General features: G+C 54.1%; 4 protein-coding genes and 1 pseudogene across 6 annotated transcripts in view; 2 read left to right on the top strand and 3 right to left on the bottom strand.

The window, feature by feature from the left end:
• Positions 1-3,222, top strand: part of LOC311187899 (gametogenetin-binding protein 1-like) — a gene marked incomplete at both ends in the record, with an annotated part of 3,252 nt that extends 30 nt beyond the window's left edge. Inside the window, 6 exons of the mRNA XM_084259294.1 lie at positions 1-428; positions 830-844; positions 1,100-1,218; positions 1,594-1,688; positions 1,916-2,066; positions 3,044-3,222. The exon at positions 1-428 is cut by the window's left edge and continues 30 nt beyond it. Of these exons, the coding sequence (XP_084115420.1) occupies positions 1-428; positions 830-844; positions 1,100-1,218; positions 1,594-1,688; positions 1,916-2,066; positions 3,044-3,222 (987 nt within the window). The remainder of the gene's footprint in view (positions 429-829; positions 845-1,099; positions 1,219-1,593; positions 1,689-1,915; positions 2,067-3,043) is intronic.
• Positions 3,223-23,191: 19,969 nt separating this feature from the next.
• On the top strand, positions 23,192-88,174 carry ITPR3 (inositol 1,4,5-trisphosphate receptor type 3; the record flags this gene model as incomplete). The annotated part of the gene is made up of 58 exons (XM_084228004.1): positions 23,192-23,280; positions 38,638-38,708; positions 51,517-51,638; positions 53,180-53,266; positions 53,824-53,982; positions 54,195-54,293; positions 54,584-54,667; positions 55,985-56,131; positions 56,397-56,492; positions 57,068-57,118; positions 57,299-57,441; positions 58,305-58,404; positions 58,486-58,646; positions 59,187-59,328; positions 60,402-60,563; positions 61,087-61,259; positions 61,789-61,908; positions 62,285-62,467; positions 63,382-63,633; positions 63,717-63,861; positions 64,338-64,479; positions 65,128-65,327; positions 66,190-66,319; positions 66,756-66,813; positions 67,887-68,052; positions 69,058-69,222; positions 69,296-69,370; positions 69,773-69,898; positions 70,945-71,067; positions 71,151-71,351; positions 72,612-72,863; positions 73,135-73,260; positions 73,405-73,530; positions 75,006-75,126; positions 75,616-75,806; positions 76,313-76,461; positions 76,638-76,746; positions 76,861-76,951; positions 77,070-77,239; positions 78,292-78,466; positions 78,649-78,833; positions 79,061-79,261; positions 79,406-79,516; positions 79,745-79,840; positions 79,955-80,056; positions 80,139-80,225; positions 80,792-80,902; positions 81,010-81,202; positions 81,400-81,525; positions 81,912-82,084; positions 82,636-82,800; positions 83,456-83,648; positions 84,055-84,159; positions 84,247-84,374; positions 85,212-85,377; positions 86,007-86,167; positions 87,338-87,499; positions 88,106-88,174. The coding sequence occupies 58 exons, from the start codon at positions 23,192-23,194 to the stop codon at positions 88,172-88,174; spliced, it is 8,016 nt and encodes a 2,671-aa protein (XP_084084130.1).
• Positions 33,283-33,867, bottom strand: LOC311167606 (cytochrome c oxidase subunit NDUFA4-like; annotated as a pseudogene). The gene is made up of 2 exons: positions 33,627-33,867; positions 33,283-33,353 (listed from the first exon to the last, which is right to left on the bottom strand). The product of its transcript is annotated as a cytochrome c oxidase subunit NDUFA4-like (transcript).
• A 1,774-nt stretch (positions 88,175-89,948) lies between the features above and the next one.
• UQCC2 (ubiquinol-cytochrome c reductase complex assembly factor 2) lies at positions 89,949-103,361 on the bottom strand (the record flags this gene model as incomplete). Of its 2 annotated transcripts, none has more annotated exons than XM_084229114.1 (4): positions 89,949-90,118; positions 92,801-92,870; positions 93,705-93,779; positions 103,224-103,361. In XM_084229114.1, 4 exons carry the CDS (start codon positions 103,359-103,361, stop codon positions 89,994-89,996), a joined length of 408 nt encoding a protein of 135 aa, XP_084085240.1. In that variant the 3' UTR covers positions 89,949-89,993. The 2 variants fall into 2 exon arrangements, with proteins under 2 accessions (XP_084085240.1, XP_084085241.1); XM_084229115.1 differs by having other exon boundaries at positions 93,705-93,752.
• Positions 103,362-112,208: 8,847 nt separating this feature from the next.
• Positions 112,209-123,958, bottom strand: IP6K3 (inositol hexakisphosphate kinase 3; the record flags this gene model as incomplete). The annotated part of the gene is made up of 5 exons (XM_084229113.1): positions 112,209-112,676; positions 114,885-115,060; positions 116,100-116,275; positions 117,274-117,484; positions 123,760-123,958. The coding sequence occupies 5 exons, from the start codon at positions 123,956-123,958 to the stop codon at positions 112,209-112,211; spliced, it is 1,230 nt and encodes a 409-aa protein (XP_084085239.1).
• Between the last annotated feature and the right edge of the window lie 15,043 nt (positions 123,959-139,001).

Below are 139,001 nucleotides of genomic sequence, written 5' to 3'. Positions count from 1 at the left end.
CGAAGTTTGGCCCACTCCTCCATGTTCCGCTTTTTCCGTAGCCTGTTGGGGAGCAAGGGCAGCCCAAAGAGCTCTGACAAGCTCTTGGGGGGTCAGGAGTGCCCTTCACAAGAGCAGGACGCCGTCTCCCTGATAGCAGATCCCCAGGGACAAGGCCAGAGGAAGGAGCCCTGGCTGTCCAGCCTCTCTGTGGCCCTGCCGCGGCGCCGGCCCCCCACGCCCATGAAGGTCCTGAGGGTCCCGGCCCAGGGCGTAGAGGTGAAGTCAGTCTTGCCGGGAGAGAGCCAACAGGTGTTGGGCAACCTGTCTGAGGAGGAGCGGGAAGAGGCGGAGAAAGAGGGAAGAAAAGAAGAGGAGCAGGATGGAGAGAGAGAAGAGGATGAGGAGACAGCAGGGGAGGTCTCTGGGGATGTGGGGGCTCCAGACAGGTGAGGAGCTGGGCTCTGGGTGCTGGTGGGTACCCAGCTGGGGAGGACACCTGGGATGGAGGCGTGAGTGGGGTGGAAAATGGTGGAAGGACATGGGCCTGGGATGGGAGGGCCCCGGTTCAGAGGAATGTGAGCTCTGGGTGGGTGGAGGATGAAGGGGTACCTGGCTGGGGAAGGATGGGTGTGGGAGGGTGGGGAGGAGCCTGGAGATAGGGCTGTGGTGGACGAGGCAGGGAGGGGGTCTTCCTGTAGGGGGAGTAGTTGTGGATGGAGGCAACAAAATGAAGTGGGGATAGGTGGGGCCTTGAAGGGGGTGTGCCAGGATGAGTGGGGGCTTCCATTGCTCCCAGGTCCTTTTTGGCTCCACTCTTCCCTGCTCCCCTCCTGCTCTCTCCCCCTAGGTTCCCCACCCTCAGGTGGGCCTGTGAGAAGAATGTCCCCACCTCCCTCAGCTCCCACCGCCTCCTCTCCCTGCCTTCAGGGAGGGATTGGCCTCCTCTGTGAAGACTCTAGATAGCAGAGCAGGGAGCTCTTGGGGGCAGGAGGATGGGGGTGCCGAGCAGGGACTGTGGCAGAGCCTTGGGGGAGGAGGGGGTTGGGGAAAGTAGGAGGCCTTTACCAGATCTCTGGGTCCCCCCTGACTCCCCCACCTGACTATGGTTTGGGATCAGGGTCCACTTGGCCCAAGCCCAGGAAGTAAAGCGAGGATGCCTGGAGGGAGCCATGGGACCGTGGGAGCACAGCCCTGAGGCCTTCACTGCTGAAGAAGAGGAGGAGCATCTGCTTGAAGGTGTGTGTGGCAGCCACAGGAGTGGGGGTGCCAGAATAGACCCCCTTCTTCCAGTACTCCAGGGGTGTGGGGCCTACAAGGGCAAGGATGGTCTGAGGGAATGCTGGAGGTTAGCTGCCTGGGTTCAAATCCCAGCTCCACTGGGATAAAATGGAAATGTAATAGGACCTACCTCAGAGGAAGGCTGGAGGATTTCAATGAGATGTTCTTTGTAAAATGCCTAGAATGGTGGCTGGCACATAGTAGGTGTTTGCTAAAGAAAACGAGGCGGCTTCATCCTCAGCTCAGCTCTCTTGATATCTCTGTCCCGCTGGGCCTGGGCCGCACCCCCGCCCCCTTGCTGTCAGACCTTCAGTGACCACTGTTCCTTCATAGGAGACTTCAGGCTGGCCTCGTTGGACATGGAGACCACTCCCTGGAGATGCCTGCTCACCTTGTACAAGCAGCTTCAGAAATCGACCATGGCCAAGGTCTGTGAGACCAGACTGGGGGAGCTGGGGGCTTAATCTCGGTGCCCACCCCCTCCTCCCACCTGACTAGGTCTTAGGACATGTGTCTCAGACTCAGGGGAGCAGCAACCTTTCTTAACCTTTTAGGAGCTGTTCCCCCCTGCTTTCTGGTTGTATCTGGGGGTGGAGGTGGGGCTGCAGGCTTGGGACTCTGGCCTTCACCTGCTCAGAGACCTGCTGGCCTTCAGTTTCCCTTCGAGGAAAGCCTGCCCCAAGAGGAGGAAGGGGAAGAAGAGGAAATGGAGGAAGATGACAGCTCACTCAAGCTCTGCGCCCCCGACACTGACTCTGTGCCCCAGTCACCACTGTGCACAACTTCTAGGTTGACAGATCCACTAGGTGAGTATGGTGCCCCCACCTTCCCTTCTACCTGCCCCCAGGCCCAGGGACCCCTCCTTGGCTGCTGGCTCGTGGGTGCAATACCAGTTCCTACCACCAGATGGTACCAGAAGATCTAAGATGTTCACCTCAGGGTAGGGGTTGGGGGTATCAGTGATCAGTGTGGGCTGGGTCTGGAGGCCTTGCATGCCCTCTCTCCTGAGGAGAGTGAGGGAGGCAGTGAGGTGGGGGTTGTGACCCGAGCTGTAGCTCCTTGAGCACCACCCTTTCTCAGTTCAGAATTCTAACTCCTGCAGTGGCCTCTATCTCTGGTTTTCCTGGTGTGCACCGTTGTGACTACCCCTAGGGTCCCCCCTCCCAATGCCACTCTCTACCCCGTGCTACCCAGACACAGTGAACATGTGGTTCAGTGGTAATAACATAAAATAAGAAAATCATTGTTGGCATTTACATAGCCACTACTATGGACCAGACCCTCGTCTAAGCAATGTTCATGAAATACCACATGACAACTCTGAAGTAAGTTCAATCTTAACTTCACAGTGAGGCAGTTGAGGCACAGAGAGGTTAAGTAACTTCTCCAAGGTCACCCAGCCAGTAAGTGGCAGAGCCAGGAGTTGAACCCAAGCACTTTGGGTGGTTCCAGGTCTGTGCTCTTGAGGGGTGTGTGTATGGGGGTGGGGGGGACAGGAGGGGGAAATATCTGCTCCAGTAGACTCTACCCAGGAGGTAGAGATACCCACACTCGTGCTTGCGGGAGAGAGCCCGTGGAAACTGTTTCCTGGGGAAGGTAGGTGGTGGGTCATGGTATCTGACTGGCTCCAGGTAATAGGTGAAGAAAAGTTTACGGCAGGGGGTGACTGGGACTGCAAAGGGCTGGGATTCCGAGCTGGAGCTGCCTCCTCTTCCTTTGGCCCTCAGCAGGTCACTCCTTCCTACTCCTTGCTTGCCCCACGCTCATCTCTCTGGTTCTGCAGGTTTCATGGAGTCGGAGTTAAAGAAGTTTCTGGTTGTACAGCGGGCGCCCCACCTTTGGAAGATGGGTGACCACAAAGACCAGGAGATGCTGACCCTGTCAGAGATGACCCAGGAGGAGGTGAGCATTGTGGAAGGTCAGGTGTGGCTGGCTGCAGGTGACCACCAGCCCCCTGCCTGAGGGCAGTGGAGGAAGCAGGGCTGGAGGCTCCCACCCCCATGGACCCCTGGCCCTGACTCCCACCCCTCCATGCCTGGGTAGGGAAGGCATAAGCCTTTCTTGGTGGTGATATTTCTGAGAGTAGGGCCCTGGCCCCCTACACACACACACACACACACACACACACACACACACACACTTCTCCATCATCTCTCTGCTCTCACTTGACCCAGAGTCCACATGTCCATTTCTTTTTTTTTTAAGATTTATTTATTTATGCATACAAGAACTGGGGTGTAGGCCAGAGGTACGGGGGTTGAGAGGATTCAACAGAGACAGAGTGGGGAGCAGAACAGGCAGACAGACTGAAATACACTGCTGAGGGGAGCAATGGGCAAGTCAGGAGAGGTCTGCTGTGCCATGTGGGTAGCTCCCTGGCCAGGAATGGAACTCGTGCTGCAGTGGCTGCAGATAGCTTCATAGTGCTGAGACATGACCCCTTGCACCACCAGGGAGGCCCCACATGTCCATTTCTAAATCTTAATGTTGCCTTTCTCTTGCCTTGGGCAATTCCTTTCCCTCTCTAGGCCTCCACTATCCATCTGTACAGTGAGGGGATTTGTCTGGGTGACCGTAAGGCTTTCCTGTGTAACTGTAATTCACATAATGTTGTTCTTTTTAAATATTCCTTTCCATTTGCATGGGCACCTGCTCTCACAAACACAGATAGGCAGGGGGAGTTACCCCACTGCTCCTAACAAGGACCCCCCAATGCCCACCCTACTTGATGTTGGCCTTAAAGGTCAGGCCTGTCCTAGGCTCTCTGAGCGCACGTCAGTGGATCTGTTGTTGAAGAACGCATCAGTGCTCTCTTTGAGCCCATTTCCATGCGTTCATCACCGCCTTAGTCCTTCACTCACGGGACACTTGCCCCAACAGTCTGTAGTTTACAAAAGGAAAGCGTGTGGGATTCGGAGGCCAAAATCTTTAGTCAAAGCCCCTCTCTGGCATCAGCTTGCTCTGTGACCTTGACAGTAGGCCTCAGGCCTCCCTACTTTACCTGTAAAAGGGGGCTCTGGGGATCGCATGAGAAGGGTGTATGACCGTAAACTGTGGAGGGCGCCCCAGTACTCGGGATGGCAGCCCACCTCTGGGGGTACTAAATATCTGAATGCCATGCTGCCCGGTGCGGAGGGGCGGCCTTTGTTGTCCTAGGCTCATGCCTATATCACAGGGAGCCTGCTGTGCCGGGGGAGCAGGCAGCCACCTCTCACGTTGTCAGGCCTGGTGGGCTCCCTTTTGGCTTTTCACCTATAGGGGCTTGTCCTCACATTCTCCCTTCCTATCCCCTGTCCTAGGGGACATAGATCTTGGGTAGCCTGAGCAACATTGGGGAGCCCTGCAGAGTTTCAGGAGATGGCAAATGACGGCTCAGACCTCACTTTGGGGACAGAGCTGCCTCAGGTGTATCTTCCTCCTGTGGGTGTTTTAAGGGTCCCCTCCTCCTCGCCATCCTCCACACTCTTCTTCTTTGCCCTCAGGGACACCGAGCTGAGAGGGACGGAAGCTGCCTCCCAGTCTTTGGGGAATGCTGGGGGCCTGAGGGAGAGGTGCTGATGCAGCCAGTGCCCCACCCTCTGCTGGAAGGAAGATTGCAGAACCCTCTTAGTGTGGTGTCTGGGACAGAGGTGAGGAAATGGGGGTACCTGACTCCTGGGGCTTCCCAGGCACCTCCCCAAGTTGGGGGGAGAAGGCCCCCTCCATTTTATGAGGTGATTCAGGGTGGGTGGACCTGGGCCAGCTGTGGGGGTATGAGGAAGGTTTGGAAAAGGTGACCTCAGGGTTCCTGTCTTTTGGGGGGTAGGTGGGAGGGTTCTGGGGTATAGAGCAGGGAGGGAAGGGAGCCCAAAGCTGCTGTCTTCCTTACCACTTCTGCCCCCAGCACCTGCTCCTGGAGGAGATGGAAGAGCTGGGGAGCTGGGCTGCAGAGTGAAGCTGATACTGGTGGGAGTCTGCCAGCCACACGGGGAGCTCCTCCCCGCCTCGGGCACATCAGGGAGCGCTTGTGGCCAAGGGGTTTGGGGACAGTGTCCACATGTCTGCAGGGTGGGCCTGTCCAGTAGACTGTCCTCTCCCATCAGACTCGGATCTATCATATTATGAATAAAATCCTGTTTGACTTTGGTGTCTGTCTGTTTGTGGCCCCCTCCCCACTTACCCTGAAACAAGTTCAGTTTATCTGATCTGGGGTTTCAGTCTATTCCCCACTCTGTGCCCAGGGCCTCCAGGCCCTGGGTTTCCTTGGAGGGGTCAGGGTGGGCATCAGAGCAGGGAGCACAGGAGGTTGGTGCCCCTGACCTGGGGACGGACATGGCCCGGAGTGCCAGGGGCACCCGTGTCGTCACAAATCCTGCCCTTGCTAGTGGCACGTCCCTGACTGCCCTCCCTAAGTTCCCAGGCCAGGCCTTTGGCCTCACAGGGAGGATCCGGGAATTCTCCAGCAGGAAGTTCCTGCCCAGCCAGCCCAGGAACAAAGCCAGGAAAGTGGCCCAGGGACCATGGGGACCTGCTGGGGGGGGGGGCTGGGCTGGGGGCAAGTGAGGGGTCCATGGAGTTGACGCAGAAGGAATTGCTACAGAGATGGGGCCAGGACCCCATTCTGCTGCCCCTGGTCATGGCTTTCTGTGCTCAGCGCAGGGCACCTCTGGGATCCTGGGCAGAGGGAGGGGCAGGTTTCTAGAAGGCCCGTCTCTGCCTAATCCCAGATGGGCTTGAGTTGGGGGGCACACAACCCAGAGCACTTACTGGCCTGGGAAGGGCGCACCCTCATACCTGACTTTGCAGGGATCTAATCTGATGGGCGAGAGGGCAAGAAGTCCAGGCCTGCTTTGGACACTAGGAGGTGCTGTTCTCCAGGAGGTGCTCCTGGCTCCTGCTAGGATTCCTGGTTCCTTCTTTTTTGTGTGGGTTCAAGCTCTAAGTGCCGTGTGTGTGTGTGTGTGTGTGTGTGTGTGTGTGTGTGTGTGTGCGCGCGCGCACTTGTGTATGTCCGTGTGCAAGTTTGAAGGAGAGAGAGAGAGAGAGAAAGAATGGAGCTCACAGTTCCACCAACTCTTTTCAACACAGCTGCTATTTACAGAAGCTTGTCTGGCCTCCATGGGGCCCCCACTGTCTACAGCCCAAGGCCAGTGGCAGAGCTGAAGTTCAAGATCAGCACACAGCGGCCACTCTTAATTATCACTGTGATTGATGACAACAGCTGTTGCTGGATGGATGGCACATGCTTTGGGTGGGGATAGGGAAACCACAGCAAACCAGTTCCCTGGCCCGGCCCAGCCCGGTGATGCTGTGAGTCTCCGCCTCCCACCCCCAGCCTGGGGTGGGGGAGAGCTCACCAGTAGACTCGAGGCTTTCTCCTGGGCTTCGTGGCCTGGGTCCCTGGAATCCTTGACTCAGGCTCTGAGCTGGGGGCTGGTGGAAGGCCTATCTGGACGGTCCCCCTGAGTCAGCCAGGAAGCAGCCTTGTGACCATATGACTCACCTGTGCTCTAATTATTTCCTCCCAGAGTCCAGAGTGTTGGCTGTTGGGAAGGGTGGGGGCCTCGGAGGGTGGCCTGTGGGCTCCCTGGTTGCCTCTGAATCCCTGACCTCCCCTCCCCCACACAGACATATGGACCCCCTGGAGAGGAGACCCCCTTCCCTCCCCCTTTCTGATGGGTCCCCAGACCTTGTGTGGGCAATACCCAGACTGGAAGGGGGAGTCCCTGGGCCCAGAGTACTCCAGGACAGAGCTTCTGCTCCTCTGCTCCCCACCCCCCATTGCCCTCTGGGTAGGGCCAGCCTCGGTTCCTGGGGACAAGAGTTTCTCACCCTCAGACTTCTCTACCCTCAGATGAGGGTAGCAGTGAGGGGGCAGAAGCCTGGGTTCTGCGGGTGGGACTGTAAGCTTGTCCATTCCCTCTCTGCTCCTCTTTTCCTTTCTGCCAAGTGAGCATGACGGCACCTCCCCACTAGGGGCTCTAAGAACCACAGAGAGGAAGGTTGGGGGGCTGGGAGGTGTGGCAGCTGGTGCTGGGTCAGCGGAGGAGGGGTCTGTTCTCTGGCACCTGCACAAGGCCTCTTCCTTGTCCCCACCCCTCTGCCCTGGCTGGTTTCTGTGGATGGACCTGGCTTGGACCCTCGTGGGTGATAAGGTGGGGGGGTGACATGGCCCAGGGACTGGCTATGGGGGGCACGAGGTCAGAGAGCTGAACCCAGGCTTTTCTGAAAGGCTTCAGGGAACACAGCAGATGCATCTATGGGTCCCCGAGGCTGCCACTTAGATGTACAAACAGACGGGGAGGGCAGCCAGGCCCTGCTGTGCACCCGGGCACCTGGCTCTAAGGCCAGTGGCCTTAGTGAGGGCGCCTCTCTCTAATTTGCTCAAAAGGGCCAAATGGACTGACAGGGGCCTAGTGAGGCCTGCAGGTTTAAGTTAAGCAGTTATGTCACATCTGTCAAGTCTCCCAGGTCTCTGCCACTTTCTGGGTTTCTTCCTCCACCCCCTGTACCTCCATCAGTCTCTCCCTGTTAGTATCTTCATGTTTGTCTCTGTTGCTCTCAGCCCCCCCATAAAAAGGAAGGGAACAGGTGGAGGTGCTGCCCCTGGTCATAGGCAGGCATGAGGGGCCTGCCCCCACCTCTGTAGCACCTGGTTGGTGGTCCCAGGGAAACATGGGTGACCCTGCTCAGTCTGCTTGCCTGGGGAGTTAGTGGCATCTCCCTCCCATGGGCTGCTGGTCAGGGCCTTCAGGAAAATGCCACCGTGGGCTTTGTCTTGAGTCACTGCTGTCAGGATTGCCTTTCCTGGCGTGAAGGAATGATATGGAGAGCAGAAGGGGGAGATTGGCAGGGTTGGGACCTTAACTCTGGGTTGGGACCTTATGTGACTGCAGAGAGATCCCAAACCTCCCTGAACCTCAGTTTCTACATTTGTGAAATGGGCGAGTCACTGGCTTCTGTTGCAGGTTGAGTGCAGGCCGTTTGGCCTGAAACAAATATTAACTAAACAGCTGCGATACCCTATTCCTGTTCTGGGTGCTAGAGAATGCAGCAGAGTGTGATCTATAAAACTTGGACTTTTTTAAAGCATTTAATATTCCTAGTAGGATAGAAATAAACATAATAATAATAAGGAGTGAGTATACTATGAAGGAAGATGGAGCTGGGTAAAGGGTTGCTGCTGTAGATGGGATGAAAAAGGCCTCTCTCATCCTGGTGGGGACCACCAGGCGTGAGGGAGCTGGAGGTTGTGGGGGGAGGGCATTATAGCAGCCAGTACAGCAGCAGCAGGAGCAACAAGTGCAAATGCCCCGGAGCAGAGGCAGCCTGGAAGTTCTGACTAGCTAAAAGGGGGTGAGTGGGAGGGGTAGTGAAATAGGAAGTAAAATCAGGAAAGAGATTATGTGCTTTATTAATCTTTTTTTTTTGGGGGGGGAGGAATTTATTTAATCAAGGTGAGGATGATATAGTTCAGATTTTGAAAGTCTCCCTTGACTGCTGAGTGGGGAAGAGAGGGTGTGTCGGGGGAGGGCAGAAGCAGGGAGGTCACTTTGGGGGCTGCTGGAACTGTGGGGAAGGTCTCACGGGCTGCTGTTATATAAAGGGTACTCCTGGGGGGTGCCGCTTGGCCTATCTTTCTGTTCCTGGTCCACCTCCCACTCCAGCCACAGAAAGTGGAGGGGGCAGCCTCGTGCCTGGAGTTCCCAAAGGGCCTGCTAAGGCAAGTGGAGGACCCATCACACATTGGTGACTGGGGGCTGGGGGAGCAGGGGGAAGGTGGTTGGCACTCGCAGAGTGTGTGGGCTCTGAGGTTCAGTAAAAGCATCTTTGCCACGGCAACCCCACCCACCAGGAACTCCACCTGGGTGGCAGAGCACACATCTGGGCACCTGGCACCTGGTCCAGGCTTGGGAGGCACCGAGGGCTCTGCAGCCAGGGAGGGCTCCAGATGGAGTTCCGGGCTTCCTCTGCTGGGCGGCGTGATTTCATCTGTCAGGAGACTGAGGATAAATGATACCTCCCTGCACTATGAAATTCAGTCAGGGCTGTGGAGTAGCAATAGCAGACCCCTGCAGGAATATCAGGTGATGCTGGTCCCTTCACTCTATGGTTTGGAGAGTCCAGAGGAGGGAGAAAGTCATTCCAATGGAGAGGAATCCAGAAGGCTTTGAAATCCAGAAGGCTTCGGAATCCAGAAGGTTTTGGAGGAGGCACCCTTTGTGATTTGGGCTGGCAGTACGAACAGGAATGTGACAGGTGAAGGAGGGGAAAAGGTATGGCTGTCAGGGGGAGCCCTGTGATGATGGGGAGGTGTCCAGGGTGCACATGAGCCCTGCTTCCCACCTCCCTGGCCAAGCTAGACCCCTCTCCGACACCTTCATGTTCAGCCTGCCGTTCATGTTCATCCTCCGCTCCCCGCCAGCCACCCCACTTCACATTTGCACTCTCTGCCTTTGCTGGGGCCCCCAGTCACAGGCACATCTTCTGCCCACCACTGCCAGGTCTCCCTGCCTCCCCACCCCGTACAGCTCAGCTCTGGCCCCTCCTCTTCTTTATGTCCTCACAGCTCTCTGCCTGTAGGACTAAGAGATCCACGGGTTTACTTGCTCTCCCCTGCTTGGCAGTGCCCAGCAGGTGGTGGCTGGCACAGAGCAGGCTCAACACACGGTGCTAGACTGAAAGAACAGGGGGACATGCAAGAGAAGGGGCCTCAAGGATGGAGCAGGAGACAGAGGCAGGGGACAGACAGCACAGGCCTTTGTATGCCAACCCAGTGGCTTGGCCTTTATCCTCAGGGCAGTGGAAGCCAGAGAGAGCTGTAAAGCTAGGAGAGTGGTGTGGTAAGATGTGGAATAGAGGGCCGGGGGCCAATTAGGAGACTGTCTCAGTCGTCGTAGTGAGAGCTGGTGGGCCTGAGCTGGGACAGCGGCAGATGGCATGGACAGTAGGACACCCGGGCAGTGTTCTTAACCAGGGGCAATTCTGCCTGCCAGGGGCTATTTGGCAATGTATGGTGATGTTTTTGCTTTTCACAACTTGCAGGAGGATGCTACTAGCATGGAGTTGGTAGAGATTTCTCTAGAGTCAGAGTAAATGGATTCATACAGGTTCAGTATTGAGAAAAGTGAGTGAAAAATATTAATCACTATGTAACATGAGCTATTTTAGAAAAACAGTCTTTTGTTCAGAGGCCAGCCCTGTCTTCTCTAAGGCCCCAGTGAGGGCCAAAGTCTTCTAAGGACTGACAAGGCCCCTCACCGTCCAGTTCCCTCTCCATTCCAGCCTCCTGTTCTGCTGCTCTGCTTCTTTCTCTATGTGCTCTGGCCACTTTGGCCTCTGTGCTGTTCCTTGCATACACCTAGCCCACTCTGACCTCAGGGCCTTTGCACTTGCTAGTCCCTCTGCCTTGGAGGCTCTGCCCCTGGGAATTTATGTGACTTACTTCCTCACCACATTGAACTCTATGCCTGCTTGTTATCTTCTGTGAGGGGAGTGTGTGTGCGTGTGTATGTGTGTAATTTCTTAATTGCCCTATGTAAAAAATAAAGGAAAAAAGAAAAAGCATCTATTATCCCTCTACCCCAATCTGGTTCTCTTCCAGTGTCCCTGCCCCACTTTATTTTTCTTCAGAGCACTGCCATCAGCCCATATATCATATTTTATTTGTGTGCTTTTCTGTCTCTCATCTGGAATGTAAGCTTCATGAGGACAGGCATCATTGCCTGTTTTGCTTGCTGCTGTGTTCCCAGGGCCTAGAACCCAATTAGCACTTATCGAGTGTTCTTTAAATATTGCTTAAATGAAGGAGTGAGTGTATAGAGTGAAAAAACCCACCAAGAGTCAGAGAAGTGGGAGGGGGATGGTGAGAAGGTAGCATTGTGGAGGGGAGGGGCTCCTGAGGAGTCCTTGGCCTTTGCTGGCATGGATAGGCAGGTGGCCCTGGGCACAGAGCCATGTTCCTCCCTCCCCATGTCTTCCTTCTCAGTGTACTCCCTAGGATTCTCCTGCAGGCAGTGCCCTTCTCTGCCTGCCAGGCCCTGGGCATGGTCCCCCCAGTCCCGGCAGATGGCCAGGCCTGAACAAATTCTCCTTTTCCTTGTGATAAGTGGCCTCCTTCCAGGGACACACTGGGCAGGCCTATCCCGCTGCTCAGGAATGCTCGGGGGCCTTCACCATCACAATAGGCCGGAGTGGGCAGAGCAGGTGCCAAGAGCCACTGGTCTTCACCTGGTCTTGGGGCGCTGGTCTTCACCTCTGTTGAGCAGATGCTGGCTCATGGTTTCTGGGCATCTCCAAGGTCTATAACCTCTGAGGGCCTGGTTAGCACAAGAGCAGAGAGCTGAGATGTCCCTGTGACAGTTTAAAGGCAGTCCAACATCTTTGGCATTTCTAGGGATTGGGGGGGGCATTTATGTCCTTCTCCCCTCAAATCTGTGAGGGCCATGACTGTTCCATCAATCAAGTCTAGTGGGAGGGTTGCCCGGCGGCCATGTTGGTGAAGTTCTAAAAGGTCACACAGGTTCCACCTGCTTCTCTTAGTGCGCCGGCTCTGGGATCAGCCAGCCCTCACGTGAGGAGCCCACCCTCTGCGGTAGCCAGGCTGGACAGGCCACGTGGGGTTGCTCTTATCCACAGTCCCAAGCGAGCTCCTGGGACAGCCAGCACCACCTGCCCTCTGGAGCCTTTCCTGAGACTCTTGCCTGGCTGGTATCTAACAGCAGCCATGTGAGGCCCCAAGCCAGGCTCTTCCTGAACTCCTGACTCACAAAACTGAGCAAAATAAAACGCTTATAGTTTCACTCTACTAAGTATTGTGTGATTTGATATGCAGCCATCGTCATTGGAATGTTGTCCCCAAGCCTTCCTGATTCTTCTCTTAGTCCCCTTGCCATCTTTTTTTCCCAGACCGAACCCCTCCCTGATGGAACCCAGAACCTAGAAGAGGTTCCCTGGGCTTGAAGAATGCCAACGGGTGCTGGACTAGGCTGGGGTAAGTAGGAAGTCACTGACTGTTCAAGTGCCTGGCTGATGAGCTGCTGGGTCACAGCTTATCTTGGTCTTCCTGTTTGGCCAGGACCAGGGTATATCTGCCCTCGGCTCCCCAGAGGGCCCAGGTTCCCTGGGACTGCCTGGTAGGACCTGGGCAGACGATCTGTCACTGGCGCCTGTCCCTTCCCTTCCTCACTGGCTTCTACTACAGTCTCCTCCATTAACATAAGTGTCCTCGAACCTGTCTCAAGATATAAGGAAATGAAACCAAGACAGAAATACCAAGTGAGTTCTCAGTGAAGCTATAAGCAGGCCTGGAAGGTGACATCCAGTCAGGTTGAAGAAGTAGCAATAGGAAAATGTAGGATAAATTTATTGGTGACAACCCGCCTTGCTGAGCACCACCCTCCTATGCCAGGCTGCCAGTGTAATGTGGCATCTCGTTGGAGACTCAGCACAATCCTCAACCGTTGCACTTCATGGTCCCCATTTGACAGATTAGGAAATTGAGGTTCAGTTGAGTCATTTGTTCAAGGTGAAGAGGTAGGAGGTGAGATGTGGGCCCGGAGAGCCTGCGGGGGTTCCTGTGTTGAGCCCTCAGACACTCAGGCCCTCTTGGGAAGGGGCCTTTCACAATGACATTGTGGAGGAGGTGGCGAGGCTGCGGCTGCCATCACAGCAGTGCCCTCTAGATGGGAGGCAGAGGGGACTGAAACGTCAGTGAGCGCAGCTCTTCCGGATGGCAACAGTGTGTGTGCGGGTGTGGTCCTGCCTGGAGGTCTGAGCTGGATGGGAGGCAGCCTTCCAGCTCCAGCTCTCAGCACTCAAACCCTGAGGGAAGGGAGCTGGAGAAGCCAAAGGAAGTTAATTAGTCTGGAACCCCTGACTTTGGATTTTCCACTCAGGCAGCCCAGCATATTCCTCTTTTAAAGAACTCCACCAACTCTGTCACCCAGTCCCCGAATCTCCCATCCATGACACCCCAGAAGTTCTCCCTGCCATCTGACTTCTTCCTGCTGTGCATTTTGTCGTGGGAATAAAGGAGACCTAGTGAGTCATGGTGGTTGGTGTTGGAATGTGCTGGAATCAGGGCAGGTGTAACCTGTGTGTGGTCCTCAGGCTGTGGTTCCCGCAGAGCACCCACCCTGGTGTGGAGGCCCACCGGCTCAGGAAGGAGGGAGCAGGCCAGCTCCACTGGAAGATGGAGCCAGAGGGGAGACCTGGAGGGCAGCGGCAGGTGGAGGCACAGCCTTGGCAGGTCCCTGTCCCATGGCCAGGCTCCTCCCAGTCACCAGGAAGGAGTGGGAGGCAGGGCTGAGGGCAATGGCAGAGCCCTCCACTGGGCAAAGCTCCTGACTACATAAAGGATGACCCCATATTTCCTGTCTGTGACCCTTCTGCAGAGCAAGATTAAGCTGGCGGTCTCTGCGGCCAGGCAGACTGGAGCTTGAGCCCAGCTCTATCACTTATTAGCTGTGTGACTTCAAGCGAGTCCCTTTGCCTCCCTGAGATTTCCTGGTGTGCAAAATGGGGACCTGTTACTAGCTGTAGCACCTTCACCAACCCGTTAGGTAGCTGCGCTTCCATGCCCATCTGTACAGCGGGAACCACTCACTAGCCCTTTGAGTGGGTCCAATTCCCTCAGCTCGATGAGCTTCAGTTTCTGTGTCTATAAAACAGAGTCAGGGACGAGGCCAGACTGCTAACGCAGCTATCACACCACCTAGGGGTGGGCAACAGGTGCTGGCAGTGGTTGTTACTAGTGTCCCATCAGGGCTGTTGTCCCAGTGGGGGAGCTTCCTCTGCTCTGCCCCCCCACCCCCTGATCCCCTCCCCCCCACCAACTCTCCACAAATACTGAGGGTTGGCTGAGGTGTGGGGGCTGTGGGCAGCCCTGGGAGTTGTTAGGTTAGAAAGAAGGTGTAGAATGCCAGCAATGCCAGCTAGAGGTTCAGCTTGGCCAGATCCATATTTGTCAAATTATTGGGCATCAGGAGCTGGGCAAGGACTGGGGGGGGGCGGTGCTTAGATCCTCGGGGACCCTCATTCTCCTGCCCTTCATACATCACAGCACACAGCACAGACAGAATATTTGTCAAGTGACTGAGCACAGCCCTCTTAACCAGACTGTGTGCCCCAAAGGGCTAGGTTTGTTCACTCTAGAACCAGGAGGGCCCCTTCCGGAGAAAAGCCCAAACAGCTTCGAAGGCCCAGATCCAGAGGTTTCTGCAGCCTCTGGTCTTAGAAAGCTTCTGAGAACTCCTGGGCTGCCTCACAAGGTTCTGGTGTCTGGATGGGAGGGGGCTGTGTTCCCCAGGCCTCACTCAGTAAGGCTCCACTCTTCCTCTCTGGCTGGATGGGAGCTGGGTGGGGTGTGGGAGGAAGAGGCTGCTTGCTGGGCCCAGGAATCCCTCCTCTCCCCCGCTGCTCTCCATCTGGCCAGCAGCCTCCCCCTCTACCCCAGGACAAGGGCTCTAGTGTCTGCTTGGCTCCTGGGCAAACAGCAGGCCTTTCTCTCCCTCTCCCCTCCAAGCTCCTTGGCCTTGACCCCTCCCTGCCCCCTTGGAAAGGCATGACAACCCCCTCACTGTAAGACCTCTTCTTTCTGAGTGATCCAGGAGAGGCTGGCAAGTCTGGAGCAGGAACAGGTCTCATTTGATGGGTGAACCCCTGTATTTCAACCATTCCCAGCTTTGGCCAGGCAAGGCAGGAAGGACTGGCTCTCAGGGCCTTCATCCTACCAAGGTGGGTGTGGGGTGCTGCTGAAGGCCGGCTCAGCCCAGGTGGACTTGTCATCCTATTTTCCCACCAGACAAAGGCTGCCCCTGCCTGTCCCTGGCCCCAGGGAGTTTTCATACTGGACCCATTTCTCAATAGGACCCCATGGGGTCAACATCCCCTCTTCTTCTACCTGATCTCCCTCATTGGCAGGTGTGGTAGAGAGGCCCGGGCACACTCACAGAAGATTGTCTAGCCTCCCCTCATGGTGTAACACCCCTTCACCCCAAGTCTAGAAAGAGACAGAATTACTGGAGGCCTCCCTTATTTTTTTGGGGGGGAGCTCCTGCCAAGGTTCCAACCTGGGCTTCAGGATGGGGTGACCTCACAGAGAGACTAGGGATTGTAACCTCACCCCTCCCAACTCCAACTTGGAACTCAGGGGGATTTGCAGCCCAGCCCAGTTCCCTGTATTTCTTCTTCTTAGCCAGAGGTGTAACAGATAATAACTGATTTTCACTTGGGGAGGGCACTCAGATGATTTAGGAGATGTCTATAAAAATCCAATGTTTTGGGCCTCCCCAGTGGCGCAGTGGGTTGAGCCCCAGCTGTGAAGCTGTCCACAGCCTCTGCAGTGCAGGTTCGATTCCCAGGAGGCCGGGGAGCTACCCACATGGCGCGGCAGACCTCTCCTGTCTTGCCTGCTGCTCCCCTCAGCAGAGTCTTCCATCTGTCTGCCTGTTCTGTTCCCCGCTCTGTCTCTGGTGAATTCTCTCACCTTTCTGCACCTATGACTGTACCCCAGTTCTTGTATAAATAAATAAATCTTTAAAAAAAATCTTCTGCTTCATAAATGGCCCTGTATGGTCATCAAAATTCCACCATTAAGTTGTCATTTCTTTCTTTTTTTAAAAAAGATTTATTTATTTATGCATACAAGAGCTGGGGTACAGGCCAGAGATGCGGGGGGTGAGAGGATTCACCAGAGACAGAGTGGGGAACAGAACAGGCAGACTGACTGAAATACACTGCTGAGGGCAGCAGCGGGCGAGACAGGAGTGGTATGCTGCACCATGTGGTTGCTCCCTGGCAGGCCAGAGATCAAACTCGTGCTGCAGAGCCTGCGGATTGATTCGTAGTGCGGTGCTTAACCCCTTGTGCCACCAGGGAGGCCCAGGTTGTCATTTCTTTAGATCTACAAGCACTTCTCTTTAGTGAGAGCCCTCAGGATTATACAAATAAGACAATCACAGAGGTATTTGCTGACTGACCCTAAGTGCTTTACATAGTTACTTATGCTGACATCCTCCATTCAGGGCCCTCCAGTCCTCTGTCCACTCTGCTGTGCTTGCTCTGTGCCCTGCGGGACTAACCTCTGTGGTCTGACTCACCCAGACACCCTTGCCCTTCGAGCCTGGGAGGCACTGTAAGGCCCTGGAGGCAGGAGGAGAGAGCGGTCTGGGTGCTGCCTGGAGTGCGGACAGCCCTTGCAGCTGCCAGCTCCAGGATGCTGGGGTTGGGGCCCATAATGCTGTCCCTTCCTCTGCAAGTGCCTCATTCACGACCCTCCCTGTAACCACCCTTTGGGGAATGTGTTGCCAGTTTCCTTCCAGGATCTGACACCACAGCTCTGTGTTTTTATTTATTTTTTACATTTTTCTGTGTTCTTATTTTACCCACAAGAACATGGAGGCTTGGAGAAGCTGGGCAGCTTCTCTTTACAACAGGTAAGTCACAGGCTTCGGGGGGTCTTGCTTTTCACTGTTTGTGAAGGTGCCCAGGCAGTAGGCAGACCTTGCTGCCACAGCACCTTGGGGGAGAGGAAAGAACTGCAGTGGGGCCCCGGCTGTTGGGACTCCAGAGCCAGGAGCATCCCCTCAAAAACTCCACTTTAGAAGGTAGAGGAGCCACACTTCTTGTCACCAGTGGGAACCCCAGTGGCAGATTTTTTATCCTTTTTTCACCAGATGAGGGCCGCGTGCTAAGGTTCACTGGTGGCACCCCTATGACCCTATGACCCTATGACCCTTTCTCCTCTGGCCCCTTGCATGGAGTTGATAGTCAGCAAATGTCTGAAATAAATGATAAGGCAGTGATGACTGGGCATGGGAGTGGGGTGAGGTCAAGAGAACAATGCTTTCCTTTTAGGGTCCCCAAAAGGGGAAGTGTGTGAGTGAGAGTGAGTGTGAGTACACAGGCTCCTGAGACAGGCAGCCCTGCCTGTAGCTAAGTGGTTGCCATGGGCTGGGGTGCCCGCCCAGGGCAGCTTATGGCATGGGGAAGGAATTCTCTGGGAACCCCAGCGGGCCTGGGCTGGCACCCCACCCACGGCGGGTGACCTGGCTGGGTGGCTGCTGTTCTGAGTCAGCCCTTCTGGCCCGACTCCGCCCCTCGCCTCCTGGCCCTGTTGCCATATCAGTAGTGAGGGGCAGAAGAAGCCCTTGAGAACTCTTTATTATCTCCCCCAGATCACAAGAAGGCACAGCTAGCATGGGGGTGGGCCCCCCCAATCCAGTCCTGGAGGGCCAGAAGAGCTTAAAGGGCAGACCAAGGGTAAAATCTGAAAAGATTTGTAAGAGGGAACCTAAGACCAGTGAGGTCTGTACCCTGCGGGAAGTCACACAGCCAAGCTGGGAGTAAGTCCTCACAAAGCAGTTGTGGTGGTGGTGGTGGTGGAGAGCGCTAGTGGAGGAAACCCAGAGTTCAGGGCAGGTAGGCCCTCCCTATGCTCCAGTCTAGTCTGCACCTCAGCTGTCTCCACATCCCCCCATTTCTAGGGCACCCCCTGAGTCCAGAGAGAGGGCCTGAGCACTACCCCCTTCCTTTGCTTGCTATCTCAGTCGGGTTGGATGGAGAGGATTGGAGGGGAGTTTCCTGCTGGTGCTTGGAGCTTGGCCGTGATGCTTTAAACTCTTATTTTAATTTTTTGGTTACAGGCTATAAATCTATATAGTGTAAAATTCCAAAGTTTAAGAAAGATATATGAGTAGCAATTTCACAAAGGTGAAAAGTAATTGCCCCCAATCCAGCCCCTGGCCTTCTTAGAGGCCCCTGCAATCTCTGGTTTCCTGTGAAACCTGAGTTTGGAGTTTCTGATAGGGGCTTCCCAAGGACTCTTGCATTTCCTCTAGCAGGGGCTTCCTTAGAGTGTGTTCTGGGGGACACCCAGGCCCTGAGGTTGGGGCCTGGACCAAGACCAGTGCCATAGGATGGTGGTGGCCCCCTTCCTGGGCCTGATCTTGGCTCCAGAGTAACAGTGACCCACTCACGTCACTAGCTTCCGTGGAAGCTCCCTTCCTCCCACCTGAGGGCCCAGGTAACTGACACCCTGAGCTGGGGCTCCCATACTCCCCTTTAGCTCCTTGTATCATTTATATACTTTCTGCAACCTTTTTCTCTTTGACTATTCAATTCCACACAGACCTATGAAGAATTCGCTAAATGCGCAGCCTGGCCTGGAGACACAAGGCGAAGGACACAGCCTTCTCCACCCAGGAGCTCACGATCTACAGGAAGAGGCCAAAAAGCAGAATGGCCCCCGGTGCATTCTCTGATAGTGAGGCAACAGAGACACCCACTTAGAATGCCTGACTATACCAAGTGCTGGTGAGGGTGTGGTTCAGCAGGCGCACTCCTGCTGGCTGGCAAATAGGGGAGTTAGAATCTCCTCTTGGGGTCATTTGACATTTCCTAGCAAGTTGACAGTGCACGTTCCCTACATTTAGCAATTCCATTTTTTAAATTCTTTTTTTAAAAAGATTTATTTATTTATGTATACAAGAACTGGGGTACAGGCCAGAGGTGTGGGGGGGCGAGAGGATTCACCAGAGACAGAGTGGGGAACAGAACAGGCAGACTGACTGAAATACACTGCTGAGGGGAGCAGCGGGCGAGTCAGGAGAGGTCTGCTGTGCCATGTGGGTAGCTCCCCAGCCAGGGATCGAACTCATGCTACAGTGGCTGCAGACAGCTTCGTAGGTTTTGCCTTAACCCCTTGCGCCACCAGGGAGGCCCCATTTTTAAAATTCTTACTCTAGAGGTTTTCAAACTTTTTTGACAGGTATCTTCAACATAGGCAATCCAGGATACTGTGTGATCCAGACACAACTTTCACCCTCATGTTGCCCAGATGACATGTGATGCATGTTGATATTTTTCTAATTAATTTAGAGTTTTAAAAATAGTGACCTTCGACCACTAAATCGATTTTACAATCCACTAATAGGCCTCAATCCACAGTTGGAACAACGCTGCCCTAGAGATCTTCAGGTGTGTCTTCAAGGAGACAAGAATGTTTACTGCAACATTGTTGTAATAGCAACAACCTGATAGGGTCTTCATGGTCACCAGCAAGATGGATAAACAGATTGTGACATGGTCAGGAAATGGCCTGTCTCACTGCTGGGGATATGCACTGGGTGACACCATTTATATAAGATGCAAAACTCTGCAAGGCAATAGCAGGCATCGTTCATGGGTATTTCTGTGTATGGAACAAGCAGACAAACTGCAGGGAATGCTAAATACACTCCAACCAGGGGAAGGGAGCCAGGTAGCAGTGCATAGGGAAATTTGACTGAATTTTCAAGGTCTAGTTCTTAAAAAACATACATTGGAACCAAAGTTTGCAAAATATTAAGCCTTAACAAAACTGAAGGAAAGGTACAGGGTATTTGCTGTGTTTTTAATACAATAGTTTATTATTTTTTTAATATTCCACAATAGAACCAATATATCAGGAAGACTTTGTTCGGACTGTGAGAAATAGAAAGGAGGAAGTGGTGGAGGAACTCCAGAAGGCCAGGTAAGGGGAGGACTGGGCTCCTGGGGACAGAAAAATGAACACACCCAGTCTTTTTTTTTTTTTTGAAAGATGTATTTATTTATGCATACAAGAACTGGGATGTAGACCAGAGGTGCCGGGGGTGTGTGTGTGTGTGTGAGAGGATTCACCAGAGACAGAGTGGGGAATAGAACAGGCAGAAGGACCGAAATTCACTGCTGAGGGGAGCAGCGGGCGAGTCAGGAGAGTCTGCTGCGCCATGTGGGTAGCCCCCTGACTGGCCGGGGATCGAACTCGTGCTGCAGGGGCTGAGGACAACTTCACAGTGCTGTGCTTAACCTCTTGTGCCACCAGGAAGGCCCCCCAGTCCTTTTTAATTGGGGGGAGCTGTGCTGAAAACTTTGCCTACTTCCCTCATGTGTTGGTAGAAGTTCTCCCTATTTAATAGGTGAGGAAACAGAGGCTTCCCCATTGAACGGGTGGAAACAGACTGAGAGCCTGCCCCTGGGTATTTGCAGGGCTGGGGCTTGAACCCAGTCCTGTGAAAGGCAGAGGCTGTGCGCTTGGGAGCTGCACAGTGTGGTTTCTCCTCTGCTAGGGGTGCAGGGTGCTAAGGGTGTGCTGGGCTCTATCCTGCGAGCTACAGGAGGTTTCATATGGGGGCATCTGAGAGAACTCAGTGGAACTGTTTTCTCTTTCCTTCATCCTCCTTCCCCTTTCCCTCCCTCCTTTCTTCTTCCCTCCCTCCCTCCCTCGCTTGCTCTCTCTTTCTTTCTCCAGCTGAATCTTTTTTTAAACAAACTCTAACTCAGGACCCAGATATATGTGTTTACAGTGGAGCTGATTTGGCAGAAGCAGGTGCCTAGGACCTAGATCCCAGGCACGCCATGGATGGCATGTTCAGAAAAATACCTCAAAGCAGTGTGTGTGGCAGGAGGCTGCCCTTGACATCCCTAGCAGGACCTCTCAGGGATGGAGCTGTGCTTCCCGCTCTGGGTCTTCCTGGTTGGTGGAGGGACTGAGGCTCAGAGCACTCCCAGGTGGGGGAAGAGGGAGAACTGGCATGGGCTTTGGCAAGACAGGTCTGGCCTCCACTTCCTGGATGGCAGAGAGACCTTGGCTGTGTGCGGAACCACCTATGTGAATGTTGGATCGCGTCTCAGGACATGGACCCCTGGATGCAGCTGGGGCTAGAAAGGCACGTGTCTTGAGTGCAGCCACTGGAGAGGGTGTTTCTAGCACAGCCCTCTTCACCCTCTGGTCAGGGAAAATAAAAATGACAACTGGGTTGAGGCTGGTGATTTGATAGGAGTCTAGTGCCAGCAGAGTCCTGGCACATAGTAAGCCCTCAATAAATGCTATGGGGTGGGTGCATGTTTCTCTTCTATCCTCAGGGAAGTCAGTGGACTGATTTCTGAGAGCAAATGGAACTGTTCTAGGGGCTGGCCAACTGCAGGTCCAGCGGGGTGCGGGGCAGTGGAAAGAGGACAGTGCTGGGAGTCTGGGACTGCACTTCAGGGTCCTTTTCCCATGAACCTGCTGTGTGACCCTGAGGCTTCTCTGGGCTACTCCTTCTCTGGGCTTGGTCATCTCTTTTGGCAGAATGGTCTGGGTGAGGTTTTGCCAACTGCAGTTTGCAACTGATTTGGTCCATTTCAAAAGTGATTTAGTGGGTCACAATCGGTATTAAAAACAACGGAACAAAGCACTGAAATAGAACAGAAAATATCAGTGCATCGCAGGTCATAAGGGTAAGGATTGTTTTGGGAAACTATTGTTTCACTTATATATAGATGAAGGTGTGGCCTGGGCTGATGTAAAACTTATTTGTTAAGTGAAAGAATTGTACAACACTGAACTCAGCCATCTTGGGGGTGTCCTCAACCCCCCTCCCCCGCCCTAGGGGGAGGGACTGAGGCTCAGAGCATCCTAGGGGTCTTTGCGGATAAGCCATACACCCAGGGGCTTTCTCACTCTCTCTGGTCAGCAGCTGTCTCTTTGCTCTTAGTTGCCTCTCTCCTCCCAGGGTCTCTCCCCTTCCTGCTGGAGTTGGGAGCCTCCTCCTTCCTGTCTTCTAGGGATAAACCCCCTCTTCCCAGGAAATCAGGGTAGGGGGCTCGGGAGGGAGTGAATATGATCGCATGGGACTGGCAGTTGGCACTCTCCCGGGAGATCAAGTAAGAGGACTAGCAAGCAAACACCCAAGCCCCCGGGAACAGAACAGAAAGGAGGTGAGCCGGGTACTGAGTGTGAGGGCAAGACTTGGTGAGCAAGAGCCGGAGGGCAAGACCCAAGACCGCAGCGGGTCCCTCCCAGGGGGCCTGGTCGTTGTTGGCGCTATTAACTAGCAAAGGTAGCTTTCTCCCCTGACCTCTTTTCCCCCTTTTAAAAAGAAAGACTCAAAGAGCCAAGAGTTTTGGAGCCAACTCCTGGAGAGGGAGCGGCTGAACTGATTCGGAAGTTGGATCTCTTTGTACACAGGAATGCGTAGAGAAAAAAACAAAACCCACCCCATTGCTTCATTTCCCCTCCAAGCCTGAGCATTTTCTATTGTGCAATGAAAAGGCTTTTCACGTTGAGAAAAATAAATCCCGATTTGCGCTGCGAAGGAATGAGCGCGCCTCTCGGCGCAAGACGGCTCTCAGCTGGGCGCCGGGACCGCGAGGTGGCCGGAGGGCGGCCGCGGTCAGGGCGCTCCCGCGTGCGTCCTCCGCGGGCGGCTCCGGGTAATGCCTGCGGGGGCGCTGGACTCACCCCCCGGCCCCCATCCCTCCCGCCCGGGTGCCAGCACCGGCTCTTAGCGACTTAGGGTCGAGGAGTAAGTAGTCCGGGGAGCCCCGAGGGCGAAGAGCCCTCACTGAGCCTGGGCCTCCCAGGGCTGGCGGTTTCTCGAGTCTGGAGACTTGCTGGAGCTGAAACGCAGTCCCGGGGAGCTCTTGGCGCCCCAGAACTCCTCGGAGCGGCGCGGGGCAGGCGGCGGGTTGCGCGTCCGGGAGCCCGGCCTGGGACGCGCCAGGGGCGCAGCGCGCAGGAGGCGGGCGGGCGCACATGGGTGCCGGCGGGCGGGCGGGCTGCGGCGGGGCGCCGCGCGGCGTGGGGCGGGGGAGACCGGGGTGTGGTTTCTCCGCCTCTCGGGCGGGATTTGCATGTGTGTGTGTCGGCCCCAGACTTCCTGCTCCCTTGCGCTGCAGGTACGCGCGGGCCGGGCCGGGCGGGCGGGCGGCGGGCGCGCGGAGACGCGAGCACCTCCTCACCCGGACGCCACCGCCGGCTCCCGGGCCACGCCGCGTCGCCTTCCGCTCCGTTGGCCGCTAGCCCGCCCCGGCCGCGCAGGGAGCCCCGCTCCGAGGTGGGGGCGCGCCCCGTCCCGCCCCGAGAGTCATCTCTTTCCTCCGCACCGACCCTGGCCTTGCGCCCCCGGGCGCCACCACCATCCCGGGTCCCCTGAGGGCCGCAGCCATGAACGAGATGTCCAGCTTTCTCCACATCGGAGACATCGTCTCTCTGTACGCCGAGGGCTCCGTCAATGGCTTCATCAGCACTTTAGGGTGAGTGAGTCGAGTTCGTGGGGTCTGCGAGCGAAAGAGGGGCAGGTGGGCTTGGTGCCAGTTGCTTGCCTCCTCCCGCGGCCCCCGACAGCGGACCTGGGTGCCCCTAGTTTCAGGGAGCGAGGGGACGGTTTGCCTCCTTTCAGAGAAAGGAAGTGAAATGTTTGCCCAGGTAGGAGTCAGGCATCCTGTCGGAGTTGGCAGGAGGCGCTCCCCTCCGCCAAGCCCCCACTCTCGCGCCTTCGCCCATCTTCAGAGGAGAGAGAGGCCGAGACTTCCTCTGCAGGTGGTCCAGGGCGGGGGCAGGTGGGTACCCGTGGCCAGAGGGGGAAAGGCATCCGGGCCTGGACGGGACGGGTTCAGGAGGTGGGGCGGGGCTGTGGGCGGGGGTGGGCAGGCTCAGTCTGGAGCCAGGAATCCTCTGGCTGCCAACCTGTGCTACCTTCGCGGGTCGCAGCAGAGCTTTCTCCGGCCCTAACCCACTCCCCCCACCCCCATCCAGTAGGAGTGTCTTTTCAGCTCTTCCTTTCCTAGTGGCCCTGGTCCTAGCCTGGCTGTCCCCTCTCTCCCCGCCTCTCCCTTTCAATTTCCTGCGCAGCTTGTCTGGCGCCCCTGGGTCCCTGGTCCCAGGATCTGTGGAACACTTTACAAACATTAATTAATTTTAGCCGCCACCCCCCAGGGTCTGGGCTGCATAAGTAGGAAATCAATTCAAGTCCTGGGAGAGGAGCAGGCCTGAAGCTGGCATAGGCAGGAAAGGAACTAAGGAAAGAGCATGGGGTTATCTCCTGAGGAGCAGTTGGGTAAGTGGCTGGGGGTGGGGACTGAGTGGCTTCCCGCCTCTCCAGCCAGGGCAGGGCCTGCTATCTCTGTCCCATTTTCGGTCTGGGGAACCTGTGTTGTCTCACCCTTCCTATTATCACACCCAGCTGCCCTATGGGGATAAACCCTCCCTCCTTTGCTGACCCTCCTCACCTGCAACCATTAGCTACAAGGTGCCTCCTCTTGGGGGACTTTGGAGGACAGCCCTGGCACCGTCAACCCAGGGCTGACTCTGGACCTGGCCTGGCTCACCTGAGCCTGGCAGGTGGGAGTCACCTGCTTCCTTGGTTTCTCCCAGTGTTGCTGGGGTTTAGCTTTGGTCATTTTGGAAAGTGAATCCAACAGGGTTGTGGGGGTTGGATGGCTGGCTGGGCCAGCAGGGGATTCTGGCTGGGAATTTCAGCAAAATCTTCCCTCCTTATCTCAGCACTCCCAGGCCTCTCATTCACCCACCCCTTCCAGAAGTGGAATCCCTAGCTTCTGTCTTCCCCCCATTACATCTGACTTTTCTTGCTCAGTTCTCCAGAGGATATGAGTGTAGCCACATCTGGGCCAGCATCTGGCAGCCCTCTCCCAAAGAGTAATGCCCAGGGCCCTAGCTGTTTCCTGATCGTGGCTGCTGCTTGGGGCTAGGGCCTGCACGGGGCAAGCACACAGTGAACACTAAAGACAAAGCTGAGGGAAGGGGGAGAGAGCGTGAGGCCCCTGGTTGACCTGGGAGCAAACAGATGGTGGAAGCCCCCCTCATAGTGTCCAAGCAGCACTGGCATCTTTTGGAAAATGACCCTTTTCTCTATGACTTAGTGCCTGGCTGAGAACTGAACACAGTGGTTTTTTAAGCCTGTGAGCTCTGTCAGCATGGGGGAGGCGTCTAATTCTACTCTCCACCCAGGCCTCACCCCAGACAAGGGATTCCCTCTGTTGCTTCCTGACATCCCTCCCTCTGTCTTGGCACTTCCTGTCCCAGGAAGCGGCTTCCTTCAGTCCACTTTGATGCTGGGGCAGGACCTGTTGACTTCTGAGAACCTTCTACTCCAGGGTGCCTATTCCCTTGCAAACACCTCCAGCAGTTCCCGACTTCCTCCAGCAGTTCCCAACTTACCTCTGATAGACATCCACACACTCAGCCTGCCAGTCTCACGGGGCCCCTTTATGCGTACATGTGTATTAACCGCCCCTCCTCCACGGCCTTCAACACTCCAGGTTCCTGAAACCTCCCCCTCACTCTACTTTTGCTCTTGTGTTGCCCCCACCCTCCAGCCAGTCTCCACCTGGGTAAATCTGACTCACCCTCTAGGACCTGGTATAAAGTGCACTGTTTTGAGAGATCTAACTTATCACCCCCACCCCCAAAACCTGGCAAAATTAACCCCTTTTTCCCCAGGCTTCAAATTGCTTTGTACAAACTCTTCTCTGGTGTTAATTGTGTTGTTTTACAATTAGTTGGAGGTTTCTCTGTAGGACCGTCTAATGCTGGGCTGCTGCCAGGATTAATTAATTAATTACACCATTCAGCCACTCAGCATGTCCACAGGCACTGTCTTGGGCACTAGGGATTCAGTGGCAAATAAGGCAGCTGTGCTAGAATCAATGACAATGATCACTAAGCACCTTAAGTCTTTGCTACCCAGAAGATAGTCCTCAGCAGCACCTATTGAAAGAAGCGTGTTAGAAATACAGAACCTCAGGGCCTCCCCGGTGGCATAGCCGGTTGAGTGCAGTGCTGTGAAGTTGTCCGCAGCCTTTGCAGTGCAGGTTCGATTCCCGGCCAGCCAGGGAGCTACCCACATGGTGTGGTAGACCTCTCCTGTCTCGCCTGCTGCTCCCCTCAGCAGTGTTTTCGGTCTGTCTGCCTGTTCTGCTCCCGGCTCGATCTCTGGTGAATTCTCTCACCCCCCACACCTCTGGCCTGTACCCCAGTTCTTGTATAAATAAATAAATCTTAAAAAGAAATATAGAACCCAGGCCCCACCCCTCCTCTTGGATCAGTATTGGGTTTGGTCTCCTACAGTGCTTTGCCCTGAGATGCTTCGAGATGAGAGATGCTTTGCTCTGAGTGGTTCTCTCTGCTCCATCCTCTCTAGAATCTCTCTGTCTCCATCCTCAACCTTGGTCTCCTGTCTTCACCCGGGCTGTTGGTGCCCGTGTTTGTGAACCCGGGAGGCTGATTTGGTGTCCTACAGGTGCCCACTAAGGGCTGAATGGAATGAATTTGTTGAAGACAGGGGCAGTGGGAGGTGGGAAGGAGGGCATTGGTGGGGGAGTCAGATTCTGGCCTAGCTCTGCAGGGCAAAGTGGAGGAGACCAATTAGAGCCGCCTGGATAATTAGAGCTCCTGGTGAAGATTGTACATTAACTCTGGGTTGGGAGGACGGGAGAGGTCTGGGGAGTGGATGCTGGAGCAGGTCAAGACCTCAGCTAGAAGGAAAGCAGGCCCACGCCTGTTCTTGGCAGGAGAACTAGCCAGGGCCACTGCCTTGCCCCTTACCCCAGGTGGGAGGCAGGAGAGGCCAGGGCTGGAGTGACTGAGCAGGGCCAGCAAAGGGCAGAGGATTTAATGTGGCTTCAGTCGGGTGCTAAGTGTGCAGGGTGCGCCCCTCCTGTGTAGTCCCTGGAAGATCTCCTTTGAGTGACCAGATGGGTGTCCCCCCCCCAACCCAGGAAGTGAGCTGGGGAGTGCAGGTGAACTGGGTCTTGAGGTTGAGCTTTGAACATTTGTCAGAGTGCCTCTGCCCACTTACAGCTTGGGCACTTACAGCTTGTGCTTAGAGCACAATTTTGTGGGCTTTCAGGTCCTCTGGACCATATCACCCAGAGCTGGGTCATCACATGGAATAAGGTCAGAAGACCTCACCCCTAACTTGGGGTTCCCTGTCCACCTTTCAGTCTGACCCATCACTCAGGAGGGTAGGCATAGGAGGTCAGGACCCGGAAGATGTAGAGGTAAATGTGGAGGAAGGCCCAGATCCCGAGGACAAGGACCCTTGGCCTTTTTTGCTTTGTCACTAAATCACAGGGTGATTTGGCACAGCCCTGCCTTCTCAGAGTATGTTTCTGTCACACTCCGTTACACTCCTAAGGTGCTCTGTTTGCACCTGAGAATCCCCTGGGGTGATTAAAAAAATTCCAGCTCCTGTGTCCCATGTCAGAGAAACCGGATTAAAACTTATAGGGCTGGGGTCTGAGGGTTGGATTATTTAAAATCTCCCCAAGTGACATTTTAAATTTTTTTAAAGATTTATTTATTTAAGCATATAAGAACTGGGGTAGAGGCTGAAGGTGTGGGGTGTGAGAGGATTCACCAGAGACAGAGTGGGGAGCAGAACAGGTGGATCTACTGAAAGACACTGCTGAGGGGAGCAGCGGGTAAGTCAGGAGAGGTCTGCTGTGCCATGTGGGTAGCTCCCTGGCCAGGGATCGAACTCGTGCTGCAGTGTCTGCGGACAGCTTCATAGGTGGCATCTTAATCCCTTGTGCCACCAGCGAGGCCCTCCCCAAGTGATTTTAACATGAACCTGGTGCTGGGATCCCCAACCTGAGGACTCCCCAGGCCACCAGGCTGTAATGATGCCTACCTGTTGGGTCTGATTGTCTCCGTGGCCCAGAGATCCCATCTCAGCCTGCATCGGACTTCATTAAGTCATTCAGCAATCGTTTGTTAAGCATCTACTCTGTGCCAGACACTGTTCTAGTCATGAGGGGATCAGTAGTAGCCAAGACAGAGTTCTAGCCTGTTCTAGTCTATCCCATGGGGAGCTGGGATTGAATGTCTTTAAGAACCCTTTGAGCCTTAAGCCCCTGAGATGCATGTAAGTAATTCCAGGAGGGGGCACTGCCCCTCCCATGCAGACCGCATTCCCTGGGCTGATTTCAGACCTGCCCTTGGCTTTCATTTAATTATGATTTCATTGGAATGAGATGTCGGACTTACCCGTCTCCTATACCCCAAGGCAGGGTCTTGGCCTCAGCATGGCCAATCCATGTAACTCAGTTTTTAAAAATACATACTTCTTCTGATTAAAAGATACTATATGCTCGGGGGAAGAAAACCTGAAAATCTCAAAAAATTATCTGAAATACCACTGCAACTATGTTAACATTTTGTATATGGACCTTCTAGTCTTTGAATACACAAATATTTACCAAATGACATCACACAGCACGTATGGCCTGGCATCCTGTCTTTGTGGGGATACATTCGGCTGTGTTTCCCCATGTCAACACACCATTGTTATGGCTGCCTAGTAGCCCACGGTAGGATGTACTTTATTTAAGTGACGCTAATATTAGGCATGCAGGTGGTTTCTAAGTTTCTGCCATTATAAGCCATCTGCACTGAGCCTCCCGGGCTGTGCGTGCCTGAACACTTGTCCATTTATCCTCGCGGGAGAAATTCCCTTCAGTGGAATTCCCAGATCAAAGGGAAAGTGCATCTTTTACCTCCCGAGTGCTCTCTGGCCCTGCTGTTTTCTCTGGTGGTGGAGGCGCTGGGACAGGGGCCCACTTTGTGTCACTGTGTGAAGTGCTGTCCCAGGGGGTGTGGGGAATAAGATCAGTGCCCACTGTTGAGGTAGAGAGGGGACTTCGGGAGGGTTCCTACAAGACAGAACAGCCCCCAGGCTTCTGTGCTGCATCCAACTTCTCTGCCTTAAAGAATCCTGCTGTAGCCACTTGCTCACACTCTGCCCTGCCCTACATTCCTGACCCCACATCCCCTCCCGACTTGGCCTAGTGGGACTGTGGGGTGGGTGGGGCGGTGGCTTGGGTTGGGGGTGGGGTGATGTGCTAGATTTTAGGGTGGGGCCACAGCAGCTTTCTGCTTTCAGCTTAGGGGGAGGTTCCTGGATTTCCATTAACCCTGAGAATGTGTCTGGAGGCCCTGCAGTCCATCCCCCACCCCACCTGCTCTCCATGCTTCACCGGTGGGGAACTGGGGTGCTCCTCCCTGGAAGGGGGCAGTGAAAGAGGAAGGAGACCTGGGCAAGGGGAGGAGAGCAGAGTCCAGATCTGGAGTTTGCTCTGAGGCTCCTGAGCTTGTTGCGCTGGCTTTTCAGGCAACGTACTGGCATTTGTACCTGCAGTCACAATTCCTGCAGGGATGACCCCTGGCTTTGTGAGGCTGAAGGACTCGTCTGGGGTCACAGAATAGGGATCCCAGGAGAGGAGGCTTAGGGCCTTTCCCGCCAGGGGCGGTGGGGGCAGGAACGGGCTGGGCATTGGCCACACAGTGGTGTGGGCTGGGGATGGCTCTGGGCCCAAACACAGTACTAAGGGGTTTCCATCAGGGACGCACTCGGGGCGCTGGGAGTGGGGAGTGAAATGATCACAGCGGTGTGTAAAGGTAGGTGTATTTTTGGTGGCAGGTGGGCAGAGACAACAAACAGAATCTGAGCCCAGGGGCCGCTGCAGGTGCTCCAGGCAGACACCTGTGAGCATTTGGCTCGCAAATCCATCTCCATCCCTCACTCAGTGCTGCCCAGCCTCAAGCCTGCAGAGAACTGTCCTCTCCAGGGTCTGAGTCTAGAAAGGGGTGACGGGGTGCTCCAGGAGAATTAAGTCTGTCATCAGAGATGCTGGTGGTGGTGGCAGTAGGTGGTTCTGGCCTTTCCCTAAGTTGTCTCTCTGACTCCTCACCAGCAGCCTGAGGATAAATACAACTCAGGAAAAGGGGGAGCAACCATTTAGAGCATCTACCACCTAGACTTAATAATTGCCCACATTCTGCCCTATTTGCTGTATTTTTTGCTGAAGTATTTTATAAAGTACGTGCATTGCATGTATGTGATTAACATACTTTCAAATACTTTGCTTTTCATCTCTAAGAAGTAGGACATGTCCCTGTGCAAGCACAGCACTGTTATCACACCAACTAACACTCTCCTAATAGCATCCAGTGCCAGTCCAGTCAGCGCGCCCCGGTGCCCTCAGTCTGCCCGTGACTGTCGATTTCTTTAGATAAGGATCTAAACTGGCATCCGCCACTTAAATCTCCTTTAATCTAAAACAGTGTCCCTGCCCTTACCCTTTTCCCCCTACCCTGATCCTGACAAGACAGGGTTGGTTCTGATGTAGACTGTCTCACTTTCTGGAGTCATCAGGGCCACTTTTGCTGCTGTTTCCCAGAGAGCTCTGCGGGGGTCTGGAATCAGGCAGCCTGGCCTCAGGGCCCGCCCTTCTGAGCCTCCTCCAGCCTCAGTTACATCCAGTAGGACAGGCCAAGAGCCCAGCTCTCAGTTCTGGAGAGCAGGAGAGTCTGGGCTTGTACAGTCAGTGTGTGAGGTGAGGCCAGTGGCCACTGGTGCCCACCCCCTGGTCCTGACACCCCCCCCCCTTCTCAGCACGCTTTCTGTTTCTCCTGTACCTTGTCCCTCCTTGGGCCCAACAGAGACATGTTTCCTGTCTTCAGAAGCACTGTTGAGACCCCAGGACATGCAAGAACCCATCTAATCCTGACAGCCAGAATCTCAGGCCTGTGGGCAGGGCCAGCTCTCTAAAGCTTGCACACTAGCCAGGGATCTTCATTTCTACTGGGGCACGTTTGGTCATTTTTGCTGCCTCCATTTCTTGCGGAAGAGGCTCTGGGGGTTTTTGGGTGTGTGGCTTTCTGCCCTTTCTAGACTTGAAGCTGTCTGACAGGATGAACCATGCTGGTTTAAATTGTCTATACCCTCTGGTCCCTTGGGTGACACAGGGTAAATCCTTGTAAAAAAAGATAGGTAGAGGCTCAGTAAGTAGCTGCCTTTGCAGGGATGAAGAAGTGAATTTCTTTTCTCTGATGAGACAGTGAATCTTTCCTAACATTCCTCCCCACCCCACCTAGTGGGAATGACTTGGGTATCTGGAGGAGACTTCAGACCCCCATCCAATCATGAGGGTGACATTGTTGGGTGTGGCCTTCCTTGGGTCCGGCCTAGATCTGTGGGGTGGTGACCAGTGCCCTGGGCTGGGAGTCAGAAGACCCGAGGTCTGCAACTGACTGTTCCTTAACTAGTTGTATGACCTGAGTGGGTCAGTTTCCTCCTCCTTGCCTCAGTTTCCAAGCTAGATGGGAAGGGGCTGTCCAGGGTCCCTCAGGCATTTTCCTAGTCTTTGGTTCTTCCTCCTGTGGTTTCTGTGATGGAGGCCAAGTTGGTAGGTCCAGTTTTGATTCCAGCTCACCTGTCCCACTTCTAGCTCCTTTTTCCTTCTCCTTATCTAATCTTTCTAGACAGAACTGACCCACCCCACTCCCTTTTCCACGGCTCCCACCTGGATCTCAAAGTCCAACCTGGGCAGAATGGGGCCACCCAGGTTCCCGGACAGTTCTGCTTTCCCCTCTTCCCTCAAACCAAGGTGTTGGGGTACAGTCCCCATGGGCACCACAGGGACAGCTCCCCAATCCTTTTAGAACATAGTTGTCAACCAGCACTGCCTCCTCCTAGACTTGACCCCCCCTTCACCCAGCCCCCCATCCACATGCCACTCTGTTGATGCCCTGTTGTCCCTGCGTGGTATGGACTCAATCTGGACTTGTGGCTCCCCTGGATGGAAGACGCATGATAGAGACTGTTCTCAGTGTCACTCCTCAGAGTCACTGGACTGGCCCTGGAGAGGTGGGGTATGCTCAGTATAGAACTATTGTCTTCAGGGCCCTCAGAATGCGAGGCATGAGTTTCCTGAGGGTGGGGTCACACCCAGACATAAGCTTTTGTGTAGTGGATGCCTGGGTTGGATGTGTTGTAGATGTGCCATCAGCTGACCAGCTATGCGTCCCCTTACCCTGTGGACCTCACGCCGCACTGTGGTAGGATTGGAGTGAGGTACTGGACGTGAAAATGTTTTATAAACTAAAACGTGTTCAGCACATTGGAGGCTTAGTTTTTCTAATGGGATTCTGGCCCTGGGTGCCAGGGTCTTGGATGATGGGCGATGCTGTGGTGGGAATGGGCAAGGCACTCTGCAGCAACCTAAGTCGCTGGCCTTGAAGATGGCAGGACTCAGATGGAAGCGGGATCAGGGGGTTGGCGAAGGGTAGGGACAAGGCTCTTTCCCGACCTTGGGCAGGGATTGGGGCCCAACGGAGGGCTGGGGGCTGTGTGGGGTGGGGTGTGTGTGTGTGTGTGTGGGGGGAAGGAATGAAGCCATGTGGCCCCTTCTCCCTGGAGAGCTGACTCTGGCTTCGGGCACCTGTGACCAGACTAGTTTAATAAACACAGATGCCCCCCGCCATGAGGGGCTGTGAGGGTTGCTACGGCCTGGGACGTGGGTGCCACAGAGGGGGACGGGTCCACGGGGTCCACTCTCAAGTGGCACGGGGCGGAGGAGGGAGTGAGGCGCTGGCCGCTCTGCATCCGCCCCGCCCCCTCTCGCCTTCCCCCGCCCCCCCTCTCCCCCCCCCCCCGCGCCGCCCCCGGGGCGCGCCTGGCGGAGGCCCAGCCTCTGGGCAACTTGCAGTCGGAGGCTGGCCGGGGCGAGGCCGCGCTCGTCCTCCGTGGGCGGTGCAGCCGGGGCGACGGCGGCACCGGGGGGTGGCGAGTTTCGCTCTGCGGCGGGGGCGGGGGTGGGCCTGGGCGGCCGAGAGCGCGCTGCGGCCTCCGCGCGTGGGCTGGGCTCGCGGGGCTGGGGGCGTGGCGGGGGCGTGGCGGAGGCGGAGCCGGGGCGGCCCAGGGCGCACTGCGGCCAATGCGCGTGGGCTGGTTCGCGGGGCTGGGGGCGTGGCGGGGGCGTGGCGGAGGCGGAGCCGGGGCGGCCCAGGGCGCACTGCGGCCAATGCGCGTGGGCTGGTTCGCGGGGCTGGGGGCGTGGCGGGGGCGTGGCGGAGGCGGAGCCGGGGCGGCCCAGGGCGCGCTGCGGCCAATGCGCGTGGGCTGGTTCGCGGGGCTGGGGGCGTGGCGGGGGCGGGGCGAGGTGGTCGGCGACCGCTACTGCAATCCACCTAGCCAGGTGCGCCCAGTAAGGAAGACCGGGCCTCGCCCTCTGAGGCGCCCCCTCCATCAAAACTTACCTGTCTGTTGTCCCGGCCGCTCGCGGTCCTCCCCCTGTCCTCAGGTCTCCCTGCAGCCCATCTGATAAGGGCTTTCTGCTTATCTGTGAAGGGCTTGCTAGGACACCCCACCCACCTCCTGCCCCCTCCCACCTGATAGCGCCTTTTTGGGATGCCTCTGTCCTAATGAGCGCGTACGTGGAGATGCAAAGGAGGCGCTAGGGGACTTTCCGGGTCACTCGAAAAATCCTGCCTATCGCCCCTTCTTTGTCTACAGGCGAAGACTCCCCTAAAAGCACCAGATGGGACGTGGATGAGACCCTAAAGGTGCCACGTCTTAGGGTTTTGGGGGCGGGGCGCTGAGTGTAGTCCAGAGTTCCCTGGAGATTGTTTTTTTTTACGTTTCAGATACCTATTAATGAGTGCAAACCACAACACAATACACCAACATGATTTCGTACATTAGGGGGAAGTTATTTCCTGGTTAAGAGGAAGATTGTGTGTGTGGCTTCTGGAACACCTTCATTTTTAGCAGCGTTAGTGTCACTTTTCATTTACAAACCTGGCCCTTCTTTCTTCAGCTTGTTGTAATCTACATTCATTGGGTAGAACTTATATTGCTCATTGGGGGTCAGTTTGTTCCAGGGTTCTGGGTTATTCCTTCTGTCCTAACTGACATCTGGATTGAAAAATGCCAGGCACATGACATACAGCTCTGCTCCAGTACTTCTGGCTCCAGTAAAAACAAAGAGGGGGATTAAGCTCGGCTGCTTCTTGGCCTGAAGCAGGATCTGGTAGAGCATGGAGAGCAGAGGAGACCAAATCTGCAAGGCCTGGGACTAAGATGTCTCTGTCCGGATCATGCTGATTCTGTTAGTTCAAGACCCCGCTTGGCGGATGGAGGGTGTGGAATGTTGGAGCCAGGAGGAACCTCTGGGAGCCCATCTGCTGACCTGGTTTTCCCGATACCTTCAGGGAATCCCTACTTTTTCTGCCTCCCATAGGGCTAGCTTTTCTGTTCTGGCTCCTCCTATGGCCGATTCCTATCATCTCTGGGCTACAGGTCTAGAGGTTTTCTTCCCTAACCTTGTTTGGCATTCTCCATGTTCCCTCGTTTTCTCTAAGTGCTTTCTGCTTCAGCTCCCAATGTGTGCCCTGCTTCGTAGACCATTGGGCACTGGGAGGGCCTGACTTGGAGACATCAGGGCTTCAGAAGCTGTGCCAGAGTGGGCAGGACGGAGGGACGTCTCCATAATAACCTGGGCCAGGGGGATTAGGAAAAGCACGCCAGGCATTTTAATTTACATGTCTTTTTCCTGCATGTGTGACCCACGAAAGGAGTTCCCGGGGATGTGTGGAAGGGTCCCCTGTGAGAGGATGGGTTTTTCCGTAGGCAACGCGTCTCTGAGGAGGGGTTTTCCAGTAAGCTGGTGCACTGACTAAGATGGGGGTGGAAAGGGGCACCCCAGCCTTTCCTCAGCCACCCTGACTTCTGTGTTGCTGTATGGCTGTCCAGCACCCCTATCAGTGCCGGGTCCCAGGCCCTGGCCTCTCCTGTGTCCCCCACCCAAATTTATCCGTCCTGTATCTCTTCCCCTCAGGACTTTGCTAAGAGACAACCAGCTAATCTGATTCGCTTTCTTACAGGAAGTCTATGAATTATTCAAGGCTCTGCATGGCTCCTGCCTCTTCTTTCACACCTTCTCTGATTGCCCAAGCTCTCACCTCTCCCTTTGTTGAATTGGGACAAAACCCACAGCTGGTGCCACCAATTGGCACCAATGCATATTCTGCATATCATTAACTCTTCTGAGTGTGTAACTTATCTTCCTGACCTCCCTGAGGCAGGGGCCTTATCTTTCTCACTTCTCATGTACTTCCCTCAGCAGCTAGTAAAATGAATTAATTCACCCAATATGTATTTCGTATGTGTCTGCTCTGCACCAATTAGTGGTCTGGAAGCCAAGGAGATAGCAGGGAGGCAAACAGACCTGTCCTTGTCCTCATGGATCTTCCATCTCCAGGTGGGGGATGGTATATGAATAAGTGAAATAAATGGCAGGTCAGGTGGTAGGGAGTGCTGTGGAAAACATTGAGGCAGGGGAATATGGGAAAAAGTAGTTCACAATTTTAAAAAGAATGAGGAGATGGTATCCAAGGGAATGGGTCATTTTAACTTAGATCTGAAGGAGGCAAGGGGGATAGCCAGGAGGGTGTCTGGGGCAGAAGTTTTCATGCATTGGGCAGGGCCAGTGCCAAATTGCCTGGAAGGTTCGAAAAGCCCGGAGGGGGACTGTGGGCTGCAGCAGAATGGGTAGGTGACAGGGGAGGAGATGAGGTCAGAATGGTGAGGGGGCAGATCATGTGGGGTCTTTCAAGAACTTGACTTTTACTTTGAGGTGGCGGTTCTGGGGGACTCTGAGCTAAGGATTACCCTGATTGGCTTACCTTTTATTGAAATCTCTCTGCTGTGCGGGGAATAGTCTGGAGGGGGAGGTCAGGGGGCCAATGGAGCCACAGTAACTCATGCAGGTGAGAGCTGAGGGGTGGGTGGTAAGTGATGAGAAGAGGGCAGATTCTGCGCTTGTCTGGGAAACAGGCCACCGCGTTTCCTGACAGGTCAGCTCTGAGGGGTGAACGGAAGAGAAGAGTCAGAGATCAGTACAGGCTTTTTTTTAAAGTTTATTTATTTATTTATTCATTCATTCATTCATTCATTCATTCATTCATTCAAGCACTGGGTACAGTCAGAAGCGTGGGAGGGTGAGAGAATTCACCAGAGCCAGAGCGGGGAGCAGAGCAGGCAGAAGGACCGAAGTACACTGCTGAGGGGAGCAGCGGGCGGCAGGAGAGGTCTGCGCACCCTGTGGGACCCTCCTCTGGTGGCCGGGGAGCAGCCGGGGATGGAACCAGCGCCGCAGAGGCTGCGGGCAGCTTCGCAACCCAGCGCTCAACCTCTGTGCCACCGGGGAGGCCCAGTACAGGCTTTTGATCTAAGTTGGAAGGATGGAGCCACCATCAGCGGAGGTCAGGAGGATCCAAGAAAGCATTTAGGAGGAATAACAGGAGCTCAGGTTTAAACTGCTGAGTTTGAGAAGGTGGACGTCCAAGTGGAAATTAGGTAGGTGGTTAGGCTGGAGTTTGGGGGACAAGGAAGGGCAGGGATGAGTGTTCGGTCACTGGTGAGGTGCAAGTGGTACTTTGAAGCCATTATGAGTGTGGTCAAGATGACAAGGGGCCTGAGCAGATGGAGAGCGAGAGGGCCAAGCACTGAGCCTGTCCAGAGGCCAGGGAGAGGGAGGAGACAGAGGGGTCCTCACGCTGCCCTCTCCTTTCCTGTCACTGGCCGCTGTGAGGCCCCTGCAGCCCCTGCCCCGATGCTGAACAGTCTGACTTCAAAACCCACCTCTGCTGTTTGCTAGCAGTGTGTCCCTGGACAGAATGTTTAACCTCTTTGTACTCTGGTTCTCCTGCTAGATAATGGAAATAAAAACAAAGTAGATTTAGAAAGATAAGTAACAATATATAATAACATTAGAAATAGAGCCCTGCTTGCTATTATAATTACCATTACTGTTACAGGGCAGGGAGAGGGGCACTCCAGACCCCGCAAACCTGCCTGCTGTAGATGGGTACTGCCATCCACTGCATCGCATCAACACAAAACATAGGAGACTTTAATGGGAAGGAACTTTAATACAATTAGGAAACAATGCAGAAAAGAATCTAGTTTCTAAATGAAGCACCCAAAGTTACCCGTCCCCTCGTGGGTAAAAGTCCATCCAAATGGGTTTGGCCCAGAGCAAGGCCCCAAAGCCTGCCACAAGTCTAAAGCATCTTCCAGTGGGGACCCACAGAAAAGGACCAGAAACAACCAGACAAGTCTGGAGGGAAAAGAGCAAAATCAAAATCAAGACAAAAACTGTCATTGTCACCTCCCCACGGGTCTCTCACCCACATCTGTGTCACCCAGGCCATGACCAAAAGGCAAGTGTAATTTCTTCACGTGTCTCTGCTCCATGTGCCTCCTCCAGGTCTCCTTCTGGCTCCATCCTGCTTCCTTCCTTCCTCAGTGTCCTCTGCAGCTTCTTCTCCCTGCTCAGCAACACCTTCCTTTTGGGTGGGGCAGGAAACCTGGAAACTCCCCCTTTCCTGGGGACCACCCTGTTACATTACCACTTTGCAGAGGTAGTGCCAAAGGGAAAACACAGGGTTCTTCCTTAAGGATCTCATGGTGTAGACACAGCCAATAGTGGTAGTAGTAAGAGATGTGGTGACAGGAGAGGCCAGAACCAGGTTAGTAGGGAGGGAGGGAGAATGGGAGGGAGGGTATTGGCCAAGAAAGGCTTCACTGAGAATGAATGGAGTTCTGGTAGGCCTGGGGCTGGGAGGAGAGCCAGGGTGGGTAGGGCATGAAGGGCATTGCTGGCTGCCAAGACCACCTCTGTTGACATGAGAGCTCCAGGGGCCCTGGGAACAATGGGTGGTTTTAGCATTGCTGGGGCCAGAAAGTGTAAGGCTAGCTAAGGAGTGGGTGGAGGTCGGATCACAAAAGGCCTTGTTAACTAAGCGAAGGAGGGGAGGAGCAGAAGGAGGTTTTGGAATCAGAGCTGTGACTTTAAGCAAATTATTTAACCTTCAAACCCAGTTTCCTTCTCTGTAAAGTGGCACTAATGACTAGTCACTTGTGAGGAAATTGCTGAGAATTCAGAGACAGCAGTTGTGAACTGCTAAGATAGAGCTGGCCTTTGAAATGGTGGGCCATCTTTAACCTTTTTCCTAGAGGGGTGGCACTAAGGAAATTTAAACTCAGAAATGAATGAAGGGATGTATGGGTGGGGAGGTGGATGGATGGATGGCTGCAGGGTGGATGTTGTCCAGGGATTTGGGGTTAGCTCCAGCCATGGTTATAAGGGTTATTTCAATGCCCTAGGGTGTACCAAAGAAGAGAGTATGGAATGGGGCCTGGCTGAGGTTAGGAAGGTATGAGGTTTGTTGTCCTGTTTTTGAGACCCCCAAATCTGTCCCCTCATTTGGAGTTTCTCATAGGCATCTCTCATCTGTCTGTCTCTCTCTGCCTCTTTTTCTTAGCCTGTTTCTCTTTCTGACTTTGTCTACCTGCCACTTTCTGTCTCCCACCCTCCCTGGCTCTGATGGTCTTTCCCTCCCTATGCCTCTAACTTGATCTCTCCTGGTCCCTTTCTCTCTCCCTCCACTGCCCACTGTCCCTTTCAGGTCTGGGTAGCAGGGACTTGAGACTTTGGCAGGAGTTCCTGGCAGTGTGTGACAGCCTAGCCAGCAGCCGACTGCCCAGTTCCAGCTGGGGATGGGGGGTGAGCTGGGTGTGGTTTTGTGCTCTTCCTGGGGCTCTCCCACCCCTAGCCTGAGAGACCTTGCCTTTTAACAGTGGTGCCTGGAAAAGGAACAACTTGATGGTTGCGGTTTGTGAGTGATGGAGAGGTTTATTTGGAGGCCTCCCTGGGGCCCTGGAATTCCCTGGCCTGAGGCGGGGGAGGCCTCTGTAGAGAGATGGGCCGCTTCTTTCCCGCTGACTGAGCTGCCTTGTCCCCCAGGCTGGTGGATGACCGCTGTGTGGTGGAGCCTGCGGCCGGGGACCTGGACAACCCCCCTAAGAAGTTCCGAGGTAAGATGTCTCCTACCACCAACCCTCCTCCCAGGCTCCTGAGTCCTGGACCTGGGACCCACTCATCCAGTCTCTTTCAGCCCTGTGGGCCATGAGACCAGGCTGTCTACAGCCATGCACTGCTGCCTGGGAATCCCCCATGGGCTTGCACCGCAATCCTGGCGTGGACACACCTCTCCCTTCTTTTTCTGGGGGCCACGCCCCACTTCCCAGGGGCACACCCACTTCTGGCCCAGGTCCCACTCTCCTTTGAACTCCTCACCAGCCACAAGGCTTTCTTTGTCTGCGTAACTGGGCGTTTTCTTAAGGAACAGAGGTGGCAAAGAGGATTTCCTCAGGTGTGAGCAGGGCCAGGTATGAGCCCTTTTCTGCACTACAGTCTCCTCATCTGTATGGTGAGAGAATTGGACCCAGTGTCTTCAGGGGCTTCAGGGCCCATCTCCTGACCCTTCTTGTGCTGTCAGCTTCAGGGGTGTAGATGAAGCCTGGCTTCCCTCCTGGCTTCCCTCCGGGACCTCTGTGTCCTCCATGGTCAGTGTGCTCCAGCCCGCCCCGGACCCAAGGCCACTGTGAGAGAGACATGCTGTCCAGCTGTCACTCTGCCCGGGCGGGGTAAGGTGCTCTTGTGGTAATTGCCTGTGAGGCTGAGATGACAGTCAGTCAGATGGCTCCTGGGCGTGGTGGGCAGGGTGGGAGCAGGCAGGAACATGCCAGCCGCTGGCTGCCACTGCGTCTGCCCACGTGCTGCTCCTTTCAGGAGAGATTAGCTGGGATTGTCCTCGAGGGGCATGCTGGGAGGGCATCAGGATTTATGACCGCCCTCCAGCATCCTTGGCTGTCTGCCGGGGCCTTGCCCATCTTCAGCGTGTGGGGGAGATGAAGGGGCTCCTCCCAACCTGCAGAGGGGCCCAGCTGCTGTTCCACTGATTCCATCACAGCCTCTGACTGTTGGGCTTTGCCTACAGGTCTTGCCCCTGGGTGTGTGGGAATGGTTTCTGACTTGGGACTTTCCTCATCATCATATACTCTTCTGCTCCACACCATCGGCCCTCTGCCCCTTACCTCACCCCCTACTCCTCACTCCTCTCTCATTCCCTGCAGCCACACGGGCCTCCCATTTTTCAGCCTTTCTCTCACCTCTGCACTTTGCAGTTGCACTTCCTTCTGCCTGGAAGGTTCTTTCACCAAATATGCATGTGGCTGCACTATCAGGGCTGTGGGGCTCATATCCTCAGAAGGGGATTTCCTGAATGCCCAATATAAACTCCCCCCCCTCCCTCCCTGTTATCTCTTTCTCAGTAGTAGTAGGAATCTGATGCTATTCCATGCATTTTAAGGATTTGTTTCTCCTCTGTCACCTATAGAATGTCAGGCAGGGATTTCTGGCGGTTTTGCTCACTTTGAACTGCAGTGTCTGCCACAGAGTGGGTGCCTGGCGTAGCTGAGGAATAAGTGCCCGCCTGGGCCCCTCCTCGGCTTCCTCCCGTCACCTCTTCGGGCCTGGCTACTCCAGGTCCTGGAGACGTGACTCACTCAGAGTCCCCAGTTAAGCCACGAAAGCACTGGGCCCAGGCTCTGGGGTTTTCAGGGTGCTCACGTGGGGCCCCTGCTGGAGGCCTAGCTCTGCTCTGGCCACGCCTGCGCCTGTGCCCTGAAGGTTGGGAATGGATCATGACAGGGCTGGGGTCTCCTAGAGCCAGGAATAGGAAAGACTTGAAGTTGCTGATGGAGGGGGTGGGCTCTGTTCTAGCCAAGGAATGTAGGGGAATTTTGGGGGAAGAACTTGTCAAGGGAAAGAGAAGAGGGTCTTGAAAGTGGGCTCTGCCTGGACAGATAGGGGACTGGGACCAAGAGGAGCAGGTGTGTGCGTGAGCTGAGGTGTGCAGCCAGCTTGTGGTGTGACAGGTGGTGGCGGGGAGGTGGGTGTGGCCAAGGAAGATTTGCCCTAGGCTTTCAGTAGACTGAGCTGGGGCCAATTTTTGACAACAAAAAAGCCACTTAGTAGAACAAATGCTCCTTTGACTCCTAGCCCTCCTCCTACACACTCCTTCCCACTCCCTCCTTTCTCTTCCTCTCCATTTCCCCAAAGCTTAAGGGTGGGCCTACCCAGGGTCTGAGCTGCCCCATTGTTCTCGGGCCTCCCTGGGCCGGCCAGCTCAGGGAGGTGGAAGAGGGCTTCAGGCTCCTCGCTCTCTCTTCCTTAGCTGGTCTTTGGTGTCTTGGAGAGAGAGGCAGAGGCCCCCCTATACTCCTGATAGCCTTACTTGGACCTGAGGAGAGCCCAGTTCTGGGATAGAATCAGGTCTTCTTGACAAGCCCTTGGCAGGTGCTTATGGGAACATTCGAGCTGGGGATGAACAGACTCCAACCTTTCCAGCTGTTTTTTTTTAAAGATTTATTTATTTTTGCATACAAGAACTGGGGTGTAGGCCAGACGGGTGGGGGTGAGAAGATTCTCCAGAGACAGAGTGGGAAGTAGAACACAGGCAGATCTCCTGAAATACACTGCTGAGGGGAGTCAGGAGAGGTCTGCTGTGCCATGTGTGGGTTAGCTCCCTGGCTGGGGATTGAACTTAGGCAGTTGCGGTGATAGAGCTGAGACTTAACCCCTAGGCCACCAGAGAGGCCCTCCAACCTCTTGAGTTAAAGCCCAGAGGAGAGGAAAGTGGAGCTTGGCCTCAAACCTGGTGTCCTATCTGTCACTGTTCATCTCTCTCCCACAAAACCCCTCACCCTGGAGGGAGCTCCCAGCAGGGCACAAGGTGGGTCATAGCAGGCATTTTAGGAGTTGGGTAGAGGATGTCAGAGATGACTGTGTCCTGAGGCCCCCACAAGTGCTATCTTGGGGGTGCTCAGCCATTGCTGGGAACTGTGCTCTCTTCCCCCTCTCTCCCCACAGTCCACCACCTGGCAAAGCCCCACGAAGCACCCACCTGCCTTCATCAGACTCTCCTTGGCTTATTTGTGGTTTCAGCTCCAGCTACTTCCTTGAGCCTAGCCCAAGTCCCAGCATGTTCTGGGAATTCTTTCCAGAGTCTGCAGAGCCCTTGGAGGCCCAGGCTGCTAGTGCCGCAGTGTGTAGGGCACCCCATACCAGCTCAGTCTCCCTGACCCTTGCTTTGCTGTAGGGTTTTGTGGTCATGGCTGCTCTGTGTTCTGTGCTGCTTCCTTCCTCCCCACGCCCCAGCCAGCCTTATGCTGATGTCCATCCTCCAAACCTAGTTTGTTGCTATTTTCATTAAGATGTATTTCAACTCTGTGCAAAAGAGAAAAATAACACATATCCTTGTACCCACTCCTGAACTCTGTCAAATCCTTTTTGCTATGTTTATTTCTTATATTTTTATTTTTTAAAGAGATACCATCTTATGCCTGAAGGTGAAGCCCCCTGTCTTCTCCTGGCTCCTTCCCCCATCCCCAGAAGTAAACTCATCAGAAATTGGTGGGCATCATTCACTGCCTGTCTTTATGCCTTTGCCATTAAGATAGAGGGATATAGCCATATAGGGTATTAGTTTCCATTTTAAAACCCCATATATTAAAGGTAGCCTTTGTATTTTCCTTTTTCTGCACTGTTTTTTTTTTTTAAGATTTATTTATTTATGCAAACAAGAGCTGGGGTACAGGCCAGAGATGTGGGGGGGTGGGTGAGAGGATCCACCACAGACAGAGTGGGGAACAGAACAGGCAGACTAACTGAAATACACTGTTGAGGGGAGCAGCAGGCGAGACAGGAGAGGTCTGCTGTGCCATGTGGGTTGCTCCCTGGCTGGCCCGAGATTGAATTTGTGCTGCAAAGGTGGCAGGGATTGAACATGTGCTGCAGAGATGGCAGATTGCTTCATAGAGTGGTGCTTAATCCCTTGCGCCACTAGGGATGCCCTTTCTGCACAGTTTTGAGATCAGTCCACATTCATCTGTTTAACTGCTATGGAATATTCCCTTGGGTGAGCAAGCCCACAGTCCCTTTATCGATTCTCTTATGGCTGGACATTTAGCTCATTTCCGGTTTTGGCAATTGCCAACACTGCCCTGGGAGCACTCTCGGACGTGTCTCCCAGGCTCGTGTGCAGGGGTCTCTTGGGGAGAATCCTGGGTGGGAGGAAGCTCTTCTGCACCTTCTTGGGGTTGTGCACCCTCATCCCCCCATCCTGTGGGTGCGCCCCCACCCCAACCTTGCTCCGCGCCCATCCTTGACACACTCAGCTTTGTCCCACTTAAATTTCTTCCAGCCTGCTGGGTGTGAAATGGCATCTCACTGTGGTTTTAATTTGCATTCCTCTGACGACTAGTGAGATGGAGCATCTTTTTGTGTTTATTTGCCACTTAAAATTTTCCTTTTTTTTCCTGTTCGTAAAAGTAATACAAATACTTGCTCCGACATCAAGAAGAAAGCAACAGCGCCCCCATTGCATCCTCTCTCACCTCCTGTCTCCTTTCCAGGGGCAATTGCATTAGAAAATCTGACGAGGTAATTTATTCATACAGTTAAAACATCAAAACACTGTGTAAATACACAAAGTCTGCTCCCCCCTGTCCTCCTTATTGTCCCCCCAGGGCGCCACTGTCTTTAGTTTCTTCCACATCCTCCAGTCGTTCTTTATGCAAATACAAGCATATATTCATATTTCCTCCCTTTTCTTACAGAGGGGTAGCATCCTGTCTTCTGTTCTTTGCTGTTTATAAATCTTTCTGTGGGTAAATCTTACTGAAGATAGTTCCATGTTACTAGATAGAAATCCTGAACTCGGGCCTCCCTGGTGGCCTAGAGGTTAAATCTCAGCTGTCACTGCGACTACCTGAGTTCGATCCTCGGCCAGGGAGGTGACCCACATGGAGCAGCAGACCTCTCCTGTCTTGCCCTCTGTCCCCTCAGCAGTGTATTTCTGGCCTATACTCCAGTTCGTCTACTCAGTTCTTCTGTGATTTATAAATAAATAAATCTTAAGATTTTATTTATTTATTTATTTATTTGTTTGTTTATTTATTTATTTATTTATTTATTTATACAAGAACTGGGGTATAGGCCAGAGGTGTGCGGGGAGGATGAGAGGATTCACCAGAGATAAAGTGGGGAGCAGGACAGGCAGATTGACTGAAATACACTGCTGATGGGAGCAGCGGGTGAGACAGGAGAGGTCTGCTGCACCATGTGGGTAGCTCCCTGGCTGGGGAAGGAACTTGTGCTACAGTGGCTGTGGATAACTTCGTAGTGCTGAGACTTAACCCCTTACGCCACCAGGGAGGCCCCATGGTAATCATTTTAAGTGCACAATTCAGTGGCACATTCTAATTGTCATGCAGCCAACATTTTTTAATTCACTTTGCTTCTTTCTTTATTCTTCCTGTAAAGCTGAAACTCTACACCCATTAAACGATAATTCTCCATTCCCCCAGTCCAACCCCAGGCGGTCATCCTTCTACTTTCTGTCTCTATGAATTTGATTATTCCTAGCCCCAAGAAAGAGTGGAATCTTCCAGTATTTATTCTTTGGTGCCTGGCTTTTTCACTTACAAAATGGCTTCAAGGTTTACCCATGTGGTAGCATGTCTTTGGATTTCTGACCCTTCTGCTTGCAGCTACAGAGCATTCTATTATGTGGCTCTGTTATAATTTCTTTAACTGGCTCCCTCTGATGGTCATGTGGGCTGTTTCCAACCTTTTATTACTCCTGATCCAGCTGCGGCAAAGACTGTTGTCCTTCGTCATTCCGTCCCAGTGCAGGTGTGCTCTTGGAATCAATGACCAGCAGTGACATTGCTGAGTCAAAGGGTGGGAGGACCTGTGATTCCCATCAAGACTGCCCATCACTCCCCACTGGGCTGCAATGCAGTAAGAGAAGGAACCAGATGCCGCAAGAGAGAACAAACCCACAGACACTGGAATCAGACGTGATTCCAGCACCGTAATAAGAGGAAGAAATCCCTTTGAACTTTTCCCATTGTTTCTTCTGCTAGCACCATCTCTGCAAAGGGTTTTGCTTAGCTGACTTAGCAGACTTGGCTCACTCCTCCCCCATGCTCCTAACAGCATCCTGTTGCTGTTACAGATTTGCCATGGTCACCTTTATAAACCTAAGTGTCACAGTTACACCTTTTTTTTTTTTTTAATTCTCCTGAACAGGATTTTTTTTAGATTTATTTATTTATGCATACAAGAAGTGGGGTGTAAACCAGAGATGTGGGGGGTGAGAGGATTCATCAGAGAGAGTGGGGAGCAGAACAGGCAGGTGGACTGAAACACACTGCCGAGGGGAGAAGCGGGCGAGGCAGGAGAAGTCTGCTGTGCCATGTGGGTAGCTCCCTGGCCGACCCGGGAATGGAATTGTGCTGCAGTGGCTGGTGACAGCTTGACAGCACTGTCCCTAAACCCTGCACCACCAGAGAGGCCCACAGTTACACCTTTATTCTCATTCTGTCAGCTCTTCCAGCACTCTGCCACATGTCTGCTCCACCACGACCATGCACGCTTTTATTTTTCATCATCAAGACTGAATAAGGGCCTCCCCGGTGGCGCAGCGGGTTGAGTGTTGTGCTATGAAGCTGTCCTCAGCCTCTGCAGTACGGGTTCGATCCCCACTGGCTGGCGAGAATCCCACATGGTGTGGCAGACCTTTCCTGTCTCGCCCGCTGCTCTCCTCAGCAGTGTATTTCGTCAGTCTGCCTGTTCTGTTCCCCGCTCTGTCTCTGGTGAATCCTCTCACCCTACTGCGCCTCTGGCCTGTACCCCAGCTCTTGTATAAAAATAAAAAGATCTTTAAAAAAAAAAAAGATAGCATAAGCTAGCACTATGCCAAGCCTGAGCCATAGTGTTAAGGCTTTAAAAAAACAAAACAAAACAAAACAAAACAAAACAAAAAAACCACTGAATAAGCTCTATATCCTCTTCTGTAACCACAATGGAATGTTCGATATTTTGTTCAATAGGTCGAGTGTCAATGTTGATAGCAATTAAAAGTAAATGTTTACATTATTTATACAGAGCTTATATATTATTGTGATTGTAGAGCTGTATTTCCTGTGCTCTGTTCTTATATCCAGTCCTCTGCACTGCTGCTTTTCTTTTTCTTTTTTTAAGATTTATTTTTATTTATGCATACAAGAACTAGAATGTAGGCCAGAGGTGCTGGGGCAGGGGGGCGGTGAGAGGATTCACCAGAGACAGAGGGGGAGCAGAACAGGCAGATTTACTGAACTACACTGCTGAGGAGAGCAGCAGGAGAGACAGGAGAGGTCTGCTGTGCCTTGTGAGGTCTGCTGTGCCAGTTCTGCTCCCTGGCCAGGACGGAACTCACGCAGCAGTGGCTGGTGACAGCTTGATAGCGCTGAGGCTTTAACCCCCGAGCCACCAGGGAGGCCCCTGCACTGCTGCTTTACAACCTTGGTTGATCACAAAACTATTGGGTGTTCATGGTGCCTTTAAAATGATTTTTTCCAGGCCTTACCCTAGACCTGCTGAGATTTATGGGGGACCTGAGAGTTTGTACTTTTTAAAGCTCCCCCGACTCTTGGTGATTCTGTATAGTGGCAGTGGTTTTTGGAGTGTTACACATCTTCACTGGTTTCAGGATTTTATTGCATAAATGAATATCCTCTTATCTGCAGCCTCACAGGCTCTGTGCTCCCCTAGCCCTCAGGTGTATGTCCTCAGCACACACAGTTCTTACTGTATGAACCCACCCTGCAGACTTTTCTCTTGGCCGTCGCTGCTTCTGATTGGACCGGTCTCCTGGATACCTGTCCATCCTTCCTCTTCCCTGCCCTTTTACCCTGTGGTTTGGTGAGAAGGAAGGTTCTGGCCCCTCTGGGGCTCTGCCAGGGCTGGCTGCCTTTGGACAAAGAGCACAGCTCAGTAAAAGCATGGAGCTGTGCATAGGGATTGGCCACAAACATTTCAGAGGGCTCAAGTCATTTATTTATTCAACAAGTGTTTTCTGATGTCTATTGTGGGCAAGTCTGTGAGGGAGGATTTATGTGAGAGAAAAAGATTTAACAAGTTCCAGGTAGTAACTTTCCCAGAAAGACTTAGAGGGATTGGGAGCGGGGAGGGAGCACTTCTGTCTTCATCCCTCTCCTGGGATGCTCCAGGGCAACGTGTGTTATTCGAACACAATTTCTGACCCATTAGTGAGTTATAAAGTCACTTTAATGTAGCTCCACCACCCTTTAAAGCATTGGATAGGATAGAATTAGAATGCATCAGCCATAGTGAGAGCTGTTATGGTTTCATTAATTTTTTCTTCAGCTCTGTCTAGTCTCCTGTTAAATATGTTCAATGAGTTTTAAATTTGGTTATGGAGATTATTTTTTTTTTTATTTCTAGAAATTCCATTTGGTTCTTTTTCACTCTGCTGTGTCACTTTTTTTTTTTTTTTATAGTTTCCTGTTCTCCGTAGGGCTCTGCAAGCTTTTCTCATATTGATTTAAGCACACAGAGTAGGCATATCTGTGTTGCTGATGATGTCTGTGTCTGCAGTCTGTCTGAAGTCTCTTCACGTCCGATGCCAGTGTCTGTCTGTGGGTTTGTTCTCTTTCACGGCATCTTGTTCCCAAGAGTTCCTGGTTATCTTTGTATACTGGTTATTGCATTTGAAAATTTTGGTATGCGTGACTGCGGATGAGGATAAAGGTAGCTTCCTGCAGAGAGATTTTGAGGGCACCTCCTATCCAAAAGTGCCTGAAGCCAAACTTCAGTTTGGGGGTTTCTTGCACTGGCTGGGGGGTTCCAGTGGGCTTGAGTTCCTGGAAGGACTCTTCTACTCTGGGTGTAGCCCTTGCCTGGGGGTGGGATAGCCCTTTGGGGCTCCAGGTAATGAGGGGAGGGTCTCCTGCTGCACTCCCCACCTTCCATGACCTGGGCTTGGATTTGTGCCCATGTTACCTGGTGAAGCTGTCCAAATAAAGGCTCGTGTTTTCTGGAATCAGCAATACCCTCGGGGAGAAAGTAACTTGGGTGTTTCTCTATCTCCCTGGTTCCCTTTTGATCTCCTGTTCTGGCCGGATGATTCCGCGCGCCGTCTTGTCAGTTCTTGAAGAAGTCTTAGAGTAACATGCGTTTGAAATATCCGATTGTTTTAGTTCTTTTCTGGTTGGCTTGGTCCAGAGTGGATTACAACCACATTCTCAGTCCTGTGGGACCCAGCGCCTGCCCATCATTACCAGGGACTGACGTTTCTGTTTCATGAGGGGTGACCCAAAAGTGCGTTTCCTAGGTGAGTCAGGTTAGAGAAGCCTCAGTCTCTGCTCTTGGGGTAACATGCTCAGTCTCTGCTCTTGGGGTGACATGGGGCGGCACCACCTCTTTCCTCCTTTTCTCTTGTCTGGATTGGGAGTCGGGGGTGGTGGAGGGCCGTGGGGAGGCCTATGGGATGGTGGCCTCCCTGCCCTCCCTTGGCTTCCAAGCTCAGGCTCAGGCCCCAGCTGACTTCACTCCTGGGGCAGCTCCCCTGGGCTGACTGGACCCTCACTGCCTCCCTCCTGTCTCCTGTCCTGCCCGCCTCCCCTCCACTGCAGTACCTCACCCCTTTCTTCCCTTCAAGGCTATAGTCAGACCTACCCTCCCTTAACCCCCACCAACATTCTACCAGGGAGGGTTTCTAGATGCCTGTATTCTTTCGGCTGACAGCTGCTGAGCGAGTTAGAGGAGAATGCCACAGGGATGAGCTCCAGTCAGCCCTGCCTGCCTGCCCCTCACAGTCTGTGAGTGTGGAAAAAAGGAAGCAGATCACCTTGGACCCAGGGACCACCTCACCCAAACTTTTTTATTTTCTTATATCATTGTTTTCCCCTCAGGTATAGCTCCTGTAGTTATTTTTTTTAATTCTTTTTTTTTTAAAGATTTATTTATTTATTTTTTTAAAGTTTTTTTTTTTTTTTAAAGAGGCATGTATTATTTATTTATTTATTTGTTTGTTTATACAAGCACTGGGTACAGTCAGAAGCGCGGGAGGGTGAGAGAATTCACCAGAGCCAGAGCGGGGAGCAGAGCTGGCAGAAGGACCAAAGTACACTGCTGAGGGGAGCAGCGGGCGGCAGGAGAGGTCTGCGCGCCATGTGGGACCCTCCTCCGGTGGCCGGGGAGCAGCCGGGGTATGAACCGGCGCTGCAGAAGCCACGGGCAGCTTCGCAACCCAGCGCTCAACCGCTGCGCCACTGGGGAGGCCCAAAGATTTATTTATTTATGCACTCAAGAACTGGGGTACAGGCCAGAGATGCAGGGCGTGAGAGGATTCACCAGAGACAGAGTGGGGAACAGAAGAGGTGGATTGACTGAAATACACTGCTGAGGGGAGCAGCGGGTGAGGCATCTGAGAGGTCTGCTGCGCCATGTGGGTTGCTCCCTGGCCGGCCGGGGATCGAAATCGTGCTGTAGTGGTTGCAAACAGCCTTTGTAGTGCTGATGCTTAACTCCTTGTGCCACTAGGGAGGCCCCTAGCCCCTGTAGTTCTCCCATCATGTAGCACCCATGATCCATCACCACATTCCCTTGTGCTTTTCCCCCTCCTGTTTTGACCCCTCTCCCTCCCCCACCCCTGCTGTATGCCTCAGATCTACGGTCAGCTTGCTAGTTTTATCTTTTTCCTGACCCTTTGTTCAGTTTTCCAGTGTTTCACCTATATGTGAACCCATTCTATATTTTTCTTTTCCCTTCTGGCTAAGTTAGCTTAGCATAATCCCTTCCAGCGCTATCTGTGTTGCTGCAAATGGCATGAGTTTGTCTTTTATGATCCCAGAGCCCCTTTTAATATTATGAAGTGGCATCATAAGTCAGACCGTCTATCCACATCTAGATTATTTAATATGAAATGGGGGCGGTCCAGGGCCAGCGCAACAGTGGAGAAACAAAGGGAAAGCAATTTATACTAAAGGCATATGTGTTTTAGAAGTAAATGTGGGCACAACTAGAAGCTGTCAGTTTGCCTCTGAATCATGAAAGCAGCAGCCCCCAAATGCAGGCGTTTGTGAGCAATGTATTTTCTGAAACAGTAAAAAACACCTCGTAAAGTTTAAACACAAGGACAATCTTCCCTCAGTTTATAGTGAAGTTGCATTCCTGGAAAATTCAGAGTTTGCTAGAACATAAAAAATAGTTTGTGTTTCTTTGTGCTGCTCGGACCCCAGCACTGCCTGAAGCCTTCTGCCTGACAGTGAGCAGGCGTCCCCAGGACAGTCTTTATGGTGCAGGAGTCCAGCGTCCCTGCCCAGCCCACTAAATGCCAGCTGTGACCTCAATCTTTGGGATGACCAAAATTGCCCACCCCCCCATTTCCAAAGTGTCCAGCTCCAGCGGGAAACCACGCCTCTTACAAGGCAGTGAGATTGATGTGGTGACCAGGGATGGGGTGGGGAAGCATTGGGGTGTCCAGTCCAGCCTGAAGGAGCAGGAAGACTTTCTGGAGGGGTGTTACCCCGGCTTCTTCTTGAGAACTGAGCAGAACCCCTTAAAGACATACTCTCTTCAATGAACTGAGTGTTTATTTCCAGAAGGGACGCCCCCTCACGCTGGGGAGCCAGGGTGGGCTAGGTGGGCTGCCCGGGGCGGCTCCATGTACTTTTGGAATTGCCATTTCCCCTCCCTTCAAGGAACTTCTGTCTTCCCTGAATTCTGACTCACTCAGCTTCTCCTCTTGATGGGAGGGGCCTCTGTCTCCTCAGAGGCCAGAAGGAAAATCCAGGTTTGCGCTTGGTTCTCCAGGGCTGGGTGGCTAGCTTTGGCTGGAGCAGGAAGATAGCTCTCCTTTTAGAGGGAAGAGGAAGGGCCTGAAAGAGGGGAGACCCCTTCTCAGTGCTCTGCTCCCCTAGGTCCCCCATATAACCATCGCTCTCCTGTGTCCCATGCTGCTGGAGCGCGGTGCAGACCTGGCGTGGCACTGCTGCATCACAGGGTCCCAGTGGCTGCAAGTCCACCCATTGATTCCCTCTGTAAACAGGGAACTCACTCCTCACAGCACAGCCCCGGCTGTTGTTAAACAGACCCAGTAGCCGTGGTGGCATTTCACCATGAATGGGATCTTCCAGCTCGTGCCTCCTTTTGATAAGAAGTAAAATCTGACACTCCTTTGGCTTTACGGAAATCATTGGTGTCTTGTTTATTTTCCAAAATGAAAATTGTAATCATCAGCCTATTTTTGGAATTTTGATTGGCCTTGTCTTAGGTCGAGTTTCTTGGAAGCAGAGCATGTAATGGGGAGAATTATTGAAGAGAAGTCTTAGGGCAGAGTGGGGGAGACTCGCTCAACCAGGGCAGGTGAAGAGCTGAGCAAGGAGGCAGTTTCAGGGAAGAGAAGCTTCAGCCTGATGCCCCAGGGGCTGGGGAGTGACCAGCCTGCAGTGTCCTCCAGAGGCCGGGCTGGGACAAGCATGCGTCAGCCCCTGGATGGTGGCCACTCAGGGGGGAGTAAGGGTTGTAGCTTCCCAGGCACTGTGATGGCAGGTGGCCAGAGAAGGATGTGGGTGTGAATTGCCAGCCAGGGATATCCACAAAAACTGGGCACAGACAGAGGGTGGGGGTCGCCAGCCTTTGATAAAGCTCCTGTGGGGAAGAGGGAAGAGGGCGTGTGTCTACCTCCTAGGAGAGAGCCTGCTCTCAGACCTGCTTCTGGACTCTCCGTTTTGCTGAGCATAATCCAGGATGCTGCTAGGCTTTTCCAACCACTTCCCATCTAGCCTGACTAGGAAGAAGAAGGGAGGGGAGGAGGAGAGAGAAAGGCGGGGGGCTTGGGGGCAGGGCTGCAGGCTGGGGTTTTCTCCAGGCTCTCCTGAGCTCCAGATGAACTGATCCCCCTCCTTTTTGCCTGCTCTACCATAGACTGCCTCTTCAAGGTGTGCCCCATGAACCGTTACTCAGCTCAGAAGCAGTACTGGAAGGCCAAGCAGACCAAACAGGACAAGGAGAAGATCGCCGATGTGGTTCTGCTGCAGAAGCTGCAGGTGTGTGTGTGTGTGTGTGTTGGGGGAGTAGAGCACCCTCCCAAGCACCCAGGCTGGCACAAGCGATGCCAGGGCAGATAGCTCAGTGAGTGGAATGTGGACTGGATTTCAGCTCCCACCAGCCCTTCAGCTGGACACCATGGTGCAGTGAACAACCTGGACAGCTGTACATGGAGTTACCAGTGACTCCAGGGAATCTAGTTTGAGAACTAGCCTTAACCTTTCCTCTAGTTTTATAGAGTTGGAGCTCGGGGTCCTTAGATGGGATGGGGCTGTCTGTGGTCATCCTGTGGGTTTACAATAGGGTCTAAATGGCCCCCAGGTCTCTGACCCACCTTGGGTTCCTTGGATACATGGACAGTACAGTACGGGGGCCTGGCGGTGACTCGTGGGCTCTCTGGGGCTGTGGCTCAGCTCACATCTTGGCAGTCCTCTCTGGACAGAGCTCAGGGCCCCGAGCCCAGCCCTCCTGGAGAAGAGTGGGAGGCTCTGGCTGTGGTCAGCAATTTTGCAGCCTGCTTCTGCGACCTCCCCCATCACGCAGACTTTGCTTTCCTTTTTCCTGGCCCTGAGGAGTGGGTGTGAGGTGAGAAGCGTGGGCTCCCCCATAGCTGTGGACAGGGCTGAAAAGAGGAGGCGGGGCTGGGCTGCTGAGCTCATTACCCCTGCTCTCTTCCTGGACTGGGGACTGTCACAGGCCCCCTTCCTGCTGCCGACACAGGCAGAGGCTGAGCTGGGATCTGGCCTGGTCTGCGCAGTCACACAGGCAGATGTACTCAGACTGCACTTGGTCACAGCAGCACGCTGTATGTTTGTGGAAAGTCACATGGTAAACGGCAAGACTTGCCAGCAGCCATCCTCAGCCTGGCCTTGGTCATGAGATCTGGGGCAGGGGACTGAGGAGAAGAAAGGAGCAAAGGGGCCATTGCTCAGAGGGTGCCAATCTGATGCAGGAGACAGAGCCTCTCCTCAGGCAGCTTCCTGTCTAATGAAACAGAAGTGCTTAAAAAGGTGCTCTTGGTGAGGTGCAGACCAGATCCTTGAGGCTACTTGAGTGACATCAGGGTTGCATGTGGCCAGTCAGAGAAAGCCCCCTGGAGGCAGTGGACTAGGGGCCCACAGTTTTGGGAGGGGGTCACAAGGAGTGGGTGGAAGAGGAGGAGGAAATTGCACCAAGCATGCTTGGGCCTGGCACCAGAGGGGCCATCAGGAGCCCGTGAGGCGGGGGTCGGGAGGCACAGCTTAGGTTGTCTGCTGAGGGTGTGGAGGGCATGGGTGCTCAAGGGCTTGCTGGTATGCCCCCTCCACGGGGAGGTGTGGGGGGCAGGGAGGAGGAATTTGGTTCCCCGGCTGCCTCTACACTCTGAGCCTCGGTCCCTCCTCCAGAGTAGGAAGGAACGGGCCAGCTGGCCCATGAGGTCACTGTGGGTGCAGTGCCAGGAGCTGTGTGTCTGTGTGTGTGTGCGCGCACGCGCGCAGGTGTGTGTGCAGGTGAGGTGTGTCCCTCCAGGGCCAGGCCTCTCACCTCTGTGCGTGTGCAGCATGCGGCCCAGATGGAGCAGAAGCAGAACGACACGGAGAACAAGAAGGTGCACGGGGACGTGGTGAAGTATGGCAGTGTGATCCAGGTGAGACCTGCTGCGGGTCCCGGAAGGACTGGGTTGGGGTGCGGCGTCCAGCTGGCGTGCCCTGGGGGGGCGGTTTGTGTCCTCAGTGGGTGACTCTAGGACGTCTCTGTGATTGCACACCTGTGTGTGTCCTCGGCCAGGTGGCCTGAGCAGCTGTGTCCACTGGTGTGTTTTTGGCACAGTGGTCACCAGCTGTTTTGGGGTTCAAACCTTGGCTCTGTGACTTTGGGTAAGTTACTTAAATTCCTGACGCCTCCGTTTCCCATCTGCCGAGTCAGGCAGTGATGGTGCTTCCCAATTGGTTGTTGTAAGTGCTGTGAGGTACAGCGTGTATTTAGAACAGTGCTGGTTCTGTTTTGGGGTCACCTGGGCACCCCGCTGGTGTGTATGTTTGTGTGATCATGTGTGTGGCTGCATGAGTCTCAGTTTGTGTTTGTGTCTGTCTGACACTGTATGTGCATCAAGCTGTGACCAAGCAGCCCCCGCGGTCTCCCCCGCCTCAATGGGCAGGCCTCCCGGGGCCCGGAGACCTCACCCGCGCCCTGCCTGTCCCCCAGCTCCTGCACATGAAAAGCAACAAGTACCTGACAGTGAACAAGCGGCTGCCGGCCCTGCTGGAGAAGAACGCCATGCGGGTGACCCTGGATGCCACGGGCAACGAGGGCTCCTGGCTCTTCATCCAGCCCTTCTGGAAGCTGCGGAGCAATGGGGACAATGTGAGGGCAGGGCTGGCAGGGCCGGACAGGTGGGGATGGGGGCTGATGGAGGGTGCAGGCCATAGTTCTGAGGGACTGCTGAAGAGGTGGATGTGGGTGAGGGGATGGCCTGGGTGAGGTCAAGCCCATTTCTTAGGCAGGACACCTGAGATCAGAGGAGACCTAGAGACCTGGCCTTTCCCACCCTCACCCCATTGCACCTGTCTCCACAGGTGGTTGTGGGGGACAAGGTGATCCTGAACCCCGTCAACGCCGGGCAGCCTCTGCATGCCAGCAATTACGAGCTCAGTGACAACGTGGGCTGCAAGGAGGTAAGGGGCTTGCAGTGGAGAGGTGTCCACATGTCCCTGAGGACACCATTTTCTCCCCACCAGTTTCATCTGGATGAATAGGGCTTCACTGCTCCCCCACCTCTCCCATCTGCACCCATTGTCCATCCCATAAGCTGGTGGCCCCTGGGCAGGTCTAGGGACACTGACTGGGAGGAGACACCCCCTTGTTGTGCTCTAGGGGCCTGGTTCTCCCCTCCCCGGGCCCCAGCATTGTGTGCTCCCCATTGTTGGGGGTCTACCTGGCATCATGTGTCTCTGCCCTTCCTCAGGTCAACTCTGTGAACTGCAACACCAGCTGGAAGATCAACCTGTTCATGCAGTTCCGAGACCACCTGGAGGAGGTGTTGAAAGGGGTAAGAGGGCCTCCCCGGTGGCACAGTGGTTGAGTGCTGGGTTGCGAGGCTGCCCGCGGCCTTTGCGGCGCTGGTTCGATCCCCGGCTGCTCCCCGGCCACCGGAGGAGGGTCCCGCATGGCAGCGCAGACCTCTCCTGCCGCCCGCTGCTTCCCTCAGCAGTGTACTTCGGTCCTTCTGCCTGCTCTGCTCCCCGCTCTGGCTCTGGTGAATTCTCTCACCCTCCCGCGCTTCTGACTGTACCCAGTGCTTGTATAAACAAAACAAACAAACAAACCAGCAAACAAATAAATAAAGCATGCCTCTATAAAAAAAAAAAAAAAAGAAAGGGGTAAGAACTGGAGCCCCCCACCCGGCCACCTGCCTACTGGTGCAGCCCTCCTCCCACCAACTCCTCGTCCTGCCTTCCCCCTCCGACCACGCACCCAGCTCTGCTCCCAGTCTGGCCTGCCCCTCCCCGCGCCCCTTCTCGCTGCTCCCAGCCTGTGTTGCAGTTGGGAGTGTTTTTGGTGGATCTGTCATGGCTCCGATGTTAGATTCCAGGCAACTTGGAAGTAAGACTTGAGTGTGCAAAGCCCACCCTGTTTTTGCTCCAGCCGGGCACTGCCTGGTGCAGAAGTCCCTAGGCTCTGTCATAGTAATGAACTCAATCTGCATATATCCACGCACACGCGTTGGTTCTGCTGATGTTGGCTGAGTCCTTGGTGTTCAGCGCAGTGTAGAGAGGACAGCTGGTGTGGCGGGTGATGGGCCCAGGAGCAGCAGCCGTGCATGAGAGCCCACTGGGGACAGATCCCGCCAGGGCAAGCATGATGGAGAGCGAGGTTAGGTATGGTGTAGGCGTGGCAGACATGGACTCACGTCCCATTGACAACGACCACGTGACCCTTGGCAGGACACATACCTTGTCTGTGCCCGAGTTGGTCCACCTGTAAAATGGGGATATTGATGCCTGTGCCCTGAGGGTTAGTTTGAAGATAAGTGGGGAGGGCTGGCTCGGAGGGCTGGCTCAGCGGCTGGCATGCAGTAAGCGTGCAGAGTTACTTCCTGACTCAAATGCTAATCCTCTGACATGTGCAAGGAGATCAGAGCTTCCCCATGTTACAGAAGGACTATGTTAAGGGACTTATCCCAAGACACGCAGCCTGTAAGGGCAGAGCCAGGATCCAAACTTGGCCTCTGCAGAGATGGAGAGGCCGTGGTCCACGCACTCCACCTGCCCCCATCTTGGGGGGGAACAAAAGAAATGGGCTGCACTGCACTGAAGTGGAATGGTAGGTCTCTGTCTATCCTGAGCCTGTGCCCCACTGCCTGCAGGGGGACGTGGTGCGACTGTTCCACGCGGAGCAGGAGAAGTTCCTGACGTGCGACGAGTACAAAGCCAAGCTGCAGGTGTTTCTGCGCACCACGCTGCGCCAGTCCGCCACCTCGGCCACCAGCTCCAATGCCCTCTGGGAGGTGGAGGTCAGAGCCTACTTCCCGCATCCAGGACCCAGCCCTTTACTCCAGTCTGGGCCACCCCTCCCTCTTCCCCCATCCCTCTGGAGGGGGTGGAAGGTTGACCCCTGTGTCTCCTCTAAGCCCCTTCAGAGCCAAGGAGGGTCCAGGACACCAGGTGCTCCATACCTTCCCCATCCCTCTGCTCCCCAGCAGGGTTTGTGCTGCCTCTCCCTGGCCAGTCTCCTTCCTGCCTCACCCCTGCACCCTGCCCCACCCCAAACCCCACCAGGTTGTCCACCATGACCCCTGCCGTGGAGGAGCTGGCCACTGGAATGGCCTATACCGCTTCAAGCACCTGGCCACAGGCAACTACCTGGCTGCTGAGGTGAGTGGCAGGCAGAGGGCATCCTGGGAGTCAGGCTGTGTGGGCATGCCAGAGCCTGGGGACCTACTGCACTTCTGCACACACACACACATGCCTGTGGACCCTGGCTTATGGGCTCATGCAGTCACTCAACAAATATTATCAGTAGGTGCGTGACTGCAAAAAAGCCTAGTAAATGTTACTGTGTTATAAATAACACCACTACTATGTGTTGGGAGCTCTTTTAGGCACCAGGGATATATCAGTGAACAAAATTCCCAGCCCTTGCAGAACTTAAATTTGACACCCATGTCTGTCCATAATGTACAGGCTTGTTGGGGCATTTGTGTGTGTCAGAGTGTGTGTTTGTTCATCTGTCGGTCTACAGAGAGGGATCATGAAGAGCATGACTTGGGGCCTCTCATTAGTGGCTTCTTCAGGAGTGATGCGGGTTTTGGGGCCTGGGTAGGCACCCCTGGGAGAGTGGAGGCTGTATGCCCTGAATCAAGGCTATGTGTAGACCTGCCTTGGAGTGGGGGTTATGTGAGTATAGCTTGGAATCCAATAAATCCCCCCATCTTGCATCTCTGTTCCAGGAGAATCCCAGCTATAAGGGCGATGCTTCTGATCCCAAGGCAGCAGGAGCGGTGAGGACCAAAGCTGGACCCTAGGGCTTAGGGAAGGGGGACCAAGCATTGCTCTCTGGGGTGGGTGGGAGTGGGAGAGCAGGAATTCCTAGGAAGTGGGATGGAGGGAGAAGACCTCTCAGGGGGGATTTCAGGTGGTTTCAGAAGGCCTGAGTGGAGGAATTGGGATCTTCACCCCAGGGTGCCCAGGGCCGCACGTGTCGCCGGAATGCTGGGGAAAAGATCAAGTACCGCTTGGTGGCTGTTCCCCACGGCAATGACATCGCCTCCCTCTTTGAGCTGGACCCTACCACGTTGCAGAAAACCGACTCCTTTGTGCCCCGGTGGGTGTGCGTCATGTGTCTGGGGGCTGACTGGGTGTGCCCAGGCTGGGTCATTCTGCCTCTGGACTCCCTGTGACCCCACTCCTCTGTCCTCCTGAGGTCCTTTGGCCTCAGGACCTGCAGACCCACCCCTCTGGGGATCCTGCTCTGAAGCAGCTGACCCCAAAAGTGTTTGCTGTGCAACTGGCCTGTGTTTGGCACTCCGGGTGCTGCCCTGTGCCACTTCTCCATGTCCTTCATTAGCTGCCTGCCCTTTCTGGACAGGCATAGGGCGGTTTGTCCAAGGTACACTGCGTTGGGTGGCCCCCTGACCCTCAGATTCTAGGACATGACATCCAGAGACAACCCCACTTTCACTTTACCAGCTTTACAACCTCAGGCAGCTTCCTCAATTACTTTGCTGATTTCCTCAAGTCTTCGGGAGAATTAGCTGAGTCACTACAAGCACACGATCCCTTACCTGAAACTCTTGGGGCTGGATGCGTTTTAGATTGAGTGTTTTTCATTTCAGAAAGTTAATTATATTTCAAATCAAAGACATAAGTATTTCTGCTGTGAAATGCATGCTTCTAGACACTAAATGGGATAAATGGTCTAAATAGCCTCATTTGTCCAAATGAATTTTGGTCCCAAGTTTACAAACAAGCCCTGGCTTGAGAGTGCTTGGGATTTGAGGAGTGTGATGAGGCAGGTGGGCCGGGAAAGGGTGCTGGTTAGCAGGATTTCTCACCTGGGAGGAGCTAGGGTCCCCTCCCCCCACTGCTGGGTGTGGAGTCAGGTGGAGATGTGGCGCTCTTGGGAGTGGAGTGGCTGGACCACTGGACACACTCACTCCCGGCGCCCTGCCCCCGCCCCGCCTGCAGGAACTCCTACGTGAGACTTCGCCACCTCTGCACCAACACGTGGATCCAAAGCACCAACGTGCCCATCGACGTGGATGAGGAGCGGCCCATCCGCCTCATGGTGCGGGTGGCCCCGGGGCTGGGTGCTGGGGCGGGGTCCCGAGCTCATCCCCAGGTGCCCTGCTGACCTCTGCCCCTGTAGCTGGGCACCTGCCCCACCAAGGAGGACAAGGAGGCCTTTGCCATTGTATCAGTGCCTGTGTCTGAGATCCGAGACCTGGACTTTGCCAATGACGCCAGCTCCATGCTGGCCAGCGCCGTGGAGAAGCTCAATGAGGGCTTCATCAGCCAGAATGACCGCAGGTGGGCAAGGCGGGGAGCTTATGGGGTCTCCTGAGGAGCCTTGCCGTTCTGGGAAGTAGTTGCAAAGCAGAAACTGGGTGGGCTGGACCGGGTGGTGTGATCAGAGCCGGGGACTGTCCTGCGGGCCCCTGGGTGCCCAGGCCCTGCTCACGTTGTCTCAGTGTTAGCTCTGATGGCGCCATTAACACTGCTGTTTTACTGACAGTGGGACGGGGCTCAGAGAGTTAAGACACTTGTCCAGGGGGACTCAGCTAGTAAGCGGCATTCAGGACGGCATGCAGATCCCTTTACACCTGCCTTGTGCCCTGTCCTTTCCAGATTGGAATGTCCTGAGTTGGGGGCGCTTCAGAACTCAGGGTGGTGGGGTGAGGGGTGTGTTTTGACTGTAGTTGGGGTGAAGGCGGGGTGGCCTTTGCACTCTGGCAGCACACCTGAATCACTGCATGTTTGGGAAGGGCTGTGTGTCCCACTGTGGGCTCGTGCGGAAGTTGCCCGGAGTCGATGACTCACATGCGTCATCCCTGGGGTCCTGTCTGGAAGGTTTGTCATCCAGCTGCTGGAGGACCTGGTGTTCTTCGTGAGTGATGTTCCCAACAATGGGCAGAATGTGCTGGACATCATGGTCACCAAGCCCAACCGGGAGCGGCAGAAGCTGATGAGGGAACAGAATATCCTCAAGCAGGTACCTGTGCACACGCTCGGGAATGGGGAGGGCTGCAGTGAAGGCGGCGGGGCAGGGCCTGGGACCAGGAGCAGCGCGGCCTTTCAATGTGAGTGGTCCTGTTCTCATCTCCAGTCCCCCTGCTGTTTCTCATCACTTCTTTGGAAAAAATCAGTACTTTCCAAACCTATCCTGTGTGCCAGGCACTGCCCTAAGCGCCCTACATGTATTGGCACAGTTGATTCTCATGATGTGGGGAGCTGCTGCTGTTATCTTCATTTTGGGGAAACTGAGGCATGCAGCATTGGAGAAATGAGCACGTGCACCCAGCTAGGAAGCATGGACATGGAGGAGGATCTGAACTTAAGCTGTTGGGTCTCTTGCTGCCATTTGCCAGTTGGCTTTATGGGACTCTGAGTCTGTATATACATCCTTCCATGCATACATTTCAGAAGGTGCTCCTCACCCCTAAAGCTGTACCTCCAAGAAACATGGACACCATCCTATATAAGCACGGTGCCATCATTGTACCTAAGGAAATTAGCGCTACTACCCAATATCAACTTTCCCCACCTTTCCCAAAATGTCTTTATAAGGCTTGTTTTCCTTTGAACCAGGAACCCAACAAAGGTTTTCTCATTTCATTTACTTCTGTCCCTTTATTGTCTGTTCTAGAACATTTTTTTCAACAATTACAATTTTTGTAATTACATAAACTTTTTTTTTTTGATGAGACAGGCCTGTTTCTTGTCTCTTGATCTCTGGCCATACCTCCCTGACCTGCCTTTTCTCTTGGCCTCAGACCCCTGAAGGTGACCTTCTGTTCATCCCCAGACACTGAGCTAGGCCCAGGATCTGAGTTGGGATTAGAATTCACGAGGGGAGGAGTGAGCTGACATCAGCTCTGGATTCTGGTCAGGAGTAGGGGTGAGGGCTGGGCCTGGGGCCAATGGTGGGTACACTGGGGAGGTAGTGCAGCTTTGAATCAGCTTGGGGAGGCTTTGGGGCAGGTTTGGTTTGGGGTTTAGGGTTCTTGGGATGATTAGGGGTGTCACAAGTGTGAACATCCCTCCTTACTCTCCCTTCTCCCCCAGATCTTTGGCATTCTGAAGGCCCCGTTTCGGGACAAGGGAGGTGAGGGACCCCTGGTGCGGCTGGAGGAGCTCTCAGACCAGAAGAATGCCCCCTACCAGCACATGTTTCGCCTGTGCTACCGCGTGCTGCGCCACTCTCAGGAGGACTACCGCAAGAACCAGGTGGGCCCCTCCTGTCCGCCCCGGCACCCACTCACCTGCTGCCTGGCTTGCTTATGTCCTCACTGCTGCTTTCACTCATTCAGCAGTGCTTTCTGAGGCACCTGCTGTGTGCCAGGCACTGTTCTGGGCCCTGGGGATACGGAGCAGGTGATATGGCCAGCTTCAAGGCCCCTCAGGAGAGCCTTGTGCTATTGGGGTGAGTGCTCTGCTGTTGCTGTATTGAAACTCATTCTTTTGGAACAAGGGTCCTGCTATTGAGTTTTGCACATGGGCCACATAAATTATGTAGCTAGCCCTGCTGGACAGACAAGGTCCCTTTCACGTGGAGGTACCTCCTCTGGCAGGGAGGTAGACCATGAGGTGAATAAATGTTACATAAGCCCTCTCTTCTTCCTCTCGATGCTGGCTTCCCCTCCCAGACGTCCACCTTTCTGGGATCAGGGTCCCCCACTGATGTCAGATCCTGGTCTTGGGGTCTGGAGCTGCCCTGGGCTCCCCATGACCCCAGCATGTCTGCCCCCAGGAGCACATCGCCAAGCAGTTTGGGATGATGCAGTCCCAGATCGGCTATGACATTCTGGCCGAAGACACCATCACTGCTCTGCTGCACAACAACCGCAAGCTCCTGGAGAAGCATATCACCAAGACTGAGGTGGAGACCTTCGTGAGCCTGGTGCGGAAGAATCGGGAACCCAGGTGGGCCTGCCTGCCCGCCCTCCACCCCTGTCCAGGGTAGAAAGTTAGCCGGTGCCGATGGTTAAAATATTGAGATTTTTCTGCCCCTGTGAATAAGTTGCCACATCTCTGAGGCCCTCCACTCTGGGCCACTCTGGGGCCTCTCCCAAATTGGGCCCAGTCTAGCAAGAGAATTGAGACGTTTGGTATAACAGGAGGTGCTAGACCCTTCCCTAGTGGCAAAATCTGCGCCTGTGTTCAACCCGTTAAATAGTTTGAATGTCGTTTCTGTCCTTGTGCATCCTTCACCCTGACCCTTGAGTCTCCATCTGGCCTCACATCTGCCCCAGGGTGATATCTGTGGGTTGTCCCTCCTTGGGTGACTGGGAGCCCATCCCACCAATCACTAGGCTTTGGAAGCATGGGACAGCAGGAGCAGCAGACTGATCCAGGGACCCAGTGTTGCTAGCTGGGGAAGGAGGATGGTGGGCTTTGTCCCCATTTGGGGCCAGTCTCTGAACCCCCTGCCCCACTGCTATGGCCACCCCAGGTTCCTGGACTACCTCTCTGACCTGTGTGTGTCCAACCACATCGCTATCCCCGTCACCCAGGAGCTCATCTGCAAGTGTGTACTGGACCCCAAGAACAGTGACATTCTCATTCAGACTGAGTAAGCCTCCACAGTCTCCCCATGGCCCAGCAGCCCCCTCCCCGCCGCCAGAGTTCCACCCTGCCTGTCTCCCTTAGCCACCTTAGAGCTCGAGCCCCATCTAGGTTCAGGCTAGAACCCGTGCGCTCTGCAGACATGCGTGCAGTGTCTGCTGTGTGCCCAGCTCCGGGCCAGCACTGGGTGTGGGGGGGGAGGGCATAGAGGAGACTGAGCCGTGGCCCCTGCCCTGGAGGAGCTCATGGTTTCAGGGTCCAAGCTGGAGGTGGTTCCACGTGCAAAGGCGCCTGGCGCCTGGGTGGACCCCGTGTGCTCAGGGAGGCTCTGCGTGTGACCTCCCGCACACCGCTCCCTGTGACTGCGTGGCGCTGCTCTGCAGGCTCCGGCCCGTGAAGGAGATGGCCCAGTCCCACGAGTACCTGAGCATCGAGTACTCAGAGGAGGAAGTGTGGCTCACTTGGACCGACAAGAATAATGAGCACCATGAGAAGAGTGTGAGGCAGCTGGCCCAGGAGGCGAGGGCCGGCAACGCCCACGACGAGAACGTGCTCAGCTACTACAGGTGACCCCCGTCTCTGCTCCTCCCCCCCCAAAGCTTCCTGTGCCCTTTGGCCTCTCAGCAGCCTTCGACCTGTCCCCGCTGAGAGATGAGGTCTCATGGCTTCTGGTGGGGCTCCTGCCTCCACTTGCTGGCAATGCTGCCTTCACTAGGGAGGCTCAGCGAAGGATGACTTTGTAACCCCAATAGCACGGGGTGTCCTTGAGCCAGCTTAGCGCAGTGATAGGCCCAAAGGAAACCCAGACAGTCTCCGAATACACACGTTTTAAAAGATGCTCATTATACACCAGGCACTTTGGGAAGCATTTACCCAATGACTCTTAAACCTCATAGGTCTGTGAGGGAGGGGCTGTCTTACCCTCAGCTTAAAGTTGGGAGACAGACAGAGAGGTACACGAACTGCCCCAGGTTACGTAGCTGTAAGTGTAGGCATGGTTCAGGCCCAGGCTGTCTGGCTCTGGAGCCCACAATGGGTCATGCAGGGCTCCTCGGAGGAAGCAGAGGGCATGGCGTCACCTAGTGCAGAACAGAGCTTCCTTCGTCCTCATTTCTATAGCTCTGGCATCTTCCACCTCCTGCTCGCCCTCCCTCCTCTCTCCCAACCCTGCCCTTCCCTCACAGTGGCCCAGGCCCCTTCCTCTCCCAAACCTTCAGCCACCCCTTTCCCCGTGATGATCTGTCCTGGCTGAGCCAGAAAGCATTTAACAAGGAGGGGAGATTTGCAAATAGTCACCCCAGACTGTTTTTTCCTTTCACCTCTCTTAGCTCAGCACTGCGTCCTTTCTCTTATAGCAGTCGGTGTCCTGTTTAACCTAAGTCCCTTTCTCCAGTCTCAACAAGCCCAGACCCCAACAAGCTCAGACCCCAACTCTTGCTGGTGCCCCTGCCATGTCCTCATCGTCTTTCCTGCCCCTCAGGTACCAGCTGAAGCTCTTTGCCCGCATGTGTCTGGACCGGCAGTACCTGGCCATACACGAGATCTCCCAGCAGCTGGGCATTGACCTGATCTTCCTGTGCATGGCGGATGAGATGCTGCCCTTTGACCTGCGCGCCTCCTTCTGCCACTTGATGCTGCATGTGCACGTGGACCGAGACCCCCAGGAGCTGGTCACGCCCGTCAAGTTCGCCCGTCTCTGGACTGAGATCCCCACAGCCATAACCATCAAGGAGTGAGACGGGTGGGGCGTGTGGGCTTGGTAAGGCTGGGGGGGGGGAATCTTGTGGTCCCTTACACCTCACTGCCTCACCCCAGCTATGATTCTAACCTCAACGCCTCCCGAGATGACAAGAAGAACAAGTTTGCCAGCACCATGGAGTTCGTGGAGGACTACCTCAACAACGTGGTCAGCGAGGCCGTGCCCTTTGCCAACGAGGAGAAGAACAAGCTCACCTTTGAGGTTGGCTGGGTTTATCAGGGCTTGGGTGTACTCCCACTGGGCAACCCTCCAGGGTGGGTTGTGAGACCCATGACCTCACTTTCTTCAGTGCCTGAAGCCCTGCAGGGGGACCACGTAGACCCCCTAGGACTCTCCAAGAGGGAGGCTTCTCTGCTGAAGCTGGGGTTGTCCCATCAGCCCAGGGCCCCACCACAGGGTTCTGGCAGGATCCTCCTTTCTTATCCCCTCCTGTATTCCTGTCCCATTCCCTCCTTAGTGGCTTCCCTTGTAGGCCCTTCTTCCCCAGTAGCCTACTAGGGTCAGGCTGCCCTTGTCTGGGACCCTTGGTTCTGCTTTCACCCAGCCCCACCCTTCCAGAGACCTACTTTTCCTAAAGAACCTCACCTTTAAAGGCACTAACCCCCCCACCCCATGAAGTCCCGCCCCATTACCCTGGCCCGCCCACACTCACCTGGGGCCCCGCCCTCTCTCCGCAGGTGGTCAGCCTGGCACACAATCTCATCTACTTTGGCTTCTACAGCTTCAGCGAGCTGCTGCGGCTCACCCGCACGCTGCTAGGCATCATCGACTGTGTCCAGGCCCCCCCAGCCATAATGCAGGCCTTCGATGACTCAGGCGGTGAGGCTTTGCCTGTCCTGGCCATTCACCACCCTGAGTTCCTGTCTCCTCTTAGCCTGGGAGTTCTCTCTGCCAGCCCCCTTGAGTAGCCTCTGATGGACAGAAGGGCCCTTGGGTCCTGCAGCTGCAGTAGAGACCCTTGGGTCTGGGCAAGTTGCCTTCCAACACTGCTTGGTCTTGAGAGGAGATTATGAGTGAGGAGGGGAGACACAGGTCCCCCAGTCAGATTGGGGGTCACAGTCCTGCCTTCTTGGAACCATTCTCTTAGGGGAGATGCAGCCCTACCATGGGGGACTGTGAGGAAGAAGGGGGCGAGCTGTCCTCAGGACACCCTCAGGCACCCTAAACTTACTGAAACAGAAAGTACATGGAGATCAACTCTGGTATTTGGTGCTCCCCACACAGAGTCCCCTCATGATTTCTCATGATTTCCCACATGAAAATTCGCGCTTATCTCCCACACAGTTCACCTTTCTGCTGACCCACCCATTTTTTCCAGATTTGCCTTAAAACTTAGCTCCTCCAAGAAGCCTTCCTGGATTAGCCTTGCCCTTCCTAATCGTGGTTTCTCCCTGCTACTGCTGGAGAGTTGAGCCGGGGGTCTCTGCCGTGTACTCCCGTGACCTGCTTCTGCTCCGTGCTCTGCAGGCAAGAATGTGCGGCGGTCCATCCAGGGCGTGGGGCACATGATGTCCACCATGGTGCTGAGCCGCAAGCAGTCTGTCTTCGGCACCCCCAGCCTGCCCACTGGCGCCAGTGCTCCTGAGCCCCTGGACAGAAGCAAGTTTGAGGACAATGAAGACATCGTGGTGATGGAGACCAAGCTGAAGATCCTGGAAATCCTGCAGGTGGTTGGACCAGAGTGGGAGTGTTGGGAATAGGGCAGGACATGGAGGACAGGCTGGGCGAACCCCCCTCAGGTCACAGTATCTGGTGCCTGGAAACCTCAGGGTCATCAATATGTAGCCCCGGGCTTCTCAAAGTGTTGTCTTCAACCAGCAGCCTCAGCATCACCTGGGGACTTAGAAATGCACATGCTCAGGCCCCATCCCAGATCTAGGGGTCAGAAACAATGGGAGCAGGCCAGAGCTGATGGGTGATGAGCCCTCCCCCCCCATCCCCCATGATTCTGATGTGCATTAAAGTCTAGTTTTGTCCCTCATTGTTCAGAAGAGGGATAGTAAAAAGGGGAGAGCGGGACTTTCCCATGGTAACAGAGACCCATTTCCCAGTCACCCCAGTCCTGGGTTTCATCTGAGACTCCAGCAACACTTGGAGAGGGGATCGTAGGGTCTTCTGATTCATTCCCGGGGCCAGGGGTTATCCAGTTCTGAGTCCTGGCATGTGGTGAGGACAGAGACCAGTCAGGGTGTGTGCAGAAGTCCATGGCATCCTCTCCCCACTAGGACAGGTTGACAGGGTCGGCCTTTGGACTCATGAGAAGTTGGGCTTCCTTCCCTTTCCCTTTTCCCAGCCTGGGAAAGAGGAACTGGCCAGGGAGGCTCTCTGTCTCATTCTGAGTAGAGATGCCACTGCCCTGCACGGGGGCAGCTGGACCTCGCTGGGGAGAGGGGAACACTTGTGCTGAGACCCTGAGTGCTAGAACTCTTCTGGCCTCTGTCCCCCACAACCCACCCCACTGCCCCTGGAGCAAGATTGGCCTCCTGATCTCAGACTGACCCTCGCCCCATCCTGTCCTCGCTTCTCCAGTTCATCCTCAATGTCCGCCTGGATTACCGCATCTCCTACCTGCTGTCTGTCTTCAAGAAAGAGTTTGTGGAAGTGTTTCCCATGCAGGACAGCGGGGCAGATGGCACAGCCCCTGCCTTCGACTCCACCAGTGAGCCTCCGTCTCGCCTTCACCCTGCCCTTAGTCAAGTTTTTTTTAACTCACCCAGGGACACACAGTGGCGGGTGGCGCCTGGGGGACACCAGCTCCCCAGCCCTGTCCATTTCCTAGTGTGCAAAGGCCCTTCTTCTGCCTCGTCTCACTTATTTGCCATTGTGAGAAGGAAGGGTGGGGATGACTCTGTTTCTAAATGGGGAAACTGAGTCCCATAGAAGGACAGGGACTTGCCCAAGGTCATAATCAACTAGAGACCGAGCCAGTCCAGGGTCCTGGGTCTCCTGACTCCATATGGGGCAGGCAGAGGGGCTACCACCCAACCAGTGTGGGGAAGAGTTAATTTGGGTGTCTCTCTGCACCCTCACCCTTTTGCTCCCTGTCTTCCCTGTGCATGGACCTGCCACCCACCTCCACCTCTTGCTCCCTACAGCTGCCAATATGAACCTGGATCGCATTGGGGAGCAGGCGGAGGCCATGTTTGGAATTGGGTGAGGCCAGGGTTGAGGTTGGGGGTTTGTGTGTGGAGTGGGTGGGTGCTGCTGAATCCTCTTGGGATGGTTGATAGAGTGTTGGAGAGGCTCCCCAGATAGGGGATGATCCCTCCCTCCTCTGTCATCCCCTCAAGGCCCTTACCAGACTCTGGGGCAGGGGTGTTCCTGGCTTTGTGCTTTGACCCTTCCTTGCCTGCCAGCCCAAGTGATATAGGGACCCCGGGACCCCAGGTCATCCCCCTGACTCTGCTCGGGCACTGGCGCCTCTGTGTGAATCAGGATTTGAGCCAGGTAGCTGGGAGGATCCCTCAGAGCAGGGAGGAAGTTAATCCGTTTTTGTGCCACGCCTGTGGCATCCACTGAATGCTTTGGACCCTTGTCAGAATGTTTAATTTTTAAATTCATAAAATGAAATCTGTAAAATTACAAAGGATGCAGTTGGCACCGAGATACATACAAATGGCACCGAGATACAGTTATCAAAATATTGAAGAAAACAAGTTTGAAGTGACAGTTATATATGTGCCTCTTTATTAACACATTAAATCACAGGCTGCTCCGGCAGGTGTAATTAGTACCATTACTTTGTGATAATGATGAATGTAAACGATATTTTGTGATTTCTGCAACAACTCCAAGGTGATGTGAAAACACCTGTGTCTTTTATTGGTGACAAAATCACAGTTACCTCTAATTTTTTTTCCCTCGAGGGCGATTTTGGTTAGAGGCTGGTAAAAATAGATGTGATTCCCCCATCTCTGCTTGTGGCCCCAGCCTCTATCCATGAACTCCTTTGTGGGGTGGGGGGCAGGAGGCCATAGGAAATCCCATAGGAAAAGTCCCCGTGCCAGCTGCTTAATCAAGGAGAGCCTTGCCAGCCCCAGTGACACTGGTCTCTCAGGGCACATGGGGGTCACTTGGGGCGCTCAGGGCAGTGGCTATTTATAGACTGGGTAGTGATTTTAGAAATATGACAGTGGGCGCTGCATCTGCTAAATGGGTAGCAGGGGCATGCTTGCCGCCTGGGACAGTAGGTGATGTGCCCACCACGCCCGTACCCTGGCCTGCAGGAAGACAAGCAGCATGCTGGAGGTGGATGATGAGGGCGGCCGCATGTTCCTGCGCGTGCTCATCCACCTGACCATGCACGACTACGCGCCGCTGGTCTCAGGGGCCCTGCAGCTACTCTTCAAGCACTTCAGCCAGCGCCAGGAGGCCATGCACACCTTCAAGCAGGTGCTCCTCACCCCCTGACCCTCCCTGAGCACCCCATGGCGAGGAGGAGGACTGTGGGGTGGGGGAGGAAGGACTGAGGGGCTTCCCGAGGGCCAGAAGACCTCCTGGCCTGGACCGAGTAGGCAGGCTGCTTTGGCCACGCTGGGACTGGGGATAAACTGAGGCCGGAGCTTGCAGCTCAGGAGATCTTGATGCACATTTGCAGTTTCTGGCCTTGCTGAGCCCCTTAAAGGGAAGGGCCAGGTCTTGGACACCCATAGCTCTTCTCAGCCTGGCTCCAGGCCTGTCCTCCCTTATGATATGGGCAGCACTTTACAGTTTGCAAGCTATATCCCAGGTACCTTTGCTAAGTGCTTCAAGTCACACCTGGCACACAATCAGCCCTCAGTCAGGTCTGGGTGAGTTGTCATGTGGTCTCGATAGCCCCCGGGTGCTCTTGGTCACTCAGTCTCTACAAACGGGCATCTGGGGAGGGCACACTGTGTACCAGGCACTGAGCGTTGGGCTCGTGTAGTGGGATCCTCGGAGCAGCTGTAGTGATGACGTGGTTACCACTCTCATTCCGTTTTACTGAAGGGGGAAATCGAGGTGTGGGGAGCTTTCCTCCCTTACCCACTGACCCAGAGCGAGTAAGATGGGAATCTGGGTTCAGGTGTCTCTCAGCCAGAATCCAGTCATGCCGCGTGCTTTGCCTTGGACCCTGCTCAGTGTCCAAGGAAACAAGTGACATGTGACAGAAGTTGGTGAATAGCTGAAGCCTGGTGATGAGGCAACTCAAGACGGGGAGTGCAGGGAGGTCTGTGGCCATCAGGGAAGGCTTCCTGGAGGTGGTGGAGTTATGGCAGGGACATAAGCATTAAGCAGGAGTTGGCTAGGTGCAGAGGAACAGTGGTGGAGCGCGGATTCCAGAACTAGAGACCTGGAGCAGGGAAGGCACTGGGGGTCTCTATGAGGAGTGGACCTGGGGGTGTCATCTCACCAGCCACACCCATGCTCTACCCTCAGGTGCAGCTGCTGATCTCAGCCCAGGATGTGGAGAACTACAAGGTGATCAAGTCGGAGCTGGACCGGTTGCGGACCATGGTGGAGAAGTCCGAGCTGTGGGTGGACAAGAAGGGCAGCGGCAAGGGCGAGGAGGTGGAGGCAGGCACTGTCAAAGACAAGAAGGAGGTGAGCAGGGCGGCAGGGAGCTGGTTCTCTGTGAGGGCTGGGCTTGGCTGACCCCGACCTCCTGTGCCCCCAGCAGCCCACGGATGAGGAAGGCTTTCTGCACACGCCTGGGGAGAAGAGCAGTGAGAACTACCAGATCGTCAAGGGCGTGAGTGGCCGGGGGACCTCAGGGCGGGGCCCTGCCTGCCTAGGCGGCTCCCCCTGGGGCGGGGCCACAACTGCTTTCCTGCTCTGCTGGCCCCCAGCCTGCAAAATAGACATCTTCCAGCTTTTCCTGCCGAGGGCCAGATGGAATTATTTTAAAGCTGAAGGAATTTAATGAAATTCCATTTCACAGTCATATCTTTGTATTTACTTTTATGGATGAAATTGGGTTTTTAGTGCTTCCCTGCCTTGTCATGATGATCTGATTCATTGGTGTGGCCTCCTTCCCTCTTCCTTCTCTGCTGCGAGCTGGAATTCAGCTGAGATTGGCAGGGACTAGGACCGGCCTGAGATGTGGGCTGGACAGAGGAGGGAAGAGGCTCCATGTTCACCTCTGTGCCCCCAGATCTTGGAGCGATTGAATAAGATGTGTGGCGTTGGGGAGCAGATGAGGAAGAAACAGCAACGGCTGCTCAAGAACATGGATGCCCACAAGGTCATGCTGGACCTGCTGCAGATTCCCTACGACAAGGTGACCCCTGACTTCTGACCTCTGATTCCCCAGGGCAGCTTCACCCTGAACCCTGAAATAATAGTAACCCCTAAAGCTGATCTAACCCAGCTTCACCCTGACATTTGACCCTGGCTTGTCCCCACCTTGACCCCTGAATTCAATCTTAGTATCTTCTCACTCCTCATCCTGACCTATTATGATTTGATTTGACCCTAGCTTCACCCTGATTCTTGACCTTGACCCTAACTTCTGTCTCCTTCTCTGGCCTAATCCTGATAATCTCAGCTTCATTTTAACCTTTGACCCTCAGCCTCCTTACCTCAGTCTATGGTGACCCTAGTCTGACCCCAGCTTCATGACCTGTGATGTCAGCTCTGGCCTCATCTTGGCCCCTGGCCTCATTCTGACTCTTACCCAGAGGTCCCCAGGCCCACTGTGGCTCCTGACTCCAAACTTATCCTCCCTCCTCTCAACCTTTCACTCTGTGCCCCTCACCTTGACTGATCTTGATCTTAACTCACCCTGCCTCTTTTTTTTTTTTTTTTAAAGATTTATGTATTTATTTATTTATACAAGCACTGGGTACAGTCAGAAGCGCGGGAGGGTGAGAGAATTCACCAGAGCCAGAGCGGGGAGCAGAGCAGGCAGAAGGACCGAAGTACGCTGCTGAGGGGAGCAGCGGGCGGCAGGAGAGGTCTGCGCGCCATGCGGGACCCTCCTCCGATGGCCGGGGAGCAGCCGGGGATCGAACCGGCGTTGCAGAGGCTGCAGGCAGCTTCGCAACCCAGCGCTCAACCGCTGCGCCACCGGGGAGGCCCTCACCCTGCCTCTTGATCCTGTCCCCTAACCCTGACCCTTGCTGCCTCCAGCTTCACCTCAACCTTTGATCCTCACCCCCTCACACTTTTTCATTTCCTGACCTGGAAGCCCAGCTTCCACCATGAACCTGTCCCCCTTGCGGTCCCTAGTGCCACACCCTGACCTACCCATGCCTGTCGGGGTGCAGGTTGCAGACCCACCTTCCCTCCTGTGTGGACCCAGCTCTTTCTCCCCTGTCTGTGCAGAGCGACGCCAAGATGCTAGAGATCCTGCGTTACACACACCAGTTCCTGCAGAAGTTCTGCGCAGGGAATCCTGGCAACCAGGCCCTGCTGCACAAGCACCTGCACCTCTTCCTCACGCCGGGGGTGAGGGCGTGGGCTGGGGCACCTGGTGGGGAGGGTGGGCAGGGCCTTGGTCCCCTTTCTGACTGCCACGGCGCCCACCGCAGCTCCTGGAGGCCGAGACCATGCAGCACATCTTCCTGAACAACTACCAGCTGTGCTCCGAGATCAGCGAGCCGGTGCTGCAGCACTTTGTGCACCTGCTGGCCACCCACGGGCGCCACGTGCAGTACCTGGACTTCCTGCACACTGTCATCAAGGCCGAGGGCAAATATGTCAAGAAGTGCCAGGACATGATCATGACTGAGGTGAGGGCAGGGCTGTGGGGACACGTGGGGACTGGGGTGGCGGGGTGGAGTTGGAGAAGCTGGACAGCTGGTGACAGAAGGAATGGGGTGCTGGGCTGTGGAGGGGGTGCGCAGGAAGAGCCACGGTTACAGAAGTGAGTCTGGTGGAACCTAGGTATGGGCCTAATGGAACTCAGGCCAGTGCCTGTAGAACTTGGGTACCTGATAGAACTCAGACCTGAAAAAACTCAAGCACTCATTCATTCATCAGTCATTTATTATCATTAATTTAAAAATGATGCTGCTGCGTGCCAAGGACCACTCATACATGGGGAGTCAGTCCCATGTAATCTCTGGGGCCAGGGTGGGGGGCAGAGTCAGGAACCAGGTGCTGTGGACTCGTTGCTGGGCCCCAGCCTGGCACATAGTAGGTACTCAGTAAACACCTGTAACTGAAGGCACAGAGGATGAAGAGCTGAGTCTTAGTCTGGGACAGATGTGGTCTCTTCTCACATTGTGGGGCGCAGGAGGGAGAAGGAACAAACATTCAAGTGAGATGAGAGACTCCTTGTACTGGAACTGCTGTCAATGCTAGGTGGTGTTGTTATTATATTCATGTGATAACATAATTGCTGACACCAGAGGGATGCAGCGTGTGCTCCCGGAGGGTTTAAATGAACAAGTTGTGGGAGCACAGGGGAGGAGGGGTGAGGGGGATTAGAAAGGACCTTTTGGAGGAGCTGCCTGTGAGATGAGCCCACGTGGGACAGTTTTTCCTAGAGGGACTTTCTGACTCCAGAGCTCAGTGTTCTTGATGGCAGAGGGCCTGAGACATCAGCCTAAGACCCCAAGGGCCAGGGAGCCCCAAAAACTCAGGCAGAGGAGGGTTTTCTTTTTTTTTTAAGATTTATTTATTTATGCATACAAGAGCTGGGGTACAGTCTAGAGATGTGAGGGGTGAGAGTATTCACCAGAGACAGAGTGGGGAACAGAACAGGCAGAAGAACTGAAATACACCGCTGAGGGGAGCAGCGCGCGAGACAGGAGAGGTCTGCTGCTCTATGTGGGTTGCTCCCTGGCCGGCTGGGGATCGAACTCGTGCTGCAGAGGATTGCTTCATAGTGCAGTGCTTAACCCCTTGCGCCACCAGTGAGGCCCCAGAGGAGAGTTTTCTTGAATGTCCTGCACAGGCTGGGGTCAGTCTCAGTCTCCCTGGTGAGCATGGGAGGAAGGGGGACCAGGCCGCTGGACTGAGACCCGACGCCTGCCTCTCGTTTGCAGTTGACCAATGCAGGCGACGATGTTGTCGTGTTCTACAATGACAAGGCCTCACTGGCCCACCTTCTGGACATGATGAAGGCCGCCCGGGATGGTGTGGAGGACCACAGCCCCCTCATGTACCACATCTCCCTGGTGGACCTGTTGGCTGCCTGTGCCGAGGGCAAGAACGTCTACACTGAGATCAAGTGCACCTCCCTGCTGCCCCTGGAGGATGTGGTGTCTGTGGTCACACATGAGGACTGCATCACAGAGGTGGGGCCTGGGAAGGTGGCAGGAGAGAGTTGGGGAGGCTGGGGAGGAGAAGAGCTGGTGGAGCCAGGCCGAGGCAGCCATTCAGCCTGCATGGTGGACGGGAAGAGGGAGGAAAAGGAAAATGGGGAGGTAGACAGGAGCTGGGAGGTGCAGGACATGGTGCAAGCAGGGGAGCAGCGGGGAGGTCAGGGAGGAGTTGGTGAAATGCAGCGAAGGCAAACCTGGGCGTGCAGCCCTGCTCATGCCCCTGACCTCCCACCCGGCTGCCCAGGTGAAGATAGCCTACGTGAACTTCGTGAACCACTGCTACGTAGACACGGAGGTGGAGATGAAGGAGATCTACACCAGCAACCACATCTGGACACTCTTTGAGAACTTCACCCTGGACATGGCTCGGGTTCGTCCCTGTGGGAGTGCAGGACTGTGGACTGTGGGGTGCAGTGGACTGTGGGGTCAGGTTGTGGCAGGGGCCCAGGGGGGCTTCTAGAGGTGGGAGTGGCCCTGGGTACTGGACCCCCAGCATCCCTCTCTTCTACCCCAGGTCTGCAGTAAGCGGGAGAAGCGTGTGGCGGACCCCACCCTGGAGAAGTACGTGCTGACTGTCGTGCTGGACACCATCAACGCCTTCTTTAGCTCCCCCTTCTCTGAGAACAGCACCTCCCTGCAGGTGAGCTTCTCCTGCCCTGGCAGCTTTTGGGTAGGGAAGAGGGAAAATCAGAATCTAGAGTCCTTGGAGTGCATAAAGTATAGCAGAAGGACACACAAGTGCGTGTTATTCCTGCCATGTAGCAAATGACCTGACATTTGGTAGTTTGAAACAGCAAACATTGGGCCTCCCCAGTGGCGCAGCAGTTGAGCGCTGGGTTGCGAAGCTGCCCGCAGCCTCTGCAGCGCCGGTTTGATCCCCTGCTGCTCCCCGGCCGCTGGGCGAGGGTCCCACATGGCGCGCAGACCTCTCCTGCCGCCCGCTGCTCCCCTCAGCAGTGTACTTCGGTCCTTCTGCCTGCTCTGCTCCCTGCTCTGGCTCTGGTGAATTCTCTCTCCCTCCCGCGCTTCTGACTGTACCCAGTGCTTGTATAAATAAATGAATAGATCTTAAAAAAAAAAAAAAAAAGAATAAAGCTAATTGTTTAAAAAAAAAAAACAGCAAACATTATCTGACAGTTTCTGTGGTCAGAAATTACAGTGGGGACTGTACCATATAGAACATATAGGTCTGGTGGATCTGGGTGGTAGGGGGAGGCCGGGCCACGCTGACTCACCAGTGACAAGGTAGGTGGGCACACTCACTGCGGTGGACCGGAGCGCCAGAGCTAAATGAGGCAGACAGCCTCCGAGAGCCTTCCTCATCTATCTGAGCAGAAAAGCCCCAGGCTGGTGAATGAAGTTTCAGTTGACTGACGGGAAGTGTCATGACCCCTCCGTCAATTCCTAGATTCCCAGACTTGAGCCAGCTTACAGCCTTGAGCCTCTTGAATGAAAGGGAGCCAGGATCCCCGAGGAGACAGCCTGCTAGCCTAATTAAATCTTAAAGAAACCCTGGGAGGATACCCAAGAAACTGATAATAGGGGCTACCTACAGGTAGAGAAACTGGGAGTGACATGGGGCTAGTGCTTCTGAGAGCATGAAAGAGTTGTGTCCACTCTTCCAGAAGGCTGGGTTTATTTTGACATGTGTTTTGGTCCTGGGATGCCTTTGGGACTCTGGGACTCAGGTAATTTGTATCAGCTTTCCCTACCTCTCATCAGCCCCAGGGCAGAGTGTGAGAGAATGGAGGTGATAGGGTCAAGGGTGGGGAAGACTTGTCAAAGTATGCCCTTTTATAGCCTTCTGGGTTTTGAATCATGTAAATATATCTTCACATTAATTTTTCAAAGAAATTTCTAAAGGAAGAAAAGGGTCAGCAATAGGGCTATAAGCCCTAGGCCTGAACCTTAGGTTTCCCTGTACAGTTGGGCAGGTTGTGCACTGCTAAAAGGGAAGCTGTTATTTTTTTCCAAATGGGCACAAAAGCAATTGAAAGTTATTGGAGGGTCTGTCCCTTCACCCATGCAGTATCAGTGGGCCCTGGTTCCTGGGCCAGGGGCTGTCCAGGTTTGGGGTGGGCCAGGCTACAGCCGCGGGTGTGTTATCTCTTGCAGACGCACCAGACGATCGTAGTGCAGCTGTTGCAGTCCACCACACGGCTGCTTGAGTGTCCGTGGCTGCAGCAGCAGCACAAGGGCACTGTGGAGGCCTGCATCCGGACCCTCGCCATGGTGGGTGAGTGTGCCAGGGACGCTGGCTAGCTCCCACCACCTCTCCCCTCCCTCCACCAGAGGGATGCCTGCCCCACAATAAACATATTACCCCTAAGCTTGCCCATCATCTGCTCCATCCCCAGTTGGCTCTCAGTAAATCCTTCTTGGTGTCAAACTGGCATCATGACAATTGAGAGAAGCTATTTTCTCTGAGTCAGTTCTGGGAGGAGGGTGCTGGGTGACATTCCCCAACCAGAGTTTCTTGTGTTTTTCAAATGGTCTTAGGCAGGAGGGAGCCCTGTAGATTGCTAGGGAGAAGTGGAGAGGGGAGAAAGAAGGTGGGAGAGAGGTGCGGGGGAGTCAGGCTGGAATCAAAGAGGTAGAAAATTACTCTTTTTACCCAAAAAAGGGGGCAAGGGAGCCTTAGCCTAAGTAGGGTCAGAGTTCATTTGCCTGCACTCGAGACCCTCCATCTAGCAGCGCAGCAGCCCTCCTACCTTTCCCCCCACAGCCAAGGGTCGGGCCATCTCGCTGCCCATGGACCTGGATGCCCACATCAGCTTGCTGCTCAGCAGTGGCATCAGTTGTGTAGCTGCCGCCCAGCGGAATGCTTCCAACTACAAGGCCACCACGCGGGCCTTCCCTCGCGTCACCCCCACTGCCAACCAGTGGGACTACAAGAACATCATCGAGAAGCTGCAGGTGGGTGTGGGGAGCTGCTTCAGAAGAGCATGTTCTTGGGAACTGCACCTTCCTGTGCTGCCCGCTCTCCGCAGGGGCTGTGGAGGGCAGGCCCGGGCGGGGACTGAGGAACATCATCCAGGGGCTGCCAGGAGAACCCAGTGGCCTGCCAGTAGGGCTGGCACTCACGAAGGGAGTCAAATGCTCCTCATGCCTGACAGCACTTCCAGTTTGTGCAGCGCTCCTTTGTCTACCTTTGGCCTATAGAAGGGGTCCAGTGGGTTATGGTCTTCATGCGTCAGAGGACTGAGGCCCAGAGAGGGCAGGGGGTTTGCCCAAGGTCACACAGAGCTAGAGGAGGGCCTGGGAGAGGAGCCAGGGCTCTGGGCTTCCAGCCAGGAGCTCAGAGCAGACAGAAGTCCTGCCTTGACCAGGGCAGTTCTGTGGGTCCAGGGCCCCACAGACAGGCACTGGACAACCTGGGCAGCCTGCGCCTTGCCTGGCAGTGACTGTCCTGTCCACCCCAGGACATCATCACAGCTCTGGAGGAGCGGCTGAAGCCCCTGGTGCAGGCCGAGCTGTCTGTGCTGGTGGATGTCCTGCACTGGCCTGAGCTGCTCTTCTTGGAGGGCAGTGAGGCCTACCAGCGCTGCGAGAGTGGGGGCTTCCTGTCCAAGTGAGTGGATGCAGGGCTGGGGTGCAAGGGTGGCAGGGGTGCAGCGGCCTGGGACAGAGAAGGGCCCATTGGGTCAGAGGGCCAATAGATAGTGCTCCTGCCTGGGACGGGGCTGGGAGAGGTTAGAGGGAGGCTGGGGGGCTGCCCTGAGCCTGCCCTCCCTCCCCACCCTCCAGGCTGATCCAACATACCAAGGACCTCATGGAGTCAGAAGAGAAGCTGTGTGTCAAGGTGCTGCGGACCCTGCAGCAAATGCTGCTCAAGAAGACCAAGTATGGGGACCGGGTGAGTGCTCAGGCAGGCCCATACCAGGTGGCCTGGCCAGGAGGGTCCAGGACCATCAGGCCAATCTGTAAGTGGTAAAATGTGTCACTGTGGATTTCGTTCCTGTCCCCCCAGGGCAACCAGCTGCGCAAGATGCTGCTACAAAACTACCTCCAGAATCGGAAGTCCAGCTCGAGGGGGGACCTTCCAGACCCCATGGGCACTGGTCAGTGTTGCCTTCCCCTTGCCTTGCCTTCAGGTGTCCCCTTTCACCCAGGCCTTGGGCCCTCCCTTCTGCTCTCCCAGCCCTACTAGCTCCCCTCAAGTGAGTTCCCCCACTCCAGGCCTGGACCAAGACTGGTCTGCAATCGCAGCCACCCAGTGCCGCCTGGACAAAGAGGGGGCCACCAAGCTGGTGTGTGACCTCATTACCAGCACCAAGAATGAGAAGATCTTCCAGGAGAGCATCGGCCTAGCCATCCGCCTGCTGGACGGAGGCAACACCGAGATCCAGGTGAGGAGAGGCTGTGGGGCTTGGTGCTCACCTCCTTCGGGTGGGTGTTTCCTGCTCAGGACAGGGGGCACAGTGGCTAAGTCCTGAGGAGGTGGGGCATGGCCACAGGCCTGGGTGCTGGTCACCCCCTTTTCTCCAGCCGGGCCTGAGCGTGTCTCCCCACCATCCTGCCCCCTACTATGATGACCACTCATTCCTGCCCCCAGTGTCTGCTCAGACCGCCTTCCTCTTCCACTTCCTCCTCAGTCTTTACAGCCCAACTAAAGACCTGCTTTTTCCAAAAAGCCCTGTCTGATGCTTTGTTTTCATCCATTCGCTCGTTTAGTCTTTCAGTAGGCCCAAGCTGAGAGCTTTCTGTGTACCTGGCAGTGTTCTAGGCACTAAGGATTCAGCAGTGAATTAGAAAGGCAAAACCTATGTTCTCTTGGTACTTACATTCAGTGGAGACGACAGCCTGTAAATGTAATCGCTGTGTAATATGGAGAGCATGTCGGACGGTAATTCAGGCGAGGGGCTTAGGGAGCACTGGGGCAGGGAGGTCTTAGAGTGATCAGGAACACTTTGATGAGGATCTGGAGGTGAGCAGTGGACTGGGGGGCCGGTCACACAGCAGAGCAGGAAGTCAGTGCAGAGGCCATGGAGGGGAAGTGGCCGATGAGGCTGGCGGGCGAGCGGTTGACCTGGGTTCAGAGAGGTAGCAGCTTGGGCACCAGGCAGCATGGCTTTTCCTCTGGGGAGATGGAGCCACCACAGGGTGTCCAGCAGAGGAGGGACAGACTTAGGCTTCAAAGGGATCCCTCTGGCTGCTAACGCAAGGCCAAGGCAGACAAAGGAGGAGGTTAGGAGGTGGTGCAGGACTTGGACCTCAGTTACAGCAGTTACAGGCCCTTCGAGTGCTCCCCACCCCGGCCCTCATCACAGGGCACAGGGGTATCATCTCCCCCAGCCTCATTCCGGTTTGGGTGTTCCTGGGGCCCTCTGAGGTCTTACCAAGGGTTGCTTAGAGCTACACCCAGTGCTGAGGCTGCCCCCATCTCACTGTCCACCCCCAGAAATCCTTCTACAACCTGATGACGAGCGACAAGAAGTCAGAACGATTCTTCAAGGTGCTGCATGACCGCATGAAGCGGGCCCAGCAGGAGACCAAGTCCACGGTGGCCGTCAACATGAGCGACCTGGGCAGCCAGCCACACGAGGACCGGGAACCAGCAGACCCCTCCGCCAAAGGTCAGGGTAGGGTGTGGATATAGGAACACAGAAGTCGCTGGGCAGGCCAGAGGGTGCAGGGTGAGGGGGATAAGGGTGCAGGCAAGATGCGCAGGCGGGGGACTAGTGGTGTGGGAACACAGGGTAAGGGTGAGGTTCTGGCTGCCCCCAGCGGCCTCAGCCTGACAGGCCTCACCCCGTAGGCCGCGTGGCCTCCTTCTCCATGCCCGGGTCCTCGTCCCGCTATTCACTGAGCCCCAGCCTGCGCCGGGGGCATGAGGTGGGCGAGCGCGTGCAGAGCAACGAGATGGGCATGGCCGTGCTCATTATGCAGCCCATCCTGCGCTTCCTGCAGCTGCTGTGCGAGAACCACAACCGGGACCTGCAGGTGAGCCCCTCGTCGCACACCTGCCCCCTCCCCTGTGATCCGGCCAGCTTGTCGTGCCCACCCCTGCTTCCGGCTGTGATGGATGCCCTCTGCCCCTCATCTGGCCTGGGGACCACTGTTCTCTGCTGCCAGCCCCCTGCCCCCACACACGCAGCAGCTGCTTCTCAGTGGGCTTCCGCTTCCCGCTCCCCCTGAGCCCTGCGGCTCACACCCTCTGCGCTCCACAGAACTTCTTGCGCTGTCAGAACAACAAAACCAACTACAACCTGGTGTGCGAGACCCTGCAGTTCCTGGACATCATGTGCGGCAGCACCACCGGAGGCCTGGGGCTGCTGGGGCTCTACATCAATGAGGACAACGTGGGCCTTGTCATCCAGACCCTGGAGACCCTCACCGAGTACTGTCAGGGCCCCTGCCATGAGAACCAGGTGGGCGGTGTGGCAGCGTGAGCAGCAGCGGTGGCGGCTTGGGTGGGTGGGTGGAGCAGGCTGGGCAGGGGAGAGGCTGAGCCTCTGGAGCCATCATGATTCTGAGGGGCCTGGACCTCCATATCCCCCATCGCTTCCTGCCAGACCTGCATTGTGACCCACGAGTCCAACGGCATAGACATCATCACTGCGCTGATTCTCAACGACATCAGTCCCCTGTGCAAGTACCGGATGGATCTGGTGCTGCAACTTAAGGTGGGGCCTGGGGGTGGCCCACGTGGGTGTGCATGGGGTGCCTGTGACATGTGTGTCGAGTGTGCATGCTGGGGTGTGTGACATTAGCATTGTGTGTGTACAGTGTGTGCTCACGTGTATAAGCACGTGACGATGCGTGCGGGTTGCCTGTGTGTGATGTGCACACTTGTGTGTACACGTGAGTGTGTGAGCAGGCGTGCTGGACGTCCTGCCTCCCTCCTCCCCCAGGACAATGCCTCGAAGCTGCTCCTGGCTCTGATGGAGAGCAGGCATGACAGTGAAAATGCTGAGCGAATCCTCATCAGCCTGCGGCCCCAGGAGCTGGTGAGGCTGGGTTACCAGGAAGGCGGGACGGTGCTACTGGGTAGAGTGTGTGGGCCTAGAGATTGGGTCCCGATGCCCCAGGAAAAGGGCATTCGAGCCAGTACTGCCCACCAGGTGGACGTCATCAAGAAGGCCTACCTGCAGGAGGAGGAGCGGGAGAACTCGGAGGTGAGCCCACGCGAAGTGGGCCACAACATCTACATCCTGGCACTGCAGGTCCGGCCCCACGCCCAGGCCCCGCCCCTAGAGGTCAGGTCCACCAGAGACCACGCCCCATGACCACGCCCCCTCTGCTCAGCTCTCCAGGCACAACAAACAGCTGCAGCACCTGCTGAAGCCAGTGAAGCGCATCCAAGAGGAAGAGGCTGAGGGCATCTCTTCCATGGTGGGGACCCTAACTTGGTTGGGGTTTAGGGGCGTGGCTAGCGGGAGTTGGATGTGCTGTTAACTAGGAATTGAGGGAGGGGTTCTGACTCCTGGGGTGGAGATGAACGCTGAGACACCGGGAGTCCGGGATGTGTCCTCGCCTCCGGGTGAGGCTCCTGCACAAGGCCGTGGACCTGATAAAGAGCTAGGCTCTGCGAGCTCGGCTAGAACTGGGGAGGGGGTCTCAACACTATTCCCTTTGGGTGGAATCCCACCTTGCCACGTGAGATGAAACCCAGACTTTAAGGTGGGAGCAAGGCCTGGCAGGCCCAGGGCCGGCCTGGAAGCCTGGAGCCTAGAGCAGGACCTAGTTGACATCTGGGCAGGACTGACAGACACTGACTGTCCTATAGATTGTCTGGATGTGGCACTCCTGCTCCTCCCTCCCCCTTGGGGCTCCTCAGTTGGCCTGCACTCGGTCTTGGCTGGGTGTGGGGGGAGCTCACAGGGTGTAGTTCAGAGTTGGGCTCAGGACTAGCGGTGGGGGGCTGCCAGGCCTGACCTCAGCACCCTCCCCACCCCCAGCTCAGCCTCAACAACAAGCAGCTGTCCCAGATGCTCAAGTCTTCTGCGCCGGCCCAAGAGGAGGAGGAGGACCCCTTGGCTTACTACGAGAACCACACGTCCCAGATCGAGGTGAGCCTGAGGGCAGGGTGCTGAGGGGGTGAACGCCGCCACGGGGCATGGTACGCGTGTGACCTCTGTGTGTGACCTCTGCGTGTGACCACTGCATGTGCACCCAGATCGTGCGGCAGGACCGCAGCATGGAGCAGATCGTGTTCCCAGTGCCTGGCATCTGCGAGTTCCTGACAGAGGAGACCAAACACCGGCTCTTCACCACCACCGAGCAGGATGAGCAGGGCAGCAAAGTGAGCGACTTCTTCGACCAGTCCTCCTTCCTGCACAACGAGATGGAGTGGCAGCGCAAGCTCCGCAGTGAGGACCCCTTGGGCCGGGGGGCCGGCTGGGACCGCCCACTGATGCCACCCCCCAAACCCCAGCAGGCCTCCAGCCTCCCTCTCCTCCTGAAGGGGTGCCTGAAGCTGTGTGGGCAGTGAGGGCCCAGGTGGGGTGCGCAGATGGTGTGAGCCAGGCGCCCCCCCTTACTCCAGCCTGCCACACCCCTCCCCCAGGCATGCCGCTGATCTACTGGTTCTCCCGCCGCATGACGCTGTGGGGCAGCATCTCCTTCAATCTGGCAGTTGTCATCAACATCATCATCGCCTTTTTCTATCCCTATGTAGAGGGCGCATCCACTGGTGAGGACACGGGCCCTGGGAGTCCACCCCGCCCCTTCCCTGGGTTTCGGGTCAGCCAGGCTCTGAGGGGCACAGATGCAGAGTGGAGAGAAACCCCTGCATTGCCCCCTGGGTTCTGCACCTTGGCGTGGAGAGAAACGGAGTGGTCCCGCGGGACGGATAGCGTCCCTGGTCCCTGCAGACAGCGCCTGTGTGTGTGCACCCGAGCCAGAGACCAGCTGGGGTGGCAGCAGCTGCGGGGCCTCCCGCGCCAGGTTTAGAGGTACAGGTGTGTTAGGGTGGGGGCCAAGCCAGGTGATCAGGAACTTAATAGCGAAGGGATGGGGTGTGTTGGGGCTGCGGTGGGCTTGAACAAGTGGCGCTCATGCCGTCTCCCCGGCTCCCAGGCGTGCTGGGCTCCCCGCTCATCTCACTGCTCTTCTGGATCCTCATCTGCTTCTCCATCGCGGCCCTGTTCACCAAGCGCTACAGTATCCGCCCCCTCATTTTGGCGCTCATCCTGCGCTCCATCTACTACCTGGGCATTGGGCCCACGCTCAACATCCTGGGTGCCCTCAACGTGAGTGCCAGAGCGAGCCCCACGCCCAGCCACCCCTTGCTCATCCCACAGACACTCCTGGCTCTGGCCTGCTGCCTCCCAGCAGTCATTGCTCTGGCCCGTCCCCCTCATCCCTGTGTTGGGATCCCAAGCTCATTATAGACCCTCAGTCAGGACTACTCTGTCTCCTCCGGCTCCCTGGGCACCTGGGGCGCTGGCATTCAGAGCCAGCCATCCATCCAGGGGTCACTGTGGAACACCAGTTCAGGCTGCTGAAGCACTGGTTAGTTGTGCGCTGCCTGAAGGCCCTATTTACATTGTAGACACCAAAGATTTGTATATTGTGACAATTTCCTGAAGGATGGAAATGAAGTGCTTTGAGCAGTGGGCACCAGGTGCATTTCTGGAACATTTTCATTCATGCTGTGTCTGCAGGCTGAGTAGGATCAGCTCAGATTCACTCCATGGAAGGCCTGCCCGCTGAGCTGGGCACTGGGTGGCTACGGTGGCAGGGGTGGAGGTTCAGGGCGGGTGGTGGGGTACTGACCTCCATGCTCTGCACTCACCCCCAGCTGACCAACAAGATCGTGTTCGTGGTGAGCTTTGTGGGCAACCGTGGCACTTTCATCCGGGGTTATAAGGCCATGGTCATGGACATGGAGTTCCTCTACCACGTGGGCTACATCCTGACTAGTGTCCTAGGCCTCTTTGCGCATGAGCTCTTCTACAGCATCCTGGTGAGGCACTTGGGGGGTCACTTGGGGGTGCTTGGGTGGTTGGGGCTTCTTTCAAGTTGCTATGGGTTCCCCAGAACCATCTTTGTCAATTCCTCTTGCTGCTGGGCTTGGGGGGCATGGATTGCCAGACTCCAGCCTGGTCTTTGGGCCATTCCAGGCCCCCGTCTGACCCATTCTCCCCGCACAGGTTTAAGGCTGGGCTCTAGAGCCAGACCACCTGGGTTTGCTTCCCAGCTCTATAGTTTTGGGCAATTTTCATAACTGCCCCATGCCTCAGTTTCCCCATCTCTAAAGTGGAGCTCATAGACAGCATCTACCTGCTATTCTAGAAGTAGAGTGATTGTGAAGATGAAATGAACTGATGCACAAAAATTACATCGAATGTTTCCTGGCACATGGCTAGTGTGATGAGTTGGTTATTCTTGCCTGTCTGTGTGGTGTTCGCCTGCCTGTTCCACCCCTCAGGCCTGCTCCTCAGGCCATTTCCTCTCCTTGGCATCATCAATCCAGGTTCCTCTGAGAAGCCTCCCCTGGAACCCCCTCCCCCAGCCTGGGTACGCCTTCCCACCCGTAGACCCTACAGAGGAGACTGTGGCCTGGGCGGCCCTGTGTCCATTGGTGTTCCAGCCCCTTAAGGCCCTGTCCCTCCCCACAGCTCTTTGATCTCATCTATCGTGAGGAGACACTGTTCAACGTCATCAAGAGTGTGACCCGCAATGGCCGTTCCATCCTGCTGACTGCCCTGCTGGCTCTCATCCTGGTCTACCTCTTCTCCATCGTCGGCTTCCTCTTCCTCAAGGATGACTTCATCCTGGAGGTTGACCGGCTGCACAGCAACCACTCTCGAGGTCTGGGCTCCTTTCCTGGGCGAGGTGGGGACGAGAGGGTCCGGTCTGCGCAGGGACTGGTGTCGGGACCGGGAGTGGTCTTCCACCTGGCAGCGAGCCCCGGGGTTCTGGGGAGGCCTGGCTTACACCAGTCTGCTTCCCTCTCAGGCGGGACAGCGTTGGGTCTCTGGTGGTCTTGCTTACAGACCATGTAAGCATGTTAAACTCAGTATTTTCAAATCCCCTCTCCCTTCCATTTGTGCTCAGCCCTGAGGGGGCAGGGGCCTGAAGACCCCTCACTTGTAGCCAGACAGAGTGGGGAGCTGGCAGGATCAGGGAAGGCTCCCTGGAGGATGGGCATCGAGCCAGTGGGATGCCAGGGCCAGGCATTTGGACCCTCTGATGATCTCATCCATGTCCCCTCCAGCCAGCCCCCTGGGGATGACACATGGAGCCGCAGCATTTATGGGCACGTGCAGCAGGGACAACGAGGACTGTGTCTCGGGGGTCTCAGTGCCTGAGATCCTGGAAGGTGAGGGCAATATCCTTGGGAGTCCCGCTGGGGAGGGGGCAGAGGCAGGTGGCCTGGCCAGGGGATGAGCACACTCTCGGCTCACAGAGGACGAGGAGCTGGACGGCACCGAGCGGGCCTGTGACACTCTGCTGATGTGCATCGTCACTGTCATGAACCACGGGCTGCGCAATGGTGGCGGCGTGGGCGACATTCTCCGCAAGCCCTCCAAAGATGTGAGCACCCTGCCCCACCCCAGGTCCACCTGGCCTGGGCCCTGTTCTGGCAGCCCCTGTGAGGGCCTTTGTCGGTCATGGGGGCGGGAAGCGGGACAATCACTTTTCGGTGTGGCAGCTCCCACCCACTGGCACTCTCACCCGCTTCACGTGCTGCCACGCTGATGGGCGCTAGGCCCACCTGTCTGCTCATACACCCACCAGCTCTGCACAGATGCGCTAAGGAAAGACCTTGGCCCCCCCAGCTTTGCCAGGCTGAGGTGTGCGTCAGACAGGGGCCGCATCCCCAGCTTCATCTGCGAGGCAGAGCCCAGCCCACCTCAGGGGAGACCAAGATGGGGGGAACTGGGTCAGTTTCTTAAAGCAGCCTTGGGACTTGGCTTGGGCAGCCCAACGTTTCCAGGACATTAGTCTGTCCTAGTTACATGGAGGTGAGAAGCCACTGACATCTCCCTGGCCATTCAAGGTTTTTAGGATGTGTGAAGCCACTTGTCCAGAGGGTCGCGGCGTTCAGAGCTGGCTTGCCGCCTGACCAGGAGTGAGGGGCAGTCACGAGCCTAGACCCACACCACAACCCTGCTACAGGGCTTCATGCCAGCTGGTATCCTGAGCCCACCATTTCCTAATCCACACTCAGGAGTCGGGTTTGGATTCTTGCTCTGTGGAGTAAGGCTGGGCCCTCCGTGTCATCTCCATGGCCCTAGGAGCCAGAAGTACTCATTCCCTTCTGCTGCGGGCTGGGCCCCCTTTATCCTTGTGCTGACCCTCACCTGAGTTCTGTCTTCCCCTGTGAACTGGGGCACTGCTGGGCCCAGACTCCCTGCCTCCCCCCCACAGGAATCTCTCTTCCCGGCCCGTGTGGTCTACGACCTCCTGTTCTTCTTCATCGTCATCATCATTGTGCTGAATCTGATCTTTGGGGTGATCATCGACACCTTTGCGGACCTACGCAGTGAGAAGCAGAAAAAGGAGGAGATTCTTAAGACCACGTGCTTCATCTGTGGTGAGGCCTGATTTCTGCCCCGTGGAAGCCGCAGAGGGGCTGGGCTGGATGTGGGTTTGACCTCTGTGGTCTGGCTCGTGGCAACCTCAGTGTGGCCCTTCCAGGGTCTGTGGCCACTAGGGACCCTGCCCTGGGGCTGATGGCCTGACGGCTATTTGCTTATCCTCGAATTAGGGGAGAACTAGGGGTAACAGAAGGTCTTGGAAAAGGGACTCAGAAACCAGAAGGTCTTGGAAAAGGGACTCAGAAACCTTTCCTTTAGACGCTCTTGGTTCATGGAAGAGGCCACTGAAGCCCGCCCCTGGTGTGAAGTGTCTGTGACCTGTCGGACAAACCCCTTACCCAGCTATTCCTGCTCCGCGGCTCTCGAGGCCTCCGTGCGTGCCGCCGTGGTCCTCTGCTGTCACTGTGGAGGCTGCAGCTGTGGCGGGGCGGGATCTCCACGGCTAAGTGGCTGGTGCTTTAAATAGAAATGACCCAAATAGCCCAAAGAGGCCATCGCAGGCGCGCATCAGGCCTAGCCCCAGGCCGAAGGTCCCCTCTGCATCAGGAATTGGTGTCCGCTCCGCCAGGCGCCGCGCAGCGGCTCATGGAGGCCAATTGTTCACCCCTGCTCTCTGCACCCCCAGGTCTGGAGAGGGACAAGTTTGATAACAAGACGGTGTCGTTTGAGGAGCACATCAAGTTTGAGCACAACATGTGGAACTACCTGTACTTCATCGTGCTGGTCCGGGTGAAAAACAAGACGGACTACACGGGCCCGGAGAGCTACGTGGCCCAGATGATTAAGGTGCGGCTGGGAGGAGCGGCTCCGTCCGCCTGCGCTCACCCACTCACCGGGAGCCGGGTGGGGGCCAGCTGCGGACACTTGCTGAAAGGCCAGCAGGAGCGGAGGAGCAGCTGGCGCCAGCCCTCAGCTGCACAGGAGCCCCGCCAGCTGCCTGAGCGGCCGAGGCGCCTCCTCGTTCTCTGCTCGGACTTGGGTGTCAGGAAAAATCCCCCAGCAAACCTGTCGGTCCCAGAGATCGTGAGTGGTGTCCCTAGGGTGCGTGATGCCGAGGCAGTGGGGGAGCAGCTGGCCTCCCTGTGGACCCTTCCACGGGGCCTTTTCAGCTCAGCGAGAGGGAAGGCAGCTTCCTGCAGCCTGGATGGTCTCAGGCTGAGAGAGCCCGGTAAACTACCAACCTTTGGAAAAATCACTTAATCTGTCCAATTTCTATAGTAACGCGCATTGAGTAATAAGAAAAGGTCTTATAGGATTTAAGGTAAAGGAAGCCCTTCATTTCCATCAAAAGTGCACCTTCAGATCTGTGCATGGCAGGTAAATTGCAGGCTTAAAGGAAAGGTCTATTTAGTGAAGGGGTGGAGGGCCAAGGAGTTCTGCTTGTTATTTTAAGTCCACCATGTGAACTGATCTGAGTGCGGGTTGGCTGTTGGTCTGAGAATTCATAGCTTGTGACAAGGAACCAGAAAGCTGCTTGTGCCTCCGCCCGCTCCTCCCATGGCCTGGGAAACGTGGCTCAGCCTCTCAGACACATGTCAGCCGTAGCCTGCCTTCCCTCAGTGCCATCTGACTCGTGTCTTCCTGGGGTGTGGGGCGTGCATGTTGGGCAGGGCGGGGAGGAAGGAAGGAAGGAGATTTGGGGTCTGGGTGCAGAGGCCTTCCCCCCACCTCTTGAGGGTGTTGTGAGAGTAAACAGATGGTGCTGATACCAGCGAGAGACTTGAGGCCACCCAGCGGAAGTCAGCCTGTCAGCCTGCCCCAGACGGCAGCCCCCACACCCTGAGCCTCAGCTGCCAGCTCGCCCCAGGCCTGGTCAAGTCACACTTTTCCATGACATCCGTGGGGAGTCATTTTGTCAAGGGTGTGGCAGAAGGCTCCCCCAGCATTGCTGCTTTTCTGAGCGAGGCCTCTCTAGATCGGGTCTGGCTTGCTCACTGCACTGTTGATCTTTTTCAGAATAAGAACCTGGATTGGTTCCCCCGGATGAGGGCCATGTCCCTAGTGAGCAACGAAGGGGAGGGGGAGCAGAACGAGATCCGGATTCTTCAGGATAAGCTCAGCTCCACCATGAAGCTGGTGTCCCACCTCACTGCTCAGCTCAACGAGCTCAAGGAGCAGGTGTGCACCCCGCCCTGGCCTGGCCCCACATGGGGGGGTCCTACGCTGGCAGCCTCAGATGGTTACTGAGCCCTCCATGTGGGGGGAGGAGGAGGGTGCTGGGCCTTCCTGCTCCTCCTGCCCCCCTTTTCTGCTGTTCTGGGATGAAAGGTTCCAAACACCACTCTGTGGGAAGCTAGACTGGGGTTGGCAGCACTGCTACCCCTCCCCCCCCCCCCCCCCCCCCGCCCCTGATGCCTAGCAGCTGCTAGGGTCCCTCCCAGGGTTTGCTGATGAGGGATGGGAGAGGTAAAGGCATCTTTCTGCTTCTCAAGACCCCCTCTTGTCCAGAGCATCCTCCATCTGGAAGTGACTAAATGAGATTAGTAGGCCCTCTTTTAGGTGGGGTGGTTTCCCAGCTGCACCAAATCATGGGTTTGTGACAAGCTAATTGAGGATGAGGGTTTGGGGCTGACATCCTGGCTGCACCCTGAGGGCCTTGGCCTGCCGCCAGCTCTGATGGCAGCTGGGTTTTCCGGGGCTGGTGGGCGCCAGCCTTTCTGCCATGCCTGTGGAGGGAAGGCCCGGCCCGCCTGACCCGACCCGTCGGCGTCTGTTTAACCCTAGATGACAGAGCAGCGGAAGCGGAGGCAGCGCCTGGGCTTTGTGGATGTGCAGAACTGCATAAGCCGCTGAAGGCCACCGAAGGCGCCACCGGGATGCCAGTGACTGGAGAGCGGTGCCTGCGACACTGCCCCTTCCCTTGGGTCTGGGGCCCAGCCCTGCCCACCTCTTGAGGCTAGGTGCCCACCCAGCCTGCAGCTCCTACTCTGCAGACCCCTCCAGCCCGCCAGGCTCTGACCAGCTCGGAGGGGAACCAGAGTTGATAGTCCTGCCCAGAGCCCTTGAAAGACTCAGAATCGCACTGGGATTCAGTTCACCTTAATGCCTTAGAGGAGGATGCGTCCTCTTAAAGGACTCTCGCCGTGTCCCTTAAAGCAATAACTGATATTCCTTTGTTATTCCTCCTTGTGGGTGATTAGGAGTGGGGTCACCTCTTTATTCCAAGCACTACATTTTGGCTCTGCCCCCCTCTGAGGGAGGGCAGTAATGCTGTTGCTAGTCATTTTAGGGCTGTTATTTAACTTATTCATGGGCACCGTGCTCAGCCTGCCCACGGCCTCGTGGCTCCCTCCTGCCTCAGGTCTGCTGTGGACAGTGTTAGACATCACTGTCCATGTCCAGGCCACCTCCTCTGGCACGGCCTCTGGGGGACTGGTGACCCAAGGATGGAGTCTTGTTCCCAGACCTGCTTCCTGGGGAAGAGTCACATGCCCAGGTGGCAGGGCTGGGGTGTGTCACAATGGCTGGTTATTGACTGCTTAATTTTTTCCCCTTTTGGTGTAATGTTTTACAAATCCTTTGGCCTGACAACTAATGTTAATTGCCATAAATAAATTAATAGGAATCCAGTCCATGAAAAAGGAGTGCTGTTTCCTGTACTCCCATGGGCTGTGGGATCAGTGTGGCACTGTGGCACCCTGATGGCACAGGACACCAGCCCTTGCCTGCCAGCCTCCCTTCCCTCCCACTGGGCTCTGGGGAGATGCCCCGAGTGACATCCGCCTTGCTAATTCCTGGGCAGAAACCAGTGTAACTGGTTTCTGCTGGGATCCTATGTATTCTATTTCATGCATCTCACATATTTGGGGAGTCTGGGTACAAACAAGGTGAAGAACCCAGTTCCACTTCTCCCTGGTGAGGGGAGCTGTTGGCCCCTGCCCTACCCTTTCTCTCAAGTCTGTTCTTGCCAGAAGCCGGTGCAAATAGGGAATGTGAATGTCTACCAGAAAGAGCTCAGGCTCTTGGGTGCGGGGTAATAACGTGACCCTCTGCTGGCCCCTGGCGAGGAGGCCGCTGTCCTGTGGCTTCCCTCGGAACCCGCCCACAGTACTGAAGCCAACCGCAGCCCAAGGCCCCTGTTGACCAAGGCCTGTGTGTAGCTCTACTCTGTCCATTAAGCCAACTTGGAACGAGGGTATTTTGCAAGGTCAGGAGCAGAGGACGTGCTCCATGCTTCTGAGTCAGAGGAGGCCAAGCGGGCTCTCTCATCTCCCCGCCATACCACCTCCTGCTGCTTTCTGTTTGCAACAGGATGCCTTTTTCAATATTTACTGCTATTTTTGGCCCTCTCCCAGGAGCTCCTACAATAAAAGGGAGCCTGAGAATCTTGCCGGGAGCCAGTCAGGCCCCCGTTGGCAGGTGGGGCTCCCTTGGCCCTTCAGGAAGCACCTTCCCTTCTCAGGCCCGGAGACCAAAGTTTCCTCTCCCTGGGAGACTTCTCTACCCTGACCGGTGGGTGGGGCCGAGGCTCCACGGCATCCTTTCTCAGGCTGAACTTTCTTCAGAGCAATAAGGGCTTCCTTTTAGTGAGGGCTAAATGAGCTTCCCAAACCACGAGGATGGGGCGGTCAGGGCAGTTTTATTGATGGTGGTGGCACATAAGACCCTGTGCTTAGGTACGTGGGCGAGACAAGGACTTGACCCAGTCCTTTTCCTTCTCAGAACTCCTGGGGGCAAACTTCTCCTGCAGTTTCTTCCACATGCCTTTGTTCATTTCCTTAAACTCTTCCAAGGTATCTGCAAAGGGGAAGACCAAAAAAAAAGTCTAAAATTCGGTTATGTACATTGGCCCTGCAGAGCTTTCACCACACAAGCACGGCTCACCCGTCACACAGTGTGTTCCTAAAAAGGGGAAGTGTAAACCCCACTTCTGATAAGCAAATCAGATAGGCTAATGGAAAATTAACTGCTAGTGTGAGCCAAGCACTTGTTTACCAAGGCTGCACCACGGCACACAGCATCCGCACAGCGGCCCTGCGCACGGCTGGGCGCCACTCGGTGTCCGAGCAGGGCCCTCGCTGCCCTGTTCCACGTGAACGGGCTAAGAAGAAGTATTGGAGCCCGCAGGCCCAGATGCTTTCTCTTAGAACCTGGCCTACCCCACAAGGACCTATCTCTATTTTTCAGATACGAAAACGGATGCTTAGGGAGGTTCAGTACCTTACTCTGCACACATGCTGTGGAGCTGAGCAGGCACCAGAGAGGCAGAAAGACCTGGGCCAAGTCCCCACCCCTCATTTCCCATTGGGTCCCCTTATACAAATTACTTAACCCCCTGAGTCTCAGGTTCCTCATATGTAAAATGGAGATAAAAATAACTGCCTCAAAACCTGTGAAGATGAAAGGAAATGACAGTAACTTGCCTGGCACCTCGCCTGCACTCAAGAAAAGCTGGCCATCTTCACAGCTATGGTGGCAGGAGGGAGCTAGTGGCCCTTGTTTAAGAACCCCGACAGAGGGACACACATACACCACGCCACCCGGCTGCTGCCCATCCACACCCACACCACACCCACCTCAAAAGAACCCAAGCAGGGTTTCTCAGCACCACTGACATTTTGGGTCAGATGAGCCCGTTGTGGGGCTGCACTGTGACTGTAGGACATTTGGCAGCACCTTGGCTTCTACCCACGGGATGCTGGGCTCCCCTCCCCCACCCCTAGCTGTGACAACTGAAAATGCCTCCAGACACTGCACATGTCCCCTCAGAGGCAATCCCTAGTTAGAATCACTGGTCTAAAGCCTCTCCAGGGATAAACTTCTGTGACACCTAATTTTATTTATATTTCAAATTTAGATTTTCAAAGAAATGTTTAAATTTTATTGCCTGAATTTTCATCTGTTAAAACTGGAGAAGAGTAGCTGTTATGAACAGAAAAACTTAAGTGTTTATTAATAGTCAGTGGGCTCCTCATTAAAAGGACATGCACTATACCTCAGCCATGAGCCCAGCATCTCCCCTGGGACTCTGCCAGGAGCCCAAGATCTCTAATGGGGCACAAAATTGCATGCAGAGAGCACCCTGTCCACCTGCAAGCCACAAGGCCTCTTAGGGTCTCCTATGACCCAGCCTGGGCTGTGGCCACATTTCAGACTTGCCTGGCCCTCAAATCCTCTCATTACAAACACTGCAAGGTGCATCTCTGTCCTGTTAGAGGAGACACTCAGGAAGCTAATTCCACATGGTCGCAACAAAAACATGAAGCTTGCTGTGAAAACAAATTATCAGCAAATTTCCTGGAGCTGAACTCCCAGCCTGAATAAGCTACAGCATGGGCCAATGGTGGGGAGTCTTACATCTCCTCCTTTGCTGTGGCCTATTCTCTGCCTCCCCCAGCTCAGAGGCATCGCTGAGGGTTAACAGAGGGCAGAGGCAGGGTCTCCAGAAGTCACATCCATTGTAAAATTAAGTTTACACTCTGCTCAGACTCTTGGGGCCTCACAATGACATCGTGCATCAATGCTGGTAATTATAGTGGCCTAGGGGCCTAGGTGTGTGTGTATTTAAAATTGCCATTAAAGTGATTTTGTCTGGCCCAAATATCTTCACCCCAGTTTTCCAGAGAGTTGCTACTATAATAAAAATAGGATCAGAGTTGACACACAATAGCAGGTGACATCAGCAGGTTTTAATCTGTTCAGAAGACCTTTCTGGAAGGTCAAATCTCCAAAATTTAGTTGCTGAGGGTTGCCAGGGGAACAGGAAAGAGAAATTTCTAGAGTACCAGAAGGCAGATGTTTCAGGGTTATGCTCCCCTAGAAAAGGTCGGCCTATTTTTGTATATGATAGGTCCTTGGCAATAAAAATAGTAATTTTCCAGAACCTGCCTGTTTCCATCCAGGCTTCTCTGCCATCATTGCCACCTCCTGCTGCAGTGACAATAGAGATGGGGAAGTAGGGAGGGGGTGGGCTAGGCAAGGTACTTCCTTTCTTGTTAGTCAGGGCCTATCAGCAACTTCTAAACATAACTAGTTAAACCCATCTCTAACCCACAGTCTGCGTCCCCTGGGTCAGATAACTCCAAGGCGGATATCCCTATAGACATTTATTGAATGGCCTTTTGTTTTAATTAAAACCCTCTTTTATAAAGCCCCTTTAGGACCATAAAAATAAAATTATTTTCCTTCCATTCTGATTTCAACTACTTCCATTTGGCAAATATGTATTCCCCTATTCCCTGCTGCCCGGCCTTGAATTTAAAAGCTCTAAAGATGGATTTTCTGTTTTAAATAATGCCTTTGACCTTCTCCATATCTTATGGCCAAAAAACATGAGCCTCTAGCTTCAGAATTTCCTCTGGGCTATTCCACAAGATTTTCCATCAAGCAAAACCGTCTTATTAGACAATTCCCTGTGGTTGCTCTAACTCAAAGAATCATTCGCAAATCAGCCAGAAAGGGCGGCTGTGCTCTCAATACCTGTGGACAGGATCAGCTTGTATTCTTCCACAGACAGGCCACTGAAGCTTGTGTCTCTGAGCCGAGGGTACTAGCACGTGCAGATGGGAAGAGAAGGGAGGGAGAGAACATGAGTGCTGTGACACAAAGGAGACCCCAAGATCCGGGTGAGCAGCCTTGCTGTAACCACAGGGTAACGACCATGGGGAGTGTAGGCGGAGGCCCCGGAGGGGAAGAGCACCGCCACCTGCAGGCCACAGACGTGGCTTCACAAGAACCTGTATCAGGTTGTGGCTCCCACCCGAACACCCACATAAATCTCTCAGAAAATACAGGCTGTGATTCAGCAGGACTGGGTGTGGCCCGTGATTCTGCACTTCTAACCAGCTCCCTGGTGCTGCTGCTCCTGGGCCACACCTTGAGTTGAGAGGACTTAGAAGAGCTCCCTTTTCCACGCCATGTATTTGCGGAATTAATGAAAACATTTTCTAAGTCTGGAAAAAAGTAACACTAAATGGAACTGACAGTAATCATGTCAGGGCTGAGGAAAAGCCCCGCTTTGTCTGACGGGACTTTCCCAGTCACCCCATCTTTATCGACAGGGTGCAGGGAATCCAGTTCCATCAGAGTGGATGGGAAAATATGCATGAGCTCTAACAGTTGTCAGAAACACCGGCGAGCACACGTGGCATGTAAAACACAGGCTTTTAATCATAATTAGAAATAGCTTTTATTTAGGTGACCTAAAAACCTCAGTAAGAGCCTCTAGCAGGCGCCTTTATTGGTTTGGTTGAAATTGCTGGTTACAGCTGAAAGTAGCAAAACTGCAGTTTTTTACAAAACAATGTATAATCACATTTGCACTTGTTCTTATTGGTTGTCTCCAGTCAGAGGCTGGGGATATGACAGAGAGGGGCCCCCTCACCTTGTGTTTGTAATAGTTTGAATGGAGTCTTGCCAAGCTCTCATACATCTCATCACAGGCCTTGGGCTCTGCAATCTGGAAAACAAAAAGCCCCCAAGGAAGTGAGTCAACAAGGCCCGCCTCCCCATTGTATCTGTACCTCAGGGAGGACCCCACTTAAATAAGGCATTCACGCAAATGCAGCTTATCACTGGCCCCTCCGCCATGGGAAGTGATCTTGGCCTACAGTTCTCACTATCAGAAATCACCTTCTTGGCGTCATGGCGCCACCTCATCTACATCCATCCTGCAAACAATCTCCAGTCAACCTGCAAACAGCTGTTGAGCATCTGCAACCTGTGAACCACTATGCCAGCTGAAGTGGGGGACACCACAGTAAAAATATCGGAAGGGCACACCTCATAAAGGGAGTGCTAGGGGCAATGTGGGCAACAAGAAGTCAGAGGACGGGCCCCCACATGCTCGAGTGGTCAGTGAAAGGTGGAGGCTGAGAGTAGGCTGGGGCCATGAAGGATGCACAGGAGCTGGGGAGCAGAAGGGCGAGGGTCTCCCTGGTGGCAGGGAGAGTGTGGGCCAGCAGGAGGCAGAGGGGGCTGCTTCAGACCATCTAGTCTGGCCGAGGGCCTGAATATGCAGGTGAAATGCTGGACTGGAGAAAAACAAAGGCTTTGAGTTAAGTGCTCAATATGAAATGTATTAAATGTTCTTTTATGAAAGGCAAAAAAAAAAAAAAAATTCACCTGAGCTTTCATCTGTGCTAAGCGAGCTGTTGAAATTTGACAAGGAAACACAAAGAAAGATGAGATAGATGAATTGAGAAGAACCAAGAGTCCAGTGAGATCCTGCTAGAAAGGACAGGCCCAGAACACTTGTGAATAGAAAGGGGGAAATAAAGCCCCTTTCCGGGTGCCCGAGGGCGCGTGTCCCTGCTGGGCCTTCCTGGGGAAGATGGGCCACTGCACAGACCCTCCCGCCTCTTAGTTTTCCCTTCCCTCTGCCCTTATTGTTATTTATCTCTAGTTCTTTACATTCTGCCAAGAATTCTGAAAGCTCCCCCAGAACAAAACTTTGTCTTTTATGTTTTTTCCTAGAATTCAAATGATGGATTTTTTTCAACTTAAATCCTTTCTCGAAGAAGGCAAAACATAAACAAATCAGTAGTGAAGCATTTTAATAAGGCAGCTCCGCTTCTGCCCATGTGCATGTCAAGTGAGGTGCCCACTTCACAGCAAACAAACAAAAAGACATTTGGCCCTAGAGTTTGTGAGCTCCACCTCAGGTGTAGGCCACTCGTCAGAGAATGTGGAGTAGCCCAGTCAGAAGAGAACGGATGAAGGGCTGAGGCGGTAGCTAGTGTCTGAGTAAGAATCAACAGCATTATTTGAGCGGACTGGGGCTAAGGGCTGAAAAGAAAAAAATGGGTGAGACAACAGGAACCGGCGGCTGATCTGCGTCTGCTGGTCAGCATTTTTCAGGAGAGTCCAGCTGGAATAAAATTCTGCAGCACAGACTTTGGAGGAGAGCATTTTGAACACTGTGTCTTTAGAAAGTCACGCACAAGCAACATCTAACACAGAAGTTAGAAGAAACAAAGGGAAAGAGAATTACACCAGCACAGAGTTTTAAGCAACAATATTCAGATGGTCAGAAGATAACTGCATTTTCTTTTGCTTGCGCTCTTCATACTGTGCAGGAGTGTTCACTGACAAATATAAGAGATGGTGGGCCTCTCCTGGTGGCACAGCGATTGAGCGCTGGGCTGTGAAGCTGCCCACAGCCTCTGCAGCGCCGGTTCAATCCCTGGCCGCCGGCGAGGGTCCCACAGGTCCCACGGGACGCGGCAGACCTCTCCTGCCATGCCCACTGCTCCCCTCAGCAGTGTATTTCATCAGTCTGCCTGTTCTGTTCCCCGCTCTGGCTCTGGTGAGTTCTCTCACTCTCCCGCGCTTCTGACTGTACCCAGTGCTTGTATAAATGAATAAATCTTAAAAAAAAAAAATAAGAGATGGGACTAGAGCCCCTCCAGGTGCCGGCCCTGGTAGGAGGTCTCCATGGCCGAGTGGAGCAGAGGAGCCCAACTGCTGGGTTCCAAGCTTGGCACCATCACTCACCAGAGATGGGCAAGTCGTTCGCTCTTCCCTTGCCTCCACCCTTAACATCGCCACATTTGCTGTCTCTTTCTCTGTGGCGCTCTCTCCACATTTTTTGTCAGATCTGTTAGAGAGTAAGTTGCAGGATAATGCCCCTTCAGTCCATATTTTAGTATATTTCCTATGAACAGGACATCTTACATAACCACAGTTTAATGATGAAATCCAGGACATCTAACACTGCTGCCACACTTTCATCCAGTTTACCAGCTGTATCCCAATTCTGCCAATTGTCTGAGGAATTATCTTTGCAGAAAAATCCCCTTCCGGCTCAGGATCATGTACTGCATTTACCTGTCGTGTCTTTCTCCTTTCAGCTGGGACAGTCCTCAGCCTTTCTTTGTTTTTCATGCACTGACATTTGAAGCACACCGATCAGCTTAACCTTTCTTTTAAAAGAAAAGATAATAATAGTTCCTATCTCTGAGGGCGTGCAAGGATACATGAGGTAATGGCTGGACGCTCTGAATTCCAGGCATGGAGCACTGGTGCATGGGAGTGATGAAGTTTTGTTACTGTTTGCAGTAGTGAACAGTGGAGTAGTAAACACAGGCCCCTACCTCTTTCTCCCTGAGAGAGAGGATTCAGGATAATCCTGGTAACGGTGGAATGAAGGGTGCTCCCGGCACAGGGAGGGCCCCAAGCTGCTGGGGAGCAGGGAGGGTCACGGCTGAGGATGAATGGGAGTCACCAGCAGGAGCGGGGTGAGGGTGGGGAAGGGGTGCCTCCAGCTTCATCAGCACAAGCCTGGGGAATGGCAGGTATCAGTGGACAGGCTATGAGGACATTACCAGTGGGTCAGCACCGCCAGCGTGACTGCCAGGATGAGGTTAGTGGTGAAGTGATGAAGGAATGGAAAGTTGCCGAAGCTTCACTCCCTATTTGACCAAACCTCCAGCCCTGGCCCTGATGGCCCTCAGTGGTCACCAAGCACTCCAAGGTCAGCTCAGTGGGGTTCAAACAAATCCCTGGTCTCTGGCAAGTGAGCGGCTCCTCCCCTAAAAAAGGGAAGAGTTCATCTGGACCTTCCCCCCCTGCTCCCATCCCACCACTCTCCCAACCAAGCTGCTAGCAGAGGCGTTCATCCCAGGGACTTGCCTTCCTCCCAGCACCTCGCCCCTGGGCTCCCCCTGTGTCAGACCAAGACGCTGCTTTCTGAGCGAGCCGTGTACGACCAGATCCTCACCATCAGGATCTTGCCAGTGAAGGCTGTGCTGCCAGTGGGCTGCTCAGCCACGTGCTACCAGCCCCCCCCGAGCAGGTGAGCGGGCATCCTCTTCCGTCCCACCTTTCCTTATCTATATGGCAGCAGGGAAGAGAGGAGGGCGCGGGGGTGGGGGGGAGGGAAGCACTGCTGGGCATTGCTCTCCTGAGAGCAAACAGCAGAATCTGAGTGCAAAAAAGAAAGTGACCCCTGGGATCCCCCCCATCTTTTAAAATTCCTTCAGAGACAGTCTCCCAGGTATTATACCTAATGCCTTGCGGTCAAGTAACAATCTGAGAAGGAACCAAAAACCTACATACTTGCAAGTAATCACCAAAAATGAACTTGTCATCCAACTTCCCATTTGCGGCCAGAAAGTGTCTACCTGAGGCTGTAAACAACGCTCAGTGGAGATGAGGGGACTCTGAGGCAGGCCAATTTCCAGTCAAATTATTACCGTCTAAGCAGAGATGGAGCAACGGACAATTCTGGGTTCCTAGTCACACCCAACACAAGCTCAGCAATTGAAACAGTCTTGTTGACTACTTAAAAGGACGCCAATCGAAATACTGCCTAATTCCAGAAGCCTACCACACACCTCCATCCTGCGCTTTGCTCACACCCGGCACAAACATTCCTGAATTTTGAAATACATGGTTTCCTGATGAAGTGTACTGCACACTTGTAGAAATATTCTTATAGACAAGCTTTAAATTACCTGATTTTGCATTCGCACCTAATGAGATTACGGACATTTTAGGACTAATAGCAAGGCTGGGTTTGCAAAAGGCAGCATTTGGACATTATGAAAAATTCAGCTTTGCTCCCTAAATGTGAATAAAATAGATGTTCAACTGACAAAGTGTCCTTTATGGCTCTATTTTTGCTCCTTTTGCATTTCCCCTGCTCAGCCGTCAGTAAATTTCTCTTTACCATATTAAACTTTTATACATACAAATCTACATCAGTGCCGCAGGCACTGATTTCGATTTTTAAAATTGAATTTTGGGTGGTGACAGCAATTGGTACAGCAGCCCTGATTCCGCTCACACAAAGGGACGCATAAGCACTTTTGGGAAAGGGTGCCGCAAATTGCTTTGCTAATTAAGGTAGACTTGGATTCAGTCCAGGAGGATCTTTGAAAAAAGGTTTTCATGACTTGGTAATGAACTTCTGAAATGAGTTCATTCCGTTATGAGAGCCCATTCCCTCCATTCAATTGAAAATGTGTTTCCTGAGCACATACTATGGAGACTACTTCGCTAGGGGACTGTGGAGGGTACATCGAGACCACGCCTGAGCCTCGGAGATGTCAATCAAGAGGAGATAAGACAGGCATGGGTTCAAAAGCAAACACTTGGGGCCAGAGCCCCAAGTGAGAGGCGGCTAACAGGGCAGGTGTGGCCAGGAAGGCCTTGAGTTTCACTGCAGTTTTAGTTCACAGAGTGAGGGGGAGCCAGAGTCCCTCATTTTAGGGAGCACAGACTTCAAAGCTGACCTGGGCATAGGCGCAGGCAGGAAAGGCAGGGGAACAAGGATGCTTTGGGCAGGCAGGGTTCTCAAGATGAGCCAGGAAGGGCTTCAAGGGTCTGGGAAGGCACCAAATTCTAGACAAGCTCTATGTCTTGGGGTACTGAGGAGGGGGAGAGGGGGTGTCCACAGAGCACTGGAATCTCAAAGGTGAAAACCACTTGTTTGGGGGGGCAACAAGACATTCCCGGTGAGGGTGGGCCTGAGCTGGGATGTGGTGAGAGGTGAAACAGGCTGGGACCAGGCCGAGGAGGGCAGTGAGGACCTCGCTAAGTGCCCCACTGCTTGTCCAGGAAGCAAAGATCTTTGAATGAAACAGAGACCCACTGAGCGTGTCAGAATTCATTCCTCTAGGAGGAGCACCAACATCTTTAAACACCCGTGGACAGCTGCCCTTGGCCTACCAAGGGCAGCTTGGTAGACTACCTTAACCTTGGTAGACTTGGTAGACTACCTTAAAACTACCTTAACCCCTCTAGCTGTCTGGAGCTGGGAGAGGAAAAAAAGATGAAGATGTCTGCTTTCCCTCTCAGAGATGCTTCTTGAAACTCTTGTTTTGCAGTGCGTTCAAAATGATAACAAAGAATAGCATAATCTGTGTTTAGGCCATGCCTCAAAAACTTAACTTCAGGGGGTCCATATGTGGGGAGGCGGGGTGACATCACTGCCAGCAAACACATGCCACACTGTGGAATGGAAAGACCAGGCCTCGGCTCAATCACTGAGAAAACGGGATTACCTAAAACCTTTGAATCCACCTCTGAGAAGTTGGGAACATCACTTATATGACTTACAAACTCAAGACAGAGTCCAACTTCTTTCACACAGGGCTGAAGTGAAACCTGGATACCAAGCAACTCCAAGCGCTCCCTGGCGGATGCCTGCCTTCTTGGGTGGCTGCATTTCCAGGCCGCTTGCCGGAGCTGCGCCTGGTGCTAGATAAGTGGGTGTTGGTTGCAGTCAGCGATCTTTTAGGAAGCTGCTTGTGCACCTAATGAACTCATTAGAAGGATTTGCTCCTTTCCCTGTACTTAAGTCGACAATTACAGTTGTTTTGCCACCTTCCCCCATGTTGTGATTCTTTTATTAAGCTCTTAGTGCTGCAGGGAACACGTGTTCTCCTCAGGAACTAGAGTCCAAGGGGGCCCACCTCATAAGCATTAACTTAAAGCAGTTGCACAATAGGAGCGAAGGTGTAAGAGGTATTAAGTGTGTTCCTGCTTCCCACCACCACCTCCTTAGTGGTGGGTTTTGGGTGGACCATGAGACTCCCCAAAGGGCAAACTGAGGGGGAATAAATGGAGGCTGTGTTTTTTGTCTCCAGTCTGAGCTCTGCTTTCCAGGGAGTCTGGTTCTGCCACACTGGTGTCCCCCAAAGGCCATCTTTCTTCCCATTCTCACTGGGGAGGGAAAGGCTGGGACAAAGAAAAGCAAATGGGTAAATACAAGGAGATGTTTAACTCTTTGCTTTAACTGTCCATGGTCCAAAAAACGTTGTGCAGGGAATGAGGGGAAGAATGGCCTGATGTTCATGGATCAAGAGGCTTTTCCAACAAGAAGTAATTCCGGAGGAAAGGTAGCTGAGGAAAGAGCAGGCACCAAGGAGGCAACGACAGACCCGGGCCAGGACAGCTGTGTCTGTCTGTCTTGTCCTGCCACTCACTCTCAGGAGATTCTGAGTTAATTGTTTTATTTTCTGATTTTTTGTTTCCTCATCTCTAAGGTGGGGGCAGTAATGGTTAGTTCACTCAGCTGCACTAGCAAAAATGTGCCATGCAAGTGTACAGTATTTTGTTAAGATGCAGGACGCCAAGAGGCCTGCTTGCCTCTCCTCAATAGGAACAGAAAGCCTGCGGGACAGAGCCGCCTCCCTCTCCAGTCCTGTCTTTTTGGCAACTGGCATAACCAAGGGAAGCTCCACACCAATCAGCAGGCAGGGACTCATGCCTGCTGCCGGCTGCCAGGTTAATGAAGAGGCTACCTGAACCACCTTTTCAAGGTGATTATAAATGATCTGGGGATGTCGGGGGGAGTGACTCACAGTGCTGTTCTCAATTCCAGCAAGGGGCTGATCCAAAAATTATCACAAAGATTTACCAAGCCCAGGAGCAGTGTCAGGTGACATTGGGATGAGGTACCACGACAGTGGTCTTGAGTAATGTGCCTGAGGCCATTGTGATGCACCGGTTCACTCAACCAGGGAAGCATTCATCAGCCACTCTGGAACCATCACCCAAGTCCTGACTTGCACTTACAGACATGACTCAAACCTGTGTGGGCCTTCGACTGATGAGCACCATCTCCCTAGTAGATGACAAAGGATGACAAGTCCCAAAGAGAAAGCTCTCCCCTCCTTTCCTGGCCCCTCTTAAATTAAGTAAAGTAAACGAATGTCATACTCACTTCTCCAAGATCTAGGCTCTCCTCAGGCTTATTTTACCACTTGAATTTTGTTAAAGTCATACATCGGCACAGCTGGCAGCTTCTTGATGATAAAGGACTAGGTCATGGCCCTCCTCTGTAGTTCCTGCAGTTCTTCCCACAGAAAGCTTTACAAATCAATTCTCTCCATTCACGACACAGAAATATTCCTGTGGTACATCTGCAACTATATTCAAGTGTTTTTTTTTTTTGTCTCATGACCCATACCAATCATTTATCTATCTATTCATTCAGACATTTACTGAATGTCTTTTATGTGCTAAGAACTATGCTAGAACACGGGGGGGTAGAGGGGAGAAAGATAAAAATGGCACTCTATTCTCAGGAAGCTAACATTAAAAATATACAGGAAGAGAAGCCCTAGACAGTCTACATGGGGTTTGCAGAGTTGAGACTAGGTATGATTCAAGAACCATATACTTTGGACCAGCATAGACCACAGAAGCCCTGAGCTAGACATCCCATCCGTGCCCACCATCCAATCTGCAATCTCGCTTCAGCAAGGCCACTTGCTCTAGTAGGTGGACTGGCTTGGTTCTGTAGTGGGTTAAGTTGTAAAAAAACACATTCCTGCTCAAACAGATCATGATCAAGTCTCACAAAAGTCATTTCTTCAGACTGTGTGTGTTATGTATCATATTTCTTATCTCTAACTTCTTGCGCGAGTCCCTGGCTCAAATACCCGACTGCCTACTTGACATTTCCACTTGAAGTAAATCCACTGGGCATCTCAGGTTTAACATGTCTAATACCAAACTCGAGATGTTCTTCCCACACCCCACCTGTTCCTCATCTAGTCTTTCCTATCAGTAAATGGCACCACCATCCAGTTGCTCAGGCTACTGGCTCCTTTCCCTTTACCCTACTCTGAATATATCAATAAAAAGTCCTGTTGACATAACCTTTACATTACAACGCCAATCCAGTTACTTCACGTTCTTTGCTACAACTCTTATTTAAACCACCACCAAGGCTACCACAGCAGCCTTCTCTTCAGCCGCCTTCATTCTGTTCTTGCCCCCTACAATTCATTCACCACATACAACCACAATGATCATTTAGAAAATTAGGTTACATCAGTACCCCCAATAGCTTCTCACAAGCCTGATAACATCCAACTCCTAACCACAGCCTACAAGACTCGATTGTGCCCGGCTCTTGTCCTCTGACCTCTACTCTGAGTAAACACCAGCTTGCTCACTACCCTTCAGTCACTCTGACCGTCTCTGTATTCTCTAATATGCCAATCAACGTGCTGCCTCAGGACCTTTGCACTACTTGGAATGCCCTTTCTACCGGGTGCACATTATTGGCAACTCTTCCCTTGGGTCACATCCACGTGTCACCTCTTCAGTAAAACCCTATGGAGCTGTCATAACTAATATAATCCATTTATCATGCTACTCTATTTTATATCTATCATAGTACTTATCTGGAATGTTTTATGTATCTACTGGCTTATTGGGCCCTGAACTAGAATGTACACTCAGACCTCATGGGGGCAGGCCCTTATCTGTTCATTTCTGTCTCCCAGCACTTAACATAGTTCTTGGCAAATGACAGGTGCTCAACAAATATGCGCTATTCGAATGAATGAATCCCAGAGCTGCAGCACCAACCTGAAGAGGTGAGAACGTAGGTCTACTACTCACACACGGGGACATGGGTTGCAGACCAAAACCTGCTGCAAGGGCTTACAGCGGTCCTGGAGGCGTCAGGCAAAGTCTTAGAGGAGACCCTGCAGAGATCCTTGGGGATCAGTTTGGTTTGTGCCCAACAGTGGTCTGTGTCAGGGGAGCAATGCCAGGGGAGCAATAAGCCTGAGACTATCAGCACCACCTGAGACAGGTGTTGTGGGTTCCAAGCCTGGCTGCACCTTGAATCATCCGGGAGCTTTTAAAAATACTGAGGCCAAGACCCCCATGCCAGAGATTCTGATTCAATGAGGCTGAGTGGTCCTGGCTTCTTCGGCAATTCCGAGGCGCAGCCAGGCGGGAGCAGAGCAGGCAGGGTCGTCGCTCTCCGCAGCAGCTCCCGGGGAAGAGCCGGCGGCGCGCACGTGCGGCCCGGGGGGGAGGCGCGCGCACGTGCCGCCCCCGCCGCCAGCCGCTCGCGGGCCCGGCCCCTGCCTGGCCCCTTCCTCCCCGCGCCCCAACCGCCTCCCGCCGCAGGCGGACCCCACAGTCCGGTCACCTGGGTGTTCTCTCCCTCCCGAAAGGCCTGTGCTACCCGCTGCCGCAGGTAAGTGCCCAAGTCCCGGCCCCGTTTGGTCTCGTCCACTGGCCATTCCTCACAGAGCTTAAGAAAACGCCGGTAGCGGCTGGCAGCCATTTTGGGCCCCGCTTGTCTCCGCCCCTGAGGGCGGAGTCGGCGGCCACAGGTGGCGCTTGCGCACTAAGGCCCGCTGGTTTCTGGAGCGGGGGCGGGGCGCGAGGGAGGAGTGCGCACGCGCGGCCTCGCGGGCGCCCTGCGGCTCTCCGGGTAGCGGCGCTGCTGGGCTTTCGCTGCGCGCGGAACTGTGCAGCCCGGGTCCTCTGGGAACCTGCCCAGCACCCAGGGGCCAGCCACACGTGGAGTACCCCGGGGACAGCTTTGCTTCTTTTTCGGTGACTGCACAAGCTCCAGACTAAAAAATACCTCCTATGAGGCTGCTGTTTTGCCTACGCGAATATATTTGCATGTAAATCCAGGTCGTTATTTGGTGAAGATGTGTTTGAACTTAGTGGCAAGATGTGCACACGGGTTGGCGTGCCCCTTCCCGTCCCTTCTCTCTCCTCACCACCTCTGTACTGTCACTATCATTTGCTAATCTGCCACAATTCCTCCGGTAGCGCTCCTCAGCTCTTGCCCCCCCCATCTCCAGACCCTGTTAGCAACCCCTGTGAGCGCCCCTTTCGCAAGCGGGCATTTTGCCCTGGGGAGCACAGGGTTCCTAGCTTAAGCAAAGTCAACTGGGTTGATTCAGATTGGAAAAACTTGTTTATTATACCAAGCTTTCTCAGCACACTCCAGCGGTTGCATCGTGGGCACTGTTCCAGTTTTTTTCCTTTCAAAAGATTCTCACCATCCAGATTTTTCTTAACCAAGTCTCAGGACTCCTCTGCATCTTCATTGCCCCTCCTTTAGCTAGGACAATCCCATGCCCAAGCATTTGGCTTCCCCCAAACCTCTTCTTCATCCCCCTCCCCTCTTTTGCTTTGTGAATCCAGAGGACTCCTTCCTTCAAGGCTAGGAAGGCATACACAATCAAAACACCAAGTTGAAAGTGACAGGGGCTTTAATTGAAGTGTTAGAGCCCACTAGAGAGTGGCAGAAAGACATATTACTTCTAGCTGTTCAGAGGAGTGGGGGGAGGGGGATCAGGGATGTCTTCTGAAGGAGAGGGGCACTTGACTGGGCCTCAAAGGGTGGTTAGGATTTGGATAAGTGGGAATGGCAGGACACTGAGTGGCAAGGGCCAGGCCTGGGGCTGGCACGGGAGCGGGAGGAAGAGGGAGGAAGTTAATTTGAGGAAAAATCAATGGGTGGTTTTAACAGGGAACAGCTTTGAACTGTTCTGAATGCGTTAAAAGAACTATTGAATGAGACCCTTTGGGAACTCAGGGTATGTGACATCCATTTGAGGTAGGTGAGTTCAGAGGGTTCCCACCTGAGGTCAGGCGAGTTAAGGGGGAGTAGAAAATGCACTCTAGGGCACCCCACCATGTTCCCAGGTCAGTACTCCTCATCATTAACTGAGTTTACAGCCACACAGTTTTGATAGCTGCCCTGAGACCCAAAGGGTTGCATGCTCCAGGCACCTAGGGGTGTGCTGGGTGCCCCAAGGCTTTGTAATCCTGCCTGAGGCCCCACCAGAGCCGTGGTTTTGAAGAACACCTGCCTGGCCAGCAGCTATCCTGTGTTTCAAAAGAGGAAGTGTGACATGAGGTGGCAGCAAATGGCCTTCACCCCACTTGAGGCACAAGTGCAGTGAGAGGTTGAGGACAACTGGATGTCAGGGGAAATCCAAATCAAGGCTCTTTCCTCATCACACATCTTCTGGGTCAGAGTTTGTGGTTGTGGTTGTCTCTGGCTCAGACTGCCCTCTCATCTCTCTCCCCCCTCTTGAGGCTTGCTTGGTTGGTTGTTCCATAACGAGGCTTTGGAGTCTGACAGTCCTGGGTTAGAATGTGGGCTTACTCATTCATTCATCCATCTATCTGGATATCTATCCTTCCACGTAGGATTATTTATATAATTTGTAGGGACCCAGTGAAAAATGTGAAGCTCCTTGTTAAAGTTATTGTTAAAAATTTCTACACAGTGGGTCTCCCCGGTGGCGCAGCGGTTGAGCGCTGGGTTGCGAAGCTGCCTGCAGCCTCTGCAGCACCTGTTCGATCCCTGGCTGCTCCCTGGCCACCGGAGGAGGGTCCCGCATGGCGCGCAGACCTCTCCCGCCGCCCGCTGCTCCCTTCAGCAGTGTACTTCGGTCCTTCTGCCTGCTCTGCTCCCTGCTCTGGCTCTGGTGAATTCTCTCACCCTCCTGTGCTCCGACCATACCCAGTGCTTGTAAAAATAAATAAATAAATAAACAAGATAATTTCTGGTGTGATACGCTCTAGAGGGCGAGGAAGTCAGGGTACTGGTCCACATTGATTGGGGCAGGGGTGGGAACTAGGGGGTCTGGGTGGGCTCATGTTTGAGAGAGACCTGAGCCATAATAAGGGCCAGAGGGACTTTTTTTTTTAATTTTTTTTTTTATAGAGGCATGTTTTATTTATTTGTTTGTTTGTTTGTTTTGTTTATACATGCACTGGGTACAGTCAGAAGTGCGGGAGGGTGAGAGAATTCACCAGAGCCAGAGCGGGGAGCAGAGCAGGCAGAAGGACCGAAGTACACTGCTGAGGGGAGCAGCGGGCGGCAGGAGAGGTCTGCGCGCCATGTGGGACCCTCCTCTGGTGGCCGGGGAGCAGCCGGGGATCGAACCGGCGCTGCAGTCTGCGGGCAGCTTCGCAACCCAGCGCTCAACCGCTGCGCTACCCGGGAGGCCCCCAGAGGGACTTTTATACCAAGGGGCAGCATAGGGAAGGATCTTTGGAGCAGCCAACCTTGGGTGGGTTACTTGCTTTGAGCTTCAGTCTCTTCATCTTAAAATGGGAATTAGCATGATAAATGAACACCTATGAGTGTTTGCTGTGTGGCAGCACTGTTCTAAATGCCCTCCACTCATCACTCACTCAGTTGTCGTAACAACTCTCAATGATAGGTACCACCATGATGCCCATTTTACAGAGGTGGAAACCAAGGCATAAAGAGGCTGAGAACCTGCCAAGGTCACTGCTGGTAAATAGTGGAGTCTGGACTCGACCCCAGTGACTGGCTCCAGAACCCGAGCGCATCCCCGCTGGCTGGTGAGGATGCCTGTTCAGGCTTCCTTGCTGTGTGATGACATGAACTGCAAGCATGATGTGTTTTGTAAGCTTATAGTTTCCCAAGGGGCTCCAGGGTCCTCTCTGGCCTTGTTTTACCTGCGCCCCAACCCCCATCTTGCCTGTGGGTGTCTGGAGCCAGTATCGTCTCACCAGCTTGTCAGTCACCCAGCGCCTTTCTGGGCACATTAATAAGCACTGCCTGGAATGTGGTTTGGCTCTGCCAGCCCCTCAGGGAGTTGATGACCATTTTAACACCCACCTGCCGGCTGTCACTCATTCCACACTGAATGCAGCCTTCCCTGGCTCCTGGAAAACCCCCACCAGGGCTGCCCCTCCCCATCCATTTGGAATGGGTATTTGGGCTTTATGGAGCCCTGATCGCTCTTTATAGAAACCAGGCACCATTAGGGGGAGGAGAAAGGAGGGAGAACGGTTTCAGTTTTTCAAGTTATAATGATCCCAGTAATTGAGACACCGAATTGCACATTTAAATCGCTTGAAAGTAAAAATATCATTTGGTAATGCTGGTGTTAATAATGTAAACATTAAAAAGAAATTAAATACTTAGCTATATTGTGGGGCACGATTGCCTGATTTTTCTTCTTTCAACTTATTCAACCGGCGGAAACGATTGGCTCCAGTACTCAGATATGTTGCCATAAAAAGTGGGTCTGGACTTGCATCAGAGTAGTCATTTAGTGCCCCTCCTGTGCACAGGTGGACGGAAGGGTCACGCTGGCAGTCGGTTGCTGCCTTTTTCTGGAGGGGGGCTTTTTTTCCAAACTACCAGGTCTTTGAGGGGTGCAGGGACAACCTCCCAGGGGTCTAAGTGCAGCCTGACATGACCAGAGCCCCTCATCCTATCGTCTGCCCCAGAGATCTGCCACCTTCCCTTCACTCAGCCTTCTAGTCCCTGTCACCACAGAGAAAACTTCCCGGACCCAGCGCCCCACCCAAATCAGCAGCCTCCCTCTTTGGTCGCTATCTGATCACAGGTCCTGGCGCGGTAGTCTCCCACTGGAAGACTCTGAAGAGAACAGATGACATTACAGTGTCAGCCCGTCTCCTAACAGGCCCCAGGAACATGCTCCTCTTTTTTTTTTTTTTTTTAAGATTTATTTATATATTTATACAAGCACTGGGCACAATCAGAAGCACAGGAGGGTGAGAGGATTCACCAGAGCCAGAGCGGGGAACAGAACAGGCAAACTTGACGAAACACACTGCTGAGGGGAGCAGCGGGCACAGCAGGAGAGGTCTGCGTGCCATGTGGGACCCTCTCCAGTGGCTGGGGATTGAACCGGCGCTGCAGAGGCTGCGGGCAGCTTCGCAGCCCAGCGCTCACCCACTGTGCCACCAGGGGAGGCACAACATGCTCCTCTTTAGAGGGCTGGGGGAGAAAGGTGAAGGGCCAACCCAGAGCAGGTAGATATCTAGATTTTGCTCTTGGATCAGATCTCAAACTTCCTATCCCCTTCCAGGGCAGCTTAGTAACAGAGGGAGAAGTTCTGAGTGACACATAATATAAAGGACCCAACCTGGCTGCTGCAAGTCAGCCCGCCTGGCTGGCGCCCAACTCCTCTGGCCCCACAGCTGCCTCTCCTCTGCCCTCCCTTCCCTCTAATTCTTGGCACCCACGCCTTCATTTCAGTTCTTTCCTTCATCTTCTATTTTATGTTTTGGGCCACAGAGAATGCAGATTTAAATCAAAAGTCAGAAGTTTAGATCATTTTGAAGAGCTGCTGATGAGTGGTGCCTTGGCGTTTGTTTTATTAGACTGCTTCCTGCCCTTTCCAGCGTGGTCTAACAGGCTCCATGCAGCTGGGAAGAGTGATGGCGCTGCCAGGGTGCTGCCCAGAGGCCCAGGGCTTCCTGATGACATTGCATTATGGAAAAGCCATAATAACATTCTGCTCCTTAGCTTCCTCTTCAATCACACAGGGGATACCAGAGGGAGAGAGGTGGGGCTGGGTGACTATCTCCCAGGCTGCCCTGGTCCACTGTATGGCGACATCAGGAGAGGTTGCTCTTCCACATTCTTGCCTCGAGGACCAAGTTAGAGCTCCCGTGGGACAGATGAGGAAACTGAGGTAGAGGAGCTGGTAAGCTAATCTTCCAGTACCCTGGGTACTCTTGTCCTATGACATGGCTCAGCAAGGGACCTGGATGAGAACCCACGACCCTGACCTTTCCAGGACCCTGCCATCCACTCGTACCCACACTTGCTCTTTCTCCCTCCTTATGAGGTATCAAATTGTGAGGTATCAATTTGAAGTGAAGATGATGAAGAAAAAAGGTTATAGATGAGACTGGCTAGGTTCTCATCAAGCCCATTTCCTCTTCCCAGGTATGTGATTAAATTGCATCTCAGCCCTTGGCATCAGGGTCGGGGCCCATGACTGGCTTGGCCCATGGAATGTGGGTGTGCCTTGTCCACGCCATCTGACTCCTAGGTCTTGTGGTTGAAGACGGTGGTATCACAAGAGGAAAGGAGTCTCTGGCTGCCCGAGTGGAGCACAGGCTCTCTGCCGACCATACTGGATTTGAATGTTCAGCTACTGAGATTTGGGGATTGTTTGTTATAGCAGCTAGCCTGACTAATATCTGTGTGTTTCTCAGTTTGAAAAAGAAGAGAGCTTCTCAGTCTGGGCAGGGGAGGCCAGCAGAGGCTCTTAGGGTGTTCTCGGCACAAGGGAGTGTAGAGGTGGATGGTCCAGAGGTCTTTCTGCTTTTCATTCTGGGATTTCTTTGTTTCCATCTTAGTCTCTCTCTAAGCCCCTGTCCATCAAACCCCTGTGGTCAGCACAGCCCACTTGAAGTTCCTTGAGCATAATGTTGGTCCTTTTCCTGGAATACCTCTCAGAATTGCCTCCCTTTCAAGGCACAGCTCAGGCACCACCTCCATGATCACCTCCCATGGCCGTGCGTACTGCTGTCCTGGGTAACTGTGCCCCCTGCTGAAGCATCAGTTTATTTTCATATGAGGGTCTTTACTCTCTTTTGAGTCATAAGGTTCTTAAGGATGATGTCAAGATCCTCACACTTCCCTGTTTTCTACACAGGCCCTAGCACTGTGCTGTGTGTATCAAGCACTCAGGAAACATTTGTTGGATGGTGACTGGAAAGAAGACAGATTAATGAAACCACAAACAAATGAATGAACTACTCAGCCAGATTTTCAAGTGTCTCCACCATCTGGGCCCACTCCAGTTTTCTATATTTCTACTACTCTCAGCCACAAAAACCCCATTCTGAATGGATTGGTCTGACCACAGACTTGTAAGCGTGCTGGATTTTCCCTTTTCTCCATCCCCTACCCACCCAGCAGTCAGTTGGCCTTTCCTCACTTCCGTTAGCCATCAAGGCCCTGGAAATCTCACTTTTTCCAGTGGTTTCTGTGATGACTCTGCTCTCAGCTAGCCTCTTCAACTTTCCACGAAAGGACTGAGCTCCTGCAGCACACATGTTACTCCTGTATCAGTGGGTACTGTCTGGGGTGGTGGTTTTCAGTTCATCTATTTTTGCCTCCTCAACTAGAATCCAAGCTCCCAAGAGCTGGATCTTCCACAGTATTTAGCAAAGAGATCAGAAGGAAACCACTGCTCAGTACAAGTAGACATTGCTGATTGCTGATATCTAGGGCTCCCTCACCCCTTTTGCCATTTTTAAGTAAACTCAGACTGGATGTCAAATACATATACCCATCATCTTCTCTTGTCATAACTTTCTGTTACTCTCCATTTGTCCAGATTTGCAATAATAGGGTGGGCTTATTCGGCTGAGTTGCCGAAGCTGCAAAGCCTTATGCAAATTTCCAGACCACAGTGACCCCTCTGAGTCCAGGAGTTCAGTCAGCACCATCTAAAACCAGCAGCCAGCCTTGTCCCTTGTGACAAACTACACTTTTATTCAAGAGTTCTTTGGGGAAGGAGGTGGAAATTCAGACTGGGCCTCAAATGATTTATCAGGGAGGAAGACAGCCTTATGGGGAGGTGCCATGGGATAAAGGAGCAGCTGAGAGTGGGCATCTTATGGGTGGGACTAAGGAAGCAGCCCATGAGAGTGGTCGTGGCACAGTTATTGACGTGGGTGGCCAGCCCTAAAAGGCTTCCATTCTTGTCGATCACCCCTATCTTATGCTCAGGCAGGTCCCACAATACCCAGGGCTGAGAACTGGAGGCAGGAATCAGAAACTAAACCAGGGAGCTTTGAACTTGATGTGGTACCAGGTTCTCAAATAAGAAAGTGGCCTAGCAAAAGCAGTATTTAGGGCTCCATTTTGTGTTAGCAATATTTAGTTTTCAGCTGACTCCCTCTTATTCCCCAGCATGCTTGGCTTAACCCTTCCCACCGTGGGCACAGAGCATGCCCATCAGTCGCATCATTACCTCCACCAAACATAATTAGGGAAGTTAACTTTCTTTCAGATCCACATAATATATCCCCAAATTAAATAAAAGTTCTTTATTATCCAGGCCACACTTCCCTTCTATTAATATGGATTTTTGGAAAGTTGATGGTAATTAGCCACTAGAATCCAAACATTATTTTATCTTGTATTGTAAGAGTTTCAAATGAAAGATCCACATACTTCCAAGCCAGTGCCTGCCTCACAGATACATGCAGATCTTTTATTAGCCACCACTACCCACCCTGGCTCCCCAAAAGACTGCAGGAAATCAGTGAACTGTTCCTGCTGTGTACTCTAGTCACCCATAAATTGGAACTGCTGTACAGTGAGATGATCAGAATACGCAAACAGAAAGGGTAATAAGGCACACCAAATAATCACTGGTGACCTCAGCAATTTTATTAACAAATTTATTTCCCTAATTGGGTAACGTATCTCAGTGCTTGACTCAAGGGCATTGTAATAGGTTTCCACACTGCAGAAGAAGGAATTAATTAAAACTGTTTACTCTTTGTTCCGTATTTACACTTGTCCACCAATCTTGTAAACATTGTGCCAGGTTTCCTGGGTCCTCCTGGCTCGTCTCTTCCCTCACCCCATCCCCCCAAATAAATAAATAGACAGTGGAGAGTGTAGTTTAACGTGGCTTCTCTTCATGTGCATTACACCCCCACCATAAGCAGCTTTTCATGGTCAGAGCCATTTTGTGGTCGGAACCTGGCAGAATCAGTGCTTCCAGTAGGTTCTAGGAAGTCTGTCAGGACCCTCCATGGGCAAAAATGGAGAACAGTGTCTTGGTTGTCCATTCAGACCTGGGTACAAATGTGGTGGGCAGATCTGTCCCTCTTCACCCTGCCCCACCTAAAATGCCTCTTAGGAAGGAAGAGGTGTTTCTTAGCTCTGTTTGCCCATGGGGCGGGTAGCCCAGGCGAACAGAAAACTGAACTTGTGAATTCACTCTTCAAGGCTTCTTCAAGTAAGATTTTTTTGCCTCACAGCTTGTGAGGACTGCAGCAACAAGAAAGCATTTTTAAATGCAAATACTCCGGAATCTCACCGCAATGCTGGTCTCCAACTCATGCTGCACCCCCCAATCAACTGCTAAATGGGCCAGTTTACACTGACTGTCTCATTTGCAGGGACCAGCATTAGTGCAAGGTGCCAGGGCCCGTGGAATTACCTCCAGAACTGGTTTCTTTAGCAGCTGTGAATATAGCCTGCCATGTCTAGACATGACTTTTGAATGTAGATATAATTATCACAAAGACATCAAAAGGGTGTCTTGACTATCCTAGCTACCAAGAGGTCCCTTTTGAGATCGATACTCTAGAAAAATCCCAGTGGGCCAAAGAGATCTCATTCTCCCTCTTGGATATCCTGCAGGATCTGGATAAGATTTTCCAGGCCAAAAATATAGCCCGGATCTGGTCCATCATGGGTGGTGTGCTCATTCCAGGAGCCTTTGTATGTCGTGTGAGCAAAGTCGATCATCCGGATGTCAACCTTGGCGAGCTCTCCCTGGGAGCTGCCGTGGGCCGCCTGCAGAGCCTCCTGGGCATGCGGGCCGCCCGAGGTTCTTTCTGGCAGCTCCTGCCCATCATAGATGATGAGGAGAGAGCTGGAGTAGAACCGGTATGAGCTCTGGCTCTTAATGACGGAGAGGAGGGCCCGGAGCTGTTGCTGGATGGGTTCCAGCAGCTCTGTCCGGAGGCGGGTTCCGTCGTGCAGGAACTGATAGAGGGCTTGTCTGAACCCCTCGACCGAGAGTTTTCTTCCATAGTACTTGTCTTTGCAGAGAAACTGCTTCTTATCAGTTTGATAAACCTTACATTAAAAGAAGAGAAAATGCAGAGAATTACAATCTTTGAAAAAAAGTTAACTCACAGAAACAGATTTCCAGGAGACACGGGGCAGGAATGGCTGAAATGAGCAGATAGATGATTTTTGTCATCAGGCACCTTTGGAGCTTTTGCTTTTTAAAATGCTTTCTGTGCAAACCTTTAATAGGGATCCAGGGTCTAAAGATGCCTCACCCTCCAGAGGTGACCCTCCACTCACGAGGAGGAGGTTTGGATCGCCTTTCTTGTGAATTCCCAATGTCACCCTCCAAATCATGATTTAAATCCTGGCTTCTGGCCCTCTCCAATTCAAATATTAGCAAACCCAAGCTCTAAAGCTTTAGTGGGAGTCTGAAATCACAGCCAGTGGCCTTGGAAAGCCAACTAGATTAAAATTTCCCCAAGTTTATAAAGTCCTTTCTGCAGATTCTAAGGAAACAGGAATGACTCTTGGTAGACTGGGGTGAATTGTTTGAAGATAAAAGGCCAGGACTGGTGTGGATGGAGTTTTCAGTCTGCCAGGGGGGCTGCGGGTGCCTTGGTGGGGGAAGGGAGGTCTTATGGCAGCTCCGTGGGGCTGGTGGCTCCTCTCCTTGGCACCAGCTCCTCTCCCCTCCCCTGCCATGTCTTGGCCACCAGAAGAGAGCAGATGGAAGAGAGATGCTGATGGGGGGACAGCGGCAGCCACCCCCATTTCATTCGGATGGCACAGGCAGCACAGAGGCTGAATAGAGGCAGGCGGCTGGCATTGCCAGAGGGTGGCTTGGCACACCTTTGCTGGCATACCCAGCAAGGGCTGCCAGTTCCAGGCCAAGACAGCTTCTCAGGTTTTTCATGCCTTCAGATTATGACATGTTTATGGAAAACCAGTGTTGAAAAAAGTCAGAAAGACATGATAGACCTGGTGTTGCCTTTGAAAGGCTGGAGATGGGCTGCTAAATTAGCCGTCATAAAGACATGACAGGCATCACTCTCTAAATAAATCAGGTCAATTTCAGAAGGTTTGAGGTCCAGAGAGAGATTTCATTTACACCACAAATCATTGTCCTTCATTCTCTTGAGGACTACATTCTAAGTCTTCTAAGGGACATCTGTGCAACGAATTTATAGGCTCAACTTCCAGCTTTAAGGGGTGGCAGTTTCAATTAAGGAAAGCTGTATTTACCTTCAAATCGGTGCCTGGGTTTACTTTGAGTAGAGAGACTATAAGAGTGAACCAGTGGAGAAAGCTATTTCCTCCTGTTCGGCTCAGCCCCTGCCATAGCCACATCAGAGATGCAAAAATGAAGTGTGGCTTCTGGGCAATCAAAAATTAACCATTCCTTTACCTGGTTTAACAGGTTAAGACCTTCCCACATTGTTAACCAGAACAGGTAGCAAAAAGAAGCAGAAAAGGTGGTGTGAGAAGAGGGAATGGCTAATAAGAATGCCAAGGGCAGGTTGTTTTAGAGCCTCTAAGGAGAGGGCTCGCTTTATCATTCAGGGGAGTGTGCTGTCCACAGAGCGCGGGCGGCTTTCTCTTAGTTCTTTCCGCAGCCCCTGCTCACACACTGTCATCAAAGATCTGCTCTCAACATGGCAGAACCCATGCAGACGTTTCAGCTGCCAAAGACCCTGAGACTGAGTTAAAAAATGGTGGGTTTTTGACCCCACTGTCTTGAAAGGTGCTCTTAAAGGCACTCAGGATGTCCTAGAACAGGGTACACATTTCCTTGGTGAAAGAGTGGCGCCTGGACACCTCCTCTGTTGCTCCCCCAAAAGGAAGGGCTCAGGGCCTTCCCTGGTGGCGCAGCAGTTGAGCGCTGGGCTGCGAAGCTGCCCACAGCCTCTGCAGCGCCGGTTCTGTCCCCAGCTGCTGATGAGAGTCCCACATGGTGTGACAGACCTCTCCTGCCGCGCCCACTGCTCCCCTCAGCAGTGTATTTCATCAGTCTGCCTGTTCTGTTCCCTGCTCTGGCTCTGTGAATTCTCTCACCTTCCCGGGCTTCTGACTGTACCCAGTGCTTGTGTAAATAAATAAATAAATCTTTAAAAAAAAAAAAATGAAGGGCTCAGCCGGGGGCAGGGGTCTGTGCAGGAGCCGTTCTCTAGACAGAGGATGTGCCGGAGGCCGCCCGCCTGCCCGCCCGTGGGCCTGCCCACCCGCCCCTGGGCCCACCTGCTCCTGGGCCCACCTGCCCACCCGTGAGCCCACCTGCATGCCGCAGATGCGCACGCCCAGGCAGGCCGAGGTGCTCTGCGCACACTTGCGCATGTGGCGGGCCTTCTTCTCCTCGGACGCGTCATCCCCGTGCTGTCGGGTCCCCATCTTCAGGTCCAGGATGCAGGGATGCTTGTACTGTGACACCACATTTTCCAGCAACAAGAAACCTGTCATGCTGAGTTAAGGGAGGCTCCTGAGACACACAGGCCGCCACCCCTGGAGGCAGTTAGCTCACTGAGGCTGGCTGGAGACTCCCTCCCCCCGGCACCATTCCATGCCCGTTTCTTTCATTACAGCTAAGCCATCATCGCTATTAAGAATTCAAGGTATTAGCTTTGCAGCCTGCCTTAATAAGTCCATTTATTTAGGGGGAGTTTATGAGTATGTGAGCTTCTTTTCCTTTTTTTGCTCTGAGGTTGAAATTTAAATGCAGGCGTGAAATCCCTGGCAGGCCATGCCCAATTTGCATTTTATGGCAGAAAATCATAAGGCTAAAACCTCGAGTTACTGAATGGGCCAATACCTTTTGGGAGAAGTGGGTTGATGTTAGCTTCGGAGATGAGTTGCAGGAATATTAATTTCAGTGGAGTAATTATCCTGCAAAAGCTTCTTAGGGATTAGGGTTGCAGATGTGTCTTAGTAAATACTGTGAAACCAGCCACCCGTTTGCAGAAAGGAGCCCGGTAGTGACAAAGGGACATTTCAAGCCTAAATTTGCTCTGAGACTGTAGCAGCCTGAGGGGAGGGGCTGCCTCCCCAAAGAGTCCTCCCCACCTTGTGTGTCCCTTAAGGGGAGCCACTCCCCTTCTCCACCAGTTCCACAGCAGACAGGGAAGTAGGGGTGTGGAGACCCACCCAGCCCTCTGAGCCCCCTGCCAACCTCACCCAATGTGGCAGTCACCCTCCTTCTCTGCCCAGGGACCCCCATCCCAGCCCATCTTTATGCCCAGATTTCAGAGACATGGCCACTACCCAAGCAGGGACACTGTGTTAAGCTTAATTTCCAGTTTTTCTTCCCTGCACCTTTTGGGAGAGTTTTGATTTCTTCTCCCACTCAAGTTTGAGGGCTTGTGCCTCAAACTCTCCCTCACGTCCATCTTTCTCTCCACCCACCCCTCCCTTGGCCCTGTGTGTGTGTGTGTGTGTGTGTGTGTCTCCCTTTCCACTTCTGGCCCTGGGCCTGTCACCCCTCTTTCCTAAGGATACGGTGCCTCTTGTTCTCCGGGTACTCGGCACACAGGCGGGTCAGGTGGGCCTGGTGGCAGTGCAGGCCCCACGGGTTAAAGCTCCTCCTCTCGGCTTGGCATCCCTCGGCATCTTCCACCAAGGAGGAGACCTGGGTGTTGAGGTGGAACTCGGATCTCAGGAGTGCTGTGGCTGGGCTGTGGGTGAGGGAAGCAGACAGTTGGGGCTGCTGTGGCCAGAGGCCTTGGGAGAGGTGCCCATCCTTGTGACCAACTGTGGACTCTCAGGCTGAACTCTGACATGGACCATCACTGGCTACTCTCCAGGATGCCCCAGGACCTCTAAGAACCCATCCTGCACAGCTGCCCCACCCAGAATCAGAAGACGGGGGCTTTAGCTTCTTATTATGGTGTCAGCTCCTTGGGGTCTCAAAATGCCATAGGGGATGGGAACCACAGGTCTTTGGTCCCCTCTCCTTCCTGCCCTCAATGTCCTGGCTTCCTTATCTGTGAAATGGAGGTAATGTGCACCAGCTTCCCCTTGCTGAACCAAGAGGCATAATTAGCTCCTTTGCGCTCCTGGAGAAGGAGGTGCTTTCATTGTGTTAGCTGCCTTTTGTTTTCCATAAATGTTTAAAAAATCCCCAAGGATCACTTTCATCTGAGAAAGGTCAGCTAACATTTATCAGAGGTTTTGGAGCTCTCTCCAGGGACCTTGGGTGCCCTGAACCGCCTGTGAATCTGAGGCCCCTTGGGGTGCCATGTTGACCCCTCTCCTCTTCCTGTTCCCCCCACCAAGTAAGGGGATTTTTGGGACACATTAGCCACATTTTTCATTCCTTTATGTCAACTATTCTGGGGTTTCTGCTCAGCAGATTCCCGCCAGCCTCCTCCCCCCCCCGGACGCTTCATGGTCTCAGTGAAACAGGTATTTAATTAGACAAATATGTACCAAATGCCTGTTCTGTGTCGCGCTCTGCACATGCATCAGCTTCTGAGAGAAAATGCATCGGGGTCTTTCCTCTAAAAGTGGCGAGAAGGAAATTCTTTCCTTCTTTGGCCGCATTGGCCATTCTAGACAGAGCCTTCATCTGAATCTCTCCTTTTCTCTGCTCTGGCCCTAACGATGAGCCGTCCCCTTGGCCCAGGTGGGAGCAGTGCCCGTTCTTGGCCCGTTTCTGCCATACGGCCCTCACCTCTCCGTGAGCGAGTGGGCCAGCTGGGCGTGCTGCCACTGGGCGAGGGGGCGGGCGCCGCTGCTGCCCCCCGTGGTCTGCTGGATTGACTGCCATATCGCCACCGCCGACTCCGTGGAGACCTTGAAAGACCCCCCATTCTCCTGGGGTGGGTTGGCGACCAGGCTGAGATGGCCGAGGCTGTCTTTCTGGAGGCGCACGGTGATGGTGCCTGCAGAGCACGCGTGGGAGGAGAGCGGGGAGAAGTCAGACGGAATTCACCTGCGCAGACACGTGGCAAGGCAACAGCAACATCCTGTTGAATTGTAGCTCAGTGGTACGGGTCTACCTCCCCCTCCTCCAGCACCTCTATCTGGAAGAGCTGTGGGGACTGGCCTGGGGCTCCCTGAACCAGAACCTGTTCCAGTATGGGCCCAGAGCTGTGGAGCCTGCGCAAATAGCCTGGGGCTGACCTTTGCCCAGCCTCCTTCAGCCACGTTTCTGCCCTTTAAACAAAACCAGCCCTGTACACGTTGTGCTGGGATTCTGGGGCCTCTGTGCACACCCATCCCCTTCCAGTCACACCACACTCCCTCAGCTTGGACCCTGGAGCTGGTCCTCTGCAAAGAGGCCCTCCCGGCTCAGAGAGGCAACGATGGAGGTGGGGGCTCCTGCCAGCCCCACCTCTTCTCCTTAATTAATCATCTGTTCCCTCTATTTATCTCTGCGTGCCCAGCCTCTTCCAGGAAGCCTTCCTGACACAGCCTCTGGGGCTCAGAACTCTGTGGCCCCTTCATGCCCTCCTGTCTCTGGCTCTAACACAATGGCTCTCCATTTCCTTGGGCCACACTCACAGCACGTGAGGAGTGTTGGTGGGACGTGGTTCTTTGATGTAAAACAGAAGACTCGTGAGATTTCTCCAGCCTCTCCTCACCATTGTGTTTGTGCTCTAGGCGTGACATCCTGCTGCATTCACTGCTAAAAGTAACCGTGTGAGGAGACCTGGGGCACAAGTGTGCTAACTGGGCTCTCCTCCGGGACATCGGCCAGCCTAGTAATTAGCTTTGGCACTGGTAACCCCCAGTGGATTTCTCACGCTGGTGGCAGAGTGCAGGTCCTCCGGGGGTGCCCAGCCACACCAGAGTTCTGGTAAAGCAGGAACGGTACTCCTGGTGGGGCCCAGGACATAGCCACTGAAGTGGGTTTTCGAGAACTGGGTATCTGGAGCTCTTGGTTCCCTTTCCTTCCTACAGCTGATGCTGTGAGCTGTTTGCTCCCTCCCTGACCAGCCCACACAGACCCCTCTCCACCCTGCTTTGTGCCTGAGATGCTGCCCTATGACCAGTGGCTTACATTCCCTCCCCTGCCCCCCAGTCTGATGGTTTGGTTAGTGGGGGGAAGGTTGGAGTATTTATCCCATTAGCTCTGCCCTACTGCCATAAATTGTGCGCCTCCATGGGCTCCCTTTTGCTGGGCCAGCTCCACTACTTCCTCATGTCAGCCCTTCAAACCCAGGGGCGCTGGTCCCCCGGTTCCTCGCTCACCCCCCGGTTCCTCGCTCACCCCTGTTGTTCCTTTAAGGCCTGCATGCACGTCTGCTAGTGGTCCCTCTAGAAGTCCTCCTCACTTAAGCCCCTTCAGATGTACCACTTATTTTCTGCAGGAACGGTTACTGAGAGGGTAAGTTGCATGCAATCACATCCTCCAAGGTGTTTATTTCCTCCCCTGGCCACTTGGTCACCTTCTCAGCGTAAATGGTGGTTTCTGCTGACCCAGCAGTGAAGGTAGCTCCTGTCCCGGCTCGCATCCTGCCTGGACTGCTTGGTGCAGACACTCATTTTCAGAGCTGCTCTATAATCCAGCAAGTTGCTCTTAAGGGCTGTCGGTGCCTAGCTCAGCGGTCTCCTTGGGCCAGCCCTGTCATCTCACATTCCCAGTGCCCTGATTTCACAGCCTGAGAGTGACATGCAGTACTCTCTAGCTCCTGAAAATACTGCTTTTCCTCAGCTCATCCTGGGCCCCTGTGTCCTGCGAGGTAATGATACTAATGATAATTCGATACCTGAACCTGGCATTCTGTCATTTGGCTGAAGCCCCAGCATGCCTCCCTTCACGGAGCCCAGCAGAGCTGTTCTGCTAGTGCAGGTGGGGCTGACGGCAGGTCAGGGAAATGACACATAATCATCACCGCCACTGCCTTGTCCTCTACACCTACTATGTGCCAGCACTATGATGTACCACCACTCAGGCAGCTGACTTGGTCACCGAGGCTTGGGGAAACTGGATCGCCTGCCCAAGGTCACACAGTTGGTAAGGGCGGCGCTCTGAGAAGGCCGCATTGCCCGTAGACATGGAAGAGGGGAACAAGCTGTCACAAGGAGCTGAGGACCTTATCGGGAGACCTGGTGTTGTCATGCTGTGTTTACTCGTGGATGGTTGGGGAACACTCCCGCTGTGTGCCCAGTCACATTTGTTCTGGTCATCCTTTCCATGGGAGCCAACAGAGAAGTCCTGCTCCCCCACCTCATGCGGGGTTCACCAGTCCAGAGGACTGGAGCACTGAGAAGCTCAAGGACATGGTGTTTATATTTCCTGCCCTGTTTCTTCTGGCAGGAGCATTGCTGTGCTCATTCTAGGGAGGACTGATCTGGAAACCACTCCCAGGCCCCAGATTTGCCCCTTGTGTTCCTCCTTGGGGAGCTCAGGGCCACCCAGCTGCTGAGGAAGCCCGGAAAGGTGTGCCAGCCATAGGCAAGGCCCTCTGGCTCTTGTAAAGCTCAAGTTACCATCAGCAGTGCCTCTTCCCCCCCCCCCCGCCCCCAGAATCCCCCTCCTAGTTGTGAGGCTATAGCAACAGGCCTGCCAGAAACCAGTTTCAGGGAACCCCCCCGTCCCATGAGCCCTCCCTGAAAGGACAAGCAACTTGACCTTCACCCATTTCTCCAGACTCCAGCTCTTGTCTGAGCTCATCAGTTCTAAATGTCTAAATAAATGGAAGTGAGCAGAGGTGCAAATAACCCAAAACCAATAAAATCCCAAAGTCATTTCTATTTCTCATATTGTCAGAGCTACACAGCCAGCCATGTCCCTGCCCTCTCGCTCTGTCTTCCTCGTGCCTGTGACTGGCTCTGTGTCTCCATCTATCGTCTTCCCTCCCTCTTTCACACCCCTCTACGGCTCAGCCTAGCCCATCCCCCTGAAGCTTGGGACCCACAGCAGAGCAGCTTTGGAAACCATCTCGAGTTCCTGCCCTTGACAGGAGCAGCCCTCAAGGGAATCCAGACTCCTAGGGGCTTGGGTTCTTTAATCAAGAGCCTCAGCGCACACCCACCCCCACCTCCTCCAGCTTGCCCTGTGGGCCCATGGGGACTTGACTTTGGAGGCCATGGACTCCCAGCACGCAGCTTCCCCAGGCTGGCCAGAAGAGTGGAGGGTGGAGGGGCCCAGCCAGAGCCCTTGTCTGCCTGCTCACCAGCCCTCCCCCAATACCTCCACCTGCCATCATGCCAGCTGGGCAGGCAAGAGTACTTATGCTATGATTGACATGCCCAAAGCATCTCAGCAATTTTGGTTTGGCTGAGCAGCTTCCCCAGCCTCTGTGAATATTCTGTCATGTATTTATTTTTAAGCTCTTGAGAGCATTTATTCACCACTGTCTGTAATATGAATCTGTCTCATCTGTTAACCAACTAGACCTAGGAGTATGTCCTTGCTTGTCCAAAGCTGACAGGCAGACTGGAAGGCAGAGGGACTTAGGCCCAGGGGCCTAACAGAAATTCCAGGGTGAGCTCCTGGGTTGTTGGGGAGGCTGCTTTGGGGCTGTCCCTACAAAACCTCTGACACCATTGTGGTTCTGGTGCTGTGAGGGAGAGGCTGGTCTCTTTGGCATGTGGTGGCCTCTTAGGAAAAGGTCTCTCTGCCTGGGACTATTCCTATCAGGAGAAAAAGCAAGATCTCCACAGTGGCTTAGTGGACATGGACCTGAGGCCACTGAGTGACCCTTGGCAAGGCACATCCCTTCTTTCTGTGGTCTGGATGACCCCTGAGCACCGGCTCTGAGGAGTCCTGCTCTTCAGTTTTGATTATCGGGTGAAGTGGTGGATGCGGAAGAGCACACACTCAGGAGTCAGACCTCGGGGCTTGGACTCCTGCTCTGCCCCTACTGTCTGTGTGGCCTCAGGCAAGTCAGGTAGCTTCTATGTGCCTCAGCTTCCTCACCATCCTGCGAAAAGGGGATGATAGCACCTGTCTCAGAGTGTCGTGAGGGTAATGTGAGTTCGTACACAGAAACGACTTAGTCACATTCAGTGCTGAGTGAACACTGAAGGTTAGCTGGTAGTGCTTTTCTTCGGGGTGTGACAAGAAGCCTGATGGTCTAAGAGCCCAGCTAAAACTTGATCTCTCCTGCTCCAGGAATCTCAGCATGAGGGTCTCACTTCTGGTGAGACCTTTTTCTAGTGCCTTCCTGGATGTGATTCTTTAGGAGTTTCCTGGGCTCTGGTGCCATGTGGGTGATGTTCTGACCAGTGAGTGAATCAGCACTTCTGCATCATTAAAACTTCATATTTGGGTGTTGCCTCAGCCTGAGGATCTCCTTGCCCTCTCTTCTGCAGGGCTGCATGGCTTCATCTGAGGGGTGTCATGTGCTTCTCTGACCCAGCCCCCTCCAACTTACTGGGAAACTGTTTTCTGAGAGAAGCCCGAAGGCAGAGGCTGAAGCATTCCCCGTGTCAGTGACACATGGAGCTCTGATGCCTTGGCTCAAATTAATCTAGCAAGTTAGTGGCGCCCCTAGACAGGAGGCACCGGGGAGGCTCACAACCTGAAGAGGGAAGTAGGGCGGGGGGGGGGGGGGGGGGGGGGGCGGGAATCCGAACTGTAGGCCAGCCCCAGGGGCCTGTGAATGGTGACAGTCTCCCCCACCAGAGGGAGCAACACTTGCAGATGGGGAGCAGGAAGGGCATCAGCGTGGGGTCCTGGATGGACCAGCCTCTTCCTCCTTCCCAGTCTGCCTGTGGCTTCCCTGGCATGCAGTCTCAGCTCTATTGAAAAATCATGAAATGCTGAGAGCCAACACCATCCCATCTAAGATCCTGCCACCCCGTTTGCTGGGTTCAGTGTAGTTGTGAAAAGACAGAGGTTAATTCCAGTGGATGCCCTGACAAGATGGGCAGTGACCCACAACCAATGGGGAGCGGCATCTTTGACCCCAGAAGGTGCCAAGGGAGGCCTGCACAGGCCACATGCTGGCCGGCTGCCCCAGCTCTCAGTATATGACCTGTGTCTTATCTCAGACTCTCAGGGGGTCCCAGCAGGCCTATGCAGAAGCCCTGCTCCAGGCTCAAGGCCTTGACCCCCTACCAGTGGGTGTCAATCTGGAGCATGCTGAATACAGGTTCCTAGGCTCTGGCCCCAAGATTCTGATTCACAGGTCTGGAGTGTGGCCTGGGAACATGCATTAAGAATATATATTTATGTTTACATACAATATATATTATATGTATGGGTGTACACACACAGCAGTGGTGATTCTGGTAAAGTTGGTTGATCTAGATTATACTCTGAGAAACACCCATGTCCACAGGCAGATAGGCCCCATCCCTCCTAGTCATCTCTATCATTGAAATGCAAGTGACTTTTTGAGGGACATATTTAGATACTATCATTGCCTTCACCACAGATACTTCGGAAAGAAGGCAGGAGCTGCAAATCCTTTAAAGGAGGTCATTTGCAAATCCTTTAAAGGAGGTCATTTCCTCTACATGCATCCCATTGAGGGCTCAAGGCTGGCAGTCATCGCTGGCTGAGCCCTCTGAGCCTGTTCACTGGAAGCTGGGCGTGAATGAAATAGCCATGGATCCTGGCTGGCTGCCTGTATTGCCCCTCCCCACAGGCCTGAGAAGGGCAGCCCTCCCTGTCTAGCTTTCTCTTCCCGAACCTGCCTTATGCTCGCATCCAGAGTACACACAGCTCCCTGCACCATTTCCCCAGCTACACCTGGAGGGTGGCCACCCCCTTACTTGCCCCTGCCTGCGCGAGAGTAGGAATCTGGTTTCTACCCTGCCATGTTGCAGCTACTCCACCCGTCCTCGGCCCAAGGCTGCCACCACTCCCTGGGGTCTCCAGAGGAGCCTGAGGGAGACCTCTCCCTCTCCTGTTAACCTGCTGTGGTCACGGGACCCAGCCGTGGCACGCCCAGAGTACCAACCGGCATGCCCCATCAGGGCGGGTGGGGCTGGGGTATCATTTTATCCCATTCTCAATTCCTGGTGGCTTGAGCTAATTTGTAGGGATGCCAACCAGCTAAGCTTCGCACTCCAGACTTGGAGGATTGGCGAGTTCAGAGAAACTGGGACGGTGAAGGCCAGCCGGGCTGCGGGAGGGGGACCCGTATCCCCGGCAACCTTTACACACACCGAGCTCCAGGACTGCGGCTCAGGTGTGGAGTTCACGGACCCGCCTGGCCAGCGTGGCCGCCAGGGCTGCGTGCAGTGCCCGGACACTCACCTTTGTACTGAGGGGTGAATTGCTTCATGGCCAGCGGCAGGGACTCATAGAACTTCTGCTCCTGGGAGATGAGGGGCTTGCAGATGGTGTGCTCGTCATACTTCATCACACTCAGGTGCCCGCCGACCTGGTGCAGGAAGGGCTCCAGCTGCACGTCCACCACGGCGTCCCCGGTGTCCATGCTGCCCCGCACAACCATGCTTTGGCGCGGGGAGCGGGGCGTCCCGCAAACCCGCAAGAGGAGAGCCCGAGGTAGAAGTAGCGGCTCCTGAGGTAGAAGTAGTGGCTCCTGGGCAGAATGTGGGGCTGTCAGTGGTCCTCTGCTGCTGTCCCCACCAAGGGCTCTTGGCAGGGGGGCCTCTAGGAAGCAGAGGAGAAAGGTGGGAGTGATGTAAAGGAGGCAGTGCTGGGGGCGGGTGGTGCTTGGAAGGTTCCACCAGCCACAACTCACTGGTAGTTAAACAAGACTGTAAATAGGCATCGATTACTTCTGGAACAATCTGTCACAAGAAACCTGTAACTGTTGTTGCCTCCAGGGAGTAGGACTGAGAGGGACACTTTTCACTAAATACTATTTTGTACCTTTGGATTTTAAATATTAAACATTAAAAAACATCAAACAGTGCACACAACTGGAAGCGTCCAGAGTGCAGACTTGTCTTAGGGCCTCATGTTAGTTGTCTGCCTTTGGGACCACTGATCTCGGGCCCAATGAGAAGAGAGCAGGCTCCGTGGTCAGCTCTCAAGTGCTGGTGGGGCACTTGGCATCTTGTAGTAGGGGGCGGGGGTGCAGGCATGCTTCTTTTTTTTTCATTTTTAAAAAAATATTTATTTATACAAGCACTGGGTATAGTCAGAAGCACGGGAGGGTGCTTCTGAGAACTCACCAGAGCCAGAACGGGGAACACAACAGGCAGACTGACGAAGTACACTGCTGAGGGGAGCAGCGGGCACGGCAGGAGAGGTCTGCGCGCCATGTGGGACCCTCGCCAGCAGCCAGGGATCGAACCGATGCTGCAGAGGCTGTGGGCAGCTTTGCAGCCCAGCGCTCAACCGCTGCGCCACCAGGGGAGGCCCAGGCATGCTTCATTTTTGTATAGCACAACTGTACACTGTGAATTTGCATCATGGCGCCATTGCATCATTGTGACGTGAAGTTACTAAATCTCTCTTCCTATCTGTGGAATGAGATAATAATGATACCCGCCTGATGGAGATAACACCTGTGAGAAGGTTAGTCCAGGGCCCAGTGTGGTCGTGTTTTCCTGTAGCTCTGGGCTGTGGGAAGTCAGGCCTTATCACTGCCACTTTGAAAATGAAGCAAGTGAGGCCTGAGATGCCTTGCCACGCACTGTGGCCAGGAGCAGAGGCAGCAGTAAGAGGACGAGTGGGCTCCTGTCTCTTGCCTCATCCTCTTCCACCTGCTGCTCCCTCCCCCTCCCCAAGGGCAGGCTTTCTGGACCTCAGGCAAGCGCTGGAAGTCTGGGCTGGAAAGGCAGTCCGTAAAGAGATCCTGACTTTGTCTCAGGAGTGTGCTGGGGAGACTCTGTGACGGGGAGGCTCTTCTGGCTGTCTTTATTCTGTCTGAGAGCACATTCCTGCAGCGGTGCCCGTCACCACTGAGTTATTAATACCCTCGCCTCTGCTGGACTCCTGGCCAAGGATGCGACCAGATTGGGAAGCGCTGTGCATGATTAACCCTCTAGTGACCTTCAGCCTGGGCCATGGCACGGCACGGCTGACTGGCAGTGTGCACAGCAGTGCCTATCAGTTTGTTCAGGACTTGGCTGGGAGAGACTCCTGCCACCCACCCATGTCCCCAGCACAGGTGGCAGTGACAGTCTCAGCCTGGACCATTCATCCCCTGCAAGGGTGCCTCTCCTGCATTGGCTACCACTCGGCAGGCTGCAAAGTGCCCCTTTAGGAAGGGGTTGTGTGTGGGTGGACGTTCTGCCTGGTATGTACACTTGCTTTGCTGGATGCAAGGGGAGATTTCAAAGAGCTGCCTGTATGATTGGAACAAGGCTGGGAAGTTGGGATTCTGGGGTGAGCACTCGGGTGGGGTGGGGCTGAGGCCTAGTGGTGAGGGGGTAGAGGCCGCTTCCTGGCTTGGCTTTAAGGCCACACAGAGACCCGTTCTCCTTCCTGTCCCAGGAGCTGAGAAAAGTTGGAGGGGGGACATCTAGTTGTGGAGGGAAGTTGGAAGTCAGCAATGAATCGACATCTCCAGTCTGGTTATCACACAGGATATCACAATGGGCAAGCCAATTCTACATGCATGCTTGGGGATGGTAAGGAGGAAGAAGGGAGAGAAAAACCTAGGCTGCCTAACACCTCTTCTTGCCCGGCTCACTTCTGTGTCAGCTGATCTGGCCCCAGAGAGAGGGAGGCAGAGGCACTTCTGGTGACCAGAGGGATAGCCAGGTTGTAAAACTCATTTATAGCCACTCCTAGAAGGAGTCTGGGCCCCGTCCCTCATGCCTATCTCCTCAGGACCAACATTAACCAAGGCCTGGCCCCACTGCTGCAAGCCTGCTCTGCTGACATGTCCAGGCAGTGTCCCAGGCAGGGCCTTGTGCTCGTGCTGGGCTGTGCACTGCTCTTCTCCCCCCAGCCCCCATCTCCCCAAAGAGCTTGAAGAACATGGATGTCACTCACAGAGAAAGTGTGGGGAAGAGAAAATGAGAACACATGGTAACATCCACACAGTGCTTGCTGTGTGCCAGGCAACGTTCTAGGTGCTTTATACAGATTAGCCCATTTGAGCTTCATAACTATCTTTGTACCTATGAGGTACTTAGTGTGACCAGCCCATTTTACAGATGAAGAAATGCGGTACAGAGAGATTAAGTAACTTGCCTGTGTGTACCCAGCTGGCATGGGGAGAGCAGGGATTTGAACCCAGGCACCTTAGCCCAGGTGTAGCCACCATGCTGGGAGGAGCCTAGGGCTGCTATTGATCTACTTTGAGAATCAGGAATTGAGCCTCAAGGAGCCTGGGAATTGACCAAGTTCACCTGCAAGTCACTGTGCTGGGACAGTGACCCAGGTTTTCTCACCCCACCCTCGGTCTGGGTTCTCCTATCCTGATGGCCCCCTGGCCTGCCCACCCCCCACCGGGTAACAGGAAGCATGTACTAGTGAGGGCTGGGCTCCTCCCCTCCACACACCATCACGATGGGTCAGGGAGGTGCACCTAGAGCTGGGGCTTGGTATTGACCTCCTCAGGGTCTCTGGCTGGTCTCTGGCGAGACCTGAGGGGTAGTGTCATTCCCAGAGCCCCCAACCCAATGTCAGATTCTCAGGAGCCTCAGCTGAAGCCCCTCAGAGCATGGACTGAGTCAGGAAGTCCCCAGGCCTGGGTAGCCATCCTATACTTTTAAAAAAGCTGGGCCCCTGGGCCAAAATGGGTGACTGCTTTGGGTCTTGGTTTACCACCCGCTGCCCCAGCCATGGGGTGATGGTCTGATGACAGAATGTGGGCACTCCCCTGGGGAGTCCTCTTCCCAAGCATCTCTACACTGGGGTTTGCCACCTTGAGACTGTTCTCAGGGCTGGCTCCCGTGACTCTGCCTGGGTGGCCGAAGGCCAGTGAGGCACTCAATCTGGACAGGCTCTCACAACCCCTCGGACACACTAGGCTCCCAAGAGCATTAGGTGTCCCTCTTTCCAGCCCACATCTCCTTCCATGGCCCTAAAACCCTGACCCCTCACCTAGTGTCCTTCCCTATGGTTCCTGGGGAGGGAGAAGAGGGAGCAAGGATGAACGGGGGAAATGGGAAGAGGGGGTGGAGGGCAAAGCACATCCAGACCACCTCCCCCAGGAGCAGTGACACATGGCTCCAGATCCCTGTGTCCTCCTGCCCTGTCACTGGGTCATGTCCTGAATGAACTAACTCTGGGCCTCCTTCCAGGAGACTCAAGAGATAATTTCTCTGATGGGCCCCAGCCATTAAGCTGGTGGTTAAAGGAAGCCCTGGGCTGTCTGTCAGTACCAGCCCCTGCTTTTCAGCCCTGTGGGACCTGAGTGACTGCCAGCCTGTCACTGGGTGGCAGGACACTCCCTGGTCTGAAAGGAGGGTCACAGACAGCAGGGTCTGCAGTTGTATTTGGCCTCCAAATACAACTGGGAACAGATGACAACAGTGGTGCCAGACAATGACAGTCCACCTTTCAAGCCCAGGTGGCTGAGGGCATCACAGGTCATCACTAATAGTCACCTTTGTGTATGTAACCGACCACACAGCAGGCCTGAGTTCATTAACATTTACGGAGGACATACCTCTTTTAGAACTCGTCACTCCATTTTAGGGAAGGTACTAGAGGAAACCACAAATCAAACTTGTAGAGGTTCAAACTTGGACTGAATTAGTCAGGGTCTATATCTTATCAAAGCCTGTCGGCTCCTTCTGGGTGGAAACATTTGGCTGACCCTGATCATGGTCAGGGCTGTCCGTGAACATTCTGGAGGTCTCTGGGGGAGCAAAGTGATTGCACTTCGCTTGCCTGATGAAAGTAAGTGTGGCCACATGATGGGCTTTGGCTGAGGTAATGTGGCTGGGAGGGACTTGTCACTCCTGAGAAGGAGCTTTAAGGGCCAGTGGTTCCACCACATCCTCTCCCCCGACCACGGTAACCTTGAAGCACAGTCACTTCCTGAGTGACGATATGTAGTCTTGGGTATGTAGCACGAGAGAGAAACCCATCTCTGCCCTATTAGGGCACTGAGCTTTGGGGGTGGTTTGTTATGCAGCACAAGTTAGCCCATCCTGACTAATTCACCAGCTCACAGCCTGACACCCAGGATGAAACCCTCCCCCTTATGGGAAGCGACCTCACTTGAGTCAGGCACTCACATATTCAGTGCGCACACATATCCCATATAATCATCACCTGCTGTTGATGGCCCTGTTGAACATCTACTGTGGATCACTGGCTTTACAATCACCATCTCTCAAGAAAATACTTTTGAGACGGAAGAAAATTGAAGAACTTTCCCAGGGTCCAGAGCCTGTGAGCTGGGATTCAGCAGGTGTGTCTGTTTCAAAGCCTACACCCATTCTGACCCTGGCATCTCCTTCTGGGAGTCCTGAGACCTAAGTGAGGCTCTTGGGGCCTGAGGCCCTCTCCCGGCCATGCCCCAGTGCCTCCCATCAGACATGGGAGCCTTTCAGGAACTTCTACCTAGCAACGAGGGTGCCACACCCAGGCATCATGCCCCCATGAGCAGGCACTGGGCAGTGTAGATGGCCAGGCTGTGGGCAAAGGACTCTCACCTTGGGCCAGTTATTCCTGACCCAGAGCCACAAACACTAGCTGCAGATTAGGAAAGTAGGACCTACCCACAGAGCACGATAATTTCTCAGAGGCATGCAAGTACGTTGCTGATTACCAAAACACAAATTCATTTAAAGGCATTATTGACTTTCTAGTAGTTTTTATCATCATCTATTTTCTCATTTAACAGATACTGAAGTATAATGAGTATTGCAGGGAGATTTGTAGGGAAAAATACTGTTGAAAAATGAGTCCTAGTTGGGAAGGTTAGGAGAGATCCTGCTGTTGGCTGTGGTGGGGGTGGTGTGAGGGGTCTGAGAGGTGGAGGGATGTAGGCCCACGGCAGGGGGGGAGGGGGGAGATGGGAGCTGTCTCAGGAGTGTGTGTACGTGCATGCCTGTGCATGTGCAGGGTGAGGTAGAGGGGCAGGCTGGGAGACTGGCTTGAGGAGGGGGTGTGTGGGCAGGAAAAGGCAGGATGCTGAGCTAGGCCCTGCCACTGTGGCCTCCATGCTGTGTAGGGGGGTGGTGGGGCGAGCAGAGCGTGCACTCAGCCACTCCAACCAGGTTCCTGCCTGGTCTCCTTGCAGAGCAAGGGGGAGGGAGTTGCCTGAGATCCCAGGCCTGGAAGCCTTTGGGACCACATCCCAATAAATCCGAGGAGGGGGAGCATCGTCAGAAGGAGATAATTAAGAACAGCTTATGTGAAAGAAGATTGTAATATAAAACGTGTCAGGTTGTAGATTCAAAAGCAGCATGGTTTATGGCCTGCCCTCTCGCCTCGGAAGCTCTAATGTACATTTCGCAGGCCTCTTGGAGCCAGAGGTTTGGTCCAAGTAAAAGTCAATGCCTTTGCGATGCCCAAGGGAGCGTTTTTTAATCTATTAGAGATGAGAGGACCCGAAAACCATTTAAAACCGCTTAGGTAGTAATGGGCAGGAAAATTTTGGAGTTTTTCACATGGTGGAGGGTTGTGTATCATCTCGGGCCATCCAGTCTGGAAAGGCTCAAGATTATTTTCTGGGGAGAGAAAAATCAAGTTCTAAAATCCATTCTAAAAATTATTCAAGGACCATGGGACATATGCCCTCTGTCTGTGTGGGCCCTGATCCCGTGGGATCAATACCAAATGCCGGGGGACTGACCTCATCACCTTGCCAACCGTGGCTGAAATATGTGGCTTTGGGAAGGCATCCATTTCCCTGGGGAACACTTGCTTTCCAGAACCACAGAACAATTTCATATTTTTCAGAATATTTCATATTCCTCAGTTGCTGAAACTTTGGGACTGATTTTATCCTATGAGAGATTTTTTTCTCTCCTTTTCTCTTAACATTTAAAATCTCCCAACGTTCCTTCAGCTCGAGAACCAAATGCGATTTTAATACAGCGATTATTAGTTTAGAGGCCCTTCAGCCACTGACAAATGTCCTTAGTAGCACCAGCAATGTTCTGAGCTTGCTGTCACGCCAGGAGATGCATGGGGCAAAGATAAGTCAAGGAGCTGAGCGCCCCTGGAAGGGCCAGTCTGGGGAGGCTGAGGCTCTAGCTTGTCCTGACCTCATCCACAGCCCAGGGGTCCTGGGGCAGGGTGGGCCTGCATGGCTAATAGTGGCACATTAGCCCCTTCCCAGCAGACTCCCTTGCAGCTGCACCCAGGATCCTGCCAATCACGCAGACCTGTACATTTCCCAGCCTCTGACGCCCTGCCCCACGCCTTCCTGCCTGAGAGACCTATGAGCCAGAGAAAGAAGGTTCTGCCAGTGGTTATGGCTGCAAGAAAGACTTTTACACACAGCAATGGGGTGGAAGTAGTGAGTGTTTGTGGGGGTGGGGAGAGGGGGGCGGGGAGTCCGGGGATCACTGGCCCTCAGCCCCCCTGAGTCTCTTCATGGAGAAGATGAGCTCTCCCCAGCAGAGGGCAGCAGTAGACACATCCAGACCACCCCAGGCAGGGAGTCATTGTGACCAAACTACAGCCGGCCCCACCAGGAGGAATGTTCTTCCTTGAACACCTTGGATTCCTGGCCTGCCCGCAGAGAGCCCCGTCAGTGGTGCAAGTACCCTGCCTCCTCCCAGCGGTGGTTTTTAAAATGCTCGAAAGTTCTCATCAAAGTTGATTTTGATGAGAGTTGCCACCTGCTTGCTTTTTCTAGAGGTCATCTGGCTGGAAGTTGGGGGCGGGGGAGTCCTGCCCTAGGTGAAGCATGTTCTGAGGAGAGGGGTGCCTGGGTCAGTTCACATGGGGAGGGACTACAAAACCAGGGCTGGGTGGCTGAGGGGAGCGTTCCTGAGGAGGAGGAGGGGGAGGACTCTGGACAGCACAGCTGAGCCACCTCCACTCAGCTAGTCCTCCACTCCCGCTGTGGGGGCAGGTAGACCCTACAGCCCCTTCTGCAGCTGGACCAGACCGGCCGGCCAGCTGGGGTAAGGGAGAGTAAGAAAAATGAGGTTAGGGGCTGCCAGCGGCTCTCGCTGCACCAGCCTCCCCCAGCCAGTTCCCTGAAGCACCCTTGTGCCATTGCTCTAAACTTGATCGCTATTCCCTGCGCTGCTGCTGAGCCAAATAGCAGCCACCCAAATGCTGCCTGGGAAGGTTTTGCTCAAGGGCCCTAGTCAGAGCAGGAGAAAGCTGGGAACGCTGCTGGCCACAGGGTGGGCTCCACCTGGCCCGCTGCCCCCAAGGCCCCCTGAGCAGAGGGTGGGGAAGCTCTCAGGGGCCACAACTTGTGTGAGCAGGAGACATCTCCCAGGTCCCTAATAAGGAGCTGGCTCTGTGGAAGCTGGAAGCACCATGGGAGGGACAAGGGGACCTGGTTCTGCCTCATACTCTCTGGGCCTTCCTCTCTGGGCCTCAGTTTCCCTACCTATAGTGAAGGTTGTCTGAGCCAGCTGTTTTCTTACCCTCCTGTGCAACAACTGAATTGCCCAGCAATTCAGCTGTTCAATATAGTGAGGGGAAAATTGGGGCAGGTGGGGAAGACAGATGCTTCAGATTGAAAAATAGTTAAAAGTCTTACTGACCCTATGCACCTTGATTGGATCCTGGCCTAACAAGTGTTAAGAACATTTAGGGGGTGGGCCTCCCTGGTGGCACAAGGGGTTAAGCACAGCACTATGAAGTAATCCGCAGCCTCTGCAGCATGAGTTCAAGCCCCAGCCAGCGAGCTACCCACATGGTATGGCAGACCTCGTCTGTCTCGCCCACTGCTCCCCTCAGCAGTATATTTCAGTCCTTCTGGCTGTTCTGCTCCCCACTCTGTCTCTGGTGAATCCTCTCACCCCCACATCTCTGGCCTGTACCCCAGCTCTTGTGTGCATAAATAAATAAATCTTAAAAAAAAAAAACCAACATTTAGGGGGCAAATGGGGAAATTGGAGGTGGACTGATCGTAGACATTTTCAGGGAGTCATCAGTTTTACTAGTGGGATAATGGCATTGGGGTTACATAACCTCCTGAGGAACTTCCATGGGAATGCTGGGAGGTTCTGAAAAATACTTTAGCAAATTTGACGAAGCAAAAATGGCATAATTTAAACAACCATTTAAATCCAGGTGCACGGAATGTGCAAGTGTGCATTATATCATCCCCTCTAGTTTGTCCTGTAGGCTTTGAGTCTGTCACAGTAAAAAGGTTAACAAACCAGTAGCTTTTAAAAATTGTGGCAAACCGGGCCCTACTATAGGATCCAAATCTCTGGGGAAGAGACCTAGTTAGATGTTTTTAGGTCCCCGGAGATCCCAAGGACCATGCTGGGCTCAAGTTCAGGGCTCAGCTCACTGGGGAGCCCAGAAGAGCCCTTGAGACTCTGCCCCTGCCCAGAGCCATGGGGATCCCTGGTGGTGACACATCTCCACTGCTCACGTCCACCCCTCCCCCATGCCACTCAGCTCCCCCAGGCCCCAGCCTCTGCCCACAGATCCTGACATCATCCAGTTCGCTGGCCACACCCAGCGGAAGGGTGGGGCTGTTGGGATAGAACATGCCGTTCTGGGGCCCAAAAGTGCTGCCCATGTCTTCTGGGACAGCTGCCTCTGTTAAGGGTTAAACCCAACATGGAGGGGGAATCGTTGGCCCCAACTCTCACACCCGCCCTCACAGTTTCTTCTAGTCTCAGCTCAGTCCAACTCTCCTGCTTTCTTGGGGAGGGGAGTAAAGTTAGAGGACTTGGGGTACCCTGGGAGGACAGCTAGAATTACTCTAGGAGAAGGGGGAGACCGGTGGAGGGAAGCACATGATGGCGTTTCTTGCTGAGTGGCCCAAATAGCTCTGTCCCACAGACACACAGACACCAGCACCTCCGCAGGGCGGCCCCCTAGTCAGCCCCGGACGGAGAGGCAGCCCACCCCCTCTCCCTCCAAGGTACCAACGGGCCCTGTGGTCCTGAGACCCTCTTCCCCTGGCACAAGCACCATCAAGAGCTCAGCCAGGCCCTCCCCACCCAGCTCTGTCCCGAGAGGCAGCACTCACCAGGGTCTCCTTTCTGGAGAGGCCATGAGGAATGTGTGGAAGGAAGGGGTCCAGCGGAAAGTAGTCTCTTCTAGTGCCTGCCGACTGCAGGCGCGGGGCAAAGGCCTTTGCAGTGTCCTGGCGTGGAAAACTCACTGTCCACTGTAGCACTGGGGGGACGGGTTGGAGAGGTCTGCACAGAGGGCCAGGCTGCAGCGGCCTGGGGAGGGGAGGTCACCTGACCCTCTGGGCTGGCAGGGGCTGGCATGGCCAGCTGTCAGCCCGTGTTGGGCTGCTCTGGGCAGGGCCAACGAGGACTGGGAGGGAGGGGTAGGTAGAGGAGGAAGGGAGGAGTGGTGTGATTCAGCCTAGCTGCCTTCATGGACTCTGGGCCTGTGCGCCAAGGCTCAGTTATCCAAAGGCACTGGTTGTTGCTTGATTCCTTGTTCTTGGAGTAACGCTAGGATGGGGGCATCATATATTCCTTCCCGTGGTCTCCTTACTTCCACCCCATGCCCCACAAACTCACTGCCAGTTTCCCCCACACAGTGGCTACCTGAGAGGAGACTCAGACACCTAGATACTCAGCCAACCAAAAGTCAATCAGCGTGGAGCCAGCCAGTCAAGTATGTTTTGAGGTCCTTGTGTGTGTTAAACACTCTGCAGGCTGCCTGATGTCTGCCTGTTGACAAGAATTCCAGGTGTGTTAGTGTGGATGCTCAGCAAGCCAAAGGAAATTTCAGTGTGTTTGGTGAGAAAACCTGGGCCTGAGGGGGCCCTCACCTAGCCTGAGGGGAGCAGAGAAGGCATCCTGGAGGATGGAGCCAAGGTCTGAGGAAGAAATCGGGCTGTCCAGGCTGGGCTGGAGGGAACAGCCTAGGGAGGAGCAGTGCAAAGGCCCTGAGGCAGCAGGGAGGGGTGGTCAGGGAAATGGAAACACTCAGAGAGGCTGGAGCCTGTGGGAAGTGGGGAGTGATGAGAGGTGAGGCTGGGGCATGGAGCAAGCTTAGCTTCTCAGGAAGAACTGAAGGGTTTTACACCAGGAAGTCCCAGGTTCAGGTTTGCATTTAGGGCTTAGAACAGAACAGATCAAGGTGGGAAGGCCATTTATGAGGCCCCAGGTGCTGTCCTCAGGTGAGTCCCAGCCTGGTGGGGAGACGGGTCGTAGTGGGGTATAGAGAGTGGACAAGTTGCTGACATTTTAAAGAGGCAAGCTTGGCAAGGTTTGGTGGTGTGTGGACAGGGCAAAGATGGGGTGGGAGCAGAAAACAGACACTGTCAGGAGACAGGCTTCAGGTGAATGACCCTGGCCCAAGTTTAGGAAGGTCTGAAGTCTGCCCTTCAGGCAGCTCAGGTTACTCTGGGCTTCTGGCTGCAGCTCCCTGGAAGGTGGACATGCCAGTTTCCCGTGGGCTGGCCTGGGCCTTCCTGGGCTGCTCTGTGTGGGGATTGCTCGGCCCTGAGGTTCAGCAGCAGCCAGGGGGCTCAGCATCCTCGCTGGCCAGAGGCTCTGCCCCATCTTCTCCCAGCCTTTCCCCAGAGCTGGTCCAGTCTCCCCGACACTGGGCCATACCTCCATGTCCTTGCATCTCCTGGGGCCACATCACCCACCTGCTGGTTCTAACAGCCCCCCCACATCTGTTGCTGTGGTACTGAGCAACAGCACACGGTGGCCTTCCCTTCCCTGCCCCCCTCTCTAAGTGTCCACAGAGAGCTCATTCATACAGACAGCCTCCCTGGCCTCCCTGGTGGCACAAAGGGTTAAGCACAGCACTGTGAAGCTATCCACAGCCTCTGCAGCACAGGTTCAGTCCCTGGCCAGCCATGGAGCTACCCACGTGGCGCAGCAGACCTCTCCTGGCGCGCCTGCTGCTCCCCTCAGCAGTGTATTTCAGTCAGTCTGCCTGTTCTGCTCCCCACTCTGTCTCTGGTGAATCCTCTCACCCCCCCACCCCTCCACACCTCTGGCCTGTACCGCAGTTCTTGTATGCACAGATAAATAAATCTTGAAAAAAAAAAGAATACAGACAGCCTCTCCTCCCTCACTGCCCACTCAGAGCAGATGAGGCCCAGTTGTGACAGAAGGTGAAATGGGAGATGAGGCAGGACTAGCACCCAGGTCTCCTGGCCCCCGTCCCAGAAGGCCCCATAGCCACTGTCCCCTCAGTGCCCACCACACCACTCCCAAGCCTGAGCTGCTCAACAGACCTATTAGCAGCAAAAGAATGAGGTGTCATAGCCGCTTGCCTGCCCAGCTGCCCTTCTGTGGTCAGCCTCCTTTCCTGCCCCCACCTCTAGTCCCCACTGCTGATGCGGGCTGTCCCACACCCAGACACGACAGAGATCTACAGGCATGACAGGGATTCCCAGGCTGCCCTGAGGCCTGGTTTAAGGTGAGGTAAGGGTTCCATGCTGTCCGTCCCAAATCCCCCTCCCTGCCCTGGGGCATCGCATTTCACCAGGAACAGCAGATGCTCAGGCTTCCCTGGAGCCTCTTGCATGCTCCATGCCTCGTCCCTCACTGCCCAACTACGTGCTGCGATCCGGTTACCTGGGCTCGGAAAGAAGGTGTGACCTCCTCTCCTCCCAGCCCTTCTCTCCCCTTTCCTGGCTGACTTGGTTCAAATCCCTGTTCTGGTACCCCTAGAAGCAACACGGGGGCAGAGCTGGGAGCTCCTGAGGGGTGCAGAGGGAGGGGTCCTCCCTCCCGAGCTGATGGCCTGTGAGCAGCTGAGCCAGGCTGTCCAGGGTCCGGGGTCCATCCATGTTCCAGTACCTGGTTTCTGTTTTTGTTTTGTTGTTGTGAAGAGAAGCTTCCATATTGACTTCCCGTTCACACACTTAAGAACATTTTTGAGCCCCTAACATGTGATTGGAGACGTAGCAGTAAACAGAGCTCCCTGCTGCCACAGAGCCCCGTGGTGAGCTGGCGCTTCCTGTTACGAAATCCCATAGGCCACTTTATTTCTGTTTCCTGGCTACGGCCAAGTAGTCGCCACGGTCATGTTCCCAGAGCTCAGCCTTACCTCTCAGATGCCGCTGCTCAGTCCCTGCCCACAGTCACGTGTAGGACCCACCTCTGCCTCGAGGACACCTGCTGCCCACACTGGCTGGTTCTCATCCCTGCTTCAGGAACTCAGCTCTGACAGTGGATCTCTGTGGATGGAGCACTCCAGGCCTCTCTTGGAAGCCAATGCTGGGGGGGCAGGAAACGCCTGGGACTCAGCACACACCCACTATTTGGGGCCACCTTCTCAAGGCAAATGGATGAACTAGTCCCTCCTGCCTCACTCCCACTTAGCTCCCACCCCAGCCTTGACTGACCATTTTGGACACCCCTTCCCCAGCTGCCTTCCCTGCAGTTCACCCATCATCATATCCTGGATTCCATGACCCTAGCTGACCCCCTTTGTTCCATTCCACCTGCCCCCTGGGCACCACCCTGCCTGCTCCCTATGGATGGCTTCAGTAGTTCCTCAGGTTGTCCACACTTCCCCTCGCACCCCCTCCTACAATCCATTCTCCCCAGAGTGATATTGTGAACTAATTCAGGTCATGCTGCTTCCCTGCGGGGTGCTCTGCAGAGGCTCCCGGCCCTTAAAGTCCAAATCTCCACAGGGTTCAGCCCCTGCCCACCCCCAGAGTCATCTCGCAGGTATCCCCCTCGCCTTCTGTGGGTCAGCCTTCCCTTGAGCAGGGCCTTTGCGCCTACCGTCCCTTCTGTCTGCGATGCCCTTTCCTCCCCTCTCCACCTGGCTAGCTCCTCTTCACTCTCAGATGCCAGCTCATGTCACCTCCTCTGAGAAGCCCTCCCTCACCTCTCTGATACAGTCTGCCACCCAGTAGCTCTCTTTCCAAGCACTTATTCCAGAGGTATTGCATTTCTACTGGTGTAGGTTTCTCCTCCCCGAGGATGGAGACTTGATGCGTTTTGCTCAACATGGTCCCTAGCAGGTAGCACAGCACCAGCCTCCAGGACATGTCTGGTGAGTGAACGAATAAGGCAATGACCTCATTCTGGGCCTGTGGCTTCCTCGCCCAGCCTCTCCATGCTCTGACTTGCACAACCAGCGAGTGACAGAGTCGAGAGCCGTCCACAGCTGGTGTCCAGGGCTTTCTTTTCCTCCTCCTGACCTCAGTGGGGGTCTTAGTCTGGTCACGGTGACCCTGGGACATGCTTCCTTAGCGGCTCATCCCCCCCATTGTCCGTCCCCATGACAATTTTCCACTCGAGAGTCAACAACAGCTTGTCGTTTTCCAAGACACCTCCTTCACCTCCTCCCCTTGTTGTAAACATTGGCGATGGCCATGCATGCTGCTGACCTGGGTGGATTCCAGCAAAAGCCTCTCCTCCCCCATGCTAGACCTCTCTGGTGGCACCCCAGCTCAGTGCCCTGCCCTCCCCTGTCTTCCTCCCTTAGTGGGGTCATGCTGGCCCCAAGGCTAGTGTGCAGCTGCCCCTTCCTCCCCACACCCCTACCCCCGCCCCCACCACCGGAGGCGCTGCCCAGTGCTGGGAAGGCTCCTAGTGTTGTGGTTTCCTCCAGCACCCTCTGTGTCTTCCTCCTCCTCCTGCCTGGTGTTTCCTGCGTGATCTTTTAGTGTCTCTCGCTTTGCTTTTTGCCTCACACGTACTCATCAATTTTTCTGTTCCTTTGAATCTTTCTTTTTTGGCTTTCAGATTATTTAATGTTTATGTTCACGTTCCTCCAAACAAGTTTCATGACTTGATTTTACCTAACTACAATCTATGAACATTTTCTATGCCAGTATATGCATCGCTTCAATATGGTTTATTTTAAAGTTTTTCTTTTTTTCCCACCATCCCTTATGCCCCTTTGTCTTCTCCTCCCTCTCCCTCCCTTTTAACTTCAGGAACCTCAGTTCTGTTATCAGTGTCTGCTCACTTATCATTATTTTTAGTTAACCCACTTTACTTCCTTATATTACTCATATATGTGAAATCAGGCAATAGTTGTCTTTATCTTCCTGGCTTCCTTGGCTTCAGGTAATCCCCTTGAGTTCCTTCCATTGTGCCATAAATGGAAGCATTTCATCTTCCCTTAGAGCTAGACAGTGTTCCTTTGTGTGGGCAAACCACATCTTCTTTATCCAGTCCTCTGTCCGTGGGCACTCAGGTCGTTCCATCCGCTCGCTGTTGTATGTCACGCCACACCTGCTGGAACTTATTTTTCTCATTCTGCTGTGTTTGAGGCCATGAGTAGCATGTGAGTGTGTGGGAGTATGAGTGTGTGTACATGTGCATGCATGTGAGTGTGCATGGATGTGAACACGTGTGTGTGTGTGTGTGTGTGTGTACATGCACAAGGGGGCAGGTGTCAGGTGTTCCTCCAGGTAAACAGCTTACTGGGAGGGAGTGTTTTGGATTGAACAGGTGTGACCTTCTCAGTGGGCCTTTATGAATCGTTGATCAGCAGAGGGCAGGGGTATGGAGTTCTACTCAGAGACTTGGGCATTATGGGACCACACACTGGCCCCGGGGGCCCTAAAGGGA

Source organism: Talpa europaea (assembly GCF_964194135.1).
Source record: "Talpa europaea genome assembly, chromosome: 2".
NCBI lineage: Eukaryota > Metazoa > Chordata > Mammalia > Eulipotyphla > Talpidae > Talpa > Talpa europaea.
The sequence above is the reverse complement of the archived record's forward strand: the minus strand, read 5'-3'. Positions and strand labels throughout refer to the sequence as shown.